This window comes from Scomber japonicus, chromosome 4 (genome assembly GCF_027409825.1).
Source record: "Scomber japonicus isolate fScoJap1 chromosome 4, fScoJap1.pri, whole genome shotgun sequence".
Classification (NCBI taxonomy): Eukaryota; Metazoa; Chordata; class Actinopteri; order Scombriformes; family Scombridae; genus Scomber; species Scomber japonicus.
This window is the reverse complement of record NC_070581.1, coordinates 25,369,972-25,513,137: the sequence shown is the minus strand read 5'-3', so window position 1 is coordinate 25,513,137 and position 143,166 is coordinate 25,369,972. Positions and strand designations below refer to the sequence as shown.

At 38.5% G+C, this 143,166-nt stretch overlaps 11 protein-coding genes across 12 annotated transcripts; 8 read left to right on the top strand and 3 right to left on the bottom strand.

The window, feature by feature from the left end:
* The first annotated feature begins 1,089 nt into the window (after positions 1–1,089).
* srxn1 (sulfiredoxin 1 homolog (S. cerevisiae)) lies at positions 1,090–3,373 on the top strand. Its single transcript, XM_053317757.1, has 2 exons — positions 1,090–1,331; positions 2,313–3,373. Exons 1-2 carry the CDS (start codon positions 1,107–1,109, stop codon positions 2,520–2,522), a joined length of 435 nt encoding a protein of 144 aa, XP_053173732.1. The 5' UTR covers positions 1,090–1,106; the 3' UTR covers positions 2,523–3,373.
* A 7,804-nt stretch (positions 3,374–11,177) lies between these two features.
* On the top strand, positions 11,178–12,515 carry tcf15 (transcription factor 15). The gene is made up of 2 exons (XM_053317747.1): positions 11,178–11,821; positions 12,384–12,515. Exons 1-2 carry the CDS (start codon positions 11,345–11,347, stop codon positions 12,444–12,446), a joined length of 540 nt encoding a protein of 179 aa, XP_053173722.1. The 5' UTR covers positions 11,178–11,344; the 3' UTR covers positions 12,447–12,515.
* A 6,569-nt stretch (positions 12,516–19,084) lies between these two features.
* LOC128357402 (uncharacterized) lies at positions 19,085–25,216 on the top strand. The gene is made up of 5 exons (XM_053317745.1): positions 19,085–19,157; positions 19,318–19,443; positions 19,599–19,815; positions 20,627–20,799; positions 24,730–25,216. The coding sequence occupies exons 1-5, from the start codon at positions 19,128–19,130 to the stop codon at positions 24,781–24,783; spliced, it is 600 nt and encodes a 199-aa protein (XP_053173720.1). The 5' UTR covers positions 19,085–19,127; the 3' UTR covers positions 24,784–25,216.
* A 3,444-nt stretch (positions 25,217–28,660) lies between these two features.
* On the top strand, positions 28,661–37,875 carry slc13a3 (solute carrier family 13 member 3). The gene is made up of 13 exons (XM_053317716.1): positions 28,661–28,768; positions 29,395–29,660; positions 30,942–31,120; positions 31,642–31,711; positions 32,233–32,412; positions 32,494–32,619; positions 32,856–32,948; positions 33,050–33,154; positions 33,273–33,370; positions 34,390–34,502; positions 35,080–35,241; positions 37,243–37,380; positions 37,693–37,875. Exons 1-13 carry the CDS (start codon positions 28,661–28,663, stop codon positions 37,873–37,875), a joined length of 1,821 nt encoding a protein of 606 aa, XP_053173691.1.
* A 1,925-nt stretch (positions 37,876–39,800) lies between these two features.
* Positions 39,801–43,887, top strand: ocstamp (osteoclast stimulatory transmembrane protein). Its single transcript, XM_053318005.1, has 3 exons — positions 39,801–39,838; positions 42,434–43,448; positions 43,534–43,887. Exons 1-3 carry the CDS (start codon positions 39,801–39,803, stop codon positions 43,885–43,887), a joined length of 1,407 nt encoding a protein of 468 aa, XP_053173980.1.
* A 3,994-nt stretch (positions 43,888–47,881) lies between these two features.
* On the top strand, positions 47,882–50,072 carry LOC128357390 (thyrotropin-releasing hormone receptor-like). The gene is made up of 2 exons (XM_053317732.1): positions 47,882–48,658; positions 49,674–50,072. Exons 1-2 carry the CDS (start codon positions 47,882–47,884, stop codon positions 50,070–50,072), a joined length of 1,176 nt encoding a protein of 391 aa, XP_053173707.1.
* A 17,493-nt stretch (positions 50,073–67,565) lies between these two features.
* LOC128357393 (transmembrane protein 198-like) lies at positions 67,566–73,334 on the top strand. The gene is made up of 5 exons (XM_053317735.1): positions 67,566–67,885; positions 68,874–69,173; positions 70,866–71,441; positions 71,587–71,714; positions 71,855–73,334. The coding sequence occupies exons 2-5, from the start codon at positions 69,020–69,022 to the stop codon at positions 72,002–72,004; spliced, it is 1,008 nt and encodes a 335-aa protein (XP_053173710.1). The 5' UTR covers positions 67,566–67,885; positions 68,874–69,019; the 3' UTR covers positions 72,005–73,334.
* Positions 73,335–73,394: 60 nt separating this feature from the next.
* On the bottom strand, positions 73,395–77,746 carry LOC128357386 (matrix metalloproteinase-19-like). Its single transcript, XM_053317726.1, has 9 exons — positions 77,654–77,746; positions 77,128–77,216; positions 76,896–77,026; positions 76,589–76,801; positions 75,536–75,781; positions 74,311–74,412; positions 74,035–74,199; positions 73,723–73,850; positions 73,395–73,634 (listed from the first exon to the last, which is right to left on the bottom strand). Exons 1-9 carry the CDS (start codon positions 77,744–77,746, stop codon positions 73,395–73,397), a joined length of 1,407 nt encoding a protein of 468 aa, XP_053173701.1.
* Positions 77,747–81,005: 3,259 nt separating this feature from the next.
* pym1 (PYM homolog 1, exon junction complex associated factor) lies at positions 81,006–87,472 on the bottom strand. The gene is made up of 3 exons (XM_053317744.1): positions 87,237–87,472; positions 82,325–82,418; positions 81,006–82,112 (listed from the first exon to the last, which is right to left on the bottom strand). The coding sequence occupies exons 1-3, from the start codon at positions 87,265–87,267 to the stop codon at positions 81,617–81,619; spliced, it is 621 nt and encodes a 206-aa protein (XP_053173719.1). The 5' UTR covers positions 87,268–87,472; the 3' UTR covers positions 81,006–81,616.
* A 2,810-nt stretch (positions 87,473–90,282) lies between these two features.
* On the top strand, positions 90,283–111,553 carry spats2 (spermatogenesis associated serine rich 2). Its single transcript, XM_053318213.1, has 13 exons — positions 90,283–90,349; positions 94,534–94,807; positions 95,761–95,840; positions 97,062–97,170; positions 97,719–97,768; positions 97,996–98,218; positions 101,073–101,246; positions 101,389–101,524; positions 106,222–106,280; positions 108,218–108,327; positions 108,494–108,596; positions 110,664–110,809; positions 110,934–111,553. Exons 2-13 carry the CDS (start codon positions 94,783–94,785, stop codon positions 111,201–111,203), a joined length of 1,485 nt encoding a protein of 494 aa, XP_053174188.1. The 5' UTR covers positions 90,283–90,349; positions 94,534–94,782; the 3' UTR covers positions 111,204–111,553.
* Positions 111,554–118,179: 6,626 nt separating this feature from the next.
* pan2 (poly(A) specific ribonuclease subunit PAN2) lies at positions 118,180–132,574 on the bottom strand. Of its 2 annotated transcripts, none has more exons than XM_053317021.1 (26): positions 132,509–132,574; positions 131,430–131,735; positions 131,166–131,335; positions 130,929–131,049; positions 130,762–130,839; positions 130,404–130,674; positions 129,907–130,252; positions 128,257–128,353; positions 127,633–127,752; positions 127,425–127,544; positions 127,197–127,325; positions 126,906–127,105; positions 125,683–125,831; positions 125,418–125,524; positions 125,213–125,311; positions 125,031–125,122; positions 124,240–124,384; positions 124,002–124,139; positions 123,412–123,471; positions 123,227–123,317; positions 122,975–123,132; positions 121,038–121,181; positions 119,363–119,542; positions 119,188–119,281; positions 118,632–118,835; positions 118,180–118,525 (listed from the first exon to the last, which is right to left on the bottom strand). In XM_053317021.1, the coding sequence occupies exons 2-26, from the start codon at positions 131,715–131,717 to the stop codon at positions 118,488–118,490; spliced, it is 3,639 nt and encodes a 1,212-aa protein (XP_053172996.1). In that variant the 5' UTR covers positions 131,718–131,735; positions 132,509–132,574; the 3' UTR covers positions 118,180–118,487. The 2 variants fall into 2 exon arrangements, with proteins under 2 accessions (XP_053172996.1, XP_053172997.1); XM_053317022.1 differs by having other exon boundaries at positions 118,644–118,835.
* Positions 132,575–143,166: the final 10,592 nt, after the last annotated feature.

Genomic DNA, 143,166 nt, shown 5'->3' with positions numbered 1-143,166 from the left:
CAGACAGGCAGAAATACAATATAATATCCATGCAAGTATTTTTTAATTAGTGTATAATCATCTGAAAAAATAAGAATAGTTGTGTTTCTGTTACCCTTAATTAGCCTTTTACACAGCTAGGAGGGTCTTCTGAGCGCGACATGAATCACTGCCATGTTTCTACAGTAGCCCAGAACCATAGACTGCATATAAGAAATGGACGTAACATCCGTGACGTCACCCATTGGTTTGTGGACTGCTGCTCGGAAGCCAACTGGAAGCCAATAGTATCGAATCTAGGCAGCGCCATCTTGAAAATTTCAGGTGCATGCCGGCAACACGGATTCTACTTATATGGGCATGAGGCGGAGTCATGGACGGACGTATGGGCGGGACCAACGGCGGAGTGGGGAGGCTGCGATTGGTTGCAAGGGCTGGATCTCAAGGACATTGGTCAATCAACCTGTCAATCACAACATAGCCACGTAGCCTGCTTTATCGTCAAATATAAAATCAGAGAGGCCAAAATGTCCCAAATGAACACCAGACTGCATTGAAGAAGGCTTTAAACTAGCGATTGAGACCATAAAGACATTTTGAAAACGTTTACTGAGGTTAGAAATCAAGTGAGAAGTTGGAGAATTCTCCATTGACTTGTATAGAGCCGGACGTCTTTTTGAACACAAAACGGTCGCCCCCTGGTGGCCTTTTGATAGAATGCAGCTCTAAATTACTTCCGCATTGGCTTCTTTTCAGAGGACAGGAACTCCCCGCCTGCCCAGAACGAACAAACCAAACAATGGCTCTAGAGAGGATTTTTAAAAAAAAAGAAAAAAGAAAAAAATTTGCGAGTTTTGCAGCCACCACGGACGCCCTACACACTCGACGTGTTTTTAATGGGTCATTCGGTTGCAATTTGCTTTTTTGCCGCTAGATAGCACTCAATCCCACACGCTTTGAATGGGTCAGTTTTGTTGCAATATGCTACTTCACCACTAGATGTCACCAGAGGGGGCGTTGCTCACTGTGTGATTGACAGAGCGGTAGACCAATCAGAAACCTGTGACGCACTCAGCTTTAAACTTGCATCAAGGAAGTAAAAGAAAACAGCCCAAGTTGGTTGAGAAATGAGTCGGTTGTGTCACGGTAATCTCTTCACGGTTTTCTCCCGTAGAAACGTGTCGATAATGTCTTCTCGGTGCGGCGCAGCCGACGGTAAAAGCAGCGACATCAGGTCGGTTCACTCGGACAGCATCGAGGAGGTTCATAATGTCCCGATGCAGGTCATAGTCAGACCGATCCCTTCGGTCCTGGACGAGCAGAAAGTCCAGAGTCTGATGGACACCATAAAGGTAGATTTTGCCTACAACACTGCTGTGAACTAGCCAGTTATTCATTGTAAAACCAATAGTTCATATTCATGTAATGGTATTTTATAATCTCCCCAGTGGTGTGACGTAACTTTATTTAAGTATTGCAGAGACTACTCACATAAGATTCAGAGGTACTTGTAGCCTACTTAACTTGAGTTTTTCCATTTGATGTTACTTTGTACTTCAAAAGCCCCCCACATGTCAGAGGGAAATGTTGTCATTTGTACTCCACTTACATTTATTTGGTAGCTTTAGTTACTTTTCAGACGCAGATTTGACACAATGGATAATATAACAAGCTTTTAACAACACATTTATTCAGTATAATTTAGGAATGTAAATCTCATTTTGGGTGTGGGAACTCAACAAAGTCTTTAATGTCTGTTGAAGGATTTCTATTCACTGAGCTGCAACTGTGTTAACCTGTGAATCATTATTTTTGCCTTGACTCCAGTCAGTTGGGTAAATTTGTATCTCTTAATCTATAATTTAAGTATTATTTAACTATATATCATTATTTTACTGCATATCAGTGGTGGAACATGACTAAACACATTTACTTGGTACTTGTACTTTACTTGAGAAGTTCCATTTTCTGTTACTTTATATCTCCACTGCGCTACATCTCAGAGGGAAATATTGTACTTTATTTGACAGCTTTAGTTACTTTTCAGATGAAGATTTGACACACTGGATAATATAAAGTAGTCTGAAAGAAGTCATTCTGCATGAGTACTATATGCAGATTTTATTCTCAGCACTAATACTGTAATATACAGTCAGTGTATATACTGACTGCAGTGTATCATAGTTCTCCTTTGTAATATGAGAGTTTAAAGATAGAAGTTTGAGGAGACAGTACATCATTTTAGATGTCAGATTAGAGTTTTTGCAGTACTTGTATAATTTCTGCTCCACATCTGCTGTGTAAACTAACTGACAGTTTGTCTGTTCTTCCAGGAGTCAGCAGACATCAGTGTTGTTCCTCCCATTGATGTGCTCTGGATCAAAGGTAGAGAGGGGGGAAATTACTACTATTCTTTTGGAGGCTGTCACAGGTTTGCTGCATATCAGAGGTTAAATATGCCAACTATACCGGCTAAGATCATCAAATCAAACGTTTCGGACCTCAGCACTTACTTGGGGGCTTCGACACCTGATCTACGGTGACAGTAGGGTTTAAGAGGCTTGTTTCATCCACATGACTGCTGGACACTGTTTGTGTTTGTGTTTGGACTGAAGACTCTGTTCTGCCTCAGCTGCTGACTGCAGTGCTAAGGACTAACCAGCAGGGGGAAACGTAACTCTTCAATTAAACACATGACATCAAGTTTAATTTACATGGTGTGTGTGTTTGTAAATGTGTGTTCTTTATAAATTGCACATTTTAACAAGTAAGTATCTTTTATTTAAAAGCTTTATACTTTATAAACAATTTATAATCATGCATGAAATGTAATTTAAATTATCAGACAATTGCAGTTAATTTCTTAAACATACCGTGGGCTCCAAATATCTGAGACCAACAGATATATCTATTTTTTATTATGTGTTTCCAATGTAATACTGTTTTGTTTTTTCATTACAAACCATAATATCAGCTTTTAATATCAATTGAGTGAAGTTGAATCTGTATGATAACATATACATGAATTTCAGAGTATCTTAATATTTTACTTTTGCTTTAATGACAACATGTACACAAGCTAGCATGGACTCAACACAAATCTCATGAGTCACAATGTCCCAGCATGATCTGACAATGTCCCAGAGCTTCTTGCAGTGTCACAGGATGTTTGGCTTTTTCTGTCTTCTAGGGCCCTCATAAATGTTCAATGGGGTTGAGGTCAGGTGACTGTGGAGGAAATCCATGATTGTCAAGACTCCTTGGTCTTCTTTGGTTTTCAAGTAGTTCTTGCAAAACTTTTAGTTGTGTCCTGTTGTTGTTGTTTGTCCGGGTATGTGTTACGTCTGCACACAGATGAAGTTTCCAAATGATAAATAAAGTAATTTTGAATTGAATTTTGAATTAGATGTGTTTGGAGTCATTATCCTGCTTCAGAATGAGTCTTTCTCCACAAAGGTGCAAATCAGGGAGTACAACATGCCTATGAAAGATGAAGGATCTCCTTGGTCAGGGTGGAGTCAATTCAGCATAGGTGTCCCAACTCCAGAGTCGACAAAACACCCATCGGACTTCAACATTCCCAACAACATGTTTCACTGTGGGTACCTCTCTCTCTCTCTCCTGTTGGTCTCCTTATATTCACCCGTCTGTTACTGCTGTAAATCTTGAGCTTGGATTGTGAAATGCTGGTATTTCTTAGCCTACCCCAAGCATCTGTCCTTGTTTCCCCCTGAGAAGTTGTTTAGAAACTGCTACTTGTCCCCTGAGACCACTACAAGACAGCCTTCTTCCGACAGGACTTTTGCTGAATGGAGTCACAAGTTCTTTATTCAGCAAATGCAGTATTTGTAATGAAGTTGCTTTTCTATCTCTCAGAGAACTAAGCTTGATGTATTGATCTTCTGATGGTGTGGTCACTTTTGTTTGGCCTGATCGTGCTTTGGATACAATTGATCCAGTTTCATGCACTGCCTCCTTAGAAACCTTTAGTCTAGCCACGATTTGAGGATTTGCCTAGAATAACAATTTGACTTCTGACACTTTCACTTAGTCCTACTACCATATTTTCCTCTGTCACAATGATACTTACTTAGCAATGAACTCCTGGAAACTTGAGGTACAGTCGTATGAATAACAGGTGAACACAGGCTGCAAGTTGAATTGAATGAGCCTCATGAATAGCTCTGATCCACCTAAGTGGGTCATGCCACAAATTTGCTTAAATTTGATCGCTGACCTACAAATTGTGCAGAATCTTAAATATTTCTTCTTCATTTCTCACATCATCACTTCCTGTGTTTTTAAATGTGTCTGAATCCTCAAAGTTTCTGATTATATCCTGGTTTATGTGAAAGTGCGACTTTGACACCATATGATGAGGGTAGTCTTTCATTCTGAGCTCATTTGGTTGCTTTGTCTTGAATACAAAGTGACTCACATTCAAGTTATTTTTATCAGAGGTTATATCAAAAGGATCCTGTAGTGAAAGTTTTCAGTAGTGTTAATTTTAGACATCAAATGGCCCAGAGAGAGAATATGAGGAGGAAATAGGTTAAATGTTTACTATTTACCACAAGGAAAATATTCTTGCAACAAAGTACAGCATTTTATCTTTTAACAAATTCAGGATGAACTCTTCAGTAGTTCAGTTCACTTTGTTCACGCACAGTCAGCTTTGATTGTGATGTCTCAGACAGCACAAGAAGACAAGCTCATGGAAAGGAGCCTATAGACCAGATGGTTTGTAGAAAGGAGTCAGGTGTTACAAGAACATCAGGCTGACAACATCATGTGTCAAAATGTAAGATGATGTTGAGTTTTGCTGAGTCTGCGCCTTTCCTCCCATCATCATCAGTCTTTCTCTCGTCGTCCCTGAAAAGAAGACTATATACTAACTTGCCACATCGTTTTCGCCAAAGAAAGAGGAAGAATGAGAAGCACAGTCATCCATGTTAAAACCCTCCTTAACTAAAGTCTCTGCACTCATCTTCTTGAAGTGACATCAGATAAAAAATCATATTACACATGATCAAAAAATAGCCTGTTCAGTTCTTTTCATACTGCAGTTCTTGTTTCATTTTTTTTAGATTAGAAATACATAGAAAGTGGCCATTTGCTTTCTTTAATGGACAGGTTCACAGTTTTTTCAAGTCTGTCCTAAAACAAGAGTCAGGGGCTCAAATGAACATTGATACATGTTTTTGTTGCTGTAATCATTCCCCCTCGCTTGTCACACTGACCATTAGAAGATCTTTTCATAATACATTTAATACATTTACGTGATGGGGGACAAAATCCATAATCCTTCTGTGAATAACAATTATTTAAAAGTTTATCTGAAGTTAATATGAAGCTTCAGTTGTCCAAATTTAATTAATAAAGTCAATATGTTTAAAAGTTTGTCTTTTTAGAGCCATATTCTCTCTTTTTGTTATGATCCTTCCATTGCAGCTGAGCAGGAAAGCATTGTTGAAACAAAAAGAGGGAATTTTTGTTTGTTTTACTAAAAAGACTAACTGTGGAAGATATCTTCTATCAGTCTATTTTTATTTGGCTAACTCAGACAACTGGAGCCTCGTCTTATCCTCAAATAAACCAGTTTTGCTCAAAACAAGGACTGTGGATTTTGTCCTCCAACACTATAAGTGCATTATTAAGGCATCTTCTAATGGTCAGTATGAGCAGGAGGAATGATTACAGCAAGAACATCCTCTTTCAATGTTCATATGGACACCTGACTGTTTTTTCAAAGCGCACTTTGTGAACCTGCCCTTTAAACAAACAGACTTTTTATAATAAAGATATTTTCTTTTCTGTTGAATAATAAGTAACACCTAACTGTAACATTTTGTTGTTGCCGCTGACCGTGAGACAGGCCCTGCTTACTAAATCAAGTCAGACGAAAGTTCCCTTGCCTCAGTCTGAGAGGAAGGAACTTCAGCTCTGCAGAATAATGCAGGTAAACTATACATCACAGGTCATTGCACAGAGATGTAGCCTTTCCTACATCAGCGCCCTCACAATGCAAGCTCAGAGATTCTTGATGATCTCCCTTTGTGGCCATCGAGGAAATGAAGGGAAACCCGGGGCAGCTTTTACCGACCGGCCCTGAAGGACTCTAAATTTCCCCTCCAAATTGTCGCGTGTGAGAAGATTTCCTGTGGCTTGCTCACTGTCTGGAAGTAACCATATCCTCAAAGGGTTTTTGACACGCAACACCAGTATGAAAAAATATAGTGCACCTGTTGCTTCGGGGAGCTGTTTCCATGGGTGGTTCTGTACGCTTTATCTTTGAGGATTTAAGCAGATCAAGGGGATTTGGGGGGCTAAGAAGAGGAAGTGTTTTTGGTCATTTTAAAAAATGGATTGTTTCCATGTCAAATCTCATTGACCTTTTTTTTTCTCCTTTTTTGGGCCATTTTCTATTTTATTGCCCAGTGATTAACACATTAACTGTAACTGTAACTCTAAAAACAGATCATTTTAGATAAATAAATACACAACTGTAAAAATTAAATAATAACAATAAAAAAGTTTTAATGGCTGTCCCCAACACCTTTTAAAGAACAAGTCTGTAACTAACAGCTCCTATTTGTGGCTGCAACAAAACAGCAACATGATTAATGATAGAAGAATACAAAACAAAGCTGGTTGATATTGAAATGTATTGTTTTATGTGGAATGAGTGAACATTAAAAAAGTGTGAAAGTACTTCCAGAAAGCTTTGCTCCTTTCATCATTTTGCTATTTTGGTGTCTTTATGCAGTCACTTACTTTGTGCATGGTTAGATATTGTACATACATTGTTATAGTTGGATGTATTGGGTCCCTCTTCAGGTGCCAACTTGTTTAAAAAAAAACATAATGTGTGATATTATAATGGACACATTTAAAGTTCAATATTTGCAGTCTATTAAGACATACAGTTGGAGAGAAAGCATTGGAATTTTATTATTATTTCATAATTATGAACTGAAGCTGAAAGACATGGCTGACTTTCCGCCGACTTCTAAATTATTTTAAAGCACTAAGCACGGACAAGACTGGTACTTGGACTTGTGTCGTATTCATCTGAAATACAATCTTATTTCAGTTTTATTAGTTGTAAATGGCAGCTGAGATCATTTCAAACAAGGAGTGAAACATAATTTGTGTCAGTTAAACCCTGATTAAACTGTAATTATAACATATGGCCTGTAGTGCTAATGGTTTGAATAAAGATGTACAAAATCTAATCAGAACTTCAACTGATTACGCAGCTTCTTACACTGATTTTAATTGTTTTAGTCACTTGGTCTTGTGCGTGTCTGAACCATGCAACACTGTCCAAACTAGTCAGTTTTTCATTAACCAGTGTAAAATAAATGGGGATATAATAAAACAAAGACATCTGCTAGTTGTTTAAAATCTGTTTAAAACTTTACAAGCCTGCTTTTGCATTCTTGTAGTTAAATTATGGCAACATTTCACTCGGGTGTGTAATTGTTTTAAAAGTAATGTTCAGTTTCTTCATGCTGGAACTATGAAGTGATCCAGCGGCAAAATAAAGACCTTACGAAGTTGATTCAGGCTCTCCTGTAGAGTCCGTCTGTACATTTAAAATAAAGCTGAAAAATGATCTCTGGTTTGCCAGCTCACCCATTTGTTCCACTTTGGGGAGGCATTACAAGCAAATCCTCTTGAAAGAGGGTAGGTTTAGGTGTTTGAGTCGCTGACGACTTCTCACAGCTTCCTATCCGGAATTCCAGCCGACTGCTGGTGACTGCAGGCGTGTAATTTGTGCCAGATTTGCAGTGTCGTATCCACCCTGAGACCCCCCACCCCAACCCCACTGCACAGAGACACATTGTGCATTAACCTTCATCCCTGCAGCTTGATGAAAATATGCATGTTATATAATATATATAATAGCAATAGGCTGTATTTCACACAGGCTTCAAACCTGTAAAGTGGCTCTGTTGGCTTAACCACTTATTTAATTCCCTCAGAGTGCTGAAATCTGCAAAAGGGGGCTTAGTGATGCACCTACTGCTAAACATAAGAACTTACCCGTACTGCTCCTCTCGTCTTAATAAGTCCCCAACACCTTAAAAAACAAGTCTGTAACTAACAGCTCCTATTTATGTTTATATTTTAACACTGACCTGGAAAACACAGACAAATTCATCACATAAAAGCTGATTAACCTGATTAAGCACCTGAACCAGGCAACCACAGTTAGCCACATGTGTTTTACTGAACACGGATGACCAAGCTATTATTTTAACTCCACTCAACCTTGTACTTTAATCAGCAGAATAAATCTGTGAACAGAAAACATGACTTTATTAACACTATTTCAGCTGATAGGGGGAGCTTGTTACCACTGTTAGCCTATTTACACATCCAGTTTAGCATTAGCATTCATTTGACATGTGTCCACATACAGAACATAACTCCAGCATTCACTTTCTTTTAACTCTTTTTACGGTCTCCACTTAGCTGCCAAATGCTTCACTTTCTTCTCCAGCTAGCAGCTAACGTTTTCTGTTTGTGCCATTTGGTGTTTGGCTGGTAGCGTGCAGTATTTATGAGCTTTTTCAATGACAACAGTTGCTTTCTGTGTTAAAAGACCATGCTAGGCACTCTGAAACTGTACATTTTCAGGATTTTTCTTTTTTTTGGTTCCCTAAAACATTTGGGCAATCAGCTCGAACAGAACTACTTAGTATTTGTGGATAATTTCAGCTCCAGATTTGCAGCTCTGACTATTTTTGAAGAAGGTCGGTTGATAAAGGAACCCAGTACAATGACGTAGCTCACTAATGTGTTTTTAATAGATTTTGGACAACAATGGAGCTCTATGGCACAGAGGAATAAGCTATAGTAACCTTTGGATACACACACAATACTAGTTGGATTAATTCATGTTGTTTTTCCGCTATTCAATTCAATCTTTATTTATATAGTGCCAAATAATGACTTAAGTTATTTCAAGGCACTTTTCGCATAGACTCTTTAATTTAATTTAATTTAATTTAAAGAGACAATAAGAAAAGTATAGAATATCACCAGACTTATCCTTTAAGAGGGCATTAATCAACTCTCTGTTTCCTGTGTTGGTGACTCAATGAAGACAACACCCATCGGTTGATCCACTCCTCGACAGTGCTAAAGAAAGGCTGTGGCATAAGTAAAAAGATTCTCTCTGATTGGCTGAGCACTTAAATGCAGATTTTAGTGCACCAGGAACACTAGATCATACCTCAAACAAAGCCAGTTACCCATCTGAATTATAACTTATTGCTATTACACAATATTTATGATGAAATTAATTTTTAAGAACAGACATGACAACATTTTATCCCTCAAAAATTCCCTCAAAGGTTCTCTCTTATCTTTTTATTCACTTAGAGTTCAGTGGGATTTGATTTCTAAAATGTAAGAAAACCTTCCTCTCTCTGCTGTGGGGTTCAGCCAGATCTGCGTCTCTGAGAGATCTCTGAAGCATATCACACAGAGGACTCAGTGGGTGGTAGACCCAACATGCTTTCGCCTCATCACTATGGATAAATGGATCCACTTCTTCCGGACGAGCTCAAGAGCATTTCACAATTCCATGAAATAAGAGAGTTGTTCCAGGAATGCTTCAACTTCTGTGTTAGGTCCAAGTCAACATGCTCACACGCAGACAGTCTGTGTATGTATATATAAACTATTTTATGGCTTCATGCATATGTTAGTTCACGCCTCACAAAAACACATAATAAATTCAGATTGACACTTTGTGGTAAATGTAGTTAACCACGCAGTGAAGCAACAGTCTGAGACTTGCAACATAATTTCTTGGCTCATTGCTGGATTTTTATTTTTTTTACCTTTAATGTGTTTTTACTGGATAATCAGATATCACAACAAATTAAAAATCAGTTTGTTTGCCTTATGAAGCTTGCAGTATTTTTAATTAACTCATATGAAGTGAAGTCTCCGGAGAAACTGTGTTATTTTTGCGACTGCAGATTCCTCAGTTTGGTTCGTGTCCTGTCTGAGCCCCCGGTGCTCCTTCACAGACAGTTTGGGTGTCTCATGTGTGACTGCTGATGCAGCTGAGGCACATTGAAGTGGTTGAATGTGCTGCCGGCTGTGGCAGGAGGAGCAGACCGGGTGTCTACTGATGTGGCTTGCAGGGACTAAATCATCCATTTGCCACCGCTTTGTTTTTGTGAACTCAGGGCAGCAAACAAATAAATGCTTTCCATTCCAGGATCATCTGCTCACTGTTTATTTACCCACACTTAACTTTCTCCTGCTGCTGCCTGACCTGTGCTCCTCAGTGTGAGCCACAGGCAGCTTTAATGTGGAGACATATTTAGCATACGATTGTGATTTTAACTCTTCAACAAATTGTCGAAGTGTGTTTGTGTCTGTGCAGCAGTGATACAAGGTCAGGCCTCCCTGAAAAAGATATTCAAATTAAAGAACTTCTTACATTTGACTTGACAATCTCAAATGGAAATCTAAGAGTTGGCTAGACAAACAGGATTTACATACACATCCAAGTTCTCCAAACACCTGCACGATTCTGTTTACATGTTGAGCTAGCTGCTTGTAGTTTTATGGAGATATTAAGTCCATTTTAGGTCCTGACTGTCGGTGTGATTTACCAGCCAACGAAATCAAACCTCAGCGGGTGGCAGCACCATAAACATGTCAGACTAACACAAGATAGAAAACTATAGAATAACAGAAAAGCAACCTGCACTCCCTTTGTGCCATTAAAACATTTTTATATCCCACATATGCATTTTGCAAGTTTATAATAATGTACCGGTCCACTAACAGGAATTTTATATTAGACAAGAGTTCCCTACACCCTTTATATGCAGGTGCTTACTGCTGCTTGCAATACTACAGTCTCTATAAAATCTATAATCTTTAAAATTGTGATGAATAACAATAACTAAATTACCAAACAACATAACAATGTTTCTTTGGTTTGTGGGGTTTCAGTGATAAAAGCTACCACTTTATCTTATGTTATATTTTAATATTCTCGTTAAATGATTTGTGATGTGTTACAACTTTGTTTTTATGAGTTGTTATTTGTGTTATTTGTTATTTGTACTGAGAGGCTACTGTAACACTGTGTGCTGCTTGCAGCTCCTCCCATCCTGCTATAAGAGCCCAGCTGACCAGGTAGTCAGGGTCCATCCCTAAAATAGGCCAACGCAAACTGATGAAAAGTCGGTCAGCTTTATTGAACACGTTTTTTTTCCTCTGGTGGTGAAATGCAGCCTCGGTGCCACACTGAGATGTAGCGTCCGTGCTTGAGTTGGTTTTCTGGCTGATCTTTCAGAGGATTAGAAGCTGGGACTGCTAACTTTTAATGATGACTTTTGCCATGCTGCGGCCCGTGGCGACGCACTTGATCTACTCAGACTTCAATATCACGTCCGAGGACGATGAAAACCGCAGCGAAAGCGACGACAGCTCGGAGCAAAGTTACTGTAGCTCTGAAAAACGAAGACGGCTTTCAGGCAACCTGGAAAGAGAAAGCACAGTGGTGGTAAAACAGAGGAGTGCGGCTAACGCCAGGGAGAGAGGTAGGACCCAAAGTGTCAACACCGCATTCACAGCTCTCCGGACTCTCATACCCACCGAGCCAGTGGACAGAAAGCTATCCAAGATCGAAACTCTTCGCCTGGCATCCAGCTACATTTCCCATCTGGCCAACGTGCTTCTTCTCGGAGACGGCGGCGTGGATGGACAGCCCTGCCTCGGCGCGGTCCATACGCAAGGAGAGAGCGGGACGAAGCAGCCGCGGACCATCTGCACCTTCTGTCTGAGCAACCAGAGGAAAGGGGTAAATGCTGTTTTATATCTGTGTGATCAAACTGGCTTTCATCCAGTCCTGCTTAAATATAATTATGTGATACATTTGCGGAATATGTCACAGAAGGAAGGTGAAACTAGCTCTGAGCCCAGACACGATTTGATGTTCATAAGACGGTTGCGTTTGCAGCAGCATCTGTTTATTGTTTGTTGTTTAGTCATTGCTATTTTATATAACTTCAATATCTTTCTCTCAATTAGTGTGCGTAAAACTGCTTTTACGCACAGCATCTTGACGCTCGCAGTAACTTCTTCACACAAGCACACACAGATGGCTAATTTGTATTATAAAACTTTAACTGTAGCACAAACATAATTTGATATACATCATATTTATATTCTTAATCTTGGATTTGCAAATTGGTTAAACGTGAAATGTTGCTGTTATAAATTGGTTGTTGAGTTGTACAAAATAAAAATGTATCTGACTTTATTGCCCGAGAAAAATGATCAAAAGGACTTCTAGTGTAGATACGGTGAATAATGATCAGTCTGTCAGACTTTGTTTAACTGAAGCATTTCTTTCTTTCCAGATAAAGGATGGAAAAGACTGTTTAAAAATGCGAGGGCTGGGTCCGCTGCGAATGAGACGCTGAATGAAGACCAGTGAATGATTAGCAACCTGAAAATCCTCAAAGACTTTCTCAGGGAAGAGTCAACGCTGGTGTTACACACACAGATACACACAGATACACACACACACACACACACACACACACACACACATACATACACAGATGCACATACACATACACACATACATATGCACATGTACATGCTGGATCAAATGATGGAACCAAACAGACTATTTATACATGACTGAGAAATTTAAGCATAAGCCTTTCAGAGATGCAGTGCATTTGTTTGAAACTTATGAGTGTTTGTCCCTTTTTTTTGGAAAAGTTTTAAATAAAATTTATTTTATCAAAAAAAAAAAAATCTTGATTTCTTAATGAAACACTACTGTGACGTATAACAAGCTTTCAAACAAAACAGTTAGTTTGTTTTATCTATATTCATTAAAAAAGGATAAAATGAGGAAAAATGTGGATGTTTATGCATCTTTCTGGAACCAACAAGCTTTTAAGACCTGCTCTGTTTCATGTTGGATGGTTTGAGAAAGGGCACACTTATTAAGTAAGATTTTCTCAACTGAAATATTAAACTATCATTTATTTTTTATTATTATGTTAAACCTAGTTTTGGCAATACTAAATGTTCAAGGAACATACTGTGTTTATCTTTGGCTCCATTTAGAAACATTTATCCTCTGAAGCTCAAACTTGAAGATAACATACACACACTGTCAATTGTGTCCAGTAGTGTTGCCAAAATGTTGTTTATGAAGCCCACCGAGTCACAGCAACGGTTTCAAGGTTTCTGGTGTCATTGCCCAACATATTTTTTCCAAATGCTTTGAAGTCTGTTATCGATTAGTCACGGCAAGTAGTAGCCCACACTCTGCTCAGAGCCCCCAACCCAGCTGTTGGTATGTCAGAGGGATAAATCACTGCTGTGGGCCCAATGGACAGGGAGTGATGGGGAAAGATGGGGTGAGAGGTGAGAGGTCACAGTGGAGCCCAGAAGTGAAACCCTGTTGACGTGTAATCATGGCAAATAATGCAAATATAATAATAGTGTTGATCTTAAAGATGCTTGTCTATCTGTGATATAATTTATTATTAGCAGATTAGTTCACGCATCAGCAGATGTCAAAGTCAAAAGTCACCCCGAATATGATGGATAATTACTCTTATTTTTGACTCCAGAAGTTGGTCACTTTTCTCCTGTAGTTGTCATGTTCTCTTGCAACATGCTCTCCATTGCATGGAGCCAATCGAGGCCACTTGTACTCGGAAATATTTCATAACCGCTAAGAAATCAGGCTGCAAAGCAAAAGCAGTCCTGTCCCTGTGGGCTTCTTTCTGTCTTCTCCAATCTCAAAAAGTCACTCGAGTGATCGGTCTAACAGGCGGATTAGAGCTCAGACACACAGACAGCTGAGCCCAAGTTCCTGTCTGGCATCGCTTTGAATCAGACTACAAACTCAGTATTCAAAATGACCCTAACCCTAACCCGGTGAGACAAGAGGCTGTACGGAAAGTGAATTTTAAGGCAGTTAAAGGTGCATGCTGGGGGTCCACTCTCCCTTCTTCCCCCTCCATCCTCTTCCATCCCCCCTCCCCCACCTGCCCTGTCAAGCTAATTGGAATTTGCTGTGCTAAGTCCTCCATGCTCGGGGTCCAGCAGGCCTCCTCAAATGGCTCCCCGAGGCTCCCCCCGGCAGGAAGATGTCACGGAGGCACAGGAAGGGAAAACAACGCAGTCGACCTGTCGGAGGAACTCTCTGTGCGGCGGGCTTTGGGTCAGCGCCAGTCTTGACATCATCCGGCACTGGGACCCAGATGTACAGCTCTCTGGTGGAAGTTGTCAGAGTGAGCGAACCAAATAGTGAGTTTTCAAGAAATTCGGAGAGGAGACTTTTTTTCCCCTCCAAGATGACAGGTAACAAATTGATGGCAGAGTAGACCGGGGAGAAAAGAAAAGGAAAAGGAAAGGCAGCAAATAAGGTCAGTATGGATCTGTTTAACATGTCTGACAGGCGAGGATGTGGACCCACCTGGGGACCCCTGCAAAGGTTTGTACTTCACTTTGGTGAGTTTTTCTCTTCCTCGGACGCTCACATCTCTAAATCCCAAAAGAGATTTTGAGCAGGAAGAATTTCTGCAAGGATGAAATGAAGCTAGACAGCAACTCTACCTCCTCCTGCCAGTTTTGTGACCTGAGATGAAAAATGACCTAGATAACTGTGTACTCTGAAAACAAGGGAAAAAACACCTTCTCTGAACATAGTGGCATGGAGACAGAGGGAAAGGGATGTTCTGTCCTTCTTCCCTGAGATACAAAGTGTAAAATAAACCAAATAAAAAGCTTAATGATGATTTTCAGAAGATATGGGTGCAGGATTTGGATGCACAATTGCAGCATAACTTAAGCCATATAATTTGTGTTTTTTATTTTACCCATTGAGCAGCTCAGTGTTACATGATTGATTGCAGTTTGTTCTTGTTTCCACTTTTGGAGAGATTTATTCATGCATACTGACACATCTCATCCTGCTCAAGTTGAATGACAACAAATAGTTTTTAGATGATGAAGCATACAGGAGAGGAAACAAGCACAGTTAGAGAGCACAAATTGAACATATCTTTACAGATTAGACACAAATCACTGCTCTGACAGCACTGACTGCTCAAACATCCTCCCACAAGAAGAAAAAAACAGGTAAAATAGATCATCCAGAAACGGGAAGGATGTAACACATTTTTTTCAACTTCATCTGGGAGTGCAGCCCTGATTCCCAGATGGGTGCTTACCTTCAGCATTTTGTAGTTTTGCCAGAAAGCTCTTGTTAGGAACAAACCTGCACATGATAATATTTTAATAGCTTTTGCTAGAAGCAGAGGCTGTTTCAGCATGTTTTAAACACTCTCTGGCTTCGGAGATGGCCCCTTGCTCAACCTGGATGTCAATGATATTAATGGTTCTGAGTCATTTTGTGGCTGGGGTCTCAGATACCTCGCTTCCGATTTTTACTGAACACATATTTTCCAGGAGGAGGAGGAGGAAGTCTGTCGACCGTCAGCTGAGCTTCTGTGGGGGGGAAAGTCTGTCAGAGGAGCCGGTTGTGTCTCCTAAAACATGCAAGAACAATTGTTTTCATGTGCCAGAGTGTTTGGCAGGGCCTTCAGACAGAGGGAGGATGATGGAGGGCTGTGCAGTGAATAGGGCTGGTGGGTGTGGGGAGTTGGTTAAAGGAAATCCCAGAGAAGAAATTACGGAACAATTACAGACCATCAGCTCTGTTCTGTCCTGCAGGCTCAGACATTCAGCCCTGCAGCATTCAGCAGCCTGCCAAAGGTGAGAATCCAGCAATACAGACTTAAAAGGGGCTTTTGCTTCCTTAAATAAACAATTGAACAGTCAGTGTGATGCAGCTCTGCAGCCTCAATCCCTTCAAAAAGACAGGATGGTTTCAGTCAGTTACAGCCGTATTGAGAACAATGTGTTACCCAGATCAAAAAGGAAAAAGAATAGATCATTCACATTTCATTTACATTTTTAAAAAGATATCAAATTGTCTATATATCATATAAATATTGCCATTTTATTGACTGATCAGATATCACTGAAATCTGCAATAACTGAGCAGAAACGAGTATTGTAAATAAAACACTGATATATCATCAGTTCATGAAGTTCAAATTAATACAGGGCAATATTGATATGAACACTGAGACAATACGCAAGACTGTTTTTAATGTTGACAGAAAGGTGATGATCTCATTTCACAGACCAATCATTTTATACTATCAATCCTGACCTACGTTGTTAGTAGAAGCGCTTAAATGTGCAAAACAAGAGATTGTACAAGATCGTAAAGCTGCCAACTAAAATATTTTTGAGAAATTTTTACGTCCTCCCCTTCGTTCCAATACACAGGGTTGAAATATGGCCCTCGTTTCCATTTAGCTTTAGTTTTGTACTTTATCTCATGAGCATTTTATTGTCTAGTCTTGTTTTTTTATTGTACAATATCAGCTCTTTTCTAATGTGTGCACATGTATTTTTTTGTCTTAATTGTGCATATCATTTCAGTTTAGAGTTTAATTGCTATTCTTAAGGGATCAAAAAAGATGAGATAATCTCAGAATATCATCTTTTGGCCTCTGCTGCACTAAAACGTTGGTACTGGTCTGGTCCATCAAAGAGCTATATATCTGTCAAACCCCAGTAAACATGTACAGCCTTCATGGGAAAGTCTCAGTGTACAGGACCTGAGGGAGGGACGGCGGAACCATTGGGACGTTTCATTTCAGAAAACAGAGCAAACAGTCAGAGGATTTCCTCAATCAGAGGCGAAAGAGTGTGCAGTGAACAACCTCGCTGACAGAAACATGGAGGCCTACACTAGCAGCTGGGCGTGCTAACAACCTCTGGGATTTACTGTGGCGTGCAACACCCTTTAACTACAGCTACAGCCAGAATCAAACACATACATGCACACATCACACGTGCACTTGCTCACATTTACACCAACAATTAAACCTTCAGAGAGTCACAACTTTGATAAGTCGTACAAGCTTCAGCAGTTTTTTTGTCACTGACCTTTATTTTTCTGTGTGTAACACATAGTTTTAAAAATCCCTGTGTGCTTTATTAACATGGTTTACTAAAAGTTGCACTGAAATAACCAGAACATCTGCACCGACCAGCAACAAAAGTCTGAAAAATGTAGTATGAGTATCATGCTTTTGTGTTTTTGAGGTTTATTGCTCATACTGAGATTGCTCCTCGTCATAAATCTCAAACCGCTCACAGCTGCAGTTAACTGGCTTGCAGTAGGAAGTGGCCAAAAAATCCTCATTTCCACTGATGTTCTGTTGTAACATCAGTAAATTTCTGTGTCCCTGCGCCCGTTGTGCCAGCTGCTGCTGAATGAGGTATTGTTTAATGCAGATGGTGGAATCCAAAGACCTCACTCGTCTTCCCTTTTCCATAAAGCCGGCCTGCTATTAATAACCATATATCGACCTCCTTTGTCAACAAGAGCGACACATACAAATAATATGCTTGAAGGGAGACAATGGGGAGTTCCCTGGGATGAAAACAACAGGATGAGCCAGACTCATATGTGTCGTGTGGTGTAGTGTGGTGTGTGTGTGTGTGTAAGAGAGAGAGAGAGAGAGAGAGAGAGAGAGAGAGAGAGAGAGAGAGAGAGAGAGAGAGATTTTATGTTAGCCTCCCGTACTTAAGACAGTCAATCCCAGAGAGGTTTCTGGGGGGAACATCTCACTGACCAGCACCAGAATTCATCTTAGCATCTTTAGCTCTCTTCAAAGCAGCTATAATGTACATTTTTCATAATAATAACGTATCAAATGTCAATGTGTAAACGGTGTGGTTCGTGGTGATGAACCTATAGAGAATTATCACATGACTCTACAGCTCCTCTAGGCTTTATGGAGCTTTATAACAAGTTTCAGCTAATTTTTGTTTTTGCATTGTTTCTGGCAGCAACAGGCAGCTGTGCTCTTAAAACCCCACTAAACATTTCTTGTTCAGCACCAGACAAGAAACGGACACAGTTACCAACTAGCTGTTGAGCTGTTGAACATAGTGGAGGATTTAGCAGCCAAAGAGACAGATGCTTCCTCAGGAGTTGATAAAGATAGAGATCAGCTAAAGGAGAGTGAATATTGGACTTAGATCCAACAGGTGGACAGAAACTCACTCCAAATGATCGACTGATTAAAGCAACTTGATAACATGTCTAACATATTAATTGTTGATGTTGTTTTAACATCTTGTTTCTGCTGCCCCCTAGTTGCCAAAAAAACACTTATTGCAGGTTTAAAGCAGTTAATCAATATGTTTATGTTAACATAGGATCACATGACTAGTTGTTTGTCTCCCTGTTTTTTGCCCATAATGACAAACTCACGGACAATCCACCCAGGTCTGCAGCTTTTCAAAGCATTTTAGCATCATTCAGCTCATTGTTTTGGTTTTACAGACAGTAACCTTGCTGTTTTGGTTCACTCTCGCTGCAGAAATCTATCTCTAAATTAATATTAAAGTTGATCTGTGTCTGATAAAGGGTAAGTTGTTGATTAAATGTCAGCTTAGAAATGAGATAATGTCAGTGTTATGTTTACAGCTTGTTTCTGCTCCCAAGTGGCCAAAAAATTAGTTGCTGCTTAATACTAAAAAAAGGTGCAACAGTAATACATTTTTAATATATTCCATGTGCAAGAAACACAATTCATATATGAATGACTTATATTTTATTCTCTATTCTATCATATCCTTATTTCTAATTGCTCTAGGCTTTTATCATGTGTGGACCTTTTTTCATTTGTACTGTGTGTGTGTTTAGAACTGAAACATTTTAATGTCTCTGTAACTTGTAATTTTTTTCTGTTACCTTTCTGTAAAATGAATTTCCTCTTGTGGAACAGCAAAAGATATGAACTGAACTGACTGCAGGCGTTAAGAAAGTTTCCTAAATCTCTTTGTGTTTCCTACTGAAGACAATATTAGTTACAGTGTTAACAACGTAGTGATGCACTTGTACCACATGGTGGCATATTCTGACAGACACTCTTAATAATGTCTATACCCCCTTTACAGGAAACTGTGCCTCCATTTCACATGAAGTGAGAGAAAGAACTCCATCTCTTGTAGTTCACTCAGTGACAGATTACATGTAAAAGATGCTGATGATGAAGATATTGTTTATTAAGGTGAGTCAAAGCTGACTTTTATGTAATTATTACAATTCAAACTTATATCAATATTTTCCTGATCATTTAAGCCACTATGAACTAGTAGTGTATTGGTGCTCTGTACACTGATCAAATATTTCATGCTCAATACTGTTTGCAATTGATTTGATTATCTCAGCTGCTGTTGGTGCATTACGCAATGCAGAGTCAGACAGACATTCAAACAAACTGCAATGATGATGTTTCACTGGAGTGTAAAGATGACAACAGAAGCAGAGAGTTCATCTCAGTGGCATGGTACAAGGTCGGTCACGTTCACCCATTTCAGTTTTTTCAGACATAAATTAAAGCTACAGCATGTTAAATGAATACTTCTCGTTTCATCTTGTATATCTCTGACTTTTATTTAACTTGATATAGAGGGATCACAACTCACTTTTTGGTTGTTACATCTAACAGGTCAATGAACAGGGAAAAAAAAGAGGCATCATCAGAAAAAATAGAGGTGACGAGTCCCCGCAACCCTACAAGTTCAATCGTACAGTCATGTTTGGAGCGAATCACAGTCTGTTTCTACCCAATGTGACACCTGAAGATTCAGGGATCTACGTCTGCTCCATCAGTGCAATTGTAGGGGGTCAAAATGTGAATCCCAAAGTCAACCTGATAGTGCAAGGTAAGACCCTAATGCTTTCATTGGCTCAATGAGTGCACCTGAACTAAGCTACACAATTATAAGTGGGATATGGGGACATTTCTTATATCTCATCTCGACACTGGATTTTTAAAGCAGTGATACATTTTTATGTTATATTCCTTCATTTGTGGCAGTTAAAGATTGCAGGTTACAATATCTCTTTTAACAGCTGCAAAGTAGATATACAAAGTAACTATAAGTAGCATGTGATCAAATTTCCCAGTAAGCCCTTACAGTATGTTCAGTGTCTTTGGAGCTGTAAATCTGGCATTAAAGTAGTTTACCGTGTTAACCACATGCATAGTCTGTGGTGCTGAATGGAAAAATGTGGTTGATGACTAATGCCTAAATGTGACAGTGACACTAAAATTAAGAATTTGTATCTGTAAGTTATTTAAGTAGTTTGACAGACAAGCAAGTAACACCTGTAAGCAACTTCAACTGATAGAAAAAAAGCTTATGACCCAGTTTTCCAATCTCTGCTTCTGCACAAACATGTAGCACCACATCAAAAAGCAGGAAATAAACTTTAAGCTGATCCATCTCCTCCAGCACACACAATATTTTCCTTTCCACTGTGACATGTATATATTTTCCATATTTCCATATTCCTCATATACGCAAAAATAGAAAGTTTCTGTGGGTCAGGTAAAAGTGGGGAATTTTTAAAGATCTTAACTGTAATCTTCAATGAGATACGATTGCCTCTGTAATAGATTTACACGATTTTATTTCTCTCATTTTCACACTGATGTCTTGTTTTTTTGTGTTTCATTTTATCTGAATACAGCATGTATGACCCAGGCTCCCCCGACAGCAATGACAATGTTGACGTTGAATACGACTCAAGGCTCTGAACCACTCTGCCTCGAACACCTTAAGGACCTGCCAGTTATGTGGACCATTGTTGGCTATGTTGCAGTGGGCCTCGCCAAAATCTTTTTATCACTTGTCGTCATTTGGGTAAATAAACTCCATTTATCTGCACACACAGCATACATGCATTACAGGTTATGAAACAAACATAATCTTGTGAAGTCAATTCATTTATAGAATATATGACCAAAGGGTAATTAAAATGAAAATGAATAGAAATTGAAAATGATAGAAATCAAGTCCAAAGATTCAGAGATCTCGGTGTGGAAGTAGAGAAGGAGATCAGAGCTGTGGCTAACTCATGCTACGCTTTATAAACAAGAATTTCCAACTGAAATGAAATTGCCTTTGAGAAAAATGAGAACCAAAAAGGGAGAAATGTATCATTTCAATTCTCCTTAGTTTTACATTATGTTGATTTAATACTCCACTACCTGGATTCCTTATTTTGATATGTCAGTTTTTTAAGATGAGTTTTTCTGCATTTTCTGCCTTAACTTGATCATTTAAAGTGGAGAGAGGCAGGAAACGGGGGTAGAGACACGAGTATGACACACATCAACGGTCCATTTGATCATAAGTAGAGCAGACTGTCACAGTGAAGGTGATAGCCTGCTGGTACACAAGAGCCACAGTTACATTAACTCTCCTGCAAGCATCTCCTTCTTATCAACTTATTCATGAACCCATGCCTTGTCCTGCACCTTAGCTTGTTGAACAAGCCACTAAACAAACATTCACCAGAGAAAAGAGCAACTCTAAAGTCAGTTAGCTGGCTAGATACATAATTATCTGCTCATATGTGCAAATGTCACTCTAGACCTGTTAGATGCTGGTTTAGTTATTGCTCTTCATAATCCTTGTTAGCAACATGCTGTCTGTCCATGGGTTGTAGCAGCAGCAGCCTGATTACATTGTCTCCGTTCCGTATGATGTAGCACCAGTAGTCGTAATGTCAACATTAATTTTAGTGAAATTGCTGGCTGAGACAAAAAGGAGTATTTTTTTACATTTTTTCTCTATTCTAATAATTCAAAGCTATTAACATTACTAAAAAGAAGCATACTGGCATGTTTGATGGCAAAGACAGAAGATTAAATGTGGTTTCAGTTTGTCTTTATTAGTTCTAGATTTTGTTGACAGTCACGTACCACAGGGGAAATGTGGTCTCTTTACTTGGTATTAGTGACGAGTCTTGCTTCTGCATTTTAGTGAGATGCAGGCAAGGGAAAGAAAACTGACTCATACACGATGAGTTGTGCTGTAATCAAGACGAGCGATAAAAGCATGTAAATCAGTTTCAAGGTCCCCAACAGAGAGAAAAGATTACACAAGATTACACGCAATACAACTGAAGAGGAAAACATCAGGAATTTTGGTCTGATGTTAAGTGCAGAATCAAAGTGTCACAGAGATTTTGTGCATGTATAGAAATTTTAAGACCAGAGAACGGTGTTTAAAACATTGATTTAAGGGGTGAAAATAAAGACCTGTATGTCTTGCTCTTCTTCAGCTGGAGAAAATGTTGTCCATTCAGCATTCATGTTTAATAAAAACCCTCTCTGTCATCTGGTTTTAGGGTGAAGTACAGCTGCATCCAAACAGCTTTTTTTAATAGTAGACCTCAGTGGAAACATATAATAAAAATAAAGTAGGACCGAAAATAGATCCTTGAGGCGCACCACAAGAGACAAGTGCAAGGGAAAACAAAAAGTTATTATTCCTAACTGAGACTGATCTATGCAACCAATGAGAATTGAGTAACTCCAAAGCTTTATTATCTTTATTTACCCACCACATGTTTTAGAAAGTTGAGAGAATGATCCATTTCAGAGGCAGCACATATATGGAAGTAAATCAATGGCAAAAGAGTGAGCAGAAAACAGATTTGAACACCATTCGAACCAACTTTTGAGAGTAGGCAGGCACAAATTTATAAAAGTAGAAATAGATTAGTTACCAAGTGAAAAAAGACTCGTGAGTATAGCAGATGTTTTACCCTGCGGTACGAAATTGTGTAACAACATTTGAGGGATCAACATACCTAAGGTCAAGCATGGTCCTTGAGTTCACAGTAAAGGCCACACTATCATCTTGACAGAGAGACACACGGTTTCTCTCTCCTTGAGACAGTGAAGGCAACTGTCTGTGATGTTTTGGAGAAAGCAGGAGACACTTTGATAACGGTGGTGCAGCGTCGCCGTGGCAGCCAAGGTCAGAGGATATGACTTTCTGACTCCCTAAATCCACAGATGGGTACCTGTCTTTCCTTGTTTGTAGAATAACGATGTAGAGGGGAAATTCCATTACTGTAGATGAATTGAGTCTGTCCATTTCTTGGCGTAGAGTTTTCATGGTACTATCTGTGAAGGTTTAAAGACTATCCACAGAAGACAGTTTCCTCAAAGTCGTGGTGGCGTCCTGCATCAGACAGATTTATTGATTATATTTGATTCTCCTCGGCCAAGCTTCGATAAACATTTTCAGCCTAAGACATCCTGGACTCCTGGGCTTTTTCTCCACTGATGAGGTTATCCATTGACAAATAAATTCTCTATATTATTCATAATTATTGAAGCTACTCACTCTCTGCCAGGCTGAATTGCCTTCAGAGCAGAGTGAAATATGTTTGAGTTCACCTGGAATTGAAATATTATCATGTTGCACCTTTCTTAGAGTGATATCTTCACAAGATCAAAATATGTTTTTCATTATGTTTTTGTGGTTTCCTGTTTTTTTAGTACAGTTATGATGTTGGGTAAACTCTGCTCTGATCACTTGTTGCCACAATGTTACCTCTACCTACTCATGATGACATCAGACTTAGTTGCTAAAGTTGTTTCATGGGTTGTTCACATTGTCCACTCACATATTTAACATTGAATTCGGGCTCAAACATGGAAGGAAGTATTAGAGAAGTTTCCATTTCAAGTAAACGAGAAATAAGAAAAAGAAGTGAAATCGTCCTGCGGGTTTTCCCATGTAGTCTCCACAGCATTGAGACATTGTGGGAGCTGGCCAATCAGGAAAGAGTAGGCTTTCAGACAGAGGCTGAAACCGAGGAGCTGCGTAGAGTGTTTTTAAACTATAAATCATGCAAATATATTTCAATAGAGCCCCAGAATATAAATATAGACCTGGAAATGTGCATGACACGTCCCCTTTAAGCCACAATGGCAGAATTAAACTGATATAGAATTATGTACTTCAGTTTTCAGCCATCTGGACCACTTCTAACATGATTCCCCCCCCACCCCCCATTTTAATGTCCATTTGAAAATAACTGGTCAAAACTATTTTTCCAGCACCCTCCTGCAGTCAGAGTTTTCGAAAACAGCTGGACAAAACACCTCAGAGATTGCACGCTAATCTGTGCCTGCAGACTCTCAAATGTCAAATTGCAGGCAGAATAGCGATCACATTTGTTTTATGTTTCCATACAAAAAGCTCTAACAGGATCAAAACTGCGCTATTCACCCTTGTTGCTGTGGTGCATACTGAAACATGACTGGACTTTGTCAGATATGTTTCTGAGGTCTAACATGCTAGTATGCTGTGAGAAGACAGCTTTACCAGACCTAATAACTATTATCACAAATCCAAAAATGAAAATATTCAAATTGGCCTGCGGTTATATTTTCACTGTCCCACAGTTTGATTCATAAATTCTGTTTATTCAAAGGAAATTTATAAGACACCCTACAGAAAGATTATGACAAAGTATTTAGTAATCGTTTTATTTTTATCGACAGAGTACCTAGTCTGAAAACCCTGTATGCTAAAGATGAGCGGTGCCATTTGCTTCAGTGTAGAAATATGACACCTCTTGCAATATGATTGTTGTGTTATATTTGGACGAATATAGGCGAGCTCACCCCTGCTCTGAGATACCATTTCCTCTCACCACAGCCTGTCTGTACTTTTAAGGGTTTTTTTCCCTTGTGCAAAGTGGGTGGGCTTATTTCCAGTTGAACACTGTATTGATTTATTGTTTTATCTCTTTCTGTGTTTATTCAGGTTATTCGGTCCATTCGTCTCAGATCTTCAAGACAAAACCGGTATAAGTGGTGAAGTTTTCTGGTTAAGGGATCGTGTAAATACAAAAACAACTTATCAACATCACTATTTACAAGTGAATTTATTTTTTTTTATAAATTATTTATTGTCTTTAACTTGTTTATGGAGAGATGTGGTTGTGGTAAAACTGTCAGTTATAAAAATATGTCAATGTGAAAAATCAGAACCTCTTTACAGGCACAATAGAGGTTAACTTAACCAAAAAAGGGGTTTTCATAACTGAACAGGAAAAAAGACAGGATGTATCACTTCTAGAGGAACAAAAATAGCCATACACACCATGAACACACTACTCTGTGTATATCTATTACAGTAAATCACAGCTGGATTCAAATATATTGTATATGATATATATATATTTGCCTGTTAAACACTGGACTCTGATATGTTAATGGAAGTGTGATACACTTCAGCAATAAAATATAAAATATTCTACTATATTTAATTGTGTTGTTGTCTTTCTGTTGTTGCTGCTTCATGACAAACCTAAACATCTGTAAAGACTTGTGCTTGTGGTTTTCATCCACCACATGTTATCTTTAACCTTTGTTATAAATCAAATGTTCAAAGAAAATGATACTACTGTGAAAACAGTGAAACCACAGACACCAATAAACATTCTTTCACATAGAGCAGATTTTGTCAGTAAAATATCTAAAGCTTCATCATGGACTCGGTCTCACACTTTCACTCTGGTGTCTGTTTAGAGGAGAAGCAAAACTCTGCAGTTAAACATGTCACACATTGCAGGGGTATAGGGGTAAAGAAATCCTTGCAGCTTAAGACACTGTCATGCAGACAGCTACAGGAAACCCCCCCCCCCAAGTCATCACAGAGGAGTGAACCTGCACCACTGAGCTCACCTCTGGCTACAAAGTCAGACTGACGCAGGAAATGCACGACATGGATCACAACCTTTTTTATATCGATTTGAGATCACACAAGAAGCAAAGCGTCTCACTGAGAGGAGTTCAGCAGGCAACGTTTGGAAAATAATGTGCACAGATCACCACCTACTGGCAAATCCTCAGACAACACCACCACAGGAAGCTGAATCATCAGGATTCATTCATGCTGCCGATGTAAAACTGTGGTTAAAGAATTTACATTTGATCTAGGAAAACGTAAACTTTAACATCTTTTAAAAAGCAATTGTAAACTGGTCCTTGATTCCTTACAGGACTTGCAGATTTTGTCTAGAACTTCAAACCCCTTCTTCATCATCTAAAGCTTTTCTCTCACGTTTTTAGTTGAAACATGCTCCACAATATATCCTAATATGGAGAAGAGTTGGCAAAGGCTTCTGTGATCCAGGCTCATTGAACAGGCAGCAGAGACCCTTCTAACCAAAATTAAGTCAAGGATGGGAGCTCACGGCTGTCAATCAATATGTGAACATACTTCTGGCCTACTACTCCTCGTGTACCGACACTCCAAACTCGCAGGAGCTGCTGGAGGACATTACTAATGCTTACTTACAGGCATTAGTTGAATTGAAGAGCCTTGTTACTTCCAGTGCCTGGAGAGAAATCGATACATCCGGGTGGGTAGAGTGCAACGGAGCAGGGAGGGAGAGGGAGGGGACGGAGGAGTAGAGTGATTTACTTTGGAGGCTCATGCAAGCGCTGGCTTGATTTACACAACTTACATATTATACCTTTGAGTACAGACATTTAAAGCTGTGGCAAATGCAACAAAATTAAATGACCAAATATGTTGTAAATCTGGTGCCTAGATAGATAGAGGAAAAAGCAGGACTAGATCATTTGTCTGTGCTTTCCATAACTGTTAGAAATCATTGTTAAAGAATAATTATGTTTTATGGTGTAATTATGCAGTGGTTAAGGTCTGGCGCAAAAACAACTTCACAAACAGTGAGATTTAGGGAAAGATCATGGTTTGGGTTAAAATGGTAATAAAATGATAGTAAAGGTTAAAGAAACTTAGTGTGGGTTTTAGTTACGTCTTCCTTTAGTTAGGCGACCTTCATCTTCATGACTAATTACAATGCGGCTAATATTAGGGGTCAATTATAGTCGTTGTTTTTAAAAGAACTGTCCCCACTCATGGTTGGAAACAGGACATGAAGTCTTCTGTTACAGAGTCCACTGTTGGAGTGATGCCTCCATCCACCCAGCCCGTCACCTCCAAATGAGGAAATTTATCAACATATACATGATCTGAACTGTGCCGCTGCTCCGGGACATAATTATTATGGCTGCTAGACGGCATCTGTTATTCAAATGTAAATATAAATCGTTTTTGGGCGACTGATTTTACAACCCATAGTGTTTTTTGTCTTGACGACAGTCTTGAGAAATGGGCTTTCTCAATTCAGGCTGAAAATTGGCATTGACTGCCCGGTTGCCAGACCTTAATAAGTGTTTGAACCGTAATTCAGAGTCAGATGAAGACACTCTGGGGTCAAGGAAAGCCAACACAGCATGGCGGATACCATAAATCAGGAGGTACTGTATCTTTGGAGGCCCTTTGTGATTGTTTCTATGACCTTCTGATGGATCTCTATTGGTATCTGTTTACATCTATCAAACTTTAAACACTTGCCTTTTCACCATCCTTCATCCTCCTTTTTCTTTCGTTTTTCCTCATGAAATCGATGCCTTGAATTAAAGCTCATAATCCTCCTGTTGTTCCACTGAACAGAGGGCTGAACTGACCCAAATCTTGCCATGTTCTTACTGCAGGCGCAGACAAGTTATTCACTCTAATGTTGGATGTTGTGACCTCAAAAGATAAGAAGGATAGGCCGGAGCGGTTAATAATGTCTTATATCTATTTGAAGCCTTTAAGTATCCTCGATAGACAGACACTCCAGTTTTCATGTTGTCCTGACCTTTAAGGCATTTATGCTTTCTGGTCCCAACTTCCGAAAGGACCCACTGATGTTAAAAGCAGAGGGTCTCTGCTTTCATGCTTCAAAATATCCATCCTTAAAGAGACCAGCTTTTGGTGTAACAGGGTTGTGATGATGCCACAAAATAATGGCTGGAGGATTCTTCACACATCCACAGAGCAAGTAGTATTTACTGAATTGCACAATAGTAGTGCTTTTCCTGTTTTTCTTGGTTGTATGACTTAATACAGAAAAGTGTGCATTTCATTTTGCAATTTCAGATCTGTCTTTATACTCTTTATACATGTCATGTTTCTCAAGAATAAGAAGCTCTAAAAAGCAAAACAGTTTACAAACCAATAGGTGATGACACAGTAGCTACATCAATTAATTGTTATAGTCTATAATCTATGATCTGGAATTATTTTAGTTTTATTTATTTACCTGTGTTGTTATATGAGCATCAGTACATTACTTTTTGTTTTAAAGTTCACATTTTCATGGACATTTGTTGAAAAAACATTTGCTCATTTGAAAGAAATTGTTTTTGTTTTTTTTTGGTAACCTGTCCCCAAATTAATAAATAAATATATTGTTCATTGAGGCTGCTAATCAAAGGGTTAAGCTGCTCACGTGTCAGCTCCACTGAGAGATCAGGGTATAAAAACTTTAGGGAACCACAGACCCAAAACAGGGTTACCCAATAAACTCAATAAACATGACAGAGAGCAGCAGTGTGTCAGTATGTGTGTGAGCTACGCTGATGCTTTTTCCACCTCTTTGCCTGTAAAGATGCACCGCTCCTCTTGTCTGTGTAGGAGAGGCCTACTGGTGGGAAACTTGACAGAAAACTGACTTTCTCGCTTAAGTATTTGACACCATCGTACTAGGAGTTAACCTGTAACGAAGTGTGTAGTTAATCTTCTCTACACGTTGCCAAAGGCTTCAAAGTGCAGCCCAACAGGCTCCTCTCAGTCAGTCTGGAGCTTTCTAAACGGAGCAAACTTCACTGTGGAGATGAAAATATCAGTTTTGTCAAAGAAGCTGTGGTCTGTCCACAAACAGCTGGTCCTTGTCCTCACTCCACTTATTCTTCTGCCTTTACTTTTTACTCTTCCAGAAAAGGTGAGTCATTTTTACTTCATATGATTTCACGTGTGTATTTTCATGTATAATGAATCACTTTGATTAATCACACAGAGGCTAAACACACAGTCCTCTCTATTAAGAAGATATTACAAGGGCACAGGCAGGAGCTTTATGTATTTATTTATTTCTCAGTTTCGTCAACTACGACTTAATTTGTTTTCATTCATCAGGAACAACCCACTAATCAGCTTTAATTAAGCCTCAAGGTGCCAGAGTTTTCCAAGTTAACTAAACCAATGAAATCTAAATGTTCTTTGTTTGATGACTCTCTACTATTAGACTGAGAAACTGAAGGAATGTCAGTGTAAAAGATTAAATATTAGGTGACTTTTTGTCAGTTCTTTATGCATTTTATGTGACTAGTTTATTTTATACATAAAACGCATCTTATGCACACAGATGGGTGCATGGCTTCTTCCTCTCTTTCTCTCTCTCTTTGACACAAACAAACAGTAATGCTATTTTTGATGGCTGCTGTATAACTAATCACCTGTGAAACACATTTCTGTCATTTGATAGCTTTTATTGCATGTGACATCTTTTCCCTGAGGCTGAAGTCAGCCAATATTAACTACAAACTATTGTTATTTGTTCTCATTTAGGAGGGAAAATGTCTTTATGTGGTGATACTGATGGCGATGTATTGGTGCACAGAGGCCCTTCCTCTGGCTGTCACTGCCATGCTTCCAGTCTGCCTCTTTCCAACACTGGGAATTCTTCCATCCAAAAAAGTCTGCCCTCAGTACTTCCTCGAAACCAACTTTCTCTTCCTCAGCGGTCTTGTGATGGCGTCATCCATTGAGGAGTGGGGCCTCCATCGCAGAATAGCCCTAAAGGTCCTCACTATTGTTGGAGTAAAACCAGCCTGGTGAGAAAATATCTTTACCGGATGGGCATTTAAGGGATAAGTCTATGTTTTTCTTATTGTCATTGAACATAGATAGACCATAATTGACACTCTTATGATCACCAATCCTGATATATCTCATTCCTCCTTGCCATAGAGCTCCATTTGTGCCCACAAATTTGAAAATACATCAATGATCCATATCGTTGCACTGAATGACATTTCCTCATTACTATTACCCTCGTTTTCCCATGATGTCTTTCAATACTGTAATTTTGTTATTTTGGCCTATTCTGTACACACTATAAGGTCTGTCCATCCCAGAAGAGGAATCCCTCGTCTGTTGCAAATTTGATCTATGTTTTCCCATTTAAATTTTTTGTTTTTTGTTCATTATTTAAGGAGCTAACCTCAATAGCACACCAAATTCGCAGGTGAATAGGCCCCAACAAAATCACTATTTACTCCTGGTGAGCAGAGTTTGTGTCCAACAGTTTTAGGAAACCATACAGTGTTTGTTTGTTTTTTTAAAGACAACAAAGGTATATATTTGTGACCCATTTTTAAAAAGTGTGCAATTTTAGTCTTCATGGGCTTAAAGGATAAGTTCACAGTTTTTCAAGTCTGTCTTAAAGCAGTCAGGTATCCATATGAACACTGTAATAATTCCTTCTGTTCTACAGTGTAGCCAACAATGTAATCAAAAGTTGGTGAGAAGCTTATATGAAACTTCAGCAGTCTGAGTTAGTCATATCAAATTGATATCTGCCTATTTGCATCAAATTCCCTCTTTGTGTTTCCCTGTTGAGCTGCAGTGGAAGTATGGTAATAAAAAGTGGGACTTTGGCACTAAAAACAAACAAACAAAGACATCTACTCATTTGGACGACTGAAGCTTCATATTATAAACTTTTAAATATAAAATGGCACAGAAGGAGCCTTGTGGATTTTGGTCCCCATCATGTATATTGTAAGACCAATACGAAGGGATATTCTAATGGTCAATATGAACAAGAGGGATGATTACAGCAAGAAAAAACAATTTAAATAATCATTTGGACACCTAACCTTTGTTTGCATACAGACTTGTCCTTGTCATTTAAATCCACAGATAAAGTTGGGAAGTCAGAAAATATTCATAAAAAGACACATTGCTGGTTTTAGTCTTTTTCTACAATTGCTGAAAATATAAATATAAAACACCAGCCATTCTTATTTCAAAACTACCGTCTTTCAAGTCAGCAGCCATGATTCAGATTATTGTTACTGATTTGAAATTGTGGATTGGATCATTTTTTCCAGGCTCATTCTGGGAATGATGGTCACCTCGTCCTTCCTGTCCATGTGGCTCAGCAACACCGCCACAACAGCCATGATGCTTCCTATTGCCAACGCCATCCTGGAGAGTCTGTTTGGAGATCTGGAGACCCTGAAACAAAACTGCAAGACCACAGAGGACGCTGAGAGTGAAATTCTTAATGGTATGTTGCATGTTATTATGTTTTTACCGACAACAGTCAGTATTTTATAGGAAAGCCTGTTTTGGTTCAGTTGTACAGTGGTTGGTCATTTTCACCATTTAGCTGCTAATGAGCCCGATATTTCCCACAGGAGATGGTGGAGACCAAAACAGAGCTAAAAAGAGAATTAATACTAGACTAACATTAATCAAGTGGCCAGAAACAAAACTCCAAATAAAGAATAGTGTTGCTCCCTAACCTCTGCTGGATGTGGAAATCAGCAAATGATTGCAAACAACTTTACTGTGTCAGTGTTGTTTTACCGCTTCTTCCACTGCCCCAAACTGCCCAAAAAAATCAATTAATGTGGGTTTACTGTAAAATGTGTCCACAGACAGTGAAGATGGTTGTTATATTGTTCTGACCTTGTTGGCACAAACTTTTAATATGTAATCAAAGATGTGAACTTTGTACAGTCGTCGCATACAAAGTTAGTCAATATTGAAGTAGTAATTGATTAAGGTTTCTTCTTTCTATTTCAGGTCAGTCTAATGTGAAGCTGCATTCACTGCCCTCAGAGCCCACGGAAAAACAAATACTGTCAATAGACGGGTAAGAAGACAGTGCGATCTTTTGACACCATACTTTACATCCTTCAATGTCTAATTCTTTCCAACCGAAACATGATAAGAAGGTAAATATCATTCTCATGTCTGACCAGTAAATATATTGTAAGACTACAGCAGGTAGACTCTGTCTTTTTTTTTTTTTTAAAAAACAACATTTTTTTTAAAGTATTAAACAAACAAGATATAAAGGGTTAGTTAGTGAGCTTTAGAGGCTGCTTTTACGCAGATTTTGGCAACAGATCCATGTTATGCTAGCGGTTTCCCTTTGTTTCCAGCCTTTGTGCTAAATTCAACCTGTTGGCAGTAGCTCAATATTTTAGAGGTCAAAGATGAGTGTGATATCAATCTTCTCCTCTAACAAGAAAATGAATACTGTAAGTGCATTTCCTAAAGTCCCATCTTAAACTTAGCGGATAAGATTCATCTTCTCCAAACTCTGGTGGGTTTTATGTAATAATCCTCCGTTCATATAAAGTCACGATAAGTCTCTTTAAACCTGTGAAGGATTGATGGGATGGAGCAGACTGAAGTGAGGACAGCTGAGGAGATCCGAACCGAAGCGCAGTATCAGCTGAAGGTGTGGAAAGGATTCTTGATCTGTATTCCTTACGCGGCCAGTATCGGAGGGACCGCCACTCTGACGGGCACGGCGCCTAACCTCATCCTGATTGGACAACTGAAAAGGTAGCTTGTGCAGCATTTAAACAGAGAAATTAATCTTTCACATAAAACCAATCTTTTATTGCACCTGTGTTTGCTTCATAGCTATTTTCCAGACTGTGACCTCATCAATTTTGGCTCTTGGTTTGCTTTTGCTTTCCCGCTCATGGTTCTCTTCCTGTTTTTGGGATGGATATGGATCTCATTTCTCTACGGGGGATTGAATACACGGTAACGTGTTTGCTTATTGCAGATGTATTACATTTTAGTCACTCATGTTCAATTGATATTTCTACTGATATTATTGTCATGAAAAGCTACACCAGCATAGGTCATGACGTCTTTTTCAATGAATCGGAGCGTAATTGTATTGTCTTTTTTTTTTCTTCGAAGATATGTACAAATATTCTTATGAAATCCATGTCACACAGTTTCCGAACTCTTTCTATCTTTTTGTTTTTACGCAGATTGTGCTTCACGAAACACGACCGACGAGCCCAGGCAGAGGCCAGAGCCAAGGCTCTCATAGACGACGATTACAGAAAACTAGGGCCCATAAAGTGAGGACTCGTGTATGTCTTCAAAGCTCATCCAAAAGAGGGTGAATTAGTACATTTTTACAGCCGATTGTTTGACTTTAACTGTTCATGCTCAATTTCAGTTTCGCAGAGGGATCCATTGCTTTCTTTTTTGTATTGTTTGCTGTTATGCTGTTCACAAGGGATCCCAAATTTGTCACTGGATGGTCTGTGTTTTTTAAAAAAGGGTAAGAAAACATGACGTAATCTGCTTATTATAATACTATTTCTGTTTGGAAATGATCACAGAATCTATACAAGTAATGATCTTTTTTTTGTTAATTATCTCCTCCTCTTGTCCTGCAGGTACGTCTCAGATGCAGTCACAGGTGTGATCATCGTGTCTATATTGTTCTTCTTCCCATCGCAGAAACCGTCTCTAAGCTGGTGGTTTGACCCTCAAGGTAGGTGAGCCCTTAAACAACCAACCTGTAAAGGAATGCATTTAGTTGACAAGAAATAATACTGACTCTGATTAACATTTGAATCTGTTAATCCAAAATGTAATGACTGGTAGTAAACTGACACCATAAATACACCAGAATGAAAAGATTTGTGTGCATGTCGTCTATCAAAGAGACAGTTAGCAGCTTTTTTGGGGGGAGGCTTTATCAGAACAAGTCAAAAGTTAATATCAGTGAATAAGTATTTGTGACATATTTAATTTAATAGATATGTTGTCCTTCTATGTAGCACAGCATTTGCAAAATACTGAGAATTAAGCTGAGGAATGTTAATATTGTAGATTAGAGAGTCTGAGTGAATTTCCCGTCTGGAGGTGAGACTGTAGTTTCTCTGTTTCTGTGATTAGAATAATCTCTGGAAGCTATGTTACCACACTGCAGGGTTTTTATTTGTGTGTGTGTGTGTGTGTGTGTGTGTGTGGGCTTGCTCACAACTGTATGCACGTGTTCTGCGTGTGTTGGAGAAGACACGTGTGAGAGAGATTGTGTATATTATGTTCAGCTGGTCAAATAAACCACTGGACAAAAGCAAAAATAAAAAGCAAATCATGGGGTTCACTTGTTCCTCTAAATGTAGGTGAAAATTTAGACTTCCTGTTTTTGTGTTCTAGCTCATATTTATGTTCTATTAAAAAAATACAATAGCTATTGATTACATATTTCCTAAGCTGTGCTGTAAAATACATTTACTGTATGTGCAGGAAGTCAAAAAGACATTATTTATAGTGAAGTGCAGTGCAAAGAAAAAAGAAGATATCACAGTATCTGCAGTCACTTTTGATGTCATTGTGCTTGTAAAACATGACATATAACATTTTCTTAAGATTTATTTTCTTAAGTTGTCCAACTGCTGAACCATCACAGTTTATATAAAGCTATATTTTACCATTTTACCACATATTATATCAAGTTATTAAATGAAAACCTAGTTCTTCATTATTTCCCATATTTTTCCTCAGCTGCAAATACTCCTTACGTCCCTCTGTTATCATGGAAGAAAGCACAGGACTCTGTGCCATGGAATATCATTCTGCTGCTTGGAGGTGGCTTTGCTATGGCCAAAGCTTGTGAGGTAAAGATGCTGTTCATGAACCTGCATGTCTAACGGCATCAGGGTCGTTGAGTGTGCATGTACTCTCATGTTTCTTAAAGTCCCCCTGATGTTTTTCTTAATGTTAAGTCACTTGGATGTTTGAGCTTCACTGTGCAGAATGATGCATCTGCAGATTGACACTAAGTGCATGTTTTCAAGATGATTTTGTGACATTACAAATAGTTGGGAGCCAATTGTGGCCCAATGTGCAGGTATTCTGGACTTTCAGTGAAGTAGGCAACTTTTAAATGAGTATATTCATAGACTGTTGTTGGCTAAAACAACGTCAGACACAAATTAGTCTTTAAAGCAGAGTATTTACATGCTTTAAACTTGTTTAGATCGGATTTTTAAAGTTTAGCTTGCAGGTTCATAACTTTGAATTGGTCATAGATGTAAAACCTTACATGTGATAAGTCGGTGTAATAAAACATGTCTTCCCTCTCTCCTGTTTGTTCAGTGCTGCTCTGCTCAGTGTGATTCTGCCCTCCACTTTGCTTTATTATGTTGTGATTTGATCTCTGACCCATAACCTCCATCTTGTGGCATTTGGCAGGAATCTGGACTCGCCACCTGGATCGGAGGCCACCTCCAGCCTTTGGCCGAAGTCCCTCCTCCTGCAGCTGTGATGTTGATCACAGCTTTCCTGGCCAGTTTCACTGAATTTGCCAGCAACACTGCCACGATTATCATATTTTTACCTGTCATTGCTGAACTGGTAAGACTGGTGCTCAAGTTAAAGATATGTAGAGGGTTAGACTTTATTTATACCTTAAACTGTGACGATTATTTTTATGCTGAATGGATGAATTTTTGGGTATTTATTTATTTGTGTTTAAATGTGGATATTATAAATTACAGATTGTTAAAATGCATCTTAGAATTCCCCACAGTAATATAAATATAACTGTAATGAACTAATGAAGCTGCTGATAAAGATGAGGGTCCAAGTACACCCAAAAAAAAACCGACCCTCATAAGACGAAGCAGTGGAAACTCGTGAACTGGACAGGGAACAGTGTTTGTCACTGACCTACAACCTAATGTTACTCAAAGGCTTAGTGAGCTTGTTAAACTCTTGCAATAGATGCTGCCACGTTTGCAGCTTGTTGGACATTAACTGTTCTGGTCAGTAATCATTATCTGGAGTTTTGCACTTTGCAATGGCGCATATATACGGCAAAGTACTCACGCAGAGAATCGTTTACAGGGTGTATAGGAGGTTTGGTGACTTAGCTCCAACCACCCATGATTTTCAGGTTCATGTCACCAAAATTATTAAACAACATATTTTTGACAGTTATGGAGTCATATCTAAAATTAATTTCTAAATTTTCTAAATGTAATTTTCCTCTTCTTCAGTCTTGAGCACTGTTCAAGAAATAAAAGCTCCTCCATTGTTTTGGGGTAAAGGAAGAAACCAAAACCAGGCCAAATTATACCAAAACTGTCTGCATGGATACACTTACTGATTCATCTGTTTGTCCAGACTTAGGTCCAGACTGAAATATCCATACAACACTCTGGTGGATTATCTTGAGACATTCATGGTCTCCAGAGCATAGTCTAATGACCTCAGTGATTATCTCACTTCTTATGTAGCACCACAATGAGGCTGACATCTGTGCTTTTAAATGAAATATCTCAACAACTCATGAATAAATTGCCATACATTTTGGTATAGACATTCATTTCACCTTCAGGATGAGCTGTAATAACTTGGGTGATCCCTTTCCATCTAGTGCCATCATCAAGTTCACCCCCCCCCCCAAAAAAAAAAAAAAAATTACTTTGAGTTGTGACCAAATTACCTGAAAAACTGTATGACTTTCTCATCAGCCTCAGCAAAGGGTAGCCATACACCATTTTAGCATTTAGCATTTAGCATTTCTCTCAGGATCAATGAAGTACTATCTTAGCTTAGCTTAGCTTAGACCTATAATATTGTTGGACTCACAATGGACGGTTTTAAAAGGAAAAGCTCAAAATGTATCTTTATTTTTATATCATGATTTTTTATTATTTGTCAAAACTTGGCATCTACATTACCCACAATGTATGTTGACCTCAGACAGTTCAGTCTGAGATATGGGTGTGTTGTACTAGTCGAGGCTAATGTAGCCTCCAGCAAACGTGAGGAGCAGGTTACAGAGGTCTGGTAACGCCCAGATTCTTCTTCTTTTCAAACTTGTATCTTCAGCTCCAACTGAAGCTTTATTAGTTTTAGTTTATCAGATTTCATGAAACTTCTTCTGGAAACACTTAAGGCTTTACGCAACTTTTTCACAAATACAGTAGCGCTCCCCAACACTTGTAAACTGCTGTGATTTCTAAAGTCACCATTTTTCTTTGTGTTTTGTGCTAATAAACTGAGATGGTGAATCTACTAATGTCAGCATTGTGACTGTGAACATGTTAGCATGTTGGTGTTAGCATTGAGCTCAAAGCACCACTGTGCTCAAGTATAGCCTCACAGAACTGCTAACATGGCTGCAGACCCTCTAAGATCAACATTTCCCCTGCAGCTGGGCCCATCATATTTGGTATTTTTGGAGACCTTTAGGCCTTGACTAGAAAGTAAAGTTATGTCCATATAGAGTAACTGACATTTGTAGTAATGGTCCCAACAAAACATCTGTGGTTTTAGAGTCTATTATCAGTACCTCTTTGGGATATTTAGCTTCTACTCTGACATGTGTTGTGTTTTTTGTTTCTGTAGGCTATTCATATCTCAGTGAACCCTCTGTACTTCATGATACCTGCAACAGTAGGATGTTCATTCGCCTTCATGCTGCCAGTGTCTACACCACCCAACTCCATCGCCTTTGCGTCTGGGCATCTCATGGTCAAAGACATGGTAAGATCCCTGCATCACTAAAAACATATTATGCGGGGTTGAGCATAGCTCAGCGGGTAGCGCACCCGCCCCATGTCTTGAGGCTACAGTCCTCGTTGCAGGCGACCCCGGTTCGAATCCCGAGCCGAGCGGTCTTATCCTGCGTGTCATTCCCCCTCTCTCTGCCTGTTTCCTGTCTCTCTCCACTGTCCTGTACATTAAAGGCAAAAACGCCCGAAAAAATATACTTTAAAAAAAAAAAAAAAAAAAACATATTATGCATGAATTACAGTTCATCACCTATGTTCAAGTTTTCTATCCCTGTCCCCTCAGGTGAAGACGGGCTGTGTCATGAATGTCCTGGGTGTCCTGTCAGTCTCTCTGGCAATGAACACGTGGGGCGTCGCCATGTTTGGCTTGAACACATATCCAGATTGGGCTATGCCCCTCAACAAGACGGGAATACTTACTGATGTACACCTTTCATCTGTTCATGCCCTCAATGCTACTCTCTGATTACTCACCCCATGTCAGAATAAGCACAGAAGAAGTTTCAGGAGATTTTTAAAAAAAAAAGATGTAACGCTAAACAGGGACAAAAGTCTGTCTGTAAACATCTACTCTGTGCCACTAAAGTGTCTGAGTGCTCTGGGAGCTTCAGCTGTTACCTGATTAATGATTAATTTAAGTGTCTTTTTTAGGCTGTCATGTGTCAATATTTCATGCTGTGAACTGTTAGTTTTGCCGCCCTCCAAGTCGTAAGTTACAATTTGCATTTTGTTACTCTCCACCTACTCGAAACTGGCCGGGTGTGAGACACTTAAACTCAACAACAAAAACAGCAGCTGCAACAGCTTCAGCTCTGCAGAGTAAAAAAAAGAGAAAAGAACAACATATTTAGAAAGTGCTGTCAGCCTGCAGCCTGCTGTTTGTGTTAATGTTACTAGGCTGACCTCTGCTGGAAGAATGAAAGAGACCTTGGTGAATGAGCCTTTTTAAAAACATATTTTTGGTTAGAATCACTAAGAGATCATGTTACTTGTTTATGTTTATTGGCCGAAGCCATGGCACATGAACAATATTTTAAATCATTTCTATATTAGAGTATGAATCCTGACTAATGAATGTGTAAATTTTGTTACAAAGTGATTTTCATTCGTATAGCTGCTGTTAAACCTGAAATAAATTGTTCAAGTTTGTACTATGATAATTTAGCTGCATGTAGTTTCTGTGTTTGCTTCTAATGAGAGTTCGTAGCTAGTTCATTTTAAGAGAATGATTTATGTATCAGAATCTTTAAAACAGCTAAATCATGTTTATGTTTTTAATAGAAACAACCAAATGTAACTCTCAGTCCTCAGGTTAGCTGCTGCAGCTTTAACACACATTTTAGCACATTTTGCCTCCTGCACACACAAAGAGGAAACAGGCTGTAAAGTCCTTACAGTGTTTGTTTGGTGTTGTAAACTGTCAGAAGTCACAAAGCCGACAACAATGGTTAACTTGTGCAAGGCTTCAGTGGTTACTCAGTGTTAGCAGGGTCAGTACAAATGGTCATGTAGTGTTTGAATGCCAAACTTTAAAAATGAGGACAAAACCAAAACCCACAGACCAGGACAGGATGTACTCAGCTGTGTGCTCAGCAACACTAGCAACCTTTGAAAACTGCAATATGAACCAAAGCTGATTTATATTTTTGCTGTTTTGAGAATCTAGACAGATTAAAATATTTTGTATATAGATATTTAGCATATACATTTTTTTGTATTTATCAGAATTGAAACTATTAATTTTATCTCTGGTGACACACAATACGTGTTTGTTCTAAACAGTACGAGTACACATGATACAGTGTGTGTTGTGTTGAAATGTTTAATGTCCTGTGAGGCTCTAACGTTGATTTATATTTGTTTTATTCATTTCTATCCTGATACAACAACAACAACAACAACAAATCTCCTTTTTTCAGCTTGTAATTGTTGGAAAATGTGCAGCATACATTTTTATATTCTAGTGATGAAATATAGACCAGAAACTGTTCAGTAATGAGGTTAAATTCAGCCAAAATTCAGTAATGTGTGAAGGCGTTCCTTCATTTTCATGCTGTACAATTAAATAAAATAAGTGTAATCCCACTGGCACCTACAGTTTCTTTGCTGACTGAAACAAAGACCACAAATTACATCACATCCCCAAAACTGCACTCGGGCTCCCGTGCCCCATGTCACATTATGAATGTGTGACTGACTGACTGTGTCATGCCTCCACATATGATTTTGTGTCATGTATGAGAAAAGTGTCTTTCCCTCGAGGGAGTTCGTAAGTGAGCCATAAACACCAACATGACAGTGACTGTTTAAGGAAGTTCCTCTTTTAATCTGCACAGTCCTCACGTCACTTCCCAAACCTGTTTCCCTCAAGATCATAATCCTCATAAGAGAATGAAGTTCATCACTGAGAATATTATTACTCCTCTCAGGTAAGAATAGTAATTATCTTTAGTTTTCTGTATTTTTGATTGAACCTAAATGGCCTAATTAGTTTCTCAAGGATGTTACAAAATTTAAATGGTTTATCTACCTTCATCATTAGTCCTATGACTATATAAGTTTATCAGTATTATTACTTGTTAATTTATCCAGAATGGGCCTAAATCATATTTTAAAAAGCAGTGTTAGTCTGTAAAATTACACTTGACAGTCCAGAGCAGAAAATTGTCAATTGACATGTTAAGTTAATATCTGTTGAACTTTATTATTGTGGCTTACAGCAGTCAGATATCTTGGAGAATGTATCTTATCCTATCCTATGTTGAGTTTTTCATTTTCATTTTGAAAGGTTAAAGGGATTGTTTGGCATTTAATGAAATACATTTATTCACTTTCCTGATAAGAGCATGTTAAGAAAAACAACCCTTTGTGGTTTCATGGGGACTTGCATACTGCAAAGGTTTCTTGTACTGAGAAATAGCACAGAAGTGGTGGGCGGAAAACTGTCATCAAGATATAGTTACAACACACATCTGGTCCTAAAACCCCCCAATTATTGTTGTTACATTTTGGTTTCTGTTGGAATTAAACACACACATACAATGTTTTAATGAATGAGATTTAGAGAAGGTGTAGTAGAGTGTAGTTGTTAATGCTACAAGTTAATCACCTCCTCTCTATCTTCACATTTAAAGTGGCTATAACTAATTTAAAAAATTATAACTGCATTAAATAACAATGTATAATGTAAGAGAATTATTAGAGACTCTGCAGGTCCTCTCAGCTTTATTCAGCACAATGTTTAGTTGTCTGGCTGCAAATGTACTGTTTTGGATCATTTTCTCTGCCCCTCGTGTTGTTTTCGGCCCAGCAGGCATCTATTTTAAGATAAAAGCTGTAAAAATCCACTGTACACTACCAGCTCAGCACCACACTGCAAACAGACAAGACTAGCTGGGGAACATTTAGCAGCTAAAGAGCCATATATCTCCCTCAGTCCAAAAACAGATCTATAAAGTGAATATCAGGCTGACATTCACCAGCTGGACAGAAGGGGATACTTTGGGAAATATGCTTAATATTTCTTGATCAATGTCACACACACTCTGTTTGTTGTTAAATATTAGCCTGAAGCAGGACATGATTAGCTTAGCTAAACATGAAGACTGGAAGCAGGAGGAACCAGCTAGCCTGCTCTGACCGAGTTAGCAAAATCTGCCTACAAGCACCTGTAAAGCTCACTGATTAATGGACAGACGTGTTTTGTTATGTGCTGAAATATTTCTTCGCAAAGAGTAGTGACCTCCTGGAGTCTGGTTGAGTGTCAGAGTACATGTTAGGTCCCAGGAACACTGCTAAACGTGAAACCAAATTGGCATAGTGGCCAAACTGTGTAATTACAACTTCTGGATTTTTCATATGGTGCACACTGGCCCAAAAAATTATTTCTCATGGACACAATCATCAGAAAAAGAGCTGCTGTAAAACGGTGAATAGTGTCACCAACTGCACTGGCTAACGGTACCGTCACGCATAAAATACAAAATCCTGCTTCTCACCTTCAAAGCCCTCTATAACCTGGCTCCAGCATATCTCTGTGAACTCCTGTCACCCTACTCTCCCCCTCGGTCCCTCAGATCCTCCACCTCCAACCTCTTCAAAGTCCCACGCACGAGGGAACTCTTTCCCACAATCTCTCCGTGATTTCCCCTCCGTCTCCATTTTCAAGTCCCAGTTAAAAACCTTTCACTTCAATGAACACTTCTCTTCTTCTTCTTCTGCTCAGTCTTGATTTTTGTTTGTTTGTTTGTTTGTTTATTTGTTTTAGCATCCTTGGGTTTGTGAAAGGCTATATAAATCACACCTATTAAGTTACATGTAAACCCCATCAAATGACTTGCTTTATTAGCAGAATTTGGGCCGTATGGTACAATAACAGTTGGATCATATAGAAGAAGCCTGTATCCCAGAGGTTTTTAAATAAGTGACATAAATGAACAGATATGAGAGATATTATAGGCGAGATTGTAGGGAAGTAACAGAAACAAAGAGTTTCAGATGAGTACTGAGTTCAGTCAGAGGCTGAACTGAGCACAAAGGGAGCTTGTCTGGTCCCACAGCCCTATGTTCGCCCAGTTTAATAATAAAGAATTTCACCTATCTTTCAAGCATTTTCATAAATGAAAAACAACAACATGTTATATGCATTAGGGAATGGCCATAGCTGTCCTGTGGGAATGGAGGCCTGAGGAAACATAGGGTCTAATTTTAATGGGAGGAAAATTAGAAATGGGGGAACATAGGGCTGACCCCAACACAAACACATAGATGCAGTCTGTTTCTTTGTTCAAAGTTGGTTAACAAACTAGTAAACAAACTCGAGTTAATGATGCAAGATGCAAATTTGTTGTGTTGGTTAGCAGATTTTGTTTACCCCTGCTCAGCCTTAAACCGAAACTAAGCAAACTGTCTGATTACAGTGGCTTCATCACACAGACATAAGACTGGTATTGATCCTCTCAAGAAAGTGAATATATGCCAATCTATTTTTTCAACTTTGTTCACATTGTATTTTTTCTCCTCAGGAACAGGGCAGGACTACACAGACAGGTACTAAAATCCATCCTGTCTTATCTCTGGGATGTTTACTCTGCACCTTCACCTGCCGGCAGAGACATCCTGACTCTGCTGTCTCTCTGTTTCACGCTCGCCATCGTTACTGGCGGCATGCTTCACCACTGGCTGTTCAAGACTCTGAGATACGACCATGAGGCATCTGTCCAGACCGCCTGCATCTACAGTGTGGCCAATTTCCTGGTCTCGTTCCTGTGTCACCCTCTGCGCTGTGTGCTGACCATGATTCTGCCCACTGTCTGCACCAAACAGGGCCGTAAACTAATCATCTCAGCCTCTGTCATGATTTTACTGTTGAACGTCATCCCTAATATTACCCTGAACGTCGGCGTGGTTGTGCGGATCCTGAAGTGCACCGCTGAGGGTTTTACAAAGACTTTATTAAACTCATCTCAACCTTTGAATCATGCAAAACGAGATCTTGTTGAAGAAACCATCAAAGTGAAGAAGGAAGACTTGAGCATTGTCACTACATTAAGGAAGTTAGATCATTACACTCATGTTGATGTGTCAGAAGTCAAAAGCAGATTTAGTAAGTTGCTTGGGCAGATTGAAGTCAACTTCTCATATGCCAGAAACCTGCTGAAAGAATACAAACTGCTGTCAAACCGGATTCTCGCTGCCATTTTTGTTGCCTTATTAATCTTCGAGTCTGCACGCTACTTGAAATCATATCTGGCATCAGTTCAATTTGATAATCGCAACGTCACCAAAGAGCTCCTGCAAAAAACAACTCGTGCTGGCAACAAAGGCCGAGCTAAAAATATAATTTGTCCCACAGGCTGTAAAATAACTAGTCAGGAATGCACCTTCTGTTTCATAGACCTGGTGGTTGTGACATTATACTTCGTTGCAATAACTTTAATAGTAGCTTTGGATCATGTTGTGTATCATATAGTTGAGATGATCGTGCCGTGGCTTCGAGACTTTCCGCCTACGTCTGCCAGCATCAATGTCAGTTATAAGGTAAGACAGCACACCATTGTACCTGCAGTATTTACTATCTGACTGTGAGGGTTTTAATGTGTTTGTTTTTTTAATCTCCTGATAGGTTCAGTGGTTTCCGCCTGCCTTTTGTATTATCCCACAATCCTGCGTCACACATGAGCTGACAAACTTCCAGAAGCAGTACAGGTGGACTTTCAGCCCCGAGCCTTCGCTGTGTGATGTGACAACTTCAGCTCCAAACCTGGGTGTGACACTCCTACTGGGATGTCTGTGGCTGATGAGCTACTCTCTGGTGTTTCTTGAAGTGTATGCCAGACGGCTACGCAGAAAAATCTCTGCATCCTTTTTCAAAGAGCAGGAGGAGAGGAGAACGGCTTACTTGATGAGGAAAATACAAGCAAAGCAGAATAGAAAGGAGCACAAAGGGACTTTGCCTGTTGAGGTTGCCTGTCGGTGAACTTCACTGTACAGTTCAGCTTGTCTGATTTTTCGGGTCACGTTTTTATGAATCCTAATAACTTTGAGGAGCCTATGACTTTTCTGATAGTACCATGAGGACTGAAATATCTCAACAACTTGATTAGATGGTGATCTATTCTTAGATGGTGTATAGGATGAATCCTGTTGAGTTTGGGGATCCCTTGACTTTTTCTCTAGCGCCACCATGATGCTCATATTTGTGGTTGAATGTCTTGACTATTATTGGATGGCTTGTCATTAAATTTGGTTCAGACATTCATGCTCCTCTCTCAGCACCCTTAGCTTTCCACGCAGCACCATCATCGGGATAAAAGTATTAAAAACCTTGATTTATGACTAAATACCCGCAAAACTAATGACATTACCATTAGCCTCAGATGTACTTTGTGTTTAGTAATAATTAGCAAATTATACAGTAATAGTACAGTAAATCATAAATTATCATTTTCATGGTGAGCATGTTAGTCTGTTTATAAGGAACCTATAGACAGCATAGTTTGGCATTTTTTGACAGCTGACAGCAGAGAGAGATGCAAAAAAGGAAGCAAGAGAGAGAGGTATGACTTGCAACTATTATAAAACACCCTCTTTAATTATCTGAATGACGGATTAGAGACTTCCTTACATGTTGAAATGGAACAAGAGCAGTAGGCTTTTTCTTCTTTTTGCCTTTTATTTTTAGAGGTGTAAGAAAGCCACTCAGGATGACAACAGGAACTCAAAGGAGTTAGACCTTGTCTAAGGAAGTGAATAAAAACATAAAAACAACATAATTCCTCAAAATCAAGTCAAATAATTTCCATTAAAATAAATTTCACCCTTACAGAGCTGCTAACACACATTTTTGTCTTGTGTAATCAACAAATCAGTTTTTTCTTTTAGCTTGATGTCTCATGTGGGCTTTTCTGTTGAGTTTCAATTTTAAGAAATAATAAACTGAAGTCAAAGCATCCTGTTTTGAAAGTTACAGTCACACCTTTTCTATGTAAGCGTACCGATACTCAACATCCTCCTCCAAGTCTCTCACGCTCACAAATGTTGTGGTTTTTAGAGATGTATCACCACACCTGCTCACATTGTTTGTCAGACCCTCACTTGCCCCCCCGCCCCCAAAAATTAGGTCAAGTCATTTTTCTGTGTTTTTCTGTCCTGTGTGTGGTTTTGTTTTTTCCTCCTGTTATCTCTCATTTTGTTTTTTGTTGGCTTTTTTTTACCCCTCAGCTCCACTAGGTGCCACTATGGCGCCTTGGAGAGTTAAGGAATGAATAAACATTTTTTAAAATACTATAATGGCCTACATAACTTTAATAGATTAAATGCTTCTGTTTTATGCACACATCAAATATTTCACCAGCCTATTTTAATCAGTGCGCCCTCACAAAAAAAAAAAAAGAGTCGCTTCCTTTCTCTGAAAAGGTTCTTTGCATTTTCATCAGTGAGCTCCTGCTTAAAATTCCCATGAGGCTTCAGGAGTTTATTTTAAGACCTCTTCCCAGAATAATAATAGAATACTTCTCTATCATCTATTTTTGATTCTGACTTTTTGTCCACTTCATGGCTGTCTCAAAACTCAAAACTCAGCAGCCTTAGTGACGACGACACACTGTTGTTTGGTCCAGAAGTGATAAATTATTCATACATTTTCTGTTACTATTAATTCTCACATCATTGAGTTTGCATACTGTGTGTGTGACAGCTCTGTAACTGACTTGGTGAAAATACACTGAACTGCATGACTGATTGTTTTGAAAGATAAAAAAATAAAAATGAAAACTTAAGATTATAGTCCTCTAAGTTTCTGCATAGAAATTAGGTTTGTTTTCCATACAGCTGCAGCTTTTTGACCAAACTTCTGTTGATAGAGGCATTAGGAAATAAAACAAGATCACGATAATGGTTCAGACACTTCTAAGCATGCAGCAATTCAATCAGACAATTACTTGAAGACAAACTGTTGTGCTACGAAGCTTATCCGTTCATTAGAGGACACCTCAGTGGACTGAATGTTACGTGACTGAAAGCTATTCATCTATAAAAATGCGAGCATCTGTCGTGCATTAGCATTCAGTCCTATCCACAGATAGAGTACAAAACTGCTTTCTAAACCCTAAATGATTCATTAGAGGTTGTTTTCTCTTAGTTTTGAGAAACAGATTTTGCGGATGATCAGTTTGGCTGGAAGCCTAAACGGAGACACAGGACTTTAACAGCATCAAAATCTAAAACACAGTCAGAGTGCCACGAGCTGTGAAAGCTTTCCTCAACGTGCCTCACAGGAATAGCAAGGATTTTAGTCTTATCATGTATTCTTCTTCTTCCCTCAGGAGACCGAAAAAATTCTATTTCGACCCTTCGATCTGTGCAAAAGCAAAGAATCCAAAGCTGATAATTTGCCCTTTCCCACAAGATGAAGCATTAACCAAATTATGGTGGCAAAAAAAAAAAAGTTTGCCTCATAATTAGTGCCATTTCAATTCAGTGGCCAATCACTGTGTTGAATTGCAGGCAACCGCCTCTGCTCTTTCAATAATTGCAGGGTTTATGGTTATAGCCATGGCCACAGTGCTTGACATGAAAGTGTGAGCTTGGACTGGGGAGGTGGAATTGATTTTTAAGTTGGTGGCTGCACATAGGCGGTGTGTAGCATTGTGGATATAATGGTGTGTGATGTGAGAGGGAGGGATGCACTGGGAAAATAAGGAGAGAGAGCGGGGGAGAGAGACAGATGTGGACGACTACAGCAGCACTGGAGGAGGACCAAGCAGTCATCTGTGTTTCTTGGTTGATTGCACCTGAGCACTGCTACAATGTCAGAGTGAGCGCTGCTTTTGCAAATGATGGTAAGATGCCTGTTTTCTTCTCGTGAAAATATGTATTTAGTCTCTCACACTTTTATTTTATGACTTATATCAACTGTAAGCTGTAAACTAAGGGAGTTTAAGGGAGGTCAGAAAAGGGGAAGGGTCATTTTTCTCTTTGTTGAAGGGAAGATAGTTTGATCATTATCGGGAGACCAGGGGACTGAACATATTTCAGCCTGTCCTTCCAAGATAAAAATAAATAAATAAATTCAGATGAGGGCTTCGGTGTGTGCAGTGGGTCATTAAGATGTACTTTTCCACAGAGGACAACAACCCTGTCACTATTTCAGGGCTTAATTTTTCCCAACCACACCACTAACATGCCCAATATGTCAGCCAAGAGAGACACTATATGTGGATATTGGTGATTACATTTAATCTCTCATAGCACTTCCCTTTAGTTTTCATCATTACACAGAGTTTAAAAAAAGGTCATCCATGATATAAAGCTGGCTTATTTTATAATTCAAGTTGAGCCTTTTTTATTTAGTATCTCTTTATTATAAAATATAGAATTTGTTTTAATATACCTCTGTTTCTGCTGTCAGAGCTCTGACGCTCGCGAACAACATGCCTGAGGAGATCAGGCTTGCGGAGTCTCTTTTAAATGTCTCCTTAAAGCATATTTTATTATTCAGCAGGTTTTAGCTGATGTCTGCATGTCTGTATTTTTTTTCCTGTTGGCGTGTACCTGTCTTATTCTTACCAGATTTCATTTTTAAGTTTTTTCATGCTTCAGAGATGTTTTACTGTTAAAGCACTTTGTACTCTTGCAAAGCTGCTTTACAGAAGTTATTATAACCCTTCCACTTCTAGTGTGCAATTAGTCATCTCAGATTCTCTATGCTTAGCCTCTTTAAGTTATTAATAGTGAAACAAGTTGCACAAACTCAGTGTCACTGTAAAACTGAAAGTGAGGGGGAAGGTGTTGCAACTTTTGTGAGTCAGTGTGGGTGATGCTTTTCAAAAGGAGAAATATAAGATTCAGAAACTCTCCACACCCCAATTATTTTCATACACTACCTAATATGGTTTCCCTTCATTTCTGTTTAGGATTCTTGTTTGTGTCCCTGAAGATCAACTGAATTGTGGCCACTGGACTTCAGCACAATGGACAACAACACGACCATCTTTCAGGATGTCACTCAGGTGTTAAATCTGACACAGATGCCTCTGAAGCCTCTTGAAGAACAGTTCATTACGATATTTTTGACAATGCTCATCTGTGGAGTTGGGATTGCTGGGAATATCATGGTGGTGTTGGTTGTCCTGCGCACTAAACACATGGTGACCCCAACTAACTGCTACCTCGTAAGCCTAGCGGTCGCAGACCTCATTGTGCTCCTGGCTGCGGGGCTTCCTAATATCTCTGACGTTGTGGCCTTCTGGATATACGGCTACACAGGCTGCTTGTGTATAACTTACCTTCAGTACCTGGGCATCAATGTGTCGTCCTGCTCCATCACAGCATTCACCATCGAACGATACATTGCTATTTGTCACTCCATAAAGGCACAGTTCATCTGCACTGTTTCCCGCGCCAAGAGGATCATAGCTGGAGTCTGGATCTTCACTTCACTCTACTGCATCATGTGGTTCTTTTTAGTGGACACAGATGAGACCGTCTACACCAACGGAGTGGTGGTTACCTGTGGCTACCGTGTCTCCAGGAGCCTCTACATGCCAATCTACTTCCTGGACTTCACGTTGTTCTATGTGATCCCGCTCGTTGTGGCAACTGTGCTGTACGGACTCATCGCCAGAATTTTGTTCATGAGCCCGCTGCCCTCGCATCTCAACGACAGAGATGGAGGAGGGTCGGTTCACCAAGGTCACTCCAACAGCACTAACAAGGCCAACAAGAGTGCAGTCTCTGCAAGGAAGCAGGTACGATACAGGAAACAAGCTCATAAATATTGAACATGAATGTTCACTCAAGTTCATAATTTTTATGCATATGGAAAAGATGGTCAGTTGGTCCACAAGTTTGGTCCAGAGAGTGAAAAATCTCAACAACTATTTGATGGATTGACATTTGTAAACATTCACGGTGCTCAGAGGATGGATCCTACTGATTTTGGTGATCCACTGACTTTTCCTCCAGAGCCATGAGGTTGACATTTATGATTTTGAGTGAAATGTCTCAACATGCCATGAAATTTGGTTCTTATGTTCATGCTCCCTTCATTATGAACTGTAATAACTCTGGTGATCCTTCCACTTTTCCATGTGGCGCTAACAACAAATCAAGTTATTAGTCCAAAACGTTGGTTTATGACCAAAACTAACATTACCATTGGGAGTTTAGGACTAATTAGGAAATTAAAAACATGCTAACACACTAAACTAAAGCTACAACGATAAGTCGATTGACATAATACGTTTTTGCAACTATTATTGGTAAATATTGTAACCAAATAACCGTCAGTTAAATATTCAGTGGTTACAGCTTCTACATTCAGAATTTGGAAATTTGTGAGTTCACAGGACATTTGAAGATCTCACTTTGAGTTTTAAGAAATTATAAGGAGCAATATTTGATAAAGTAATTGGCAGATTAATTGATAATTGAAATAATCTTTAGTCATAGCTCTAAACACACTAAACTAAGATTGTGATACCAAACCTGCTAAACATCAGCATGTTAGCACTGTCAATGTGATCGTGTTAGCATGCTGACATTAGTATTTAGCTCAAAGTATCACCGTTTCTAAGTATAGATTCGTACAGTAGCTAGCATGGCTGTGAACTTAGCCTTGTTCTTACAACGTCTATAACACTGAGAATGAGTCATGGCATGCAGCGTGCGTGTTAAGCTAACGTTAATTGTACCCTTTCTCGTTATTGGCACATAATTACAACCTGTTCCTTGTTCCCTTGTGTCTCTATTTCTCAACTACAGATAACTAAGATGCTGGCTGTAGTGGTCATCCTCTTCGCCTTGCTGTGGATGCCTTACCGAACACTGGTGGTGGTCAACTCCGTCATCGACCCGCCTTACCACAACACGTGGTTCCTGCTCTTCTGCCGCATGTGCATTTACACCAACAGTGCCATCAACCCCATTATTTACAACCTCATGTCTCAGAAGTTTCGTGTCGCATTCAAAAAGCTCTGCAAGTGCAGCTGCCGACAAAAGGAGAAGGCGGCCGAGTACAACGTGCCGATGTATTACAGCGTGACGAAGGATTCGTCCCATGAGAGCAACGAGCTAGTCACGGAGCACGAGGAAGTGAGCAGCCACAACAACAAGAGGATACATTTGACGGATGACGATACGAGCACGTTCAGCATTTCTTAATAAGGAGTTTTGTTTAGGAAAGACTGTATATGTGTGATAAATTATCTATAAAAGTCCACAAGACTGATGTTAGTGAGTTATTTATGAAAGCTGAGATCTGTAGATATTATCACTGTTTGCTGTGACGCAGGTTTCGTTTGTGGTGTAGTAGCTGTCGTACTTTTGCATCAGTATTGTAACTGTGTTGTAAATACTGGTTTTAGTGTACTTCAAACTGCTAGTGGGACATTATAGTGAGATTTTAATGTACATCATCATTACTGAAGAATGAGTAAGTTCTTTAAAATGCTTTTGGGAATATTTAAATCACCATTTTAGTGCTCATAATCAAAAAAGAAGAAGACTAAAAGATGGACCTTTTATTATATATTATACCTGTTACTGATGCTTTGAGTATATATTTTGAATTTAGATGTTGTTCAGGTCCTACCCTAACTAGTTTTCTGCAGGGTCATAATGAGCTCAGTGCAACAATGATATAATGAAACTATCAGCATAACGTATCTCTCTGTGTCTCTTGAGAACAAATCCACTTGTGCTTTTCAGATTTTCAGGCTGCGGTTGTGCACATGTAACTGGAGAGTGGTGTACTCAGATAAACCACAATATTCAACAGCACCAACACAAATAAACCTTGCTTTCTTTAACACTTGATTAAACCATTATACAAATTCAGTGAGAAAACATTAACAGGACAAACAACAAAAACAGAAAACAGGGGAATAAAAAGGAGTGTAAGTTTAACATGCAGAACAAACCCATCATATTGTGTAGATTGGAGCCCAGTTTTAACTGTGCTGGCTTATATTTTGTAACCAGAGCCATTTAATGCATCACATCATGTAACTGTAGCAAACTGTGGCTCATATACAGTCTCATTGCTGAACGTTCACAACTCATTTTGGAAATATTGTTTGTGTATATTCTTGTTTTATGACTGCAGAGAATGGAGGAAGCAGCTTGGCTATAGTGCAACAATGGTGACAGATTAATTACAGTGTTTATAATTGAAATTTACAACTTTCTATTTCCTCCTCTTTTTTTATGCATCATGTGAGTAAATTGCATTTGGCGAAATCTGCATCGACTGCAGCTTGAGTTTGGGACTATTTACCCTGTTATCATGGTTACTAGTTTACAGATTTTGGTGATATTACAGCTCCACCTCATCTCAACCTGACTAGAGGTCTAATTAAACAGAATAATGAAAAACCACAGGAGCTTCAATATTAAACATTTCACTTAGTTTGTCTTTGTAACACCAATTACGTCCTCTTACACTCTGCATTTATTTTCTTACAAACAAAAAAGCAGCACAGAAACAATCCACCAACGTTATTTCTGCCCCCAGAGCTGTTCTGCCTCTGCCAAAGTCTGCAAATCAGTTTCATTTCAAAACATCTGTCACGGCAGAGAATGAAAATAAAGTTGTCATTTTTAGCCACTGGAGATGTGCAACTCATCTGACAGCAAGCCCATAATGGAAAAAAATGTTGTGATGCTAATTGTTGTCAACAAGTTTTCAGCCTCTCTCGATCGCCTCGCGCTGTCAGGAACATTTCTGCATGTCTCTGCTCTGAACTCTCTATTTGTCATATACCTCAGTGCCAAATATCTACAGGACACCAATATGAGATCTGTTTATAAATCCCTTTCACCATTTGTTTGATATATTTATCTATTCCTGTATATTGTCAGCAGAGTGGTTGATCTTGTGTAATAACATTTTGTAAACAGGCTTTGTAGTTTCATGTGAGCTGAATTTTACAGACCTAAAAAATGTGAACATACATGGTATTTATTTATGAAAGTTTTATGTGTCGAATTAAAATAAATCTTGACAGTTATTCATCGAATATGATATTTTTTTCTTTAGCTATTTCTAATGTGAAAGAAACTGTAGGCACAACTTAAACATAGTGATCTGCTGTAAATCAACACTGGCTTTTGAGGAAATAACAGATGAATCATTTCAAAGGCACAAATATGATTCTCTTCAATAATTTGGATTTGTGTCAGTGACAAATGAGCAATTCAAAAATGTGTTAAAAATAGGTTTAAAAGCAGTTAAAATGTACATTTTGTATTTTTGTTGTTTTTTATGTCATTTGTCAATTACATTTACACCATTTTTAACCAAAAGTAAGACTGAATGCTCCTGAAAATGTCAAATGGTGTAACCACAAAAGAATGATAAATATTAAATATTTTATCCACCTACAGTGAATTTAAGTGTACTTATATAAATAATAACTTTACATTTAATAAATAAATGGTTACTGATTTACATCACATTACACCTTTTTTCCAGTGGTATCCTTGTCACAACTCTAAACTATAAGATAACATACTCAAGACTACACTTTAGCATATAACAGTTGGAATAACAATAATTAGATCAACACACGACACTGAGGGAAATGTAAAGGACATGTATAGGAGCTAATCCACCTTCACCATCACTTCACACTGAGCACCTGTAGAGTGAGTTTACTGTCAATGATGAATGGAAAAATGTTCTTTGCCACATTGAAAACAAAGCAATTAAGTCCTTATGGACATCGTGCAGGCTGTATCAGACATGAAAACGGGTCATGGGTGAAAAAGGTGAGAAGGATACGACCCCTCTAGGGAGGTTAGGGCTTGAAATCATCAATCTGATGCATTTTGAGAGGAAATTCAAGCAGAACTACAACCCGACCCCGGATAAGCGACAGAAGACGGACGGACGGAGGACAGTACAGTTTGATGAAAGTGCAAAGATTAAAAGAAACATGTTCAATGTAAATTCAACACCAACACCAACACAACATACAACTAGTTTACTAGTGCACAAGTGTGGATGTAGTAGTTGTTGGAAACTCCTGAACTTGCACAGGATTCACACTGACTGATAAATTCAACACAAGACTCTCAGCACATGCAGTGTATGTGTGTGTGTGTGTGTGTGTGTGTGTGTGTGTGTGTGCGTGTGCGTGTGTGTGTACTATCAAAACAGTCTACACTCAGATATGCAGAAACACTTCAAAGCAAATACCAAACAACCTCTTTTTACAATCTCCACAATATCAAACATCCCAACAACTAATGTTTTCAGAATCATAAAAAACATAATGCACATTAACAACACACACGCACACACACACACACACACTAGAGTAGTTCCCTTATGCAATGACCTTTTTCCTAGCAAACTCCTCCACAGCATCTCTAAAGTCCAGGTCTCTGACAGGTTCAAACTCTGTTGTCAGTAATGATAAAAAAGGACTTCCGGCTCATTTCCCCAAATGAGAACCGGCAACGTGAGGAACATCCTCAAAGCCACATAAACATTAGGGAAGACTAACTGCTGGCCAGACTTCAATGTGGTTTTCAGCATGTTTGAGGGTGACTCGTCTGTTTCAGCCAACATGAAGAACCGGAACTGCAGACACGTAAAACACGCTGTTCCGCCTACGGGACCGACCGGAGGTTTGGGAGGTAGCCACACGTTCTTCTGAATGTTTTAAACAGCAACCCTTAAACATGTATATTCATGCCGTACATTGTTGGAAAGCTTAGATTCTCCTGATTCATCCAAGACCACTCAGGACTTATATGGTTGCTCACAGCCGTAATAGTATTAGCGGTTAGCTCGGTTAGCCACTCAGCTAAAGTAAGCTAACAGCTATAATGCTACATACCTTCAAAGTCTTCCCTTTATCCACAACGATCATCTTATGACTCAGGACTTCCTGTACAGCTCGCCAAATATCCATTCTGCTGAAATATGAAATCTGTTTCCATAAAACCGGAATACTTTCCTCAATAGATCCATGTATTCAGTCCAACACGTAACGTAATACACGCGGAACAAACCATGTCCGGTACGTCATTTCCTGACTCACGCGTGCATCTGTGGGACACGTGACTGTTTCATACGACACCACACACCAGCCAATCAGTGCTTAGGATGAGGCAGCACGTGTCTCCAAAGCCAATGAGGACATGTGACCGACGACAACGTGGGTGACAATAGGTGCGTGTATTAATATATATAATAATATACAGTCTATGGTATTAACAGAGACATTATAATAAGAACCTTAGAAGGACTTTGGTATTAATCGTCTATCTATGGTATTAATGAGGTCTACAAGTGACGGAGGCCTCTGGATATTTTTTCTTTTTCTTCTTTTTCTCTCTTTTCCCAATTCAAGGCTCCCGTATACCTCCAAATCACAATCACTTGCCACTTGACACACCCCCCCCCCCCCCATCGGATCTGCATGATTCACGTAGGTCATCTATTTTGGTTTCAAAACGGCGAATTTCGCCGAAAGGTGAGTGATTTTCATGTCTGCTGTATAGTGCTGATAAATTCCATATGAAGGGTTTTTATGATGGGAGAGACGTCTCAAGGGTCTGAAGGAAAGAATCAATGAAGGCAGAAACACACAGCCAGACCTGCAGCATGGAGGTTACTACAGTCCCTCTCCTCCGAAGGCTGCTTTTTGTATTTTCTGTTCATCTTTTATATGTTTATATGTGGATCAATAGTAGTATTTTTTATTTTGCTGTTACTGATGAACTGATTTCTATGTCATTCCCCTTTAGAAAATCAAGCTATTGAGCAGACAGGCACTACACACAGACATGATTCAAAATAATGCAGGCCACTTTCTGCAGAGACACAGCTTCTTTTAAAATAACAGCTTTGACAAATAGTGGCAGGTTTGCCCACTTCGTCTTGTTGCTTGACAGCATGCTCCGCTTGCTAATGGCTGTCCTAAACTAGGACTTGTCAGATCGAAGATTTCTTCAGCCTCCTGCAGAAAATAACCAGTAAGATGATGTCTGACAGTATTCCTCTTCATTTCACAAAGAACTCAACATTTGATGAACTGTGTGGGCACTGTAATGTGTTCTCATTTTGTGATGTGCTGCCAGTTATGTTTAAATGATCATTTTCTCCCAGTTGTTTTTCCCCAAATATTCACATTTGTCAAAGATGTGGACAGTTAATTAAAATAATACAATAGAAACAGTTAACACAAAACATAATTGTGACTCAGGAGGCAGAGCAGGTTGTTCACTAATCGCATCGATCCCCGGCTCCTCCAGCCTGAAGTGTCCTTGGGTAAGATAGTGAAGCCAGAATTGCTCAGGTTGTCACCTCGCAGTGCAGCTTCGACCATCAGCGTATAAATGTGTGTGTGAATGTTGACATGTTGTAAAGTGCTTTAAGGGGCTGGAAAACTAGAAAAGTGTCAATATACATGCAGTCCATTTAAGTGGTCTGTAGTTTATTATCTGGTGTCAGCACTGTTTTTCAGTATTCTCTATTAATCTCCTAATGCACTACAATAGAACATTTGCCTGCTCATTTGTACTAAATCCTTTATAAAATAATAATTTATGATTGGCAATAAAAAAGATTTTACAAATACTTTACAAATATAAAATTTCAGATATTTAATGTTTCAGAGTTCTTCATTTAAAACTTGAATGCAAGAGAGAAAGGTAGGTAGGAGATAGGTAAAGTTTTGTCCTGGCATCGCTGTAAGGTTGCCAGGCAACCAGTAACGACTCCAGGAAGTCACTGCATCCAGGATCTGGCACGTAACTCTCCATAAGACAACATTGGTTTTACATATGTTGGCTGATGGATTTTGTTTCCTTTAGACAGAGCCAGGCTAGCTGTTTCCCCCTGTTTCCAGTCTTTGTGCTAAGCTAAGTTAGCTAGCTGCTTTATACTCACTTTACATTGCAGTGGTATCAATCTTCTCATCTAACTATCATCAGGAAAGTGAATCGCTGTATTCACCAAACTGTCAAACTCTTCCTTTAAAACTTCTTCGTTTCAAAAAGTTTCAAAGTTTCAAGATCACACTCAAAGTTGATGATGTGTTCACCATGACATTTCAATGTGAGTAAGTTAATAAAGAAAAATACTTATTTGTAATCTTCTTTATTACTAATGGAGTTCTTTCTTTAGGTCCCAGTATTATGTGTGACAGAGCATGCCAGTATGTTCATGCAAATTTCTCTTTCTTCTCCACCAAATTATCAGCTCTTGCAATATCTACTAACTACTGCAATATCAGACTTTATATGATTATATTAAAGCACTGCCAGCACCTGTTTAAATACAAAGAAAAAGTACATCATTCATCATTCATGTTAATTATCATTTAAGTAAACATTTCACCCATTCTAACCTAAACAGTTATGAAAACATACGTGGGACTCGAGATGCCAAAACTTACAATTTGGTAGTATATGAATTTCCAGGAGCAGCTTTTAAGCTCACTCCTGGTGCAGAGCGAACGTACACCAGTCATTCACAACTTTGAGCCGGGACATCACCACTGGGCAAATTCAAGGTGTTAATGATCTAACAGTGCAGCTGCTGCCCAGATGTTGATGATGACAGTTGAGGCAGAAAATGCACAGAACATGCAGGGTCATTCACAGAAGAGCACTTTATTTTCAAGCTTCCTTTCAGACAAAGACTTTTTAAACACAAAATACTGCAAAGTTGAAATTGTCACAGCACAGGAAGTTGTTTAGTTGTTTGTTGTTGTCTCAGGGATTACAGAATCATTAAAGAATCATTAATCCTTGAAAGGTTTTAACATGTGTATCCTTGTATCATTAAGAGATAAATGTTCATCAGCTTTTTCATGTGGTGATATTTATGTTAATTTTCATCTCTGGAGATGTCTTCTATCTTCATTAAAGAGCATAAGATCATTTAGATGTCTTTATCTGAGAAATTAACTCAATGCTGCTGAACATACATTATCACAGATGAATCTCCAAAAGCCACTAAACTACACTGAGTTTTATTTAAAGGACATGAATAAACCATAAGATGACTAACAGCTGGTATGATAGGTACTAATATTAATCCCTTTTGATAATGGAGAACGAGATGAGCCATTCTTGTTCTGTGAGAGTGAATAATTCATCCTCTGCATCTGTCAAAAGCTCTTGTCTTCTTAGTATCAACTGAATTGATCAAAGGGGAGCCGCAGTGTTTCGTGTTGTTTCAGGGAACCCATTACACTGCCCCGAGGAGACACTTTATTATTTCTTGTCCATTAATCCCCCTGAGTTTGAATGAATTTGTCTGTAGAGGCTCCTTCATTGCAACTAACATGTAATTCAGACTTTGTTATGGCATAAAGCAGAGAGGCAGGAGATGGGTTTTAGCATGTATAATACTGTGTTGTAGCACTCTCAAAGGAAAAGTATATAAAAGAAGGTGTTTATCTGTTTCTTATTCATGAGAGTAATTAAACATAATATCTGTTTTGACTGAATATTGCTTTAAAAGTGTAAAATGTTTGAATTAACCTGAACCCACACAATTTTTTTTTTTTTGGGGGGAAAAAAAGGAATTTTTGCCTGATAAGTACTTTAAGAGACTCAGTCAGTGAACATACGAATAAAGAGTTTAGATGTGAAACATAATCCCCACATAAGCAGATATAAATACATTTGAGGTGTTAAGCAATATTTGTCAACACGTCAAACTTCATTATATCTGACATATTTTCTATTATAACAACCGTGTTTCATTCATTATATGTTTATATACCAGCCTCCATTTATGTCTGCTCACAGGAGAAGTTACATTAATAAACACTTATATTAACAACTACAACCAAAAACTAAATCATAATGTACTGCTTATAAATGCTAAACAAGGGGAATGAACAAAATAAAAACTATTATTTTATTTGACAATTTAAATTTTTTTAGTCCCAAAAAAAAAAAAGTGGTTTAAATGTAAGTATTGCTTAAAATACTTTAGTATCATACAATTGTTACTTACTCAAGTTCAAGTTATTTTAGTATCACACGGCTGAGTTGGAGGAATTAACACATCTGTAACAAAACATGACAAACGCACCACTGCAAACATAAAGGAGGTGGGATAAATTAAAGGTGCAGGTCTGAATGTTTGACCCCCACAATTGGGGGATCCAGTGGCTCTGTTATACTGTGGGGGGCATTTTGCTGGCATCGTTCGGATCCTTTATCCTACAATGAAACTTTTCTATCCTGATGGAAGTGTTTTCTTCCAGGATGACAATGCCAACGTCCAAAGGGCATGAGGGGTCGCCGAATGTGTTGATGAGTATGAGGCCTTCACAGTCACCAGATATCAACCCGACTGAACACATATAGGAGATTTTGGACTGATGTGTTAGACAGCACTCTCCACCACCATCATCAATACACCAAATGAAGGAATATATTTTGGAAGAATGGTGTTCATCTCTCTAGTAGAGATCAGAGACTGAAGAATCAATGCTAAGGTGCTAAGGTGCATTGAAGCTGTTCAAACTTTTGTATATTATACAGCTTTGGAGAAGAAGCTCAGGTTAAGGCGTTATAGTCATCTGCCTTTGAGGGGAGGTGCGGAAACAGATGGTGAGAGGGTAATTCCTGATCTTAATAACTATATGGTACATTGTGTGCATATGGAATCTAGTATGGGGAGTTTACAACCTATGTTCTTTGATGCCCTGGTGATAATGTGATAATTCTCTCCATTTGCTTTATTGTGTGCTTAGACGTGTTTCTGTACCAGACATTAATCAATAGTGAAAGGATGATCTGGATATCTTTATAAAACTGGACCTTTACTGCTTTTTGAGATGTCTCAGGAAGTAGAGGAAAGAAGTAGAGAAACATGATGTAGTTAGTTTGTTGTAATTGGGTGATTTTATTTATTGTTTTGCTCTGAAGTTGATGATCATTTCAAAGGCTTATTTTTTCTTTTATTCAGGACTTGGTCATTTTCCCTGCACCAGTTGACTGACTTCTCTACCTCCAGTCTGTAGGTGTCCTCGTTGTCTTTAGAGATCAATGTGTGTCTGTGTATTTAAGAATGATTTAAATCAAACCTCATCAGTTGTAATGTAAATGATATATGCAGTATAATCTATATAATCTAGTATATATCTATAAACTATATTGTATATTTTCTGACCTCACAAAATCACCTTTATTTTTCAACTTTTTTCTAATTAGAATAGAATAAAACTGAGAGTAAAAAAATTACAGCATGGTGCAAGATATCAATTAATAGTCTCACATTTAATTTATGAAAAAGCAGAGGCGAACAGGAAAGCAAGTAATTTCACATCTTAATTTTTAAATAAAACCAACTAAGAAGGAAAAATCGCACTTTGGTTGAACCGACCATTTGCAACCTCTGATGAGGGATCGCAAGGCAAAGCTGTATAAAACAGTATAAATCAATCAAATAAACTTATGAAATGTTCTGCTATTCACCATGTATACTATATACCATCACCATTCATTAAATGTTTATATATTAGTTATGTTTGAAGCTTTCTCAGCTTTTTTGCAGCCATTAATAGCGCCACCATTTTTCTTGCAAATTGAATTTTTGGGCAATACTATCCATCTCCACTTCACTCACTTTAATATGCATTTCCAGAAGGCTTTGTTTTTTGTCATTTGTATGAACACACTGCATACTAAATGAATTGAGGCACGACTTCAGTCTCCATGTGAGTTTATTCATCAGCAAATGTTAGAATAGCAAATCCTCCATTTATTACTGTGAATTTATTGATGGTAAGCATCATAAAACCCACAATCTGCTGTTTTTATGTCTTATGAGCTAATACTCAAATCCTAAAGGAGTTTCCTCATTTCATTACCATGACAGTTATACCGTATGAACATATACACTAAGTCATATTGCATTTGAATTTCCTGATGTATTGAGTTTTCTGAACCTCTCACATCATTTAGACTCAGGGGCTTATTAGCATCAGACACCTCATTCAGTGTTGAGGTTAAGGAGAGGTTGCTATGAGACGACATGAGCTTTTATCCTATGATGTAGATTAAAGTGATAGTGGATAAGACATTTACGGCTGCGTATTTGTGTGTGTGTGTGTGTGTGTGTGTGTGCATGTTTACATGAGATGAATGAGTCATTGTATGTGTGTGTGTTTGTGCAAACCTCTTGTATGTATTTCATCCCTGTGTTACCTCGCCCACCAGTCCTCGAGGGCATCTGAGACACACACAGTAAACATGTCTGTGCTCTTGAATGTGGAAACATTCTATACCATATTGCCAAGAGTATTGGCTCACCTGCCTTAACTCACATATGAACTTAAGTGACATCCCATTCTTAATCCATAGGGTTTAATATGACATCGGCCCACCCTTTGCAGTTAGCTTCAACTCTTCTGGGAAGGCTTTCCACAAGGTTTAGGGGTGTGTTTATGGGAATTTTTGACCATTCTTCCTGAAGCGCATTTGTGAGGTCACACACTGATGTTACACGAGAAGGCCTGGCTCTCAGTCTCCGCTCTAATTCATCCCAAAGGTGATCTATCGGGTTGAGGTCAGGACTCTGTGCAGGCCAGTCAAGTTCATCCACACCAAACTCTCTCATCCATGTCTTTATGGACATTGCTTTGTTGGAACAGGAAGGGGCCATCCCCAAACTGTTCCCACAAAGTTGGGAGCATGGAATTGTCCAAAAATTTCAGGACTGGACTTGTTGCACAGGTGGCATCCTATCACAGTACCTGAGCTCCAGAGAGCGACCCATTGTTTGGGAAATGGACTTATTACAGAGAAAGTGGATGTTCTGTACACAGACTGTAAGTTTTAAATCTCCTTTGTGTTGGAAACAGTGGACATTTTGTAATTTTTAAACGCATCAAAACAAATCAATAAGCAACAGTTGTGGCCTTTTTTAATAGGCAAAGGTGTCACTACACAATGATACAATAAAAGTATCATAAAACAACAAGCAAAAGATTCATGTTGAGCCAAATGTGTGAACGAATACTTCAGTAGATATTTACAGTCACAGCAAACATTTTGAGATTGATCGGCCGTTATCTCAGCGAACTTTGAACTTCTCTGAGGCCTCGTTGAGTGTTTGGTTTTCAGCCAGTGTTGTATAAAGTCTGTTATGTCACATTTACAGTGCTGTATAAAAACCAAACTGTGTGAGTTATTAATACACCAGTATGAGAACTGCTGATTAAAACGTGACAGTCAGTCAAATGTTTCCACTATTCTGTCTAATTGCAGATATTTGAATAATGTATTTTCCTGCTGATTAGGCGCCCTTCGCTTAATCATATCTACAAGCAATATATCAATCATCTTAGTAACAGTGACCATACATACATCCTGTGTGTTAAGTAAAGCCTGACCATCATATTAAGTCTGCAGAAGAAAATCAGTATATTCAATAGTGTCAACCCTTAAGTGTTATGTTTAAAAGGTGTAATATTTGCTAGGATCATCAATTTAACATTTATATAGTATCTTGTATTTTAAGCAAACATGACATTGAAAGTAATAATGATCAAGTTTATTTGTATGGTACTTATGTAAAAATCACACATATACATAGTTATACACAAATGCTAAAAGTAACCACACAACATTTAGCATTTGCATTTGAAAACAACATATGACTGGCTGAAATTATGTTCTATAGTTTAGTCACATCTGAAACTTTTGAGTGATACATTTAAATCAACCAACTTCTTAAAATGAATTCTCTTTGACCACAGCCATTAAAAAACCCCACAGAGTCAATATAACCTCCATCTAATGGGTCTTCAAACCACTCAGGTGAAAAACACATTTTATTTACAGAGGTGAATTGGTCAGTCATGATCAATACTTCCTGCTCTGCAATCAAAGGTGTCATAAAGAATCGTACACAGAGAGGTCTCATGAATCGATTGGCCGCATGTTTTCATATTTCAGGGAGCAGCAGGGCTATCAACAGTGTGAGTGCATATTTTATTTGTCCCCGGAGGAGAGGGTTTAGGAGAGGGTCCAACCCCTGAGAGGTTTTTATTCTTTGATTTCTGAAAGTAAAGAAATAAATGGTGCATTTCCACTATACAGTTCTAGCACTACTCAGCTCGGTACGGTTCCAGGAACGACCTTTTCCATTACAAAAATGTACCTACTCAACGTGGGCTCCGCGAAACTGCCGTGACTTCATTTTATACACGACCCAAACACATAAGCAATGGAGGACATGGAGGCAGTGGTGTACATGCTGCTGTATGTGGCTTTCTGTCACACACAAAGCAAGAACATTGAGCCGTATGACTGTAACGATGTTGCCGGTATGATTCTTGTGTGGGACGGCTCATGACTCTTCCAGTGAAGACTCTTTGATCAATCAGTGGCCGGCAGTCTGTTGACGTCACATTTTAGTATCAGCTCGGCTCGCTTGGAACCTCGGCAGAGCAGGTCCTAAAAAAGTAGCAGGTACCAGGTACTATCCCTAGTGTAAACGCAAAAAAAAACAAGCCGAGTCGAGTAGTGCTAGAACTGTATAGTGGAAAAGCGCCAATAGATATTATAATTAAATACTATATACCTGACAACAAGGGTAGAAATCTCTCTTTTGCCCACAAGAGAAAGAACTTTGTCAATAATCCGCTTTAAAGGACCAGAGTGTAGGATTTAGTGGCATCTAGTTATGAGATTGCAGATTACAACTTCGTTAATACTCCTCCCTCTCCTTCCTTCCCTTCTTCCAAGCTTCTAAGAGCCAGTGTTTGGTTTGTCCGTTCTGGGCTGCTGTAGAAACATGGCAATGCAACATGGCGGGCTCTATAGAAGAGGACCCAGTCTCTCTGTAGATTTAAAAGTCTCAGTCTAAGATAACAAAAATACAGTTCTTATTATCAATGGATTATACACTAATGAAAACACATTTATGAGAATTATAGTCCAGTTGTGCCAATATTCCTGCCAACTGATCCACCTACATTTTGCACACTGGTCCTTTAAGAAATGTGACACAGCTTAATTCAAACTTTAGGCACGTAAGAGAAACAACATATGAAAATAAATATCGCTCCACTAATTGAAAATAATTAGTCTTGTGATGTGCAAACAAGATCTACAGCCATGCAAAATCATTCTACAAACAAGCTAGATAAAAAACCAAAAACCTTTCATCACTGTTCAATTTTACAAAAATTTGGACTTCTAAGCTGGGACAACCTTATCCGTTCCAAGAATTGTTGTTTGATGTACAAATTCGTCTTCGTCTGGCCCCCCTCCACTCTGCAGCCTAGTCTGTTTCCGATCAACTGAAACTAATATCACTAGAGGGGCAGTTAGAGGAGATTGTGAAATTCCTTACAAAAAAAGGAATTGGGGAGTGTGAGGAGCTGGGGAGGGGTCGGGGGGAGTGCTGGTCACTGGCGGGGTCTCGTGTGTGAATTGGGGAGGATGGGGTGGGTATATATTATGCTTACATGTGTAGCTTGATGATGAAATATTTTTATGTGATTATCAGGACATTGTATATTGTATTGATGATGAATTATTTGATGTTATTAATAGGGTGATGATACATTTGATTATGTGCATGGCCTTGCTCCTTCTGGCTGGGGGACTGCATTTACTTTTTTTTTTTTTTTAAATATAAATGTTCATTAATGTACACTTTCCCTCTTGAACAAATAAAAGCAACAAAACAAAAGAAACAAACTGCTAGCTGCTCTGTGAGACTATAATTACAGCAGACACAGCTGCTTTGTACTAAATGTAAACATGCTCACAATGACAATGCTAACATGTTGTAGTTAAAAGGTGTTTGCTATGCTCACCATCTTAGTTTAGGGTGTTAGCAGACATAGCAACAATTGGCTAATTAGTACTAAACAAAACTTTTAACCTTTCAAAACTTACTGTACTGTATTCCTTGCGTATTTAAATTCTAAAACCAAAAACTCAACATATCTTGTAATTTATGGTAAAAACTTTAGTCAAGTGTTATGAACACAAGACCTGAACACAACATTCCCGCTTGTTCAAAGTGGGAATGTTGCACTGTTACTCGCCTTTGCTCTTGGAGAACCGTCATGCAAACAGAGATTCACCACTGTCATAACGGTGGGTCTTCTTTACAGCAATTTTGTGGGAACTCTGTATAAAAGTGTTGTAAGTCTGCAGCTACTCTGTGATGCCTGTTCATATCCCGTCAGAGTTCCCATAATAGTTTCTGACTTGCAAATAGCATTCACTAAACCCTCCAAGTGAGAGCAACTGGGATTTTTCTAAAAGCTCCAATATGTCTGACTACAGAAGTACAGAAAACCTGAAAACCAAGCAAGCTCATATCAGCTAAAGTCCATTATTCAATATAATTAAACCTAAATTTAATGTATGTAATGTAATTTTGTCCATGCACAGTACAACCAACTCAGTTATCATACTACCTTCTTGAGTTGTGAGATGATGGGAACACACCAGAATCTGTCCACCTGACATAGTATGAACATGGCATGATGCTGTATTCAGACACAGCTGGGCTTTGACCCTTTGCTAACATTTGGTAAATACTAGCTGACTAAACACAAAGTACAGGTGAGGTTAATATTCTGAACTGGTGATGGTGCATAATGAAAAATCAGTAGATCACCTAAATTCTTAAAATTCATCCAAATTTGATGACGATCCATTTTAGAGGTTGTTGAGACATTTCACCAAAAAACATCAACGTCACAAATGTCAACCTCATGGTGACATCAGAGGGAAAGTCAGGGGATCACAAAAGTCAGCAGGATTCATCCTCTGGAGGCCATAAATGTCTCAACAAAATGTCATCGCCACTGACAGATCGACATCACCATCCCTGGAGCTACATACGTGGCTAAAAATAAATTAGCCTTCCACTATATTTCACAAAGCACTTTTGTTAGTATTTACCTTGTCATTTCTTTTTTTTTGATCGACAGACAATGGAGAGATCACTGATGAAAGGACGTTAGCTCATGCTGTCTTTATTGCACCTCTCTCAAGAGGAACTTAATTCTGCCAGACAGCTCCATTTCACTGGCTATGTCAACCTTATTGCAGCTCAGTGTCCCTGCAGTTATGACGATCCGCTGCTGTCATTATTAATCTGCTCCTTCCCCCCTGACATTTGCTGTTGTGTTTGTGCCATAATTCAGCTGATGACGGGATCTGAGGTCTGTCATGCCCTGCTGAAAATACATGTTGGTGAGGTGTTACTCTCATAATTGAAGGAGACACACAGTTTATATCAGTTCAGTTTCTCTATAGGAGTAAAAGTTTTGCTTTACTGCCTAAAATATTAATATAATGTAAACTGCCCAAAGCATCTCACTGTCAAATGAAAGTTTGAATGAGCTTTTGAAAACAAAATGACACAGAAAAGGTAAGTTAAATTCATTGTAAATTAAAATGCTCTAGTCAATATACTCAGGTGTTTAAGCTACAGCCTTATTTTGGTTGATGTGAAGAGCTCATGATAGCTAATGTTAGTAAACTGTTCCTAAGCTAGATGTTGGCTTCTTGACTTAATGATACATTTCTACCACTTGTGCTTCTTACAGATATATCAATGTGCTTTATCCTGCTATTACAGCTTGTGGCCACAGGGTGGGTGCTGTTCTGCGAAACTTACATATGGTGTTTTCCCTTTACTGGGACTCAACTACCCGTAACCTGGAAAACATGCACCCTGCAAGTCAAAAGCCAGGTCTTCAGTCTGCTTGAACACTTTGTTTGCAAATGTCACCTCTACTTCCTGTTTGTGATGACGCCAGATTGTTTGTGCATGGCCGTAGAATTTGTTGCTAAGGTTGTACTACTGTATGGGTTTTTGCATATTTCGGATCATATTGCAACCCAAACATGTACAGATATATTTGAGAAGTAAACAATGACAAAAATATGTGACATTCTCCCACTGCTGTTTTGTTACCTAAGCTCTATAACAGCGTGGGCTCAATGAGCGGGGGGCCTTAAATAGGAAGGCATTGTCAAGCCCCAAGGAAGAGCACTGATTTGACATAGTGGCCAAACTGTGTAACTACAGCATCACGAGAAGCTACTGGGCCCAAAAAGACTTTCTCTCCGTAAATCAGCAGATACATTTTTCTGAACAACACATACTAAGCTATACGGAAGAAGAAGAACATTTTTTTGGCTTCATGTACCACTGAGCAGCTTTCATAGGAATTAACGGAGCCCTGCCTTCTCTTAATACATCCATTTCAGGGGCTGAACCTAGAGGCTGCATGAAGGTCCAATATAAGATAGACTGTAAACTGTAAATCATGCAAAGATATTCCAGTACAGCCCCAAAATATGTATGTGCATGATATATGCTCTTTAAAAGTCCTCACCAATATACACAGTCGTTGCTATATTGTGTTTGTTGTGGTTGACATGTGATAACAGTCAGTGAGTACCTTGAGTCCTTTTAATTCTTATTGTTAAATGTTTGTTTTTATGTAAAGCACATTGAGTTGCCCATGGGTATGCCTTGCCTTACCTTAGGTGGATTTAGTACCACCTCCTGAAGGATGCTAAGTGGGCAGAGGACAGTGGAAACGAAAGCAGAACTTGGAACAACGATTTCAAGTTCAGTCAGAGGTCGGTAAGTCCCAGTAATGGAAAAACACCAATAGCCTCCCCCTAACTCCCATCGTTATCTTATTTTAAGTATGTGTGATCATAGGAACAACAAAACATAACATGGCTGAAAGCAGACTTCCATCTTTAGCTAAAACACACAAGGCAAGGTTGTCATGGAGACGAATTATCATATTTAATCAACAAGTGGGACTGCAGTAAACACCAAATGTGGCACACCAGCTAACTGAAATCCCATGGATTCACTTTGTTTACACAAATAAAACTGGTGTGACGCTTTACTCATTGGATATGATTAAATTAAAATCTTAACTATCTGCTCCCTTTCATACAGCCTGTCAACTGTAACGGGCCACACAGGTTGGTTACCATGACAACCCTACCTGTTACATAGTTTATGGATAATGAACTTTTTGTTTTTTTATTAGCTGTGCATGGCTGTATGCTTTGCCAGCTAACGTTGAATAAACAAGGAATTCCTAAAACAAAGGGCGAGCAATGACTTCACCTTTCACTGACATCACTTTATACAGAAAGTTTTATTACAGTCTGCAAAGTTTTAGTGTTTTGATGTTACATTACAGCCTCATAATAATGACGTTTTGTGAGATTTTGATTGAAAAATTGTAATTGTGCTTCACGGACTGTTAACATAACATTATTCCTTGTAAAGCCTGTCCAATAACAAAGGGATTAAATGAGATTCGTTAGGAAAGTCCCCGCAGTTAAGATATTTTAAGGGTCAAAACAGGGTCCAAAGCAATATCCCTTTACCTCAAGCCAACTTTAACTTTAATGAAAAGTGCCACTGAATGAAATAAAACTCAGAAGTGGGCTCCAGACAAAAACAGCAATGACAAATTAAATAATAATTTAAAATGAATGAAACAATCCAAATATAAAGATCAGGAAATAAGTGAAATAACTAAAAAAAAAACCTGTCAACAAATAGAAAAAGTATAGAAACTTTTTATTTTAGTGACTTTTTTTTCTACTTGTAATGTGATTTATATTTGTGGGGAGTCTATGTGGAGATGTAGTCAAAGCTCCAGTAGGATTAGGGGTAGTGAGAGCTGAACTCTCAGCTGGCTCGGCCTTGGACTTGGCAGCAGCCTCGTACTGTCGCTGGGGGCAGATGGTCTCCCTCTCAGAGTCAGGCGTCAGCTGCTCACATGTGCGCAGATGAGGGACTTATTGCGTCGGACGGTGAGTCTCCACCACAGCTCGCAGAGAGGGAACCTCACAGTGACAGACTCCTGATAAACTCCTGACAGCCTGCTACCTGTTGGCTTTACTGAAATTTGAAAGAACTTTTTTCTGTTTCTCTGATAAAGCTCACATTTCATCTGTGAGGATATGATTCATTCAAGGTAGGAAATCATTACTTTTCTCATTTGTTAGAGCTTGTTTGTTATATTGTTTTTTGTTGCTGATGTTACACATTTTGTTAATAAGTGATTGTATTCTTGTTATGATACTGTTACTCATTACAGAAAGACATGACTGAAACATGTGAATTATTTTAGTGGCCTTTTATCCTTCAACAAGCATTTATTTCTATTTTATGTGTTAAGTGTTTTTGTGGTTTGATTTTATTATTATAGAAAGTGTAAGTGTTCCTTTGTTTTTACTTTTACACTAACCTTTACAAAAGGACAGGGAATTGACCTAAACAGAAAGGAGGATCACTCACCTGCTAAAGCTCCTGTAATCCATTTGCTGACCGTGGGATCTGCCCGTACAGCTTATAAGATCTGTAAACTAGTGCACACGGCAGCTACACAGTTGTACTATGAGAGCAGTGTGTAAACATGATCTGTATCCTTATATAGCTGACAAAATATGAATTTATAGTGATTTATTTCAGTTCACAAGTGATGGTTGAGGCTGTTACTTTCTTCATTGGGCATTTGAATATCCTGTATTATTGTTTAGGTGCTTGTTTTTTATGACATTGTTCAGTAAACAGAACACCTAACCACATGCCCAGAACAATAAGTCAATATGACGGTGGCACCGAGCCACCAGGTCATTTCCTTCATCTGTATCCTGCTCTTAAACAAAAGAACAAGGAGAGAGAGACGTTAAACTCAGGGGCAATTCATAGTTTCCTCTTCTGGTTCCTGAACAGGGAATTACAAAGTGGAAAGAGCCATATCCTCTCATATATTCACCTAAATAACAAGTTGCGTGTCACTTGAATGCATAATAATGTTTCAAAATTGGTGAAAAAAAGTAATATTCTGGCAGGTTTATTTCCCAGGATAGTCTTCCCAGGCTAGCGTGGAAAAGGTAGATTTATGTTTCTCGTGAATTTATGTTTGTCATGGAGCTCACGGCACTTTCCTCTTTTTGCAGGTGCACAACAGGAAACGTGTTTGGTTCAGGAGCTTCCTCTTTCCCTGGACACCCCATACAGGATGTTCCAGTCTTCCCCTTTCAATGAACAAAGCGGATTCGCGTCCAAACTAACCACACAGCAATAGAAGTAATAATCCTCCAAGATGGCAGTCACTTCTCTCTATGTTACAGAGGAGCCAGGAGTCGGTTTAGCTGAAGTGGACATATGTACACTTGAGATTAATATCAAGTATGAAGTCATCCCATCTATCGTCTGCTCTGTTTGCTTCTTATTCGGCATCATCTACAGCTTTTTTGGTATGTATACATGACACCAGAAATCGTACATGGTACTTAAAATGTAAATGTAACTAAGGCTAATTAAATTGGGGTATCATACTCTAAATGTTTCATTAGTTCACCTGATAGCTTAAACCCACAATGGCAGGTGTCTGGAAGCTGCCAGGGGTTTAGGGTGGATAAGCCCAAAGCTGGAGGAGGCAGATGGGCAGCCCTGTCTCTGATGCAAGCATCGGAAGTATCTATGAAGTGCCACCTGTTGCATTGTCTGACACCTCATTGGATTTTTAGTGCTAAACCTTATTTGGAGAGTGCTTCTTCATTTCATGTCAACAACTTATTGGTTCCAGGAAACTGTGGATTACATAATGGCTGAAGTGACTGAAAAACATTACCCCCCCCCCCGCCTCCCCCCCTCACAAAAAAAAAAGTAATCTAAAGCAAAAGAGTTCATGATTATGATTATTGCTGTCTCTGTTTTCATTGGGAAAATATGCAAAGTCAAATCCAATAATCACAATCTGCCGGTGTCACTAGGAGCTGTGTGAACTTATGGACTCGCTCCTTAAAACATGTGACATTATGCAAACACACATGTTGCCAAACACTGTGTTCCCAGTAACTCTCACAGAACAAATGAAGGGTTTGGTTGCCTGCGAGGAATTTTATAAATGTAAATAACTAATAACTTGAAGGATAACAGAAGTTTCATGAGTGCAAACAGGCGATGGGAATATTCTCTGAGTTATGTTTCATGATCTAATTTGATATTCTGGCCAAAAAGATGACAAAGAGAACGAGCTCTGAGTGGTGATATCACTCACATCCAAAATATAAATCACAGATAGCAGACTCCCCAGTTGGAGCTGGACACGAATACTGGAAAACAAATTCACTTATAAAATGTATTTCAGTAAAGTGTGACGCATCAACATGAGTAGCACCATCCAAACAAGCTCTCAGTAGATTTCAGTTTAAGACTCAAGTTAAGAAACCAGTTAGTACTGTAGCAGAGGTATCAAACTGTGCCTCAATTTGTCACAGTCAGGATCCACATGTTGAAAGTTTTAAGCAAATCCATGATTCAATCCAAAAAAATAGACTACTTTTTTTCCTTTTCTTCTATCACCAGGGAGCCATGTTGGTCAGTTTAGTGCACTGCTTCCAAACTGAAATACGTCACCAATTATCAGATGGATTGCTATTTTGTACAGATATTCATGAAACCCAAAGGATGAAGCCTTTATTTACTTTATTGATCACCTGACTTTTCATCAAGCCCCACCAGCAGTGGGTAAAAAAATGAAATATCTCAACATCTACTTGATGGATTAGCACAGTGGTTTTGCATAGACCTTCAGAGTTTACCCCCCGAAAAAATATCTTAATGACTTTGGTGAAAATTATAATTTGTAATTTATCTAATATTGATTAATGACATTTCCATCGGCCTCAGTTGGACTTTGTGTTTAGTGCTAGATAGCAAATGCTAACCAGCCAAACTGAGATGGTGTAATGTGAGCACTGTCAAAGTGAGCATGTTGCTGATGTTAGCATTCAGCTTAAAATATGGCTGAAGACTCTTTTTGTTGCCCCATTTGATTAAGCATAATTGTAATAAGTTGTAATTTTGCATTTGAGACAACACATTTAAGATAAAAGTATGCATTATCTGCCATAAATTAATCCTTGTTTTATTTTATTTTTCAGGATACCGCTGCTTCAAGATGGTCATGTTCTTCTCCGGCTTCATGTTTGGAGCAGCAGCCGTCATCCTGTTGTACCACAAGGAGCCAGTCCTGGAAGTCCAGCTGGGGACAGAAACCAAAGCAGGGATCGGCCTAGGCGTGGGTGTACTCTGCGGGTTGATGACCATGCTGGTGTCCACTATGGGACTCATCGTCAGCGGAGTACAGCTGGGGGGTCTGCTCTCTCTCCCCATCCTGGTGGTCATCGGACAGTTTCACACCCTTACTCCAGTGTGGGTGCCTTTCAGTGTCGTGCTGTCCGCCAGCATCGTCACTGCTATCTTCACACTTCAGTGGCAGAAACTGTTCACCATCATCTACACCTCTGTGTTTGGAGCGATCGTCGTGATGCTGTGTGTGGATTACCTGGTGGCGACGTTCACACTGCCAGATCAGGTGTATGATATTCTTAGTCAAGTTACCCCACGTCCACTCTGCTGGTTTAACTGGGCAATCACTGGGATCTGTCCAGTTTTGAGTTTGATAGGTGTGTTGGTGCAATGGAAGTTTACTGGCAAAGGAGTATCTCACACAGAAGGTAAATACAATCTATACTATACAGGCGCAGGCTGTTTTCGTGTTAAATTATGGCCTACTGAGCTTAAAACCTCCTTCTATAGTGTTGATTACTCATCATTTCCCTCATTTTTCTCCCCCTCCTTGTCCCTTTGGATGCTCCACAGCTACACAAAAAAAGCAGAAGAAAATCACCAGGAACCACACATACAGACAGTCAAGGAGAGGACCTCAATCACACCGCCGGCGCAGACCTCCACCCTTGAAACGCTACGCTGGGGACGTTTTGGCACCGGTCAGCTTCTTCAAGCTTTTGTATTTCCTAGCTCTGACAATAAATGTTTTCAATTTCCTCTGATTCCAGGAAAATATATAAACTTACAGTAGATTGTCAAAGCAAAAAAACAATGTGTCTTTCTTCTGCTTGCCTTTCAGAGTTATCTCCAAAGCCTTCAGGAGCACCGGATGGGAACAGGCTCCTCCATCAGCAGCGTCAGCACTATCACACATACTCTAATTGACTTTGACTTTGAGACGGGCTCCATGGTGCCGCTGACTACTGCCTCTCCGATCTTTGAGGTCTAAAGGAATACAGCATCGAATGTACCTGCAGACTGCAACATATCTGAGGAGTCCTTTACCTTACACCTACAAACATTTCAACATTTCTTTGATCTGAAACAATTCAACCATTTTGATGAGCGGCTTCGTCAGATAATCATCAACATGCACACAGGGACTCTTGGTGTTCATGCTCTGAATGATGGCGATAAGACAACATAACACAACATGCACGGCAGAGACTTTGTGTTTCATGGTTATGCTGTTTTCTTTCACACAATGTCAACACTAAACCAAACTTTTTATTCTCCTAATCCTGTAACACCCTCTTGGAAACACAGGCCTGAGATATGTCAAGCTGGATTAGTGAACTTTGGAACAACTGTGAAGTTATAAACAATAAATTCATATCAGAATAATATGCAGTATTCTGAAGAAATAGATATGCAGTATTCTGAGGAATAAACCACTGATTTGACTGTAAAAGGACTGTGCTGTTTGGGGGTAGCATTATTATTCCTATATTCATTTCCATTAAAGGTACAACATTCATTAAGATTTATAAATATTGAGATTATAAGTGCACCCCCAAGTGAACAAATTATGAGCAAACATTACAAGATTTTTTATGATTATGTAGATTATTTTGTATTTTATTTATCTGACGTGAATGATTTAAGGGATGATCAATATTTTGACTGAAATGCACATTTCTTTTCTCAAATATCCATATTTACTACACACACATACACATTTATTTCTGTATTTCATTTAAGAAACTGATGATGATTTAAGCAGTTTTTGCTTTTTAAGGTTTTTCTTTTTTTCTCAAACTAGTAACAGAAATATCAGATTATAAGTAAACATGCACGTTCTGCATGAAAGATTATCAATTTCACATTTAGTAAGATTACTTTAGCGAAATACCTTTTAGACATTACTCAGAAATGTTCAGAAGTAATCATGATATTCAAAAATGTTTTTTTTTATTGACTGATAACATAACATATTGATAACAGCTGCAGAGTTGCTTTTGTTGGCCTGAAAGTTGTCAAATTTACCAAAAATGCACAGATAAGACAAGTTTTTATGTAAACTTATATGTGTGTATTAAATGTTATTATCTCAGGAATGTAATATGCCTTAAAATCAACACAGTTTGATTTGTTCTATTAAATATAGTTTTTAAATAATTGTCCCATTGCCATAAAAAAGAAACATCACATCATTCAAATATTAATTCTGTTGCTGTTTTCATGCAGATTTTTGTACAAAGAGAATAATAATGATCTGGTATGTGAATGTTTTCTAATCATTTGTCAGGATCCCAATAAAAAAGCATCTGTCACTGTTACTATACTCGATCATTGTGCAACATAAGGTTTGTGTTGAATCCCTGGTGGCCTCTGGTGGCTCAGTCGTCACACTGCATCCAGTGCGAGGCGATGTCTAGAGGATAGGCCTTCTCCACTGCTTGGTGCTGCTGGTTTACTCTCCAGTACTGGCTGCCTTTGAACACATATATATGACCATTTGTCCATGTCAGTGCAGCATCGGTATTGCTGGGTACCCCATAGAAGAGTTTCTCAACAGATTTGGGATATGAACTGAAGTCTGTTGGCCCAATTTCATCCCACTGCCAGTATCCAGAGCCCTAAAATAAGGAGTTCATTATTTATTGGAGACTGAAAGACATAAATAACAAGTCAAGATGAACAAATTGATGTAAATGTTGCCCTCACCTTGAAAAAGATCAGTTTTTTGTTCTTGTTGAAGTACAAGGCTGAGTCAATATTGGCGGGGATATTGGTCAGACGTTTGGGGAAGCTGCTGTCAAGTTTGAATCCTGTATATCTCCATAATTTGTCGTCTGTGTAAAAGACATTTGGAGAGACGACAAGTATTTTGTAACTGCTGCAAAAACACTCAAGAACATAGACAGCTGACTGGAAGATATACTCATTTGTATAGTAGTAAAAGTCAGCTCAGCTTGTACAGTATACTGTATGGGATATGCCTCTGAGAAATATCATGAAACTCTGAAATAAATCCACCTTTCAGAAAATAAGACTTTCCAGTCCGTGGAGAGTGAACAGCTGCATCAAGACTCGCTGGCAGCTCCTTCCACAGAGCAGAGATCCGGATGGGAGTGTTGTAGCCGGAGCTGGACAACGTCCACACATACTGGCCACTGAAAACATACGTCTTAGTTAAAGGACCTGCAGGGACACAACGCAGAGAGAACATATCTGTAGATGCATCTTCATGTAGTGGGGGATAAATATATTTCATACACAAAACACAGAGGAATGTTTAAGTGGAGTCTATACCCAACATAACTGCATCCAGAGTGGCTTTGCAAGGATCTGGAGCAGCTCCTCCTTCTGCTGACTGGCTTGGATTTCTGGATGGAGGAGTATTTTCTGGCTTTCCTAAAAACAGACACACATTCAAAGCATGTTGCATAAAGTGTACTTTAAAGCCTGCATGGTAACACTTTATTTCAAGTCACCCAATTTACCATTTACAATCAGTAAATAGATGGTTTATAAGACACTGTGAGTTGTCGGCAATAAATAACTGCATGCTGGTATATAAACAGACAATGAATGACAACATAAACACAGAGGTTATCACATGAAATCATAAGAGAAGTTATAATTGATGACAAATGATGTACGTTAATAAACACTTAAAATGTCCATATATCTGAGTAAAGTACTTAAGTACAATTTTAAGGTACCTGTGTTTCCATTTTATGATTTATACTTCTACTACAATACAATCAAGATGAAAATATTAAAGGAAATACTTACTCCACTGTATTTATTTGACAGCTTTAGATACTTTAGTTACTTTTTGATTTCACAAAAGCGATTTGCAAGTGTTGCTTACACACAGATGTGTGTCACCCGCAAATTTCTGATGAATTTGTGATCTCACGTCCTCTGCATGGGTGGTAAGTATGGTATTTCTTATGAAGTTAAATGTGTCAACAATAAGGCAAGAGGAAATGATTTCATTTGGCAAGTCGTAGCTTGCATGTCGAAAATCTGGGTGAAAGATGCCACTGGGTTGTTAGCAGTTCCACCAAAAAGACATTTAAAATGGTTTCACTAAACAAATTGAGGCCAAAAAAGGTCAAACTTTAAAAAAAAAAGTTTAACTCGTGACCATTTGGAAGGGCCCGACCCCTAGGTTGGGAACCACTTGATTAGCTAACTGTATATAAAGTAGTTCAAAGTAGCTTCACCTCCAGCAGCTACAACAGTGACATGCTGTTTACACGCTGATGCTTCAGTCATAATGTAATGTAGTATTTATATTACAGGGAATTATTGTTTGCAGTACTTTCACTTTTAATACTTAAGTAAATTTAGCTCATAATACTTTAATACTTCAACTTAAATAAGATGTTGAATGCTTCTTTCACCGCTACTCTAACTATTTACATAGTGCGTTATACACAGTTCATTAAATGTTTACATAGGCCTAGTGCTTATAAATGTTAAGTGTGCACACATCCTGATCCTGTAGGCTAATATAACTCATTACCGTAAATAGCCTGGATGCCTCGTATATCATCTGGATGCAGCTTGAAGTTGGAGCTGTATCCGTTGTATACAGGTCCCATCAGTGCGCTGTAGATCCTTGAGTGTCCCAGGCCGAGCGCGTGGCCGATCTCGTGTGCTGCCACAATCCTTAGGTTGGAGCCATAACTCTTCCCTTCTGTCCACAGTTCATCCTCGTCAAAATGCACAATGCCTGACTCAGGTGCATCAGCGTGGGCTAATACACGGCCTTAAAGATAAAGAAGTAGTTATTGAATTCTGAAGGAAAATGTAATTTACACGTGCCATTGTTTCAGCTGACAGCTCATATCACTGAGATCACAAATCCTCAGTTTCTTCAAAACCCAGGGATTATCTTTTTTTTATTGAGTCATAGCTTTTATTTAAAGGTGCAATAAATGACATTTGGACTCCAACAAACAATGATTTGCTATGTAAAGATAAAAGAATAAGAGAGACAATAAGAATAGTCTTTATTGTCATTGTACATGTACAACGAAATTGAAATCATAAGTTAAAACAAAAAGAAAGAAAGAAGGTGCTTGAAAAAGAATAAAGTAAATGAGTAATTAGTACTAAAACTAATTAAGTACTAAACTAACTAAAACACATAATACACACACGAGACATTCCACTTGCTGCCATCCGTTTTGCACAATTCCCCTAAATATTACACTCAAAGTAGCCGTTGCAGTTAAAACAGGAGTGATGGTGACCTGAGAAGTGAATGAAATCACACTCTCTTTGTTTTGATAGCTGGTCTGGCCAGATGGTCCCTCCATATCTTCCACGTCCATTTCTAATTTGGCGGCCGTGTCACAAACTTTCTCAAATTACAGCTAAACAGCACATTAAAATATATTTCTGGAAGCATTTGAGGTTAGAAATAGACAATGCACTGACAAAATCTACAGTTTATTGAGCATTTTTTGAATTTACTACACACAATTTTTTTGGTCCTGAGCAGTTGGTGCAGTAGTGCGACATCTAGTGGCTGAATGTTGAGTATTGTAACTTTAAGGAAACTTGTTCTTACCTCGCCCATCAAAGGCAATTGGACACGTCTTATCTTTTCTGTGAAAGGAGATTTTGATGTCTGCTGTTCCTCGCTGCACCTCCTTGAACCTTAACGGTGACACATCACTCCAATACCTAAAAGCATTCTGGATGGCCAGACGAGTCTTTGCCTGTCCCAAGTGAGGGGTGTAATTATAGATGCGGTAAGTCAGCATCTTCTTACGCCACTGACCTGTTCAATCAGGAGTACATTTTTACACACATCTTACCCACTTTATCGGGGAATACTATAACAAAAGAATATCTGAATATGTTGTATTACCCACCCACGATTCGATATTTGAAAGATTTGTTACTGAAAGGGTCTTCTAGACCACATCGAGGTTTGCTCATCATTTCCAGTGTAGCTGAGTCAAGTTTTCCTGATATTTTCAGATTAGTTGCTCTCTGAAAGATTCTGAATGACAGACAGACAAAATGTTATGGCATTTGTACTGATTTAAATATATAAACAAATTAGGACAGTAAAAGGACAATGAATGTATGAAGTATGGTCACCTTAGAGCTTCCACTATTTCCTCAGGTTGATAGTTTTGGCTTTTACCGTCCAGAGAAACGTGCAGATAGCCATACTTCCTTAAATATGCCTAAGAAAGAGTACTCAGTTTAAAAGATGCATGGTGGAGTGGAGACTTTTTTAAAATTGTTATCTTGCACTCGTGTTTCATGATGCGTTCCTTTGTCCCCAAGTATTATTACATGATTACAGAGCAGCATTGATATTATCAAAGGGAATGATTAGTGTTATCTGCAACAACACTTTCCATAACAACTCAAATAAGTAACTCTGCCAAAATCATAAAACAAACGTCACATTTCATTTATATTTTAGGTTGCCCAAACTGTATTATAACTATTAAATATGATAATTATAGACTATGATCACAATCAGTGTCTCAGGCAGCTGCAATTGTCAAAAATCTGGTTACTATGGAGCTTGTGGTAATATATATAAGATGGACAATGACTCAAAATGATCAGCAAATTTATCTTCCATTATCACCCATTTTCTGCATTTTCTTACCACTGCTTCTGTAACTTCCTCACTGCTCTGGGCAACGGACAAGGCTGTTGTGGTCAAAACAAGAAGCACCATTAACTCCAGTTTATATTCCATTTTCAGATTTTCCATTAGAGAGAAATAAAACTTTTCCCAACTCGATCCAACACAGCAAATTGATCCTTTCAACTGATTAACAAGTGCAGAATTTTCCTCCGTCTACGTCCATCCTTTCTTCGCTCTCCTGTATCAGAGCTGAAGCTGGTGTCTTAGTTTAGGGATTCAGTTTATATACCATGAAGTGTCTGCCTCCTAACCACACAATAAAGCTTTACAGGGAATGTGATACATATTTCAGACACATGATAACGCCTTCTCACACCATCATTTACAGCCATTTGTCTGCTGTGTGTAAGAATAACTTCCAAGTAATGTTGTTTACGCCAAAGGGAGCAAATAAATGAAGGATGAAGTCTGTTAAAAGGAGATTATCTGCCCACCTTCTATTAAAGGTGATGACATATGTCCAGTTGGGCCATTGTGGTGGCAAAAATCTGCTTTGTTGATGTTTAATTAAGCTGAAAGTAAATTGTTTTCCAGGCGACATGAATTTAAGAATTTAATTTTTGCCCGAAATACTGCTGATGTTGCTCATTTTCTTATTTATGTGAGTGAAACGAGAATAATATCCCACATGAATCCGAACATTCTCTCACTTTATGGTTACCGCTCTGTGAAGAAAAACAACTGGCCACACTTCCTCCTCGATGAGACAACAGTTAATTATATTGTTCACAATGTAGGAGTCCATTCGATGAAAAACAATAACGCCTCTGTGAAACCATCGCTGCAAATCGTCCTCTGAATGGAGACAGTGAACGCCTCCTTGTCTGCTTGCAACACTGTGGAATACAGTTCATACAAAAGTGAGAGGACAGATGGCGGAAAAGAAGATCCTCACACACATGCTTTACACAATTACAGTTACTAAGTTTAACCACTGCCTCAATTTTAATGCCAAATACATTGGACAGCCTCTGATTTCTCTGTAAACGTACTCGAGGGGCTTTCCTGACCCCTTCAGGCGTGGCACATATCTCAACTCTTCTGAGAATGATTGATGCAATGGTTTTATTTCACAGGTCCTTTGATCCTGGAAATTCCTGATGTAGTGCCAAATGGGTAATTTATGGAACATTTTACAACAAGATTGGTGTAATTTGGTACAAATTATAAGAAAAAAATAGTAAAGTTAAGCATAGTGTATAAATATTGTTCCTAGTTGGTAATTTGCAAAAATTCTTAATAAATTAAACTCTTAATTCTTTAACTGACAGAAAATACTTAATTTGTATTAATATTGGCATACTAAATTCTTTCATAAAAATCCTTTAATGCATTTCTCATGTACTTTCAAATAAGTCACTAAAAATGTCTTAAGGATGAATAGTTACGAAGCGACTGGGAAATTATTGGAAAAAATCTTGAATAAACTACACATCTACTACACTACTACTATGGCTGTGGCTCAGGAGGTAGAGCGGTTGTCCTCCAATTGGAAGATTGGCAGTTTGATTCCCGGCTCCTCCAGTCCACATGTCGATGTGTCCTTGGGCAAGACACTTAACCCCAAATTGCTCCCGTTGCTGCTTTAAATTACCTTCAAATTTCTAGAAAATTAAGGGACCTGTAAAAAATGATTGATTATTATTGATATATTGAATTTGGGGTGAAACACAGCCTGAAATTGTCTCCAAGTTCTATACTACTATTATGCTGCTTTTGAGCAGGTTTTAAATAACTGGTGTGTTCACACTGGAAAGTGACAGAAGGGTACACAAGCATAAGCATATGCTTAATTTTTGAGCATGCTGTTGGTGTTCACTTCTCTCCTTTTTCCCAGCAGACAATGTGACTTGTCAAAGTAGAAATGGCACAGGTGTTACTAATTACATTAATGATGGCTCCGTTCTATAAGAGTCCCAGTGAGTCATGACAGTGCGACAAAGAGCGAGCATGTACAACACCAAACAATTCACACTTGTGTTTTTTTTCTTTAAAATGTGTTTACAATGTACAAATGAAAGGCAGATGGTTAAAATAAAAAATTAAATAAATTGTGTGTGATGGTGTGCCAGCTCCAAAAAAGATCTGAGTTTAAAATAGACAAACATTCTGCTTTTATGGGTGACATTTGTGTTTGTATCAGTTTGTTTTTGCCTTCCACAAAAATGTTCCTGTTTATTCACACGACTCAGAGTTCACTCTAGTCAATGATTTATTAAAGTGTGTCTGACAGCAACCCATCCATCATAACTTCCCGTTAGTGTAAAACCATAAATGTATTATACTGAATGCAGTATATTATAATGATGAGTATTATACTGTGTACAGGTAGTATGTTGTATGGAAATAGAAACAGATGAAAGTGTCTTCTGCTGTCATGGGTGTTTTAAGATTTCGGAGACAACAAATTCATAGGAGAAAGTCTCATTCCAAATTTAGAGCGTAGAGTTTAAAATATGTCGACATTCTCCCATGCATTTTCCAGATGGGGAAGGTCTTATGAAAGATGTTATTGAAATGCATTCTGGGAAATGTAGGCTCCAGTATTTTGGTGGTTTCTCAGGCTTAACAAGGGACTAAAATCAGAGTATTATCAGGCTTTTCTGCTTCATTTGTGGAAAATCTGTCTTTTGTGAGTCTCTCAGCTTTATGAAAGTAAAATATCATACTGCTGGAGTGCCACCTTTAAGTAATGCCTGCCACACTGAACTCAGGGCAAAAGAAAATACCCTCTTTCTTTTAAATTGTCTGGTTTCATTTCACAACGCTGAAGAAAAGTTTTCTTTATTCTTTGCTGATGTTATTAAAGTTATTAAAGGATAAGGCTGGCTTTATTCTATAATATTCTTGTTGTCAACAAATCTAACAAAGCAACAATGCATCTGTCTGTTAATCATTTCCCACGTTCGCCCGTTTGCCCCCACTGAAAATGCAAATCTTAGTAACACCCTTAAACAGCTGGACACTGTGGTAATATAAGCAAATGTTATGTCGGTTGATGTCAAACTGACCCAGACCCATCACCCCTGTAATGTTGGTCATATAATTAAAAGGAACATGTCACCCAGTTCAACAGTGTGGTGCATTTTTAATACTTTTAGGATAACAATGGAGCTCTACGGCACAGAGGAACAAGCTTTAGCTACAGATAACACCTGTTAGTAGGATTGATACATTTTTTGGTTTTTAAAACTGGATTTGTTGACAATAAGAAAAATATCACCAAAATTATCTTTTTAAGTGTTTCCAAAATATAGATTTGTTTGTGTAAGAATTGATGTCACGCCTTCCAAAAAAATAATCCCATTTATTCACATTACTCACTGAGTTCATTATAGTCAATGTGTTTTTACCAAAAAGCAAAATGAGATAAACGTTTTTACACAGCATGATAGTTTTAATTCATGTAATGACTGTATGGACAGTGCCTCAACATTAGTATGACCACAATGGGTCATCCAATCATTGACAAAAGTGTTGTGTTAATTCCTAAAGCAGACAAGTCAACAAACTTTACTCTTCAACAGAAAATGTTTTTTTTTGTTTTGTTTTTTGTTTTAAAGGTACAAAATGCGAAGGACAGACGTGCACAACACATTTCACCATGATTTCTTTAAAATATATTTATAAATGAATTGCCTGACCGGTACAAGAATATGAGCAGGAGTCCTAGTGTTTCATAGAGATCTGAATCCAGAAAACGGTCTCGTCAGTTCCTGCTGCGTGGACTTCCTGTCACTCTCTGCTCGGGAGGCGGTGGGACTGAGTTCACTTCCAAAGTTCATGATGAATATCAAACACGTAGAGCATGTTTAATGGAAGCTACGATCACAAAGCTGCAAAGGTCCGTTTTCCTGACTTTAAGTATGAAGTTTGTGCGTTCGGTCTGTCTGACTTTATCATCTGTTGTCCTTAAATGCTTCAAGAATCACACTCCAGCTGCTGTAACTCAGATCGTAAGGCCTCTGCCCGACCGAGCTTTTCCAACTGATCTTTTGTCGGCTCTTTTATTTCCCCCGAGTCCATTTTCTGCTGCAGATCCTCAATCTGTCGAAGCTTCTTTTTCAGATTTTTGATCTTCTTGGCCTTTTCAGCCGGGGATTCATCAGGAGACGAGACAGAGATGGCCGCCGCCTTGTCTGAAGACTCGCCACCGTCTGAAATGGACACGTTCTCCACAGCATCGCTTACTGATTCCACATCAGCGTCCCCGTCCAGGCCCTGAGGCTGCTGCTGTTTTCGTTTCTCCTTACGTTTCATGTTGCGCTTGGCAGCCTTTGAGAGACCGGCTGTCTCACTGTCCACGCAGCCGGGGATCTTTTGCTGCTGCTGCTTTGATGGAGCGGCGTCGGCTTGGTTCAGGCCTGGTGGAAGGTCTGGTTTGCCCTTGAAAAACTTCACATACTTGTTTTCATAGCTAAAACAGAAAGAGATGATGACAAATTGAGACAAAAGTTTAACCTTTCTCACAACATATTACTCATTCTAATGAATACCAGTCTATTCTAGCTGTCGCCAACAAGCTGAATTTGATTAGTCTACTTGTTGTAATCCCCTTTCAATTTCAGAATGAGACTATAATTTATAGCTAAATGTGTACAACTGTAGAGAAAGAAGAAATGTACTTACACAGGGACTTCTTCCTGGGGAACGTAACCATCCTTCACCCGTCTCGGCTTCCTCCATGTGCCATCAGGTCGCTGAGTGGCTGCAATATATTTCCCTGAAAAGCACCAGTTCAAATATTTTAAATGAGTAATATCTTTATATAAATAAGGCTGAAAAATGTTAAGTGAGAAGACCTTTAATTCATTATCATCATGATAACAAAAACAGCTCAGTGTTTATTGGATCCCTTTGGATGTTTGTCAAACTGAGACATTTGATTGTCATATAACTGATGACCAAACTCTGCAGCTCTAAGAAGACATTATTAAAATGAAGTACATTGTCTTAACATCAGTGCCATGCTGAAATCACTAAATATCACTTTAAAAAAGTGGCTGACAAGTTGTTACTGCTTGGCTCGGGAAATTTTAACATTATGTGGTAAGATCTTTGTAGTTGTAAATTTCTCATCAACCTGAAATTCACACTCTTTAATTTGATGAAAGAAACCCTGAGGCTGCTCTCACTCCTGTCATAATGTTGTGTCTAATGAAGAATAATAACCATGTGACTAATGACTTCTGAAGCTAAAAACATCACTATAGTTAGTCAGAAAGTGTTTAACAGTTATTAAAGTTTTGGAGCTAAATGATACACACATTGGTGGGAAGAGAAAACAGGAGTATAAACTGGGATATGGAGATGTGTACTTAGAGAAATAATATCATAAATACGGGAACATTCACACCTGAGACCAATAAAGTGATAATATAAGTTAGATTTTAATGAAAGTCATTCTACAATCACACTCAGCCTCATAAAATATCACAAAGCTGCACTGAGTCTGCACCACAACTAGAAGGTACATTAATACGTCCTGTCAACTACAATATTTCATAAGCAGGCTTTTTGTGCCACACTTATTTTACTGAAACATATTGCTCAATAAAATCTGTCTTGACTTCTTGACTGCACTTCTGAACAAGAGTATTATAGATTTAATAAATAACAGCAGTTCAGACTGTTATTGCACATGAGATTTAAGATATACAATCAGTGATGTGATATATGTGTATGGTAACCTGCATGCCTCTGTGAATACATTCAGTCTCACTATTCAAAGTCTGCATGAAAAACCTGCAACACAAACCAAACCAAACTAGAAAGGTTTGAGGACAGAGCATTGGGAAATATATTGGTTATAGTTTTGACATTATTTGAAAGTAGTCATCATTTTATTTTCAATAGTTTGCCAACAATTAGAGCTTCTTTCAAATGGTTTATACTGTTATTAGACCAATGGCTCCCAACCTGGAGGTTTTCTCATATCTTCGTCTTTTTTTGTGAAATCCTCTATGGTGTCACCTCTTCAAACACAGAAAAGAAAATCCCTCATAAGTGGAAATGCTCACCCTGATATATGTAGATAGAGCCTAATTAAGGGGTCATGATGTCAAAATGACTGCTTTGGGGTAATTCTTCATTTTTATACGATTTCTGAATCAATGTAATGAAGTTTATTGATCTGTCAGGCATTTAATTTCCTGGATTAGCCACAACACAAACATTACAGTCGGCTTATTTTATCTGTAAGTAGCTTCTATTGATTTGCCAGCAAATGTAACATATCAAGATTTATATTGATATTTTAATATCACATATATTCATTGAGATCATTCAGTCCTACTTATCTTTTCGTGGTGTTAAATTATTTCAGGTGAGTCACAACAGGAACTGGAGTGACTGCCAAAACTGTAAGGTTGGTCACAATAACTGATCTGAAGCTGAAAGAGTGCAAAGACTCATGAATGCATTTCAGCTAGAAGCTATCGCCAGCGACGCTCTTTGCATACAGCGAGTAGGAAGCTGGCAGAACCATGTACATCATCCATGATGATGCAGGTTGACGCGGGCCTGTGGCTCTGATGCACGTTCATTATAAATAACTAAGTATAATAATAGTGTATTTGTGACTGTAATCATATGAGTTACAAACTCAGTGAAATGTAATCCAGCCAGTTCATTCAATTAGTTTATATAGAACAGGAGAGGTAATAAATGGGTGAAGAAGGGGGGGGCAGGTCTCAGGCAGTGGCCTCATTTAGGATCCTAGTGGCTTGAGGGTAGGAGCTCCCTCTGAGCCTGTCAGTGCCGGCCTGGTGTATCCGGTACCTTTTTCTTGGAATCCTTAATGACTCAACTAACCTTATTCTTGCCGCGCCTGGAGTAAATATCCTTTAGGCAGAGTAGAGCACCGCCTATTCCAAGTTCAGCTCAACAAACCAGTCTTTGCTGGTCCTTTCTGTCATGTTTGCCGCGGTTTTCTTATCACAAAGCTTTAAAAACAAAAAAAACAATGGACGTAGCCACCATGACGTTTGTAGTCTCCCATTTAAAACCTTGAGTTCTGCATTTTGATTACCGCCATCTTGGCTGCTGAACTGCTGAACTGCTAAGCATGCTAACTCACTAACTCAAATTCACTGTTAATTCACCACCACAGGCAGGTTGTAGCCATGGTAACAGTGGGCCAATCACACATGGCATCAAATCGAAGAACGCTTGCATTGACTGGCTGTGAGCAAATCCGTACAAAGAGTTATATTTTCTAGCTCTGGGTGCAAAAAGGATCAATTGCAGGTATCTTTTATAGTCTTTGAGACGTTTCAAACTACTTGGTATCGATTTATTTCGGTCGATACCTTAAAAGATATTGAGTACCGATACTCAACCCTAATAACACATCAGTCTTCAGAAATACATACAAATAATGACTGTGTACAGGTCTGATACAGGTCCGGGAGTAAAAAAATTCAAATATCGATATCAGCCAACCCTTACCCTAATCTTATATAAACATATTGTAAAATGTACATTTTTTGCAATGTGGTTATCAAAGGATATTTAACAGTTTAACTTCAAACAAAGAATGCAATGAAACCACTTGGTATCGATTTATTTCGGTCGAAACTTTAAAAGATATAAAGTACTGATACCCAGCCTTACTGCCGGTGCGCAATTATTTATTATCTTAATAATAAATAATTCATTTTGTTTTACAAAGTTAGGAAGATAACATTATGTCAAGCCTGATGCTTTCATTCTCTCCCGCATGGCGAGGTCTACAGTCTATTAACTCAACAATGGTATCAGATCGGTGTCGAGTATCGGCTGATATGCAAACACAAGGTATCGTTTTTGCAACCAGTGGAGTCGCCCCCTGTTGACCATTAGAAATAATGCAGATTTTAAGCATGTCCACATTGGATTCACTTTTAAAGACCTGGAGCTTTCAGCTTGTTTTAATACCAAGTAGTGATGTTCCCTGTCACGAGGGTCTTGATGGTGCAGAAATGGAGATATTTGTTGTTCTTGCAAGATTTTATAATTAACTGTTGATCAATGTATTTTTGGTTGCTGTTTGTTTTGGAAGAAAATATCTGAATTAGTTTGATTCTAATATTAGTATTATTTTAGTTAATTTGAGTACTGGTTCATGCTTTTGTTTTGAGGGTATTGGGCAGCTTGGGGCACAGAGGTGAATTTATTTCCCATAGGTAGACAGGTATAGGACCAGCAGGCACCAAAATAAAATAAACCAAAAGCAACGTCATGCTTGCCTGGACAATTCACTTTTTTTACCCTGTGTAAGATTAATTCTTGGGTTGCCTCAGTGGCTGTGTGCCTGATTTTTAAGTTTATATTTCGCCATTACACTCAACTTTCCTCGAGTGCATGAGCTGAAACAGTCTCTGCCTTGTCTTTCTCATCACTGACATCAGTAAACAGCGCTCTGATCAGACCCTCCATGATGTGGACTAGAAGACACTTGAAGCTAGGGCTGGGCAATATGGGCAGAATAGTATCCTGATATTTTTTGACCAAATACCTCGATGTGGATATTGTAGGTGCTTTCACAATGAGATTTTTTGATAAATAATCATCAGTAATGTGGATATAATAACTAAATGGATAAAGACAGATCATAAAACAGTCGGTTAAGCACTTATACCACATCACGATTAGGACTGGGTGATATAGATAAAATCAAATATCACAATGTTTTTGACCAAATACCTCGATATCGATATTGCAACTATATTATAGGGATGGTGCTTTCACAAAATATTTACACAATGAGACTTTTGATAAATAATAATCAGTAATGTGGATATAATGACTAAGTGGGTAAAGGAAAATTATAAAAATAATAAGAACAGCTAGAACAGTCTAAAAAGTTCAGAAAATGACATTGTGTTACTGTAATGCAGCCTTTGAAACCAGGAACATCTGCTGTATCACAATATTACGATATCTTGTCTCATATCACGATATCGATATATCGATTTATTCCCTAGCCCTACTTGAAGCTACACACTGTCTCCACTAAGGACTTTATATTGATATTTAAGGGGGTGCAGTTCCTTCCCTGCTTCATCCCAAAGTCCATTATCTGCTCCTTAGTGTTAAGGTTAGGGTTTATTGTTAGATGTGATCAGGCCCATCACAACTGTGTCCTCAGCACATTGGATGATGGTGTTTGGAGTCCAGAGTGGCTCCACAGTGGTGTGTGTTATAGTTTATTTACAGTCACATCAGACAGAGATAAGAAACCAGTCTGGAAGCTGTCAGGAGATTTAATAACAAAGCTATCAAAGCTGATAAAACACTGATAAAGCCTGAAGTTCACCAAACTAACTCAAGAAGTTTGTATTTAATGACGGAAGTGTGATAGCTGCATGCTAACTAGCCTCAGTGAATGTTAAAGCTAAATCAAACACCTGCCAAACAAACCTCATTAAACGTGTTTTTGTGCACAATAGACACCGCACATGGAAAACAAACACCCCTTCCCTGATTGTAGGGGTTATTTTTACTCAATGGAGGGTTTTTTTTCGTGTAGACAAAGGTCTGGCACATGCATGAGGCTTACCAGATTCATCTTGAACATAGGGGGTTGCCATTTTGGTGTAAATGTGCTGCTCCGTGCCCCTCAGTCGGTCGGTAATGTTGTGCCCCTAAAAAAAAAGAAACGTCCCCTCTCTCACTTCAAACCCCGCACAAGAACAAAACTACAATTGCCTCAACATCTGCTTTGTAAAAAATGTGTTTCCCCTCGAGGTGACACTGGTCATCATGGCAGCAGCTACAGACGGGGTGTTAAGAGTAGAGAATCCGCTGCTGTCTAACAGCGTGTGTTTGAGCGGGCGGTGCAAGGCAGCGAAACGAGCGCACCCTTTTCTTCAGCTTCGGAAATGACGACGTGGATGTTCGGTTGCCAGATCTGGAGCCTGAACCTGTAATCACCTGACTGAAGGGGTTGTTTTAATAGTAGACAGTATATACATGTATGTCTATGGTTATAATAGTAGAGACAGTACATGTATGTGTGTGGTTATAATAGTAGAGACAGTATATGTATGTCTATGGTTATAATAGTAGAGACAGTACATGTATGTCTATGGTTATAATAGTAGAGACAGTACATGTATGTGTGTGGTTATAATAGTAGAGACAGTATATACATGTATGTCTATGGTTATAATAGTAGAGACAGTACATGTATGTCTATGGTTATAATAGTAGAGACAGTACATGTATGTGTGTGGTTATAATAGTAGAGACAGTACATGTATGTGTGTGGTTATAATAGTAGAGACAGTACATGTATGTCTGTGGTTATAATAGTAGAGACAGTACATGTATGTCTATGGTTATAATAGTAGAGACTGTACATGTATGTCTATGGTTATAATAGTAGAGACAGTACATGTATGTCTGTGGTTATAATAGTAGAGACAGTACATGTATGTCTATGGTTATAATAGTAGAGACTGTACATGTATGTCTATGGTTATAATAGTAGAGACAGTACATGTATGTCTATGGTTATAATAGTAGAGACAGTATATACATGTATGTCTGTGGTTATAATAGTAGACAGTATACATGTATGTCTATGGTTATAATAGTAGAGACAGTATATACATGTATGTCTGTGGTTATAATAGTAGACAGTATACATGTATGTCTATGGTTATAATAGTAGAGACAGTATATACATGTATGTCTGTGGTTATAATAGTAGACAGTATACATGTATGTCTGTGGTTATAATAGTAGACAGTATATACATGTATGTCTATGGTTATAATAGTAGACAGTATATACATGTATGTCTGTGGTGATAAAAGTAGAGACAGTACATGTATGTCTATGGTTTAGTAGAGCGTATATACATGTATGTCTATGGTTATAATAGTAGAGACAGTACATGTATGTCTATGGTTATAATAGTAGACAGTATATACATGTATGTCTATGGTTATAATAGTAGAGACAGTACATGTATGTCTATGGTTATAATAGTAGAGACAGTACATGTATGTCTATGGTTATAATAGTAGAGACAGTACATGTATGTCTGTGGTTATAATAGTAGAGACAGTACATGTATGTCTATGGTTATAATAGTAGAGACTGTACATGTATGTCTATGGTTATAATAGTAGAGACAGTATATACATGTATATCTATGGTTATAATAGTAAAACAGTATACCATCAGGCCAATTATTTATTTAATACATTTTTAATATTTTATTTGATATATTTTTCTTTTTATTTGACATTTTTATCTTTATTTTTCATATTTTATTTCATACATTTATTTTTATTTTTTATTTTCTATATTTATTTTCTATATTTTATTGTATACATTTTATTGTATATATTTATTTTACATATTTATTTTTAATTTTCTAATTTATATATGTATTTATTTTAATTCGCTTTTTTCCCCGCAAACAGCAAATTACCAATAGAATTAGCATAAGATGGGATAAGATAAGATTTGTGTCATTTCAGTAAAGCATGATGTCATTAATGTTTTTCCAAATTGATACATGCGTCTTATATTAATTTTAATAATTTTTAATCAACAAAAAATCAGTCTGCACTGAAAAAATATGGCCAGTTTTCATCTTTCCCCGAGAAGTTTATTTTTTATATTTTTTTATAATTATCATAAAAAACACAGAAGAAAGTACGACAGAAATCTGACCAAACTGAATGTAGGCAACACAGAAAAACAGAGGCACAGGCTCAGTAACATGAGGGGGAGTATCCTCCCATCTTACCCAATATACATATGTTTAATGTGAAATACATTTTAACAGTGCAGGGGCCACTCCTGAGGACCTTCTTTGACACTGTGGTGGCTTCATCCATCTTTTAAGGGGTGGTCTGCTGGGGCAGCAGTATCTTGACTGGGGACAGGAAGAGACTGGACAAAGTGATAAAGAAGGCCAGCTCTGTCCTGAGATGCCCCCTCGACCTGGTGGAGTTGGTGAGAGAGAGTAGAATGATGACTGAGCTGTCGTCTCTGATGAACAATGACTCCCACCCCATGAGGGACACTCTGACTGCACTGGAGAGACTCCTTCATCCAAAGTGTGTAAAGGAGTGACATCGCAGGTCCTTCCTCCCTGTAGCTGTTGGACTGTACAACCAGCACTGCTCCCAGTAAAACCGGCACTCCTCCCAGTAAAACCGGCACTGCTCCCAGTAAAACCAGCACTGCTCCCAATAAAAATCAATCTATCTATCTATCTATTCACATTAAAATCTGTTCAATAACAATATCAAACTCAGGTATATTATCATTTGACACCAATGTTACTTTTGTATATAATGTTACTTTTTTTTAAAAGTATATATATATATAGTTATTTAGTTATTTTTTACTACTATTGTTTGTTATATTTGTTTGTTTGTATACTCTTCTTCTATTTTTCTTGCTGCAATAATGTAAACGTCTGCACTGTGTGACTAATAAGACAATATCCTATCTTATCTTAGCAGTTGTTTCTTGTTTTAAAAGGAGGGGTTTTGTTTTGTCTCCAACCTGGCAACCCAGGAGGAGTGTGTTAGAGGAAAATATTGCCCTCAGCAGCTTCAGAGACTACTTGGCATTAAAGACGGAGCCAGAGCTGCTGCAGTAAACCCGTTTCCAGAAGCTACTGTCCACTTTTCTCACCAGCACCAAGTACGTATATCACATTATTAATTCATTAACACAATGAACTGATTATTTAATATGCTTTAATAGTCTGCGAGTATTTTGTATTTTATTTATATCATGAAAGTTGAGATGTTGCAGCATTGAATAATAAAAGCTAGCCTGCTAACTCATAGCTGTGATGTAGATGAAGATGATGATGAAGGCGTTCATACTTGATGCTGCAAGCAAGTCATTGTTGTATTTACTGTGCAGCTAATTTGAACGCTAAACGCCCAAAAATGTAATGCGCATATTTAGCTCAGTAGCATCGCAAAAGGGTAATAAGGGTTAGGTAATGTTAGCAAGCTAGCGTTAACGTAGCCGCCGGTGTTACGGTTCAACTGGTGACCGTTTTAACTGGTAACCGTGTTAACTGGTGACTTTATAGTTTAATTACTTCTCATCTATGTTTTTAATATATGTAAGTATATTAACCATTTATGTAAGTTCAATTGTGTTCAGAAGATTCATTCAACCTCTCGTAACGTAATGTAATGTGAGAGAAGCACCAGTTAACACTATCACCAGTTAAACCGTAACACCGGGTCCTCCTCCTTCTTCTTCTATAGACAAAAAATGTGGAATGAAAGACTTGAAAGAGGGGTCACACCGTGCAAGAAACATGTAGGCAGAAGTTAAATAAGCATGCTAGTGTGGGTTATATGCTGATAAATACAAATAAATTAAGATTAGTTGTGCTATTTTGAAGCTAAGGTGGTTTCTTATTTTATTATTAGAGGTCCCTAGCAACTCAAATTTACACTGACTTTGAATAAGATGCCAGCCCTGCTAAAGCTAAGCTGCAGCAAAAGATGACAGTGGTCTCTTATCTGATTAGCCTGCTGCTACAAACTTCACATTATAGATGCCTTTTTTTAGTTCAGGATAAATCTGGATGAGTCACTACTGCTCTGTGTTTGTTATCTGTGTACAATACAGAGACACAGACACACTAATTTATGGGCTGTTTCTTTTAGATAATGAGATAAGGATTGGGGGTAAAAATGTCTCCCAATATAGCTGGAATGATTAGTTGCCAGCTATTAAATTCAATCATCAGCTATTTTGATAGGTAATCTATAATTCATATTGAGTCTTTTTTTTTAAGAAGAAGAAGAAGAAAATGTCCCCTTTTCTTTTGAGTCCAGCTTTTTAAAAATGTTTTCTAGTTATTTTCTGTGAAGGTAAACTTGATATTTTTGGACATTTTCCTCTCAAGTTCTGGGAAACACCAAACAAGTTATTCATTAACTGAGGTACATAATTGACACATTAATCTCTGATGACAGTAATTATGAGTTGCAGCCTTAGCTTCTAATCACACTTTAATTGGACCTCTAAGAAAAACCTGTCACCTGCGGCCTTTTTTTTATTTTATACATAACTATGCCTGTTGACAGAAGCCTCTCTATGTCTTCACACATGATCCACCTTCTTTAAATTTGCCAACATAATTCAGTTTAAACAAACTTTTTAGGCACCCAGGTTTATTTGAGTGCTGACTTTGTGCGTCCAGGAGCTTACATCACAAGTCCTCCTTGGCTCTCTCTCCCGCTCTCTTCACGACTTAAGGACCATCCCTCTTGATAAACATAATGCATCCTAGTGTGTGTGTGTCAGTGCGTACGTGAGTGGCCCGCTGCGGTGTCACTTGTGTTGATTGTACGTCTGCAGGTTTGACGTCTGCAAAAAAAAAAGGTGTGGTGTAACCAGGACTGTGACCAGGACTGTGACATGCCAGGTCCTAATCAGGAGGGTGTGGGTTTGCACAGCTTTTTAAGTTTCCTTTTCTAGACAACCAGGTCAGAAAGGGAAACCTAAAAGAGGGAAACAGCTGGCCCATAAAAAGTGAGTTCAGATTGGCGAAGGTGGAGTTTGGAGCATTTCTGAGGCTGGAAGAGACTTAATAAAGAGGTTTTAGGGATGTGGCAGCAAGTCAGCAAGAAAGAGTCAGCGGAGTATCGATTGTTGGGCACACACAGAGAGAGAGAGAAAGCATCACTTCCAAGATGAACCAATTTTTTTGTAAAGACTTGCAGATGTTACTTGTGCAGACATTGCAAAATGTTTAATTACTGTGTGTGTGTGTGTGCAGAAGAAAGAAGGAAAAGGAAGGAAATAAAAATGATGACTTTATTCAAGAATAGAACCGAATGAAGTTCTTAAATCTTTATTTGCAAAAGATTTGCAACTTTACAAAGTGACAAGAAAAAAGAGTTCGCTTCCCTGTTGCTGTGTCACTATTTAGAAACTCGTATAACGCAGATTTTACTTCCAGTTTTGTTTCTTGTAGTCTCAAGATATTTATCAGTTTTCCAGAGAAATATTTCTAAAATTATTGTTCCCCACTGGCTGCTACATTCCCGCCTTTACATGCAGTTAACACCGTTTTAGTCAGATATCTGTCCCTTCTGTTTCATAAATATATCCTATTATTATTTGTTGTAACTATTTCCCAGATTTTGAGGCACATTTTTCAACTTTACAAATTGACAAGAAAATATAAAACTTCTCCATCGTTTCAGCAATGATTTTATTTGCATCCCTGCTCCAGTGTCACTATTTAGAGGCTCGTATTAACGTCGATTTTACTTCCACTTGTGCTTTTTGTAGTCTCAACATATTTATCAGTTTTCCATTAAAATTATGCTACAATATTGTTAACCACGGCAACTACAGTTCCCCTTTTTCACATACAAATATCTGTTGCTTCTGTTACATAAATACATCCCAATATAACCCCAGATTTCATAGATTTTGGAGTGTATTTTGCAACTTTACAAAGTGACCAGAATAAAAACTTCTCCATTGTTCCAGTAATGATTTTATATGCACCCCTCCTCCACTGTGCCACTGTTTTAAAGCTCGTATAACATCGAATTTACTTCTAGTTGTGCTTCTTGTAGTCTCAAGATATTTATCAGTTTCAATAAAAAATGTTCTACAATAATTGTTAGACACTGACTGCAACATTCCCCCTTTTTTACATTCTATTAACACCATTTTCTAGTCTACCGCCCCAAACTGACCGGGTCTGTCTACCCCCCGCCCCTCACCCCTACTCTCCCAGCCTCCCAACACCAGCCACTTTATTATTATTATTATTGTTATTATGTATTTTATTGGTGTCTACCTCACCGTCTGAGAGAAACATCCTCTACATGTCCCTTACATGTAGCAGGATTGACAATAAAGAACTTATTCTATTTGTTTATTTGTCAGGGACAGTCATATTAATAAACATGTCTGTAAATATGCCAGAATTAGGTTAGTTTTCATCTGTTGTCCCTGGCCAGTTGAGAGTTGGCGACAACATTTTAATCACATTTCTGTCCCTTCTGTAAATTAAATATATCCCAGTGTTGGAGGTAACCATTTTTCCTGATTTTCTTGGTGTATTTTGGGGCCAAAAAGTGTTAAAAGCAGATGACTACTCTCTGCATTATTGTGACTAACATTAGTATCAGTTGTAATAACAGAAATTAGCTGTGAGAAATTAAAGACACATTATGTGGCAAAAACACACTCTTGAGGCATTCAGTCAAAATCTCATATCTGCTCATTTCAGATACAACGCTGACATCATCTAGAAAGCATCTGTGCCACCAGTTATGAGTTTTGCATGGGGGGAAAAATTCAAATTATTTGCGGTTGTTCTTGATTGTGACTCAAAAAAAACTATTTGTCAGAGTAGATTGTGAAATGTTTTGAGTTTACTGTACATTTTCGCCACCCTACTTGAAGGGGCCCTGGGTTCGAGTGCTCGGTGAAGAAGTCCTCATAACGCTATCACCCCACCGCTCCTGCAGAGAGAACTGAGAAAAAGGAAATACCCTTCAAAGACACTTTCTGCCAAGAACAATATTAACTGCAGATTCTCCAGCACGCTCTGCCAGACAGACAATAATTTATTGAAATCTGTTTTTCATTCATATTTTAAAGCCGGAGGAAATGGATTTCATGTGATTTGCATTCATATTTTCAGATCTTAGGAAAGTCGACATTTGGTTTTTGTGTATTTCGGTTTCATACAGTATGACTGCAGCTGAATTCAGATTTTTATTTTACATTCTTGACATGCATGAAACTGCTTTTTTTCCCCCCTAACTGATACTTACAACACAACTTTTTTTCTTTTTTTCTTCTTCTTCTTTTTTCTCTCCCCACAGATTTGGATGAATTTGGTGCAGGACAAAGAGAGAAAAAACTGAAACTTTGCCTGAATGGTGAAGGCCTCATTTGAACCTCGCTCTTCCAGTCGTGAGCCTCGTTAGCGTCTCATCTAGCAAGAAAGCTACCACTCTCTGAGCCTTTATTTGATCTCCAGCTTAAGCTTATTTGAGGAGTTATTAAAGTCTTTAGGAAGCATAAAACTAAGCTTTTGTCGGATACGTCAGTGCGGACTTGCAGCTTAAAGCATGGCCAAGAAAAACAGCCAAAAGGGTATGTATCTCTCTTTTTCACAACTCAAATCTATCTTATATTATTTATACTTGCTGGATATTTGAATGTACAAATACACGAAGAAGAAGAACACATAGCGATACTTCCAGAGTGAAGTTGAGTTATTATAAAAGGGAGATTCTTGTGGACATTTACAGAGACATTAACCTACTTTCATGGAAAAACGGCCTTTACAAGCGCCCAGTTTTTCATTTCTGCCTCGTCTTTAAATGGCCATAGATTATCTTTGGACTTTACTCCGACTCTCTGCAGTCAGCTATTTTATCACATTTAAAAATACATTTCCTCAGAGTGATTTTGTTTTTTTTTCTATACCTCATCTCAGCTGTTTTCTTTCTGCTTTTGATAACAGAAAGCTCCGGGTTGTTGCTCTTTAAAGAATGTCTTTCTGGAGGCCTTTATTAGTTATTAGTCATTTAAATCTGATGCAGATCCCAGACTGTCGAGGCACAGATGTGATGAATTTTTCTTTTTTTTTTTCTTTCTTTCTTTCTTTTCTCTGTGCTTGCTGACGTTTTCTCATTGTGTGGAGTTTTTTTTTTTTTTTTTTTTTTTAAACAAATGATTCCTTCAGTACACAAATTCAATCTGGTTTAACTTATCAGATGGTGTTAATAGTTTTCATGAAGATAAACATGGCTTGTGCGTGTGTGCGTGTGCGTGCGTGTGCGTGCGTGCGTGTGTGTGCTTTTTAACTTGATATGAAGTCAAATAACTCCACAAGCACAAATCTGCCATTGTGAATGTGATTTTGAAATGTATGAACGTGGCTGACAACTCTTTCCAGGAAATTCTCTGAAGATATCTGCGGGGTGTTTTGTTTTGCAAATTATGTTCTACAGACGATTTGCAAACACGATTCAAAGCCTGAGCAGACAATTGAAATTTAGTTGTTTTGTTATTTCTTTTTGTACTGTTTTGTTGTTTTCTAGATACCTCTTCAGTGGTTTTTGACACTCACTCAAAAATGGTAATGTCCCAGGGAGGAACAGCAGAGAGGATGAAAGAGAAGGTAAGAACTCAATGTTTGCTCAATGGTACTAACCCAATTAACTACATTATTCATTTGATGGATAATTAATTACAATATTACACAACATTTGGACCTGATTAAACAAATAGTTAAAGGAGTCTTCCCATACTTTATTTCCCAGTGATTTTTTTTTTTTTTTTTTTTTACAAAGTCATGCTAGCTTGACCAGATTAAGTTTGGGATCAAAAAAGTTTGTGGTAGACATGCACATCCCGAAAAAGAAAGCAGGTCCTGGACCAAATATATCTATTCATCTACTTATTTATTTATTTTAATGTTAGCATATTTCTTAAATGTATCTGCTATTTTCTAGAGATGCTGTGCTGTCTCCTTGTTCTTGTAACAATGACGAATAAAGTACTTTGAACTCTGAACTTTGAAATAGCAAATAGATAGATTTAATAAGATACTCAACGCTCTTCTTCAGACTCAGATTCAGGTTGGGTACATTTTAAAAATGCAGATATTTATGCCTGAATTTCAAAGGTTTCAGGTCGACGTCTGTCCATCTTTTGGGTGGATTACATTATTATATTCCTCTTGCTGGCTTTTTACTCACAAAGCTTTTATTGTACAGTAACATAATGAGTGCAGCTGTCTGTCTGCTACGCTCTCTGTATGTCGAGGAGAACCAGAGAGAAGAGAAACTAAACAGCACAACGCATGTAGAGACTCTCTCACTGACCTGAAATTAAATCAGTGCGCTTAAATGAGGTATTTGTGTTTATTTGTTGATTCCTAAACATCCATTTGACTTCCCAGTGAGCTGACAGAGCACACTGTCGAGGGATAGTTTGACATGACAGGAAGCCTAATCCACTTAATGCTTTTAATCTCTAATGAAAACAATTTAAGTAAAATGTGAAACCAAAGTTGTTTTCATTGGAGGTAATTTCGTTTCTACTTTCAACCCAAAGTATAAAGAATTGATGCCAAAACTGAGCTGAGGTATGGATGGCTGTTAGTTCTATTTAATGTTAATGGGGGGGGGGGGGGGGGGTTGTCTTTCTTTCCTTACAAAACAATACAACTTTTATGTGTTTAAACATCTGTTGCGCTGTGTCCTCAAGCCAAATGTTATTTAAATGTTAAAACATCACCAGTGTGAATATTGAATCACCTTTTGTGTGTTCTCTTGATAGAATAATAAAACCTGTTCCTCTCACACTCGGTGCATTTTGTTTGCTCTCGTTTTCACAGATCAGCGCCGTCAGAGCCGTCGTCCCCAACAAAAGCAACAACGAGATTGTGCTGGTGTTACAGCATTTCGAGAACTGTGTTGACAAGGCAGTGCAGGCTTTCCTAGAAGGTATGAAGACGTCACAGCGGTTGACTTCAGGAATGAAAGATTGTTGACACATAAAGTTTACCGATAAACAGTTATACTTTAGCTGCATTGTTTCCCTCCTTAAACTCGTATTACTGCATATTTTGCTGTACAGAAATAGTTACACCACACAGAGAAAAATATCCTTTATGGTATTTTAATTATGCTAGTATTATATGACAAGGTATAATCATAATATTTTGACATATTTCCACATCTGCTTGGTTTTCAGTTTACTGCATTTAAATCAAACCTGTTGTCTCTCATTGCTCGTGCTTAACGTGACCTTGAAAACTATTTCTCTTCATGCATGCCGCACTTTGCATTCAGAGGGCTGGGCATCATTTGCATGCCTTTAGCTTCACATGTTTAATTTTAGAACGAGAAGGTTTGTCCCCGTACGTCAGACTACTTTGTTCCTTATGCAGCGATGTCTCAACAATACGTCAGAGCACTCTAATATGGAGTTAGGTATTTCAAGGCTTTGTAAGTATGTACCTTCGTCACGTTATGTTTGCTTTACGCCTCAGGCAGCGCAGTTGAGATCCTGAAAGAGTGGAATGTCACCGGCAAAAAGAAGGTAAGCTTCAGAGACCTGGCATCTTGAGCATATTTATATCATCTTGTTAAAACTATTAAAAACAAAATTCTGTATTTTCTTAACATTTTGAGGTTTTATTTCGGCTTTATGTTAAAGTTTTCCCTGCGTGCACTGAATCAGTCCAGGTCACTGCACTGATTAGGAAAGAGATAATGAACAAAGAGAATTTGAATAAAGGAGTTTGACATTGATATCTTCATGTCCAGCCCAAGAAGAAAAAGAAGCCCAAGCCCCAACCAGAGGCCTCCGCCGAGCCTGCTCCCCCTGAGGCCGTGTCGCCAGAGGAGGGCAAGGACGAGACCAATGGCTTTCACGCCAACGGATCCGTAATGGATGGAGAGTCGCTCGATTCTCTGAGCGAACAGTTGGACTCTGCTTCCCTGGATGCGTCCGAGCTGGACTCTGAACCTGCAACATCTGAAACCACCGGTAAATAATGAATGAAGGAATGTTGGTTTTTTTAGGGGGTGTCATTCTAGGGTGAGGATTGTCTGCTTCATGAGCGTAGATGAAAACTATTCCTGGACTAATACGCACATATGATAGGAATGCATTTTTGGATCGGATCTGTTTTCTCAAGTTTAGTGACACCGAGCCTCATACAAAAAATCACTTGCAGGAACAGATTTGACCTAAAATGGTGACTTAAGAAAATCAGAGGATGAAGCTCTATTACCCTTAACAGTGTAACATCATGTGCTGTATACTAATCTCTCATCCATCTCTGTGACTGTCACATCCACTTGACCTCCTGCCTCCCATCATGGCCCACCTGGCAGGGGATTTATCAGGATGTCTTCTGACTTTATTAATATTACTGACACTCGTTTACATGCATTTAAAGTAACCAGGTTCCTCCTCAGAGAAACCAAGTCATGACAGAAATCGGGGAACGCCTTCGCATGTATTTTAGTAAGCTGGTTACCTTTTTAAATCAGCATTTACATGCAGCAGATCAGTAACCACATTTCTGTCTTACACCAAGCATTATTTTGGAAGCGGGGCTTACTAATTTTTATTGCATTTGTGATAAAAGACACCGACGCTGCTTCCTGACATCCTGCAGCCACAATGAGACAGACAGACAGACAGACAGACAGACACAGTGGAGCTCTTCATTTCACAGCACAGAAGTGTCCGAGTTCATTCAACTATGTTCTGTGGTTAAAACGAACTTATTCATGAACTTATTTAGATGCTGACTGTCTATTTTTTGTTAGTTTCATTTTCACTTGAACTTTGGATGGACTCTAAGTATGAGGAAGCATTCTTGTGTGTAATGATCCTTCCTTTTATTCAACCGCTCTGCTGTTCTCTTTCTTTCCGCAGTCTTTTTTATACACATGCACACTCGTAAAAAGCCAATTGGAAATCTGGTTGTGCACGCAGAGAAATCAGCGTTCTCCAGGAAAAACTACCTTACATGCATGTAAACGAACTTGGCCACAAATAGACCAGAAAGGTGGCTTTAAATAGCAATTTTTAGGGGTGTCAATTTATCATGTTTTTGATTACATTGATTATCATTTGTCATGTTAATGATTACATGCATCTCCTCGTGAGACAGGTGGTGATCATCAGTTTGAAAAGAGTAGCGTTTCACATCCTCAGGCTCTACTTGTCTTTGTATTTACTGCTGCATTAGTTGTAATGTAATGAATGAATGAAAAGGAGAATTGCAGAGGAGGAAAAGGAAATTGATAGTGTCTGTTTCCACCATGAATCAGCTGTTAAAGGTTTGATGAACATTAGCACGTAACCACTCCACAGATGTACTCTCTTCATCTTAAACTGGTCGTAAAAGGATATAAGAGTACTTTCTTGTTTTGTGAATGAAGTAGGAAGCAAATTGAAGCAACCAATTAGTGGCAGTCATCCCTCCAAATCCCACCCGTACTTTTAGAACGAACTGCCCCTCCAGCAGGGACTTTTTTGGTGGGTAAAACGATCTCCTTGGAGCTTAATTTACACTGTGGTCCCTCCGGTGGAAACCAGATTGGAGTTCCTCAACAGGTTCTTAGCCCTTGGTGTAAGTTCCTGCGGTTGAAACACAGCTACAGTGAGACTCTCAGAACATCTTAACTCGAGTCTTCAAGTCTCACAGAGTGACCACAAACTACTTAACGCCCTAGCATCGCTGCTGGTACTCTAAAGACACAACCCTTCCTGAGAGGAAACACAGAAGCCATGTGTGACTTCATCATGACATCACATGTGACAACTGTGGACATCTTGGACACAGTCTGAATGAACGCTAGAAACTAGAGCTGCTGCTGTATTGATTTTTCTTTTTCTTTCCACACAATTGACCCTAACCCTAGGGAAGCCATTCAAACCGTTTGCAGGAACCACCATTAGAAAATAATGATGATAATTTTAAACGTCAGATAATTGGTCCCTAAAAGCAGTATTGGCCTGAGTATAACGCAACCCTGATTATAAGGCACCCCCAACCTTTTTGAACACATGTTTTTTCATAGTATAATTACACCCTCATATACTCTCCTACCAGGCTCCTGCAGTCAAAAACTACTTTCTCCTGCAGTTAACATTTATGTGACTCTCTTTTGACTTCCTTATTATCTGTTACAGAGTTATTTGTGGGACGCCATAAAAACACTTTCGACTCGTTTTCACATGTCATAAATTTAGATTTCCTCCACGGCAGAAAAAACGCGTTTCAAAAAAACATTCAGAAACTGGTGCAGGTTAAACTGGACGTAGCAGTAGTATTGGTGGTATTCAGTGCAGCAGTCATCAGCTTAACGCTGCGTCACGCCGTCACACACCACACCACCCATTACCACAAGTAAATTCTCAATCTGTGGGAAACACCAAAGAACAAGTTTGTACGGTTAAAGAGAGTTTGTGGAATCCATCTTGCAGCTCTATTTTAGGATTAAAATACAAAAATACAAAAATCACATCTTTTTGTCCCTGTGTGTATTGTTCTTAATCTTTAAGATCTTAAAGAGTGCAACATAAGCCATATGTTATATCAAATCTTACCATTTTCTCCTCTTATTAAAAGTTATTTTTTGATGGCTTATGTTGCACTCAAAGGCATACACAAAATTCAGTTTAAATGTAATCTCCTCTGATTTAAATGTCAAATAGTACTAATTATATCTGAACCTTTTTTTTTTTTTTTTTTTTTTGTAAGGCCTGTTGAAATACTCAGTCAGCAGTTCTGCTTTGTGTCTATTTTAGGCCGCTTTTTGGGGAACAAGTTTTGAAACGACTAACTTACTTACTCATGGTTAAGTAATGTGTCTTCTAACAGGTGCAGAAGCAGAAAGTCAAGTTAGTGCTCCGAGTCCAGCTCCTCAGCAGGGAGGGAGGAATCACCAGGCTCCCAGAGGCAACAAGCAACGGCACAGGCCAAGCTCGAATTCACATCATCCCTCATCCACCACCGATGAAAGCAATCAAGGGTCATCAGGGGTCAAAAAGATGGGTTAGACACCTTTTACCTCTTATCTACCTGATCCCGTCCTGCATGTAGTTTCTCATATATCGCATCATTACCATGTCACATTATTTCTTCACTTATTCTTAAACATTTGTGCTCAAGTCTTAATTTAACGTCTCCTCCTCAGCTCCCAACATCGACCGCTCCGTGAAGGACCTGCAAAGATGCACCGCCTCGCTCACTCGTTACAGGATGGTAGTCAAAGAGGAGATGGACTCATCAATCAAAAGGATGAAGCAGACGTTTGCTGAGCTACAGAGCTGGTATGTAAACTTGTTTCTTAAATCTGGATGTGTTCATAGCTATAACCGAGTCTTGAGGTGATAGAAAGGTTTGATGCATGTTTAGAAAGAAATAGGTAGATGAAAACACATTTTTTGGGGCAGTTTCCACTCCTCAGGAAGTAGTTATGTTTGAACCGGAGGAAACGGACTACATGTAGTTCCTGTACGCTAGTTTCGGGTTTAGAAAAAGTGGCAGCTCTGAAGTTGTGTTCTGCCTCACTTACAAACAAGGAAGTACGGTAGTATCAATATTAGGACAAACTTCAAGACTGAGAGCAGAAACCACAATGAACTAAGAGTACGAGAAAGAGTACATGAAAGAGAGAGAAGGGAGTGGAAAATGAGGGGAAATGAAATTTATATTTATTTATTTCCTTGTAGATCAGTTCATTGTTGCTTTGGATCCAAACATGAGATTTATTGACAGTAAGAAAAAAGGCCAGTTTTATCCTTTACCCCAAAAAAAATCATCCTCTGTCGACGTGGCTCTATGAAAGGCAAAGTGGGTCAGTTAGTATTTTAACATGGTAAAATGCCAAAGTACTGTTCCAGGACACTGAACTGCACTGTTAGCACGGTAATGTTTGACTGTTTGTAAGCAATTCAGTTCAATTTAATTTATATAGCAACACATCATAACAAAAGTTTCACATAAACTGTACTCTTTTTAATTTATTGATAGTTTCGTGGCTGTAACGTTCAACAATAGAAATAAATAAACCTGGCAGACTTTGGAGAGAGAGATGAGCTCTGAAGTTTTTCTTTCATTCAGTCCTTCAACTCGGCTCAACTCGAAATATCAGTCAGGAGGAACGAAACACAAAGAGCCTGTAAATACACACAACTGAAGAAGACATCTAAAGTATGTGGAGTTTGATTCATCTCTTCTGGATTCACAACCACCTGGATGAGTGACAATCTTTACACACATAACTACAAAGACAACAGCTGAGGAATGTGTTACGGCCCCTTTTTCTTTTCTTTTCTTTTTTTTGTTTTTTTTTTTAAAGACCATCATCAGCCTAATTTGCCTAATCCTCACACGTCCTCAGATGTGATGCAAACTCTAACAGGCATTTTAATTTCTTCCGTTTCTATAGTTCCTAAAGCAATTTGGTCAAAGTTCTTTCTGTGTGACATAATATTATGTTGTTTTGCTTCCTGTTACGCGTTTACTGTCAAGTGTGAGTGTTGTAAACATGGTGTGTAGGTTCCACTATAAGTCAAAGGGCATTTTTCTCACCTTTACCTTATCGTAGTGACAGTGGATCAGAGTTTTGTAACAGAAAACAGAGTGCTCTTTATAATACACCTCAGGCAGCTTTTTATGGAGCGTTTTATTTGAGCAGCTGAATATTATAAAGACTAGAGACTAGAGTGACTTATTAACTACTCTAGATAATGAAAATAGTACTACTGTTTTGAGGCAGAACTAACAATCATTTTATTATGCTTAAAATCTGCTGATTATTTTCTCAGTTAATACTTTTGTCTGATTTCTTAGAGACCATATTGACATCTTCAAATGTCTCAATTTGTCTAATCAGAAGTCCAAAATCCAAAGCTATTTAGTTTATTGTTAGTAGTAATAGTTTCATATCCTCACATTTGAGAAGCTGCAACCAGCAAATATTCAGCTAAAACAATTATTTGATTATTAAGAGTTAATGAAAATAAACTTTATTCATACAAGAGATGTAGCTCAAAGTACTTTACAGATCAAAATAAAAAATACAATAAAAGCAAATAAACAATTTGAAAATATTTGATATTTAATAAAAAAATAAGTTAAAATGACACACATCAAGAGCAAGAAAAGAAAACGTTTTCAGCTGTTTCTTTATGTTGCGATCAGTTTTCAGTCAATGAATTAATCAACCAGTCATTGCAACTTCTTTCTAAAGAAATAATCATTCAATGTGTAATTTCATTATATATGTTTGTCTGAAAGATTTGACGACTAAATGAATAAATGTGTAGAGTCATTTTATGAAGACTTTACTTTTTATTCCATTTATTAAAAGTAGTGTTAAGTTCACCTCTTCCTAGCAGTACTAATCAATTCAGGCCGTGATTAGTCAGCAGGATGAGACCGTCCTGATTAATCTTTAGGAGAATTTGGTAATTGATGATAAAAAGCCTACTAGACACTTACTTGATGTAGGTTGAAAATATGGCGAGGTTAATCAGAACTGCAACTTGAGTATCCCTGAGATATATTTTAGATTAACTGCAGATGCTCTGAAGTGTCATTAGTATGTGTGAGAGCTACTTCATTATTCTCAGAAACGTGATACAGTGGTTTCCTGTCCATATTCTGAGCACTGGGAGATCCTTTTAGCTCCACTTTTAGCTCCCGACCACCACTTCTGCTTTTGCTGCTTTTGCTTTTGCTGCTGCTGGTGGCTCGTAAAAGCTGACCAGTTTGTCATTTTAACACAGATAATAAAAGACAATGTTTTGTTAACGTTCGACACCTTCAGCTCCCATGACACCTTCATCTTTGATCGGCAATAAAATACTTTTTTGCTAGTAATACATCGTCTCTTATGGACATGAAACATCAGAACGTTGTGTTGCAGCTTCTTATTTATATATTTTTATTAGAGAATATAATGAGAATATAAATGATCTGACTAAGATTAGTGAAAAACCACAAAGCTACCGCTAAGCTACACGAAAAGACAAAAAGGCTTTTCTACTGGGATCAAATGGATAATATCATTACTGAATAATCCTCAATCAGCTATAAACAGTATTAAATTTAAGACCGTGTCGTCTAATTCACGCCAGCTGTCAAACACATAGTACTGTTGCCTCCATAACTTCTGGCCATCTATTGTTCAGTCACAAACACCACAAAATACAACTGTATATTTTCAGGATTTGGTTCAATAAAGTCTTCTAAAGAAGTCTGTCATTAAGTTATTTCAGCCAACAGGAAGTGAGTCAACTCGGCCAGAGAAGGGCTCTTAAAGCTCAGCGGGCCGAAAAAAAAAAGATGTGAGAGTCTGAGTAATCCTGAAGCGCCCAACACATCGTCCACTTCTTTTGGTTTTTCTTGCTACTAAGAATTGTTTTCAGTCAGTCTTTTTTTTTTGGTTAATTGATTAGTGGTTTGGTCCATAAAATGTCAGAAAGTTGCGAAAAATGTCAATCAGTGGTTCATAAAGCCCAACGAGACATCTTCAAATGTGTGTTTTGTCAGTTTGATGAAGGCTAAAGAAACAAGAACATATTCATTCATATTAATTATATTCATTTGAGACTGAAAAAATGACTAAAAATGAATTATAATTAAGAATAGTTGCCTTTTTTTAAAAATCTTTTCTTCTGTTGATTGATCGATCGATTTATTGTTGCAGCTCTACTTTTGGTACATTCATGAGTGTGTCTCTTTCTAATTGCACCACTCAAAATGTGAATAAAAAGCCGTCATTGCTTCTTTCCTGGCTGCATCATTCTGCCTCACTGTTGTCCCACTAGGACTTCTGAGGCTTTGAAAATGTGCATTTATATCTCAGTCATTGTGAGATATTGTGACAGACTGTTCAAAGACCTCGATGGTGTTGCAATTTTTTTTGCCAACAAAAAAACCCCAAAAATTATGAAATTAGTTATGCCAAAGATAAAAAAAAACAGAGAACTTAGGAGAGATGTTGAAATGATGCATCATTTTACACCCACGCACACCTGGCCAATCGCTTCCTGAACTAGACGAGATTGTCAGACTGTCTCTTTTGTAACGTTGTAATGCAAATGCTCAGATGCAAATGCTTCTAATTTCTCAATCGAGAAGCTGGTAGGTGATCTGACAAGGACTTCTTTTGAAGCAGACTACGGACTTAAGCGGACGTAACATGCTGTTTGTGTTTTTCTGTTATTTTTATATCTTAAGATGTCAAATTTTTGTGTTAAAACTTGGTCTGAGAGCCAAAACTTGCCAGGCTGCTCTGAAGGGTTAGGGTTAGGGTTACCTCTACTTCCTCCTCGTGGTGCCAACAAACATCCGCTCTGTAGCCTTTGTTGCTAACATTGTTCTAGGGATTGTTCACTCGCTCAAATTCAGGCTCAAACACAATTCAAGAAAAAGAAGTGAAGTCCTACTACAAGTCGTTTACGTAGGAGGCGGGCCTTAAACAAACAGGAGCTAAAACGGGCTTTTTCAGACAGAGGCTGAACTGAGGGGCTTGCATAAAGAGACAGTAACTATCTTTAAATTATGCAAAGATATTCCAGCAGAGCCCCAAAATAAAAATACAGATCTGGAAATGTGCTTGACACGTCCCGTTAATTGGACTTGGATCAGAAAGCAGCATGAAATAATATGAAATCTCTATTTTTATCCATCACATATTCTAGCTACAATTTAAATCAACCTTTTCCTCCAGCTTTCTGTATCATAAATGCCAGAAATGAAATGGAAGAAGAAAATGGAACAAGAATACACTAAATGTCATGATTTACCATTACTTTTATTATTCCCTAAATACTGATCTAATGGGGATCAGAAGTACAGCTACAGCAGCAGTAAATCACAATGCAAAACCTCCAGCTCCAATACAAAGTGTTGAGCTGCGTCTGTGTTTGTAATCTCGGTGCAAAGTCAACACACCTAGTATTTAGGAGCCAGTAAAGTAAAATAACCCTCCTCTCTCTTTTCTCTTTTTTCTTAGTTTAATGGACAGAGAAGTGACTCTACTGGGAGAAATGGACAAAGTGAAAGCAGAAGCCAGTAAGTACTTGTATTCTTAAGACTGAACCAAAACCCTGCTTGTCACATACCACCCGGGAGCTGCTAGTATTCCTCACATAATATGATCACCTGACTCGAGGGCTCAGAGACTCTGACCTAAATCACTTCCGGAAAGGTAGTAAAAGAGATTGTTGTGGAACAGCAAGTCCCAGTTTCTACAAAAACTGCAGCAATGTCCTCAGGGGTCCTGCTTTACCTACAGCATACCACTCTCTGTGTGTGTGTGTGTGTGTGTGTGTGTGTGTGTGTGTGTGTGTGTGTGTGTGTGTGTGTGTGTGTGTGTAACATGACAGAGCAAGACCGCATATTTTTACAAGTAGGCCATTCTCCCTTATTCTCAGTGCAGAGTGTTGTGTGTTCCAGGCCTGGAAAAAGTGAATAGTGTCAGGTGTCGGGGGAGACTCAATGCTGTCTTTGTGCGAGGCGTGTGGGGAATTGAGAGGAAAACCAAGGAGTTCTAGTGCTTCTTTGACAACACAAAAACCAGGTTTCCTCAAAAGCCTCCTCCACTAATCTCCTTCATATGTTAGATTTGTGTTAACTTAATGGTTTCCCCTGAAAACTTTTTGATCTCCAGAAGGAAAATGTTTAAGATTGTTTGATTTATTTCATATGTATATTTAGACTATAAAGGATGTTGACTATCTTTGAGGTTTGGGCTGTACAGTGTAATGTAGTACAGTTCAGGATATAATGATCCTCATTCATTCATGCTGCTGTACAGAAGGAAGCTGTATCATTACTGTAACTGGTATACTGATATCCAGGGCTGTTTCCAATCAGTCTATTAGTTTACTAATGCATTTTGGGACTTGATGTAATGACCTGACCTTTGTGTCCGTGACTTATGTATCATGTCGAGATATGTAAGTGGTTTCATCTTTGACCCTTGTTTACCTGTAGATGCTGAGTCAGCTGCACTTTGTACTCAACCTAAGTCATTGACGCCTAGTGACACTACAAAACAGTTAGTAGTCAGTTGATTGATAGAAAATGATAATAATAATGATGATGATAATAATGACTGTAAGAATCTGTGAATATTCTCTCATTACAGCTTCTTAGATATAAGAAGTGTGCCACATGTCTTATGTGAGAGTAAACTCAATAATGTTTTGAAAATCAATTTTGAACTTTTGGCCTAAATCAGTCTAAAGGTTCAAGAAGTAAGATTGTGACTGGAGGGTCAGCGGTTAAATCTGTGTGGGGGAAGTGAAGAAGCAGTGTTTGCCTCTCCTTCTTTATCAGCCCTTCAGCAAGGCCTTAACCCCAGCTGTCCCAGTGGAGATCAGGCTGTGGTTGTACTGGGCAGCTTCCAGGTGAGAGAGAGAGAGAGAGAGAGAGAGAGACTCCTGAATACATAAAAGTTAGGGTTATATGTATTTATTTGATGGTGCCACCTCGGACATCAGAAAGCTGTGATGAACATTTTTCACTATTCTGTGGATGATTAATTAAGAAGAATTAGCAGATTAATTGATAATACAGATATGTATTCATTAGTAAGTGGTAACAAACTGATGTGTCAGTGAGTTGTACTGCTGATAGACTTGTAAAGATCTATCAAATGTTTTAATCTAACCTTAATTTAACCCAGAACTCTCTTGTGATACATTATCTCTTCTACCAGGGTAAACTACCCAAAATGGCAGCATACAATAAAAGTTACATAAAAACACATTAATTTAACACAATCACATCTAACACAAGAAAACCGGGTCAGAGAGATAAAACTTAACTATTTAAATCAGTTTCAATTCCTCATGAAACATTTTTAACATTATGCTTGGATGCCTGATGTCCGACATTACACAATAAAGTACTTCTAAACTGATACAGAGCACAAAATAGGTTTTAGGTCCATTTGTTGGTTTCATAAAACCAGTTAAAGCTCACACTCTGCTGCTGTGTTTCAGTGGTGGTTTTGGACGCCCGACAGAAGAGAGCGGAGGAGCTCAGACGGCTGACGGACCAGTCAGGATCCATGTCTGAGGAGCAGCTGTCTGAACTGCGCGCAGACATCAAGGTGATCTCACAATACCGGTGCTCCAGTTTGGCCTCGTCTGTCTAGCACCTTCAAAAACCAGACAGATGAACTGAAAGAGAAGAGCACATGAAAACATTTCTATCATCTCAAACCATGCTGCTGATGAATGATTATTAACGAGTTATCTCTGCTTCTTTTCTTTCAGCACTTTGTGAGCGAACGTAAATATGATGAAGACCTTGGGAAAGCCGTAAGATTTACATTCGATCTGGAACCTCTGAAGACGAGCATCTCAGGGTTTGGATCAGGTAAAGAATCCTGTTCATTGTTTATCTCCATCTTTACATACGTTACCACGACGATAAAAGTGATACAGGAAGCCTTTAACCACTAATCATACAATAGAAGAGGCTGTTTACTTTTAAATGTCGTGGCTGCAGCAGTCTGTCAGCAGGCTCGACACGTAGTAATAAAAATACTAATAATATAACACCTAACAACATCTAATAATAATATAACATCTAATCTAACATCTAGTAGTAGTAGTAGCTTTATTGTCATTAATAAAATGCCAGAACAAAGCAATATGTTGTTATTTGAATAAGATAAGAAATAGACACAACTATTATAAAAGGGACTAATTATCTTCAATATGACATTTTTTACTTATCTTTGTTTAATAGGATTATTGATTCCAGCTCCCAGTGGACCAAACAAAGCCACACAAACATTACATCACATGGATCAAAACTTTAAGCTTTTTCGGGCTGTGTGAACATTTATCCAACAACATGTCAAGCGTTGGCTTTATAAACTGTTTATCCACAGAATTATTTATTATCAGCAATTAATATTTGTCATTTTGCTGAACTAAAGCAGAGATCTGTCTCATTAAAGAGGATCATAAGTCACCTCGTCAACTTAGCTCATTGAAACCAGAACCCTTCAAATCCCAAATATAAGCAGGTTTCTTCACTGTGGGCATTAATTGTGTTGCCTTATTCTCATGATGAAATGAGTTCAATTCATTTTAAAAGGTGAATTTACTACTTTTTTTCCCTGCATGCCGATATTTGATAGGCGTCTGTCAACTCCAGTGATCTAACATGACATAACATGGCAGAAATTAGCAGTGTCGACAGCTCGGCATCCACTGCAGCTTTTACTATTAAACATAAAACTTAAGTGACATTTTACGAGTTAGATAATGATTTCTTAGTGAGCACAGAAAAAACTACAGCTCCTAGTAACTACAAGTGAGGCAGCGTCGTTACTTACATTAATGTAATGATGATAATAATAATAATAATAATACATTTTATTTATAGAGCGCTTTTAACAATACTCAAAGACTCTACAGAATCAAAGACAAATAAAGCAATAAAACCAAACAGAATAAATGAAAACACAATTAATAAAAGCAATACAGAGAAGAAGAAACAAAATAGGAAAACAAAACAAAAGAAAAGAAAACATCAAAACAATCAAACATTAAAAGCACATTTGAAAAGGTGAGTCTTGAGAAGTGATTTTAGAAGTGAGGTTGGTGTCGTTCACATTCAACACATTTCAACATTCCTGTTACTGCTGCTGCGGTTAAGTCTGAGCTTGCCGTCTAGACTTATAGGAAATGATGTTCATAAGATATAAATATTAAATAATCAATCAATCTTAATTTATATAGTGCCAAATCACAACAAAAGTTATCTCAAGGCACTTTTCACAGAGAGCAGATCTAGACCATACTCTCCTAACACTTCTGTTGTCCTCGAGTCAAGGAAAGGAGGGAGGGAGGAAAGGAAGGAGGGAGGAAGGAAGGAAGGAAGAAGGAAGGAAAGGAGGGAGGAAGGGAAGGAAGGAAAGGAGGGAGGAAGGGAAGGAAGGAGAAAGGGAGGAAGGAAGGAAAGGACAAAGGAAGGAGGGAGGAAGGAAGAAGGAAGGAAAGGAGGGAGGAAGGAAGGAAAGGACGAAGGAAGAAGGAAAGGAGGGGGGAAGGAAGGATGGAAGGAAAGGACAAAGGAAGGAGGGGGGAAGGAAAGAAGAAGGAAAGGAGGGAGGAAGGAAAGAAGAAGGAAAGGAGGGAGGAAGGAAAGAAGGAAGGAAGGAAGGAAGGAATAATCAAAACAGACGGGGTCAATTTGACCCGGGAGGACAATACGAAGGTTAAGTTAAACAATATTATATATAATATTAATTAATTAATTTTTCAAAAAACGATCATCCTTATCTCTAAACTTATGAAGCATGTTGGCCAACAAATCTTCTGTCAGCTAATGAATGAATCCATCTGATCACCTCTACTTCATCTTCTATGATCCTAGAGCAGGTTGCAGGTCGTTACGGTTACTGACCGACCGTTGTTGTCCCTTTTACAGTTTACCACCCTCGTACAGGCTACTCAAATCGCTCCCGTTGTAGCTCCACGTCGTCTTCTGTTGCCAGCCCGAGCCTGATGGAAACCCCTCCTCCCACCCAGACCCAAAGCATCCCCAGCGAACACCGCCCGCCACCAACCAAACAGGTCAGCCGGGGAACAGCAGTTTGTCAGACGTTCAGTCTCACAGCTCTGTGACGACGTTGATGTTAAACACTTTTATTTTTCATGTGCTCATTGACTTTTTTTTTTTTTTTAACTCTTCCCTCAGATTTTCCAAGGCAACCGGCGTACTTTCCAGGGACAGGGTTATCACTCAGGCGGTCAGCGGTATAACGGCGGCTCCTACCATGACAGGAACGCCGGTCGCGCTAACCACCGTTACCAGGGCGGCGGCGGCGGCGGCGGCGGCTCCTCTGGTCCTAACTCACAGCACTCCAACAGCTCGAGAGACCCCTCCCATTCCTCATCATCCCACAACCAAGACCGGCCCTCTCACAACGGGCTTCCCCAAAGGCCTCCGCGGACGCACTGCCCTTGACATTGGAATTCCTTCGCTTAATCAAAAAAAAAAACCCCATCTACTAACTCACAGCACTCCCCTCTCCCCTACCTCCCTTCATCCCTCCTCTCTGCCCCCCCACCCTCCCCTCCCCCTCACCTTTCACTCTCTCTCCCACCATACTAACTCCTCTCAATGGTAGAGTAAAATACAAGTTTACATATTTCCGTCAGTTGAGCTGTGGCACCACCTCTCTACATCGACCCCCGTTCATCCTTCAAACTTGAAAAACTCTCGTTCTTCTGTAATCACTCTCTTCCTTTCGCATTTCCTCCCATCTTGGTTAAGGCAACAGCTTCTATCTTTAGGCCACACAATCCCCCCTCCCACCCCCCTTTTTGAGAGATCTCATTGCTATGCTATCGTCAGTCTCTGTTATTAATTAATTTCTTTTTCTTTTTTATTTTTATAGCACTGCTTCAGAGAAACCAGTTAAAGCAGTGAGCCGGAGACTTGACGTGATTTACCTGCAACAATTTGTGCACTATTGAAGTTGAACTCTTAGTACTGTTTCTATTTTTGCTGTGGCTTATAATGTCAGCTCTGATTTGCACCTCAGATCTTTTTCTCAGTTTTTTTTTTTTTTTTTTGTAAATTATTCACGTCTCCCAGAAACATTTCAATGCCTTCACTGTGAAAAGAGAAGTGAAAGTGCACCAGTAGTTCCAGCATTAACTGTCATCAGGAGAGTAGACATGCAATCAACACTACAGACTATCGGTTAAAAAAAGGAAACATATCAAAACTAAGTCGGAGCTTTTTCGTATATGGCTGCTACAAAACCGTAGGGAACTTTATTGTTAATGCTTGGAATAAAACGTGTTCAAGGACGACTTTGAACATGGAAGTTGTTCTCTTAAAGGAATAGTTTGACTTTTTTGGAGGAATGCATTTATTTTCTTTCCTGGAGTTTGATGAGAAGAAATATCACTTTCATGTTTTGTACATTAAATATGAAGCTACAGCCAGCAGCTGGTTATCTTAGTTTAGTATAAAGACTGGAAGCAGAGATGAACAGCTTAGTTTCTGCCTAAAAAATACTTATACGGTCCATGTCATTTCCTGCACAAAAAAACAAGTGTAAAAATGATCAGTGTTGGGTTTATGGTGGTATATTTGGACTGCTGTCATGTTTCTGCACTTCACTTTTCTTTTGAATTAAAACAAGATTTAGTCCTTTTATGGTGGCATTTGTTTGCATAGAAAGTAGCCAGACTGGCTGTTTCTCCCTTGTTTCCAGTCTTAATGCCAAGCTGAGCTAACTGGTTGCCTGCTGTAGCTTCATATTTGACTCCACATGAGAGTGGTATTAACCTCATTTAACCCTCGGCAACAAATCAAATGAACACGTCTCCCAAAATGTTGAACTGTTCCTTTTAATTATTGCCTAAGGCAGTGATGTATTGCCCTCCCACTGGCCGGTGGGATTATCGTGTGTGCTGTTGTTCTCGGCTTGCTGCCCGTTATTTTATAACAAAGAGAGGGCTCATTACCTTTTCGTAGAATAATGTTAAATATGTTTAAAACACAACTAAAGGAAACTCTGTCCACATGCTGTTTCATGTCGGTTCTCAACATCTGGACGGAGGATTTTCTTCCACATGTGCAGTTTGTTTTGTGTTTTTTGTTCTCGTTATATGCACATGAATGGCATATTAATGACGTGCTTTGCCTTTAGTCAGAGAGACTTCACATTTGCCTTTCTTAGTAACATGGACATCTGCATCATGACGGCTTTCTGAACAGACGGTACCTGTAGAGCAGACATGCCTGTAGAGCAGTCGTTCCATTATACATACATATATATATATATATATAAAAATATAAATATGTTTCTTCTTTTTATACACTCACTTTGTCCCATCTGTGAAAGTAAAACTGATCAAAACTGGTGAATGCGTTGGATGGTTGTGTTGATTTCACAGATCTTTTATATGGCTGCCAAGTAGACGCTTCAAGGCTGTTGTCGAGGTTAAGTCTCTTTGTAAAGTCTGCAAGGATGTGAACAAAACAAAAACAAAAAGTTGGCGAATACCTCATTGCTGATCCTTTGACGCGGCCGGTTTTCTCGCAGTGGGCTCTTAGTAAACGGAGGACAGATGATGGGTCATCTGTTATCATCTTGTATTTGTGTACATATGTGGAGCTGCAAAAGGCTGTAGTGTAAAAACCGGCTGTAACATTATTGCTGCATCTTCATAACATGTCGTCTTCCTCTAGAGTGGACTTTTTTTGGGGGGGGGGGGTTTAAAAAAGAAAATGAATTTAAAAGATTGTTCACTCCCAGTTTTTGTTTCCTCGTAGGTTTTCTGACCAGAGTGAGTTTTTTTTCTTCTTCTTCTTATTTGAGATGAAACTCATTAATTATGTTGGTGAATATTGTGGAGAAAGAGTGCTAATGTTTGCAGTCTTTGGTTAAAATGTGATGTAACTACACGTAAAGGAGATACTTTTGACTTCGAGGACTAGTTCGGTATTTTGGGAAGTAGAACGTTGGCATATTTCCCAAAATGTTAGACTTGCAAAGGTGTAAGATGGTTTATTATATAACAAAGATATTCTGACTGAAGTTGTTTGAGGAAGTTTTACCAAAATTTAGGATGTTCCTCAGCGAGTTCTCTGCATATTGATGGTTGGCTGCAGTTTGACTTGATCAAAGCAGATGATACCATTCAGCTTTTTACTTCAGCACATCTCTAATATTAAGAGTTAGTGCTGATCAATCAACTGGTTTCCTCTTCTGGGATTTTCGTCTCCCACTTTATCCGAGCGGTCTTTGTTTCGTTTTTACATTCCAAACTGTAGAAAATATTTAGGTTATCACCAAAGATATAATTTCGTCCTGTTTTAAAAGTCGCTGCCTTTTCTTTCTTTTCTTGGCCTGTAAAAATATAAAAGATAAATCCAAAGGGGATAAATCCAACACTTCAACCTTTTTCTTCTTCCCACCCCTGCTTTATTTTCCCTTTTCCTTACTGTACATACATATATGTAGCTATATAATTTTGTGCTCACATCGGGCATTTTGTATGTGATATTCATATTAGGCATAACGGAGGTTTAAAACATCTTAGTTCATTTTTTTCCAGTAGACCTTGTGTCCTTCTCAAGACTACTTTTTTTCTGAGACAACTGTAAACTCAAGTGCCTTTTTCTTGTCTCCCAACCAATCCATCGACATCCCCTCCACCAGAATATGGACCAAAGACATCGACCGTCCCCCGACACCCCTTGCCCTCTCTTTCTCCCAATCACTGAATGGCACACTTTTCATTTACTACGAATAAACAGTTTGCAATACTGACTGCGTTATGTTGTTTTTTGGGTTGTCGTTGACTGTATGAAGTTGATCTAGGGTTAGGGTTAGGGTTAGCTGAAGCAGAGTAACAGTGAAATTTGATGTCTGTAAAGCTGCAGAGGTTTGAATCATTCAACACACTTTCAGTTTAAATATGTCAATAAATGTACTAAACACTTCACTTTCCAAAGCAGTGTCAAAGTCACTAAGTCTTCTGCAACTATATAAATTCAATAACTGAAGTTAAACACAGGAGGCTTAAACACAGTTCGGATAAACTCCAGTGTGCAGACATACAGCCAGCAGGGGGCAGCACTACACTTGGAAATGTTAAATTGTGACTTCAGAAGAGGGAGTTCGGTGCAAGAGTTCATCAATTAGCAGCTAAATGTTCATAAATATTTAGGAAAATTATATCATATCTTAACATCTGACTTTGATAAGGCAGATTTATTTTTTTATTTTTTTTAATGTTAAAGGGTAACTTGACTGGTATAATTTATCTGGGCTGTTTTCAGAAGATCTTTCATGACAGATTCACCTGAAAAAAGAAGTAGAAAGATCAGTTCTTATAAAAGAAGTCTGTATGTTTCTTCACTCAGCTGTGTTAAAACTTTTCATTTCACAGGAGGGTCTGAGACCATACTGAAATATTTTCACTTAAATCAGGATCTAAAGTTTGAGGATTCACACATTTAAAAGCACAAGTTAAGACGTGATAAAGTAATTAGTATTATTTAAGATTCTGCACTATTTCTAAGTCGCCAATCAAAATTAAACAAATTTGTGGCATTGAGCAACTTAACTGCTTTGTATAAGAGATCAAACTTTCTTGAGTTGTATCTCATCCATTGAAGCTTTCACATGACACTTTGGATTTGAGATTCTCATCAGAGTCTCGTTCAAGTAACTGAACTTGCAGCCAGTGTTCACCCATTATAAATAAAACTGTGTTTCAAGTTTCCAGCAGTTCATTACTTAATAAGTAGTACTGTGATAGTGGAAAATATGGCATCAGAAATGAATGAAAGTGTGAGAAGACAAATTGTTATTCTAAGCAAAATAAAAAGCCTTTCTCAGCATCAAATCATAGCTAGACTAAATGTTTCTAAGGAGGCAGTGCATGACGTTCTCTGAAAGATAGAAAAGCAACTTCATTAGAAATCCCAAATTTGCTGAATAAAGAACTCAAGTCTTCAATCAGCACCAGTTCTTTCAGAAGAAGGCTCGTAGTGGTTTCAGAGGACGAGGAGCCTTTTTTAAACCACTTCTCTGGAGTTGGAAACAAGGCCAGATTATAGGAGTGGGTTATGAAATAAACAGCATTTTATAATCCAAGTTTGAGATTTATAGCAGTAACAGACGGGTGCATGTAAGGAGACCAACAGGAGAGAGAGTGATACCACAGCGAAACATGGTGGTGGGAATATCCAAGTCTACAGGGTGTTCTGCTGACTCTGGAGTTGGGACTCCATCCTTACCAAGGAGAAGTACCACTTGCTGCATCCTCTGGTTTGCAGCTTTATGGTTAAGGATTCATACCGCCGCAGCATAATGACCCTGAACGCACCTCAAAGACGACTAATGGACTTTCCTCCACAATCACCTGACCTCGACCCCATTGAACATTCATTCAAAGAAAAGGGGTGCATACTAAATAATAAGATATTCTGAAATGTAAAAAAGAAAGTATCTTGATTATAGTGGTCTTAGGTTTCCAGACCGTACTGTATACATGAGAAAGTCTACTCTAATCATCAGTGAATGCCAGTTTTCCTGAAGTGCATTTCCTAGTATCGTCTGACATTTCTGATGCAAAAATTAATCAAAGATGCAAAAGTGCTGAAGAGGAAGTTTCATTACAACAATGTCTGCGAGCCCGAAGTACCGTAACTCACGTTTCCAAGAATCAGGAGGGGAATTCAAGGCTGGACAGAGAACTACAAACATCTCCTGCAGGTGTAAATGATTTCTACCGAATACAAATGTTTAATATGAAATGCAAATGAAAGAGCAAAACGAAACTTTCAGTAAAAGTTTTTTCAGTTTCTCTTCACATCAATACCACTATTTTATCTGTTAGATCCATCAGACTCGTAAATGCTAATGAACACATCACACCTTTTGGGAACGGCCCAAATCTGTCAGAAGATGTTATCGGACCTGTCAGGAACATTAACAGGCAAATTTACCTCCAAGCATGCATATCACCACAAATTCCTCTGAATGCTGGGAGGCGGACAAAATAAATTACATTGCTTCCTTTGAATAGATGTGCATCTACGTTCATGTAAAATATGGTGTACTTCCCACCTCTTATAAACACAATGTATCTGATATTGCTCAATTTCTGTTAAACTTTATGCATTTTACAATAAATCCACCACCAAACACGTTTTAGTGATGACTGAGACTCTGTGTATGAGTCTATACATTGTTTTTAAGAAAACTCCTGCATATAGAAAAATAACCAGTTACATTGATGCAGTTGGCACAAATTATGAGATTATGAGAAATTAAAATTTGTCCAGGAATTGAGTGGACTCCAGGGGAACGGTATAGGACAGCAGGAAGTTTGTGTTAGGCGAGGGCAGAGAGGATGTTAAAGGACCTCATAATGGTGAGAAGCAAAACAGAGTAATGTTTTGTTAGCACAGCTGATAAGGGAGTATAGATAATTAGGCGGTGTTGGTGTTGCTAACCAAGTTTCATAAACCATGTTCGAGGATTAGATCATGAATTAAAAGCACTTTTGACGTTTAGTGATGTAACATTTTTTAAGACAATATTGAAACAGGTATTACTGTTAAAAACTGGTGTAACCTTCACATGATTTAGGTTTAGGTGCATATTCCATTGGTTTCTGTTGGGATTGGATTTTGGGTGAGTGTAGGAATGTAGAAAACTTCATTACTTTGATTTCTTTGGGATTTGTAACACAATTGATGTCATGAGAGTCCATGCCTATTAAATGGACCTGCAGCATTAAGGACCTATGAGGTAACCACTCATGTGCAGTAATATGATTATAGGAAGGGGGGAAATACAGAGAACGGTGTTATAGCAGATAAAGTTGTTTGTAATATTGATAGATCAGTTGGGTTGCCTGTATGGAGTATGAACTGTCTCAGCCTCAGGACGCCGCAGTGTACGGGAGGAAACCAATAACTGACTACTATAACTATTTGATCTGAAAAGTTCACATTGGTTTCAAAGTGGGTCAAAGTTTTCCACTAAATTCAGCTTCCAGGCAAAGCTTTCAGATTTAAGCCAGGAATGAAATGAAAGGAGCTGAGAAAAACAGCCGCAGCCAATGGTGGGGACTGAGCCTGAAAAAACATCTGTTTCCTAGAGGATAATAGAGCGGCAGTCTTTCAGGAGGCAGATGTTCTACTGAAGTTGTGAAGTGATAACCTGACATCTCTCACAGACCGCCATGTAGGCACAGTAACTCTCCTCACTGTTTGACATTTACAGCCGTTTTCATTCACAGATACTATCAGACTAAACAGTGTGAAAGATTCACAGCTAAAAAACTATGAAAATGTGAATGGAGTTATGAATTTCATCGTTTCAGTAACTGCAAACGTTAAACTGCTTCAGAAGTTGAAAACAAGCAGCCTCATTTGTGTCACGCTGAGCTCATGATGCATTTATTTATTTACATGCACAAAAAAATCACAGTTTTGTTTTTTCTGTTTTTTGTTTCTTAAAAAAAGGTTTGCACATTATAAAATACAATTAATTTCCTTTTTCCAAAAACATTTCCCAAATGAAAAATACAAACTTTGACATAATTAAAACTGTTTAGACACTGTTGGCAGTGAGAAGAGCCGCAGGTGGACTGTGCAGGCAACAAAGACCTCCATGAACTCTGTACATGATGAAGAAATTAAAGATAAAAATTACAAAACATGACCGATTTCAGTCAAAACCTTTCCAGTGGGAATGCATCACAGTGCAGCTCACAGTCCCAGCACAGAGGGATACACAGCAGCAGCACCTGTTGAAGGAAGAAGAGTGCTTTCAGTCTGTTCACACTGTTTCTTTTGTTTCCCTCTAAAAACATGATTAACACAAGCCTGCACCTAATTCAACATATTTCGTACTTTTTGGGCTACCTTGACCATCTCCTGGGTCTGACTCCGGGACTTTCCAGTCCTTTTGGCGGCCTTTTTCGTAGAGTCCCTTTAGGACCTTCCTCACTTCATCTGAGCCACCTCCACGACTCAGCTCCAGGTACTTCCTGTACAGCTGCAGAGCGGTGCGTGCGTCCTCTATGCTGTCGTGGGTTTCCCCCTGGATGTTGAGGTCTGTTAACAGGAGCCGCACAATGACAAGGATAATCAGGAATGATTAGTCATGATGATACTTGCAGAGGCTTTTTCAGCTGTTCAGCATCATTTACAATATGGATACTGGGAATTAACACGTCTCCGCTTCAGTGCCAAAACACACAATCATTTAAATTATGTATGAAAATCTTTAAGGAAGTAAACAGACCTCGATAAAATATATTCAAATCAAAAGAAAAAACAAATGAATCGGCCGAACTGCAAACCAACTCGATGATTTACTGACCAACTGATGTTTAAGCCACCTGCTCGTCTGCAATGGCATGATCTTATTCGTTTTAGCTTTTTTTTTTTTTTTTTTTTAACTTACCAAGAAAGTACCAGGCCAGAAATCTCAGAGAAATCATCCTTTTGCGAGGCAGGTGGAACAGGTGGACCGTGTCGACGACTTGATCTTTCAGAACCTTAAAAACAGTAAAGAAACATAAGAGACGAAGCGAGACATAATTGTTTGTAAAATATCTTCCTCGTTGTTGTGAACATACCAATAAGTTAATAACCCGAAAGTCCTTCTGTAAGCCGTGACCGACAAAGCGAACCCCCGTGTCGATGAGGAAACGCAGCTTCAGGTAGGTCGACTTCAGAGTGGTCAAGTGCTTTGAAGAAATCTTTGCATCCAGGTCGCCTGGTTTGATGCCAGAATACTGCGTCAAATAGTCCACGACCTGTCAGAGCAACAAAGAGTTAAAGGATAAATTGTCCTAAAACAATATTCAGATGCCCAAATGTTTTTCTTGCTGTTAGGCATGGGCCGGTTACTGGTTTCAAGGTATACCACTGTATGAAAAAGTCACGGTTTCAAAACCACTAAAATTTTCCGTTATACCATTCCTGCGGTATGAGCGTTTTTTTTTTTTAATGTGACATCTAGTCAGAGAGAGAGTGGAGGTCCCTAGTCGTGTGCAGCTGAAGCATAAAGTAGCCCTCCTCCGGCGCACCTCCGGTTGCTGTTACAAGCAGGTAGCTCTGCAGGCTGTATGATGGCTGAAGGAGGCCAGCCCCCCGAACTTTTCCCATCGTCTAAAAGCGCCAAGTCGGCTGTATAGGAATACTTTGGCTACCGTAAAAAGACAGACGGCCGCGGCTTGGAGGAAGAAGGTCCAACGTGTTTGTGGACAGTGGCAGCCCGAGGAGGCAATACATCCAATATAGTGAGCAAGTCTCCAAAAACTGTTGATATTCAGTTTTAAGCTCCTGCCTGCATTTATTTATTTATTTATTTATATTAATCTTAGAAGTGTTTTTACTTTTTTCAATTATTTATGTTCTGATCTTGATATTTTTACCTAAGGTTATCATGCCGTCAGAATCTCATACCGGCCCATGCCTACTTGCTGTAATCTTTCCTCCTGTTCATACTGACCATTAGAAGATCCCTTCATAGTGTATTTATAATGGAGACAAAATTAATAATTGGGGACAAAATCCAAAAATTAATAATTGGGGACAAAAATTAGTCTACTATAAAGTTTACTATAAAGACTGTTAATGTGGTAGATATCAACTTTATTTGTCTAACTTTGACTGATGAAGCGTCAGATAAACTTTTAGAAAATGTTTGCATAAAATGAAGCCTGAAGGTGCATTTAAAGGGGATGTTTTAATAGCCAGTATGAACATAAGGAATGATTACAGAAAGCAAAACCTGTTTCAATGTCCATGTGGGCACCTGAATGTTGTTTTATGACAGCCTTGAAAAATTGTGAAGCTGTCCTTTGGATTACAAAAAGCACAGCGTCTGTTCAGGGTTCAGATTTGACCTTACAACTTTTACCACAAATAATTAAAAAAAAAAAGTTTTCTATCAAGTCACCAGTAAGAAGGTTTAAATAAGGTTTAATAAGTTCAACCTCACTTTGCTGATTCTGTCGGCCACAGATTACGTAGATTTTTCCAGATTTGCTTGAACTGTTGCTTTCAAATGAACCAGATTATCCTGCTTTCTTCTCCTTTTGACTCAACAAGTGTATTATGAGCACCAACAAAGGCGCGGACAGTCTAATGACAATGGAGGCAACACGATCGAGGTAACAATGGGAAAAATGTGTCATCTACGCATATTTTAGTATCCTGTTTCCACAAAAGAAATTCCCTTTTTAACAATCTTCTATTTGTTTCTGATGTGAGGCAATCTTGGGAGTTCACTCTACAACAGCTCACCTGCTCCTGAGTGGAGATGTAGTCGTCGATGAAGGGAACCCCCTCATTGGGCCCCTGACCCCTCACACAGGTGATTCTGGCAACAGACATCTGACTGGGCTTGATGGTCGACTTGGTGCCGTCACTGCGCAGTTCTGCCTCTTCCTGTACACACACACACACACACACACACACACACACACACACACACACACACACACACACACACACACACACACACACACACACACACACACACACACACACAGTATATTCATGAGTTGAGTTTTAGTTTTAGTGGGAGCATCGAGACACTGTTAGATCACACATTTTAAAAAGGAATCATTTTCCTCTGAGCAACACATTTAGCTCATTATTTGAATTTTTTCCTAATATATCAAGACAATAATTCCCTTTATGCCGTCATCTTTCCTCACAGTAATAGAGAAGTTATTCCTTAGTTCTCTTATTTAAGATGTTGCTCTGATTCACCTCCTGACCGGCTCAATTTGAACCAGTTTTAAACATCTTGTTGCAATTCAGTAAATGTAAAGTTGTCTCCTTCAACCACACTTTTGGCCTTTTGGTCTCAAGGAGCTTTAAGCTTTATTCTTTATTTAAGCCTCCTGCTGTCCTCGAAGGAAGGATGAGAGGGAGGAAGGAAGGAAGGAAAGGAGGGAAGGAAAGGAGGGAGGAATGAAGGAAGGAAAGGAGGGAGGAAGGAAGGAAGAAAGAAAGGAAGGAAGGAAAGGAGGGAGGAATGAAGGAAGGAAAGGAGGAAGGAAGGAAGGAAGGAAGGAGGAAGGAACGAAGAAAGGGAGGAAAGAAGGAGGGAGGGAGGAAGGAAGGAGGAAGGAAGGAGGGAGGGAGGGAGGGAGGGAGGAAGGAAGGGAGGAAGGAAGGAAGGAAGGAAAGAAGGAGGGAGGGAGGAAGGACAGAAGGACGGAAGGAAGGAAGGAAGGAAAGAAGGAAGGAAGGAAGAAACAGTCAAAACAGATGGGGTCAATTTGACCCGGGAGGACAACACAAAGGTTAAACCAAAAGTCTAATCATGTTATTTAGAAGCTGTAGATTGTAAATCTTAATAATGGTTGAAATAATCAGCTTGTGTTCAGCTGTGTTAAAGAGAGTAACAGTCTTTAAATCTCATGTGATCAAAGGCCGCTGTGAGAACTCGTGTAGCTCCGCAGATGATGGATTCAGGTATCGGTAACTTTAAAAAGGAAATGCTTGTCAAAATTGTCAAACAGCATCTGAAGCTTCCTCACCCGCCCACCCGACATCTTTCTGATGTTTCGATAAGAACGTCTCTTTCAGGTTTTTTTCATTCTTCACACGACTATTTCTGTCACTTTTCATGTTTATAACCGAATGCAACACCATAAACATGTTTGAAGAGTCTGTCCAAATAAATGTGCAGCAGCTATTTCTATTTTTTAAGATCACCATTACTTGTCACACCTGTGTCTATAACGGCAGGTGTTTTGTCCAACAGCAATAAACACTTTTGTCTTTAGACATAGCTGGATGACGCAACACACTAACTGTTTTATTTCAAGCATAATATAACAATTAACTACATGTCTCTCTCTCTCAGGCTTCATTCACTTGTATAAACTCTGACACAAAGACTAGAGCTGCAATTCATTAATGAGTTAGTTAAACCATCAATAATTAAATTACTACTTTGATTCATTGTTTTGTGTAATTTTTAAAAAATTCTCTAGTTAAAGCTTCTTCAATGTGAATATTTCCTCGTTTCTTTAGTCTTTCATGATAAACTGAAACATTTTAAACATTTGTGGTTGCATGTTGGTCTTTACAAAACATTTATCACAATTTTCTGACGTTTTACAGACCAATCAGCTAACCATTTAAATCAAGAAAATAGTCAAGAGATTACTAATAATAATAATGAAAATAGTCTTTAGTTGCAGCTCTAATGCAGACAGACTCACCTGGTTGAGTGTGACGAACTCAGCGTCCAGCCCCACCAAGTCGCCAGCCTGCGGCATCTCGCTGACCATGAGAGGGATGAAAGTGGCGTGACTCTTCCTCTGCTTCCGAGCCAGCGAGGCCTCGGTGAGCAGCACGCTGGCATCAATGGGATTTTTCACTGAGACAAAACGGAAAAGCAAGATCAGACAAAATGGAATGAAAAAATAAATAAAAAACTCTAAAAACTGCAGATTTAATATCCTAAGACTCACTGCGGAGGTCGTATTTGGTGTGATAGTTCCTCTTGGCGTAATACAGAATGGCCGGCACCTTCCAGCTCACGTCGAACTGAGCAGCTTCAGCCTTTGAAGAACCAAAAAAATAATAATAATTTTACCCGACTGCAAACATGAAATCTTAGAATTAGAAGAAATTAAATAAGAGGTCAAATATTCACCTTGTCGATTGGCTCAATTAAGAAATCGTTGAAAAGGTACCACTGCTGGTGTGTGACGCCCTGAAACACACATTTAATCATTCAAAACGTCAAACATGAAATATCAACTACACTTTGTCTAAAGATTGAAAACATAATTTACTGAACAAATATAAGAATGTATGAGAAGTAATTAACACTTTATTATGACTTTATTGTAGATTTGTTCCTTGATGTCAAATAATAATAATGATAAACTTTATTTCTATAGCAGCGTTCCAAACCAAAGTTACAAGGTGCTTCACATAATACAATAAACATATTATTTAAGCAAAATAAAATTAACTGTATATTTTACACTAAAACGATAGTTAAGCATAAATAACTGAAGGAAATAGGATGTGTCATGTAAAATCAGCTTGTCATTTTCTCACTGCAGAAATTTTCATGTTATTTCTGTGTTGTTTTGTTTTAAAATTGTGGTATTCGAGTCATTTCATCTTTATAGTTCTCCTTTTTTGCATACCTGTCTCTATTACTGACTGCAGAAAGGACAACATTTCACTGACTTTGAGGAAGAAAGTCTCTCTCAGTCTGTAAGCTTCACTAACCTCTTTCCTTTGATGATACGTCTCTCCCACTTTGATGTGAGCGACCAGGTTTCCGCCCGTGCGAGCGTCGAGGACGTGCGGCACCGTGACCACCAAGTCATAGAGAGACGCTCCCTCCGCCTCTTCAGCAGCACTTAACTGGGTGGAGACGACGTAAACGGTTAAATCTTTATCAGACGACGAATTAATTACACAGTCAGCAAAATGAAAGCACTAAAATCAAGTGTTTCTGCCTCACCTCCTCTCCCTCGGGCCAGCTGCAGACCTCCAGTCCCTGAGTTTTACTGATGGACATCTTCAGAGTGGCAGGGATCCAGACGTGTCTCAGATCCTCCACCCGGGTGTCGAAGGTGAAGCCCTCCATGCTTACTAACTCCTCTCCACTGCACAATAAAGATGAGATAAAAGTGGTTTAACACACTGACTCAACTGATATAAGGGTCAATGGCGTGATGCAACTCAGTGTCAATTGGTGTAACCAGTATTTTTTTTTTTTTTTACAAATCTGATTATATACAGGAAAATAAATGTGAACTAAAATGTGGAATAAATATAATCCACTTTTATCAACGCAACACTATAGTTTATAACTGATTTTACATTATTTGTCAAAATGGTTTGTGTTTAGCATATCCTTCTCAATATTGAAAAAAATGCTTTCTAATTTAAATGTAGAAATACTGCAACATTTTTTCTTTTCATTTGATGTTTTAAAATTAAGTAATTATTTTTATAAGTACACCTAAACACACTGTAGGTGGATAAACATTTTAATATTTATAATTACTTTGTGGTTACACCATTTGACATTTTCAGGAGCATTCAGTTTTACTTTTGGTTTAAAAAATGGTGCAAATGTAATTTTAAATGACATAAAACCAACAAAAATAAAAAAAAATACATTTTTAACAAACCTGATGCTGCTTTTAAAACTATTTTTTAAGATATTTTTGAATTGCTCATCTTACCAACCCTTAATTGTCACTGACCCATAAATGATGTTACTTGATATTAAGAAAAGGAACTTACTCCAGACACCACTCGGTGGGCATGGGTGGAGGAGGCTCTTTAGGTTTTGCAGGTTCCATCGCCTCTTTTTGCTTCGCTTTATTGAAGGCGTACTGAGGAAAAAAAGACAAACGGATGATTAAAATAATGTAACTTAAAAAAAAAAAAAAACATTTTAAAAAGGTGATCATGAGTGAAATTACCTCTGCCTGAACTTTCCAGAATTCAGCCTCTTTAGCGCTGTTTACTTCACAGTTGATGACCAAAACATCCGGTAGACATCGGATGTTTCGTGTTTGCACCTGCGGCAGAAACAGAAACACTCTCACACTGCACAACTGAACCAGAAATGTATGTTTTGTGTTAATTGTGAGCTGCTGATGTGTCTGAATGTGGCCTGTAACTCACTGTGGGCTGATACTTTTCGCAGTTCTCGCACCACGCCTGAGTGCTCTGCTCCAGACAGATGCTCTTCTTCAGGATCTCAGCGAAGTCGTACTCCTTTATTGTCTTTTCTGAGTGCGGTGAAATAAATGCTGATGTTATAAATTAATGTAATACAGAGCTGTGCCCCAGTTTTCATCCACTGTTGCAGAGCTGCACCTTCAGGTATGTGTTTGTCAAACTTCAGCTGATTCTTGCACTTGAGTGTAAAGTAGCAGCTTGATCTCACCTTGAGAGTTTTGTTCAGGGTAGTGCATGGTGAAGAGCAGCGTGAGGGAGGAGCGGACCGTCTCTTTACCGCAGCGACACAGGCTGCTGTTCTCTACTTCACATCCAAACAGCTTTCCGATGGCAGACTCACCAGAAGAGCCCAGAGAACTGAAACACAAAGCAGCATCGACACAAACAGTGAACAAAGTCTTTTACTTGAACCTCCTAAAACACCAGACTGTGTTCTGAGCATGACTGTGGTAAAGCTTTGTTTAAGGAATTCAATCGACCTCTTTATTGACTCATCAGGTTAACCTTTGAAAGATTTGCAAGTAACTAAAGATTAAGATTTTTGGATTCTGAACACAGCAGTCATACTCAAGTGTAAACCAAACAATCGTACCAAGACCCTTTGAGGATGTGGTCTCGATCCGGTCCCAAATTAATTCTGGAGCAGACAAAGAATGTTATAGTCTTTCTTTGTGACTTTCTTCCTGTGCTTGTATTCTCCACCCAAAACACATCTGACCAATAAGTTGAGTTCCCAAGTGGCTTTTAGTGATGCATTTTGGTTCACTTGGATTATTCTCTGCATGACAAGAAACTGAACCGAAGGAGGAAACTCATCCACTGATCGGATCAGAACAAACGAACTAAAAGGTTTGACAACGTCCTTAAAGATGCCTAATCACCTCTTGTTGGCTGAGAAGACACCAACAACCTGAAGATGAGGAGCAAAAAAAGGAGCTAATTCAAACACTGAAGGTCCTGATTCAGAACTATTACACTGATTAAAACACTGATGTGATACAAATCAATGTTTAACTGGGAGATTCTCACATTGACGTGTGGTGATAATAAGCTGATCATTTCTCTACAGGAGTTAAAGTAGTGTGTAGTAAAACTATTAAAAACACACAGTCCACTCACAGTCATACAGTGGTATCTTTTTACTCACATACAGTCTTTGGTTGACTACAGACACCAGCTGCAGAGAGCACATTAACCAGATGAACTTTATTTTAGCTGTTAAATAATTAACGTTAATTAGCTACAGCTGATATATAATCTGACGCCTGTGATGTCATTTCAACTAGAGAAAGCAACAGTCGGCTAAAAATCAGACCCTACAGGTTTTTATCACCTTTGCAAATAAAAAAGAGTAAGGATGGATTTAAGGTTTGATAAGAGATTTGTTGAGCTGAATTAATCTCGATGCTGGGAACAGAACCCGTCTCTGACCTGCTGCTGGCTCCTCTGTAGGCCTGAGGACCCTCCTGCTCTTGCGTCTCCTGGTGGAGCTGGGTGAGGATGAAGCGGTTCCAGCTTTGGATTAAGCGACCCAGCCTGGCCTTCCCCGTTTGCTCGTCCGAGTCTGCGAGGATCAGACCGAGAGCCGACGCTTCAGGGATGGTACGAAACGCTCGGAGGAAGTTGCTGGCCTTGAGGAGAGGAGACAAGAGAGGTTGATGTGGATGAAATCTTCTACATTACCAACCTGCTGTTATTGAGAGAAGTGTGAAGAATATCTACCTGACACGGATCTCCTCGAGACAAATCCAACATGTGGAAGAGGAAGCCGAGCTCGCAGGCCAAACAAAACTCTTTTTGGCACAAATGATTCCGCACTAGACACCGAATTGGCTCCAGGAAATATAAAACCTAACGATTCAACACATTAAAAAAGAGAGAACAACTCTGCATGGGTAAAAGACATTTAACATATCTTTAATACACACTAAAACCTGCACAGTTTCTTACCTGGATCATGCAGTTGCAGTAGGCGTTAGGGATGTGAGGCTCCAGGCCAGCGAACAAAGTCTTGTTGTAATGTTTAAAGTCAAAGTCCTCGAGTCCCAGTTTAGAGTATTTAATGGTGACCTGATCGAGCACAAAGATCATCAAAATCATCAAAACCTTTTTTTCTCATGCAGCAACAGTCAAAAGTGTGAAATATTACAAGTCCAACCTTTCTGTACTTTTTTGGCACCATGTAGAGATGTGGCTCTTCATCACGGCCGATTGGTGATTCAGGAACCTGGTTGTAATTATCATAATCGAGCTCCACGTCTTTAATTTTATAAGGAACCTGAAACCAGCACAGAAAACATATTTAGAAAGTTGAAATCTATGTGTGAACATGACACCGAACACAAAAACTATGGATATTTTCTTCACCCTTACATTCTGATCACTTTGACTTATGTGACCCACAGCATATAAAAAAGGAAATAAAATTTTAATTTTTGTGCAGTTTATGTCAAAATTTGACCTGTGTGACCTCAGCATTCAAACAAGTTGTAATTGTCATATTCTATAAAATCGGGACCATAAAATACTAATTGTAAAAAGGCTTTTTTTCTATAAATAAATAAATAGAATACAGTCTTTTAACATTTATTAATGACTGACGGGAAATGTATGAATGTAAATTGGTGTAGATCCTAAATTATGAGTCAGAATATGAACAGTATGTAAAGGTTTAATGAGAGATCTGACCATGTATTTATATATTTACTTATTTTACATTTATTCTAACCTGCCAAATGCTTGATAATTTTCTACTCTACTCTGCAGGTTAATTTTTACTTGCCTGGTTTCGAGGGCGTGTTCGAGGATTTGCTGCGTAACCGATGAACCCGACGGTCTTCATTGTGCGCAGGATTTCTGGGTCCACAGGTGGGGCTCGTCTGCAGGAAGAGAAGATGTCATAAAACATAAAAGATGCCATAGCAGTTTAAAAAACAACAACTGTGAAGCTAAATTCTGTACGTGTTAAATACACGTATGCAATATAATACAACAGCACTGCACCCTTATCCTGACATATATACGACCCTTTTACGTCTCAAAAGCTACAAAAACGTTTCATGAAGGTTAAATTTATTGCACAGCTGTTGTTGTATTACACTGATTAACTGGAAACTAAGTGTAACTGTTGACTTTTAGAGTCACTTGAAAACAGATAAGCATCATCTAATGGTTCAGAAAGGCCGATTAGATTCAGATTTGGGAAAACCCAATTTGGAGTTAGTATACCCATTAACTGGTGATATTAAACTGACTGGAAATGTGTCCATATATCAACTGCAACATGAAATACGATAAAACACTGACATCACTTCCAGACAGTTACTCAACCATGACTGCAGGGAAGAGAAGTTCCACACTATCACTACATATTTCTGCCACGTCAGGAGTGAGATGATGCAGCTCTATTCCTGATATATATATATTCTTCTTATTGTCAGTAAATCACATGAAAGCACACTAAACTAAAAATGTGTTAGTCCGCTCCTCGATCCTCCTGAGCCTGTCTGTGGCTCTATTCTGTACATTACTTGCCTCAAACACTAATTATCAGGCTGCAACTAATGATTATTGTTTTACTATCCATTATTATGTTGATTATTTTTTTCAATTAATCAATTAAACTGTTTGTCTGCAGAATGTCAGAAAACATCTTCATATTTTGTCTGATCAACAAAAGAAAAAACATAATGAGACAAAAAAGCTGGAACCAGCCAATTTTAGGCATTTTTGCTCTTATACTTAATTTTCTTGTTGCAGCTCTCTTGCCTATTGAGTTATTGACAGTTGTGCACTGTAGTTTTTAGTCAAAAGGCAGTAAATGGTGTATTTGTTTTGGGCTTCTATGTTTCCAGCTGCAGATTTGCGGCTCTAGTGAGTATTTATGGCGGTGTGTGTTCAATAGACTCAAAATAAACTACAGCATCCACGTTCATTGTAATAAAGGAGCATTTCACTAGGTGCATAAGTGTGGCTCACTGATGTGTTTTTCATAGTTTTTGAACAAGAACGGAGCTCTAAAGAGGAATAAGATATAACAGGCTTCAGATCCACATGAAAGACTTCTTTGTAGGATCGGTTCATTGTTGTTGACTTAAAAACTAATTTGATGCTGCTCTAATTGGCCTTTTAAATAACTGTGATTTTTATATGATGCTTATTGTTAACTGTTTTTGTCTGATGTTTTTGAAAGCGGATTTTCTTTTTTCACTGTCGTAATAATTCATTGCTCTATTTACTGTTGTCATTTTACTGCTGGCTGTGCAACAAATTGCCCCTCAGGGATAATATAAACGTCCTTGATTCCTGACGTTTTTATGGGATTTGTTAATAATTAGTAACATATAGAATACCATAATAACGTCACATCATAAATCAGTGTAATTCAGCACCAGTCGTACAGAACGACCTTCAGCACTTGTGGCGGTGTTACCTGGGGCTCGGTGTAGCCAGAGGAGTGGGCCAGTCTGACAGCAGCGGCTCCGTGCTGGTCAGCGGCATGGGGATGAGAGAGATCGGCAGCAGGTCGTGGTTCCAGTCTAGCTGAGGCAGCGTGTCTACAAGGCACGGCAGGGCGAACTCTGTCTCCCGAGAGTAGTCGTTGAATGAAACTTCTGGAGCGTCAGACCACAGGTGCACACAACCCCCAGAGTCCCCAAAGGCCAACGCTTGTTTACTGGACGATACGTCAAAACTCATGAGCAACTGGCCCACCGTGTTGACGTGGAAAACATCGGCCAAGTTGGCAAGACCAGTAGGCTCACAGAACTGGCACTGACCTGAAGACAGAAACACGTGCATGAGAAACATTTCAACGTATGTTTCTGAGAGTGACAATAAAGTACAAATCCTGATGTTAGCACCAAACTCTCTGAGAGAAATAAATATAAGCCTAAAACCACAAGAAACCCCTCATTCCCTGGCTGATACCTGTCTGTGAGATGATCGCCAGGCGTGACGTGTAGGTAGGAATGAAGCGCAAGAAAAGAGGGTCAACATGCACTTGAAGAGGCGTTACGGCTCGCATCATGCGGAGGTCGTACACCATGAGGAAACGGTCACACGCCAACCCATTCAGTCCTCGGCTGGAGAAGCCGCACGCAGCCAGAAGATTTCCGTGGACGTCGAAGTCCGAGAGGCTGCCAGAGAACGCATCAAACTCATGCTCCGTCTTGAAGCTGCGTAAGTCTCGAAGGGTTATCTGGTGGTAAGAGAGGGGGGACGTGAGTGTCGTGGTTTTGATTAAACCCGAAAAATATCTTTCACAAACTGACTGGATCATACTTACTTTACCAGAAGTGTGACCACAGAAGAAGAAACGACCGGTTTGGCGCATTATTGCAACTCCAGGCACCTCAACAGTGAACTGAAAAAGAACAGAAAAATGTATTTGTATGACAAAATATGACATGTGACACTTTGCAGTATGTATAATTAGTGTGGGAGTTTTCTCACCCTTTGAGTTTCTTGAACGGTATTCAAATCAACTTCAACCACATAGTTCTGTAATCCGCCCATGAGCATCATGTTGTTGTCAGTCATGAGGAGACTGTGCATATCAGCCCCTTCGTCCATTCTGGAAAGCACACATGCATTATTAACAATCAAATAATAAAGCTAAAGTTAAACGACAGAATAAATAAATAACTGCTGCAGGATGTCTACAATCAATCTCTGCAAAATGGCACCTACGGGTAATCAAACATTACTAGGCCTCCCCGAGTGTGGCACTTGAGGTTACTCTTGGAGAGGAAGAGCACGCCTGTTTCCAAACTCTGAATGTGTCGGATGTCATCAGTTGCATGCGCTTGGAAAGAAGAGTGGCGGCCCATTGTAGGTCCAAAGAACGAGGTTGCGTGACCCTAAAAGAAAAGGACAAAAGCGAAATGAGACAGAATGATGAGGCTGGAAAACAACGTGTATCAGGAATGTCTACATCTTAATGAAGACTCTCACTCTGTGGTTTCCCATCCAGAGAATTTCCTCCTGCAGATCGAAGTGTGTTGCAGTGACTGGGATGCCGACTTCTGAGACCGCACTGTGCAGCTCAGAGAACATCCCCTCCATGAGATGCACGGGCTCGGGGACCGTGACGGCCAGCCCTTCGGGGTCCAGCTCCACACCCTGCAGTAAGTTGGGGTTCAGGTGGGGGTCCATGGAGGGCTCCATCCCTGCGTCCAGGGTCCCGTGCAGGCTAGGAGAGTACTCACCCATCCCCGCGTCGAGACCGTCAAAGTTCATCATGGGTACAGTGAAATCAACCTGCAGAGGAACAACATCTGTAAATAATAATGCTGCAACTGCACCTGACTTTTATTTTAATTATTATATTATTATTATTATATTATTTTTTTCTATTGATTATTTAAATGATTTGTCTATAAAGTGCCACAAAATAGTGACAATGCCCGTTATAATTTCCTCAGATGTTTTATTTTGAGTTAAAAACACAAAAATATTCATATATGAGAAAGAAAAGCAGTAAAAAGTCACATTTGAGAGGCTGAAACCAGCAAATATTTTTACATTTGCTTTAAAAAATGACTAAAACAATTATTCCACCATCAAAATAGAAGCTAATAGATAAATCTTTGCAGCTCTACATGCACCCTAGCTTGCTGATGAATATATTGAATTTTTCTGCTTATTTTTAAACATTAAACATAGGTATCTCTTATCTCTGTGCAGCATCTTGAAGCTAACAGGAGTTAGCCCGGAAGCTAATCTCTGAGCTATCTACTATAAAAAAAAGCCTCAAAGCTAAACAAATATATGACAGTAATTAGTGAAATGTGCAGAGGATGCAAAGCTGACATTTCTTCACTCACAACAGCAGAATCTTACCTCTACTATCTGCTCAGTGGTTTAATGTTTAATGCTACTTTAAGGAGCTAACCAGAGAGTTTGGCTAAACTGGGCTCCACATCAAGTTATAATCCGTTTATAACCCAAAAACATCTGTGACACTGAGAAGTTTGAGTCCTTTCAAAGAGCTGAAACACTTCAAAATATCAATGAACACTTTATACACCAACCTATTCTTGAAGAGGAGCCGCAGGAGTCCATGCTCACGTCTCAGTCACAACAATAACACACGTTAAAACAAACACATCCGGAGCACACTGGTGGTGCGTTCAAGAGCCCCGCTGGAGAACACTTGTGGTGCGTTCAAGAGCACTGCTGTGTGCGGAGTTACTGTGAGTGTCTCAATTCACTGTGAGGGTTTTAATGTTTTTCAAGTATCAATACAGCAATGTAAAAATACTTAATAATGAGTAAAATTCCTACAAGAAAAATCCAACACAACACTGTAAAAATACTCCATTAAAGTCCATAAGTATTACAGTAAAAGTACATAGGTTTTATTAGTGATGTAGTTAAAGTATTACAGTAAAAGTACATAAGTTTTATTAGTGATGTAGTTAAAGTATTACAGTAAAAGTACATATGTATTATGAGTGATTAAAGTATTACAGTAAAAGCAGTGATTTGGTCCCTCTGACTGATATAGCTATTATTATATATGACATCATTAATAGTGAAGCATCAGTGTTAGGGCAGCATGTTACTGTTGTAGCTGCTGGAGGTGGAGCTAGTTTGTATAGAGTTAGCTAGTTTAGTCCAGTGGTTCCCAACCTAGGGTTAAAAAAAACAAAGTTCTGATACACAAATCTGTTTTCAGTTTTTGAACTTTTTCTCTGATCTTTGATCTTCGGTGAAATATTGGATCATTTGAACATGTATTGAAATGAAAGCATGTGTGTGAAGTTTAGAGGGAAAACCTAGTTACTTTTCAATACTGGTGTTTTCTCTCATAGTATAAAGTAGGGGAGACTGGGGACAGTTGCAACAGGGGACGGTTGCAACAAGTCTTATTTCTCCAATCAGAAGCATGCTAGAGTGATGACACTCACACTGCACATGCTCAGTTAGACCCTCTGCCCACCAAGAAGAGAGAAGCCATATTGAGCATCTGGTCCTGCTTTTATCAAGAAAAGTTGTTTTGGAGGTATGAAAGTAGCTTTTTTCATGAGCTGTATTTTTGTCATACTGTCCTGACCTTTTGTATGACTATTCAGTGACATGCGTAGCATGTGTCAATGTCAGCATGGCTGGCCGGAACATGCTATCTGTCATGTCTGATACCATGGGGACAGTGCAGAATGTTGCAGGTGCAGAGTTTGACACTAGAGGGCTGTTTTCACACTCATTTGGTGAAGTTGGAAAATTTCTCTGTGTGCTCAAATCTCAGTTTACAGTGCGAACATGATTTGTGGTATCACTGGTCCAGTACAATACGAGTGTGATGTGGGCATGTAAAACCTCCAAACACTGTAAATGGGCTCCAAAGTGAAATATGAAACATTTTGTATCAAGCAGTTTAAATTTTAAAATGAACAATATTTGCTTGTTCATAGATTTATTTTTAGATTTTTAATGAAAGAAAACTGATTGAACGTATTGAACTTTTCTCTGGAAAAAGAAACAGACACATTTATTCAAAGCAGAGTATATTTATATGTCTTCACACACATCTAGAGGTGTTGTTTCACAAATGTCATAGGGATTTCATACTGCATCAGGTTACATCTGGCTTTAATCTTATATCTACAATTACTGTCAATTCAACTTTCTGTCAATTAACATTAATTCATCTTTTTAGTGTAAATTGATCACATGAAGTCGTATTAACTTGGTGATCATTTGTCAATGTTGAGCAATAAAATTCATCTTGCCTAAATTAATCCTGTCCAGTCCAGTTATTCATTTAAGCATTATTTAAGTGTATTATTATAAAGTGTTCCCAGTTTCTCTCTGCTTCTCGGAAGTGTGAGCTGAACGATTTCCTGACATCACACAGTAATTAAATGTTTTTGTTTCGATCAGATGCAAATTATTATACAAAGCAGAGTGTATTTCTATGTTGTTACACATTGTCCGGAGGGCATGTTTAAATATTGTTTCACTACTGCAGAAGTCATGATTCAAAGCATGAATTCAGGCGGGATGTATCATGAATTCCTGTTGCTCACCATAAACAAATGATTACCATGTCATTATGACACACACTTTAAATCACAATGATTTCATGCATTAGGTGAACTCCAGTTGTTGTATCAAACTAGTAAATAGTTAGATGGAAATATTTAAGTCACATTTAACAGCTTGTGACACTAGACGGATGTACTGTATTAAAGAGTCACAAATTATTATTTAAAGCAGAGTAATTTTATATTTCTTAAAACATGTGAGGAGGGGATATTTGAAGGCATCAGCTGTCTGGTCTTAAAAGCACACAAATACATTTTTTTCCCATTAAAGTAACAAATTCATTCTGAGCAGCAAATTAAGTATTTTGTATTGATACATGTGTTATGGGTTAATTATTAGCACTCTTTATACTTTTTACCAGTTTTAAATGAATCCTGAAAACTTGGCACAAAGTTTGTTAAAGCTGCTGATTCTGAATAATCTGAATTTAGTGATTTGTAACACTTTGGACAGCTCCTGATTGGTTTGATAATAATAAATGTTAAAGAGCCATTTACAGCAAGAACGATAACTATATATATATAGTTTTACAAATCACTCTAAATATATAACCATGCGACATGAAAAAAAATTCCATCTGCAGTTGCAGTAAAACATCAACATCTGCATGTCTATATTTATATGTATTTATTTTAACGCTTTGTCACCAGTTTTGACACCCACAGGTGGTTTAAATAGACACGTTTCTCTAAATAAACCACCTACAATAATGATTCTTCTCCATTTTAATATGAACAAAACGACAAAGTTAGCGACTCTTTTGGGCTTGGTCGCCTGGGCGCTTTTACGCATCGCGCTTCATCCTCTGCCAGTTTGGTCTGTAAATACTGAAACATCACAGCAACTAGAGTATCGAAAAACTTCTAAACAACACATTGAATGACCTATGAAATCATTCTGCATCATCCTGGTTTACTGTTTATTTCTCTGTGTAACATACAGAAGTAACAAGTCGTCTTATATCATAAGGAGCAGGTGGATATGACGCTCATCGTTATCTTTATAGTTATTAGTGTGTGGGGATTGCATGGGACAGCCTTTACTGATATTACAGACATGTTTAAGATATCAGTACACAAACAAGAAAACATAAATGAGAAATGTGTAAAGAGCACTCTTTTAATTTTCCTTCTGTATTAAACTTTATTGCCATTAATGTCACAACAAGATAACCAAAGCATCAAGAATCAACAAAACAAAACCAAAAAAAAAAACATTAACACATCATTAATATTGATATATATTAGTATATATACAGTGCACCCTCTGTATGTAATTGCGTGTGTGTGTGTGTGTGTGTGTGTGTGTGTGTGTGTGTGTGTGTATGTACTGTATGTGTGTGTGTGTGTGTGTGTGTGTGTGTGTGTGTGTGTGTGTGTGTGTGTGTGTAGCGCAGAGGTTTTTCTCTGGTAGAGAGAGGGGCAGATCGCGGACACAGATGGAAAGTTTGTCCAATCCGTGCTGACAATTCACTTCATTATCACCCAGAAACGCAAAGGTTAATCTCACTTCCTCGGCACAACCCCTAGATGTGAAACTTGATTATATTTTTGGGTTAATTGGTGTGTCATTCTTGGTGTGTCACAGTTAACATAGTTCCGTTACAAGAAGTTATTGGTATAAATAATATCGAATGAGAAATAATGGGTATGTGGGACAAAAGCATACTCACTACTGACTAGTAGAGACTATTAGAAAAAAAAAGGTATAAAGTCATGTGTTACTTCATCAATGCTTGGAGATGAGGGAGAAAAGACCGTTAAACAATTACATTTAAAATTTAAAGTAGAAAGCTTTTTTTTTTTTTAAGTATTAAAGTATACAGTGTTCAGGTAAATTGAAGGTTTCGTTTTTGAGTTTTATGATTCGGGGTTTTTTTGTTCGTGGACAATTACATAAGCAAGTACTTTTATTCAATCCTTGAATGGATCAAACAGCAGTCCGGGGTCTTCCTACCCCACATGAATATTAATTGGCACTCAGCATGAACTCACCTGAGAGAAGGAAACTCTCCACATATGACTCATCCCGCAGGCTGTAGCTATAAAGCAAGCAGGACTCTCCACGATCATCATTCAAACACACACAGACACACACACAAGGACCACATCAAGCCAGAAGCCTTCAGACAATCAGCTGATTTTCACCATGGCGTTTGCTTTCGCGACTTTTGCTGCTGTTTTTTTGCTCCTCGCCACTGCATCCTGCGCTCCGGCCGGGACGCAACATGCATGCGGGGATGTGCGTAAAAGCTCTCAGGAGCTCAATCGCATCTCCAGAACTGTGTCAGAACTGGTAAGTCTTTATTTTAATTGTATTTAATATGAATATGTTTAGAAATATGCATGCAAAATACACACAGCAACAATTTCATACAGAATCTGGACTTTTTTTTTGTCTTTTCACAAATATATATTTTTATTTTATTTATATATTTTAAGCAGTTTTAAATACATTTTGAACTACTATGCTATTTACATTTATTGCTATTAATTTAATAATTCATTTTCTCTACACCTATTTGACTGGTCAGATTTTAAGATTGCTTGAAACTATCAATGATGTTAATAATTTAACTCTTCATCCTGAATCACTGGCAAAATTGAGACTATTGACTCTAAATGTGTTTTGTATATATTACATATTTCTGACTTTCACATACTGTTAAAGTGCACTAAAGCATATATGTCTGAAATTCTTCTTTAGGCAAGAAATGGATCCACAGATATGAGCGATGTCAGCGACTCACTTCTTTGGATGGAGGCCGAAGACATGTGTGACCCTGGTACCCTCAGACACGAGCCTTTGGTAAGAAATGTTTTTATATGGCTGTTACATCTGTGACAGTAGATGCTAATTGGTACGTGAATATAACAGATTGTTTATGTATGTATGAAATCATTATTTTCTCACTTTGCTTCCACACAGACATGCGTTAGGAAGATATTCAAAGCCATAAGAAGCTATCAGTCTGTGCTCAAGACTGTGGCTAGATATCCATGTTGTTCTGGATATGCCAACTCAGTGAGGACAGCGCTGCAGACTATGCAAACGGACATGGGCAAATGTGTGAAGTTGAACGAAGCCCATCACCCCGAGGTAAGCTCAGTCGACTGAAGCTCATTTTATTAAAAAAAAATCTTAATAAAATTTGGAATACATTAGAGCTGGGAAGAGTTGGCTCATTGCTCAGATAAAGTTTAACAAGTTGTTGTTTTTACCTTTTTTGCTCCTAAAGGACAGGGACACCAGCAATGGACAGGGCGAATCTAATTATGAGCAGCTCATTTTGTGCCAGTACACCATGGACAGACTCTTCTCCTTCTCCATCCTCGCCGCTCGTGTCTTCGCCGTCGGTGATCCGGCTCATCACACCGAAGGCTCGGTTCAGAAATGCATGTAGAGCATCAGGTGTTTCAGTGTTTGCCGCTGATGTGCAGCTGTGGGATCATATGAGAATCCTTTATCTGATCACATTGATCAAAGTGTCCAGAGTAGCCTTCAGTGGCTGATTCTACAACAGTGTTTCCACTCATGTTTCTTCCATGTGTGCATGGAGTGTATTTCCAATGGAATTATAATCAAATGTTATCTGAGCTATTTATTCTAATTATATTTATTGTATTTATTTATTAATATTTATTGTAATCAGATTGTGTATTTATCTCTGTCTTTTTTTAATGCCGAAGAAAATTCATAATAAATAAAGTTTTATCAGCATCATATTTGTTGTGGTTTGTAATCATATTTTTTTTATGGTGAGAGTTCCTTCAACAGAACAAATAATGATGAATAATTACTCAAGATGTAGAAAGATGTACATTTTGCTGTTCTGATGAGCCCTTTTTTTTCTTTAAATGAATTTCCAAAACGACACCCAGACAAATATGCTGAGATAAGGAGGAAGTTGTGCTTTCCTAAAATATTCCTGCTGCTTTACGGAGATCCAGAACTTCCTGCATACATGTCTGTGTCTATGCTTCCTTGTTGTTCCTTCACACACTCTGATGATGCAACCTTACTCACATTGGTGAGGTAAAAAAAAAAAAAAAAAAAAGGAAAAAAAAGGAAGGTGTCACGTTTAAAAGGGGAAGAGGAAGTAGCAATGAGCTCAGTGTAAAGCGACCCAGCTGCTCAACAAGGAAGTTTGTTCTGTGGCTGACCAAATATTCAGAATTCATTCAGCCTTTCATCATGTCACGCCTACATGATGCCCGCCTGCACACATGCACCACAACTTTATTGTTTACCTCTGAGTGTTGTCTTACCGGTCATGAGCCTGAGAGAAATAGAAAGAAAAAGTTAAATGTATGATATCAGGAAAGGTTACAAAAGTATATGATCAAATAAGATACAGAAACATAAGAAAATTAATTCATGGATTCATAAAGAAACAACACAGCATTGAAAGTATAGCATATAGCAGCTCTGTGAGGCTGCTGAGGTTATTTGGAGTTTTTTATGTCGTTATGATGATGTAATAGTTGTAACTCACCAGTGGGAAGTGGCAGGTCTTAAAGAAATGTTTATTTTGCTGCGAGCACATGTTTTACATTACATCACTTCCTTGTGTGACGATGATTTTAGAGGAAATGTCAACATGTAAGTCATTTGTTTATTATTATGATGCTTGCGGAGCAGAGAAGTGACAGATAGATGTCAGGAATACAACTTTTTTTTTTAATCATTTATGCATTAATGTACTATTAAGGGAGTTTTTTCTTGCCACTGTTGCTCATGTGGGAATGTTGTGTCTCTTTAAAGTTAAAACCTGAAGAGTTCGGTTTAGAACCTGCTCTATGTGTGAAGTGCCTTAAGATGACTCTGTTGTGATTTGGCGCTATACAAATAAAGATTGATTGAGATTGATTGAGGAGTTTTTTCTTTTATAGAGTAGCTGAAACTACCTCCAGCATCTACAACAGTAACATCCTGCTCTAACACTGATGCTTCACTAGTAATAATCTAATGATGTCATATATATAATAATATATCAGTCAGAGGGACCAAACCACTACTTTTACTGTAATACTACATCACTCATAATACTTATGTACTTTTTCTGTAATACTTTAAGTACAGTTTAGTGCTAATACTTATGTACTTTTGCTTATGTAGGTTTTTTCATGCACACTTTTACTTGTGATGGTGTACTAATTCGTTAACTACATTTTATTGCTAATACTTGAATAGAGTTTTTCCTTGCGTGACTTTTACTTGTAATGGAATATTTTTACATTGCTGTATTGGTACTTTTACTTAAATAAAGGATCCTCCACTGCTGGGTTAGATCCATTATGTACATGCTGAGATATTGACATATGATATTAATGAGATATTGACAGATATTGAACTTTTGACTGCTGGATTACTGTGGTGCTAGAGGGTGTAAGAGTCAGCAGAGCACGAGGGATTCATCCTCTGGGCTTCATGGCTGTCTGTATAGAATCCATTCTGTAGTTGTTGTTGAGATATTTCATGAAGAACAAATATAGTCAATCATATGGTGATGCAAGAAGAAAAGGCAGTGTGTCACTAAAGTCATTGGGATTTATGACAATAGTTGTTCAGATATTTCAGTCTGCACCAAAGTGGTGGTAAGAAAGACAGAAATGTAGCTATTGTGGCTCTGAGGATAAAAATGAGGATAAAATAAAAGTATTGAGCTCAACGGTTCATTTTTGACATTGGAAACAGCAGCACATTTGCTCTGGAGCTTTTGACTATATCACACAGTCTTCATCAGTAGATGTGCATGTTCAAACTCATGTTTCTCATCAGTGTTGGTATAAGAGTCGAGCATGCCAGTTAATTATTGACACTGGACATAAAACAATCTCAATTCAAATAAAACAATGTCAAAATCACACACACACACAAAGCTGCATATAAAAATGTGTTTCCAGAAATGACCGACTCAGCAAGATAAGTTCCTCAGTTTGTCCCGCACGTGTAATCCACAGGTCGTTTGTACTGTGAACTTGACGTCACTTCTTTATTTAATTTCTCTACAGTCTGCTCTTACTGGGAAGCAATGCGCTCAGCCTGCAGGAAACCGCAAAAAGCCTGCGTGTGTTTTTGTTTTCATTCCAACTGCGTGAGTCATCCCATCCCCGTCTGAGATACTCCTCCTGTGTGTGTCACCTTACCCTATCTAAGCATCTTTATTCAAATGAGAGGATCAAAAGTTACTGTTTACCAGGGGCGCCCTCCTGTCCTAGTGGTTAAGATTAAAAACAAAACAAACAAATGCACAAAAAGTGTTATCTGCAACCATCACTGCTTTTCAATGAGAGCAGTTTAAATGTGATTAAAGGCCATGGTGACAAAAGCAGTCTGGAGATTTAAAACCAGAAAAACCCGCCTGTCTAGTTGACCTTAGTGATGATTATCTTGCTAAAGCAGCCGAGATTAACAGCAAGCTCCGAGATAATGATCTACACAGAGTGACATTATGGCTCTGTAATTATTTCTTTATTGCCTTTAAACTGTGATGTTCATGTGTAAATTTACGGGGTTCGAGCCACAAAGGTCAGGTCTCAACTGTTAGATCTCTCTTTACCATTTGTAGTATATAGTGAAAGCTGTCACTTGAATATCCCAATTATTGTCAAGCCTCTGTGGGCAAAAAACACTAATTAAACGAGTAGGTCGACTTTATGGCAATGCTGGATTGGCAGCTTCATGCTTATTTAACTGGATTTAAATGGATCTGCAAATGTTTTGTCAATTGAGTTTTGTAAATAAAAAAATATACAGTGTACTGATAAAATGATGAATAATATAATAATACAATCTAATGGGACAAATAAATCTTATCTTATCTTATGTCAGATTCTCTCTCTAGTCACGTACAAGTCTCCTGATCTTTACCTATGTGTATAAAAACTTTCCAGGTCCGTATTAGGTATCAATTATTACAGTCTGAGTGGTCAGCATCAATGGTGGAAGAAGTAAGCCCCAAACAAATCCCCAAACACCTGATGAAGGTGTTTGGGGATTTGAGGAAGGTGGACCGAAACAGTGTGAACTAATAAATATTCCAGCAGTAAGATAGAAAGTGTGAGGGAGTTTTTCTCGGTTGCGTTTTTTCCTCCTACGCAGCTCTGGCATATTCAGGTGTACGTTATTTTATTTGATGACTCAAGCTGCACGACTAAAGGTTGAAATGCAACATCGTAAAAATACTACGAGTATTGACAGTAATAATAGTTATATCATATCCTGTATATTACAGTGTTGAAAGCTCATTTTAACAACTTAAAGTGTCATATTTTATAAATGTATCAATATGTTTTGTACATAATCTGTACGAATCTGCAAAGCAAGGATTATCTGCAGTTATCGGAAAATGTAGTAGAGTAAAAAGTATAGTATTTGCATCTAAAATGTAGCGTAGTAGTAGAAGCATGGCTGGATTGACCTGTCAGGGGCCCTGGGGCAAAAATTCAGCCCTTTCTGACCTCAACCTATATAATACTACCCTCTGTGCAATGTGTCCGTGCTCCTGTCACCTGCAAGTTACCATAAACAGTACAAGCAGCACTCTATGCTGAATTGTATTACTTAATTAAAAAAAACTTTAATTAGGAAAATGTTATAAGTGAATACGATATTAACTAAAATAATTAAGCTCTAGATTTTGACACAGGGCCTTTCTAAAAGACACAGCCATAAAGAAACACTAACTATGGATCCACCTTTTTTAATATTGTTCTGTAGTGGTTTAAATTTCCTGTCACATTTGCAAATGATCGGCGTACCAAAGCCAAAGTGACGTGCAGTGAACCTGCCCTTGTGTACAAGTGTAGAGTACCATAACATGGAAATACTCAAGTAATACCTCAGAACTGTTGCTTATGGTTTTCTATATTGTAAACAAATAACCACAAAACAACCAAAACTAACAATGCACATCTGTCTCGCAATACTTCCCAACTTCCCTTCCATGTCCCAGACCCTCACGTCTTTACAAACACTCTTTAAAAACCGCTGAGCGCTGTAATTTTCTGCAAACGTCAGTCAAATGTATTTCGGTACGGTGGTGAGGCTGTGGGGTGGTGTGTGTGTGTGTGTGTGTGGTATGTGGGTGTTTTTACACGTTTATTGTAATTGGGGAACTTGTCAGTCAGAGTAACAGCATGTCCCAATGATGTGTTTTTATTAGTTTTTTGGACAACAATGGAGCTCTGTGGCAGAGGGGAATAAGACTTACACTAAACAGACAATGCTTGTTGAATTCAGTGTTGGTTTACATGTTGTTATGGGCATGGTTGGTAATAAAAAAAACTACAGAGGATTCCCTGACAAATAAAATGAATTTACTCCACTGGTCACTTGTGAGTTCAGTTCAGGTCAGTTTGTTGACCTTTGACATAAGGTTAATTTTTATGATGGTGTTATATAGTATTAAATTATGTCACTACAAACAACTTCATCATACTTTTAAAACATATAATTTCTTTCAATTGTACATCCAACTATCACATGTAATACAATCTTATAATTTTGTCGAATTAGAAGCAAATAGCAGGAGGTGGAGGAGGTACTCAAGTAAAAGAACCAACACAACAACGTAAAAATACTCCATTAAAGTCCATAAGTATTACAGTAAAAGTACATACGTTTTATTAGTGATGTA

Excerpts from the sequence above, each read along its gene's own strand:
- spats2 (XM_053318213.1), top strand. The coding sequence starts at position 94,783 with ATGGCCAAGAAAAACAGCCAAAAGG. Across the intron at positions 101,247-101,388 it reads ATCAGGGGTCAAAAAGATGG|CTCCCAACATCGACCGCTCC; the intron begins GTTAGACACCTT and ends TCTCCTCCTCAG. Across the intron at positions 108,328-108,493 it reads AACTGCGCGCAGACATCAAG|CACTTTGTGAGCGAACGTAA; the intron begins GTGATCTCACAA and ends CTTTTCTTTCAG.
- LOC128357390 (XM_053317732.1), top strand. The coding sequence starts at position 47,882 with ATGGACAACAACACGACCATCTTTCAGGATGTCACTCAGGTGTTAAAT. Across the intron at positions 48,659-49,673 it reads CAGTCTCTGCAAGGAAGCAG|ATAACTAAGATGCTGGCTGT; the intron begins GTACGATACAGG and ends TCTCAACTACAG.
- pym1 (XM_053317744.1), bottom strand. The coding sequence starts at position 87,267 with ATGGCAACCCCCTATGTTCAAGATGAATCTG. Across the intron at positions 82,419-87,236 it reads CTATGTTCAAGATGAATCTG|GGAAATATATTGCAGCCACT; the intron begins GTAAGCCTCATG and ends GGTGCTTTTCAG. Across the intron at positions 82,113-82,324 it reads CCCCAGGAAGAAGTCCCTGT|CTATGAAAACAAGTATGTGA; the intron begins GTAAGTACATTT and ends TTTCTGTTTTAG.
- srxn1 (XM_053317757.1), top strand. The coding sequence starts at position 1,107 with ATGAGTCGGTTGTGTCACGGTAATCTCTTCACGGTTTTCTCCCGTAGA. Across the intron at positions 1,332-2,312 it reads GTCTGATGGACACCATAAAG|GAGTCAGCAGACATCAGTGT; the intron begins GTAGATTTTGCC and ends CTGTTCTTCCAG.
- LOC128357386 (XM_053317726.1), bottom strand. The coding sequence starts at position 77,746 with ATGGAATATAAACTGGAGTTAATGGTGCTTCTTGTTTTGACCACAACA. Across the intron at positions 77,027-77,127 it reads GAAATAGTGGAAGCTCTAAG|AATCTTTCAGAGAGCAACTA; the intron begins GTGACCATACTT and ends TCTGTCATTCAG. Across the intron at positions 73,635-73,722 it reads AAAAACTGATCTTTTTCAAG|GGCTCTGGATACTGGCAGTG; the intron begins GTGAGGGCAACA and ends TCCTTATTTTAG.
- LOC128357393 (XM_053317735.1), top strand. The coding sequence starts at position 69,020 with ATGGCAGTCACTTCTCTCTATGTTACAGAGGAGCCAGGAGTCGGTTTA. Across the intron at positions 69,174-70,865 it reads CATCATCTACAGCTTTTTTG|GATACCGCTGCTTCAAGATG; the intron begins GTATGTATACAT and ends TTTATTTTTCAG. Across the intron at positions 71,715-71,854 it reads CTGGGGACGTTTTGGCACCG|AGTTATCTCCAAAGCCTTCA; the intron begins GTCAGCTTCTTC and ends CTTGCCTTTCAG.
- slc13a3 (XM_053317716.1), top strand. The coding sequence starts at position 28,661 with ATGAAAATATCAGTTTTGTCAAAGAAGCTGTGGTCTGTCCACAAACAG. Across the intron at positions 32,620-32,855 it reads TACGGGGGATTGAATACACG|ATTGTGCTTCACGAAACACG; the intron begins GTAACGTGTTTG and ends GTTTTTACGCAG. Across the intron at positions 33,371-34,389 it reads CTGGTGGTTTGACCCTCAAG|CTGCAAATACTCCTTACGTC; the intron begins GTAGGTGAGCCC and ends ATTTTTCCTCAG.
- pan2 (XM_053317021.1), bottom strand. The coding sequence starts at position 131,717 with ATGATGAACTTTGACGGTCTCGACGCGGGGATGGGTGAGTACTCTCCT. Across the intron at positions 130,840-130,928 it reads CCGTTCAAGAAACTCAAAGG|TTCACTGTTGAGGTGCCTGG; the intron begins GTGAGAAAACTC and ends GTTCTTTTTCAG. Across the intron at positions 124,140-124,239 it reads GCTGGCCCGAGGGAGAGGAG|TTAAGTGCTGCTGAAGAGGC; the intron begins GTGAGGCAGAAA and ends GTCTCCACCCAG.
- tcf15 (XM_053317747.1), top strand. The coding sequence starts at position 11,345 with ATGATGACTTTTGCCATGCTGCGGCCCGTGGCGACGCACTTGATCTAC. Across the intron at positions 11,822-12,383 it reads TGAGCAACCAGAGGAAAGGG|ATAAAGGATGGAAAAGACTG; the intron begins GTAAATGCTGTT and ends CTTTCTTTCCAG.
- LOC128357402 (XM_053317745.1), top strand. The coding sequence starts at position 19,128 with ATGCTGATGATGAAGATATTGTTTATTAAG. Across the intron at positions 19,816-20,626 it reads AGTCAACCTGATAGTGCAAG|CATGTATGACCCAGGCTCCC; the intron begins GTAAGACCCTAA and ends ATCTGAATACAG. Across the intron at positions 20,800-24,729 it reads TATCACTTGTCGTCATTTGG|GTTATTCGGTCCATTCGTCT; the intron begins GTAAATAAACTC and ends GTGTTTATTCAG.
- ocstamp (XM_053318005.1), top strand. The coding sequence starts at position 39,801 with ATGAAGTTCATCACTGAGAATATTATTACTCCTCTCAG. Across the intron at positions 39,839-42,433 it reads AATATTATTACTCCTCTCAG|GAACAGGGCAGGACTACACA; the intron begins GTAAGAATAGTA and ends TTTTCTCCTCAG. Across the intron at positions 43,449-43,533 it reads GCATCAATGTCAGTTATAAG|GTTCAGTGGTTTCCGCCTGC; the intron begins GTAAGACAGCAC and ends ATCTCCTGATAG.